Source organism: Aptenodytes patagonicus, chromosome 7 (assembly GCF_965638725.1).
Source record: "Aptenodytes patagonicus chromosome 7, bAptPat1.pri.cur, whole genome shotgun sequence".
Lineage (NCBI taxonomy): Eukaryota > Metazoa > Chordata > Aves > Sphenisciformes > Spheniscidae > Aptenodytes > Aptenodytes patagonicus.
The window spans coordinates 69832787-69954682 of record NC_134955.1 but is presented as its reverse complement, the minus strand read 5'-3'; the positions used below and the strand labels follow the sequence as shown (position 1 = coordinate 69954682).

Genomic DNA, 121896 nt, shown 5'->3' with positions numbered 1-121896 from the left:
GGGCAGGAGGGTTACAGTGCACCGAGGCTAGATGGATTTTTTCAGAGATCCACGCTGAAGCATGGGCTTTTACATTGTCTGAACATCTTTGTTATTGTTTCATTGCATTTATAGGAGTGCTGTTTCTGTCATCTTCTTCCCTTCCCACTCCCCTCCCCTCCTCTCTTCCCTTTTTCTTTGCACTGTTTTTTCCCCTTCATAATTCTTCCTAAATCCATAACCCCAACATACAGGCCTAGCTCCCAATTCCTTCCCCGTTCCACCATGGACTGGGGAAACAAGCAACAGCCCAAGCAATATTATTTGCGAGAATAATATTCTCTCTCCCCCTCGAATTTCGGAAAGGGATGTCTGGGTGGTTTCCACGCCTCCGAGCCACCGGCTGAGGCTGTCTGCTGGTGTGGGCTGATGTTGTCACGTCTGTTTACACTGAGAACACCGCCATTCACCAACACCACAGCCTGACTTTTTTTTTTTTTTTTTTTTTTTTTAAACAAAAGTTTAGATTCTGCAGCTTCTACATATGCCGTACAGATCATAAATACCGCAGCCAGAGGCAGCTCAGAGGCCATATATCGGACACTTCTACTCCGGAGTTTTAAAATCTCCGCAATGACCTTTCAGTGTTTCATTTGGAGACTATTCCCTTTCATCACAACACTTCTCTCTTGAATCAGTTTCAGATACAAATCTAATCTAAGCTCTGGTATTCTTAGGCCTCACCACGTTTATTTTATGCCGCTCTCTTTCCTCTCGATAGGTTCCTTGCGCCTGAATACACATAACATACGTTTTTATACAAACGCACACACACACATATATACATTTAATAACGGTATGCCAAAGACGGCTGGATCCCCTGCAAACCAAGTCTGATGTGAGATCAAAACCTTCCTCTGCCTGAGAAACACTTGGGACCTAAAAAGCAAAGGCAGTTACTTACCTTTGAGAAGAATGTGACTGATGTCATTTGTGTGAAACCACAAATATTTATTTTTAATGAAAAAATACTTAGAGTGTGCCACAGTGTCCATATATTCATTTGAATAGTAGTACAAAGATATGTATTTCTGAGAAAAAATCTTAACACTGTAGAAAATAAATGTGGTTCTTAAATTATGTCAAAAGAAACCAGTAAAAAAGTAATGTTTTATACACTGGAATAAAATGAAACAATTAGAGATAAGAATAAATTAGAATTACAGTATTTCCAATATTTGCTTCATGCTTTTTTCAGCATTAGTTTCTAAATGTGTCACGCATAAGGCGCCCTCGGAAAGCCAGCAGTCCGAATGGTCTCTCAATGGTACTGTGGGTAACAGGATGCGGAGCTGAATAAAGTCCTAGAAAAATGACACCGCCGTTTGTTATTTACCGGTACATAAAACATCAGAACATGGCAGTTTTAGGTTTGTATCTAACATATATTTTTGTTAATGGAAATTAATTTAGGGTTTTTTTTTAAATCAACTCATCTTTTATACTTTAATGAACTAAACAGCAATTATGGTCATTAACAAGGATGTCACCCAAGCACACTGCACAACCGTGCTTACGGGATGCTACACGTTGTATTGGCTTTTTATACAGTCGAAGTTAACAAGAATTTGGAATCCTTTCAGGTCTAATTAAGCACTGCAAAATGTTTAAAACTATAAAGTGCTTTTAATTACAAATCATTTTTGCTCCTTCGAAATAGGAAAAAACCCAAACATGCACTTAAACCTGAAACCTCCATGCCATATATACTGCAGTTCAACAGTAGAACGTCCGTTTTGTGCCATTTGTTTTAAAATTTCCTTTCCCATCCCCAGTCAAAAATTCAAATCGTGTCTAAATTGGCTTTGTCAGTATCTTCTTGGTCGTGTTTGTACATGAAGGTTAGAAGGAAAAGAGCAATATCCAGAGATGACCAATAGGCAGTGTGTGATGTGACTGCGGACCAGTATCTGCTCTCCACGAGACCTTCCCTGAGCTCGAAATCAATCCTGTGCTCCAGTTCCACTAGAAATTGAACAAGAAACAAAGACGTCGTTAGAATTGTATGTCCGCAGAAGAAAAAACACCGGCACGTTTTTCCATCAGCTTTGGGTTCTGATTCTACTTGCCGTATACAAAATGCACATAATATCTCTGTGTTTACAGTTAACAGTACACTCACCTAAGTCAACTGTGATTTTTAATCATCTGTACATACATTTTTATTCACACGCATTTAGCACAAACCTGACCTAAGAGTGATGCTTAGTTCGGGGGGGGGGGGGGGAAGGAACTAAACCTAAAGCTTGGAAAAAGCCAGCATTTTTTTAAGTAATTTTCCTTATAGTAACTATATAAATACATTTATTTATGCTCCTTATGATAACTACACAGAAGTATCCAGCAAATCTTGAGGCCCCATTAGGAGACACTGACTTTCAGAAGGTGGATGCTCAGAACTTTCTGAAATAAATGGACTTCTCGCATCTTTAGTGGCTATACAAGGAGACTACACCCAATATTATAAGCCCTTTCCGAAAACCAGCCGTCCCTACACACTAGCCCTTTCCATTTCCAGATTATTCTGAATATATTTCAGCAGTTATCCTTTCATTTCAATGGCTGCTTTGATTAATTCCACATTCAAAGCAATTTTCACTGCATGTTTAACTGGGCCAATGGCTAACCTATTGTTAAGGCACGTTAGCGGTTAGAAAATCTCTACAAGGAGCAATAGAATCAAAAGGACAAAACTAAAAGCCTGCTTAGCTACAAAAGCCAAAACCCCATATTGAGTAAAAAACGCAGCCATTTATCAAAGCCCGTTTCAAGGAATTTTAACTCTTGGCTCAAAGAGCGCAGAAAGGGAGCATCGCACAAACGCTGCCTCGGCAGTCAGGGCACCGCAGCACTCGGGGAACGACATGCCTTCGTCTTTTCGCAGGAGCATTGCACCGCTTTGCAAACGCAGCAAGGAGAGGGAGTCGGAGCCTTCGAATACCAGGAGACAACCGCAGTCACTTCCACTAAGACGCATATATTCAAAAACCCGTCGCCCTGCAGGAAGGACGCCCCGAACGACTCCGTCTCCCTCTGACGAAGAGGCCGTTACAGGAGCTTGGGAGGCAGCCAAACCCCACCACAAGCCGCGCGGCCGCCCTCTCAGAAGCAAATACTTTGGCGGCGGATTGCATCATTCAGCTTGCAGCCTCGCTGGCCTCCGCTCCGCGTTCTCCTTCTATGGAGCAGGGACGGGCTTTCAGCGGAGAGGGATGCAGGAACGGTGCAGGAGGCCTTTGATGTGCCAACCCTCCCCCCGAAAGGACCTCATCGGCAGCTCCACAACATTGGCTGTCACGCCGCTCCACTTTCCTCAAGTTTAAAACAGTCTCTGTCCTCAAATACTGACTCAGACAGGTTATCCGTTGAAATTAGCAGTGATGAACGGACAGCAATATATCATGTGAACGCTATCGTAAGATACAACATACTTGTGACTCCTTAGATTGAAAAAAACCCCCGCCTTGCAACAGTGCCAATGAGAAGTTTAGAAATAAAATCAAGTATGAATTTCTGTAAAGGAAGTACCCATACTCTTCCAAAAAACCAGCTGCTAAAATTGCACTTTCTGTTCTGGGCGGTTCGGATCAGGACAAGGGCAGCTTCTCTTTCCAGTCATATGTGCCTTTAAATCCAGATTGCTTCAGAACCGCAAATGTATGGGGAAATTTAAATAAATCCATTTTATGATAAATGGTGAGTGGGATTCTCTGCAGCAATTATATTGCTTTTCCTAGCGGGACTCTAGGAACTACTGATATGCAGATCTCATTAGCCAAAACTCATACATGCATATATACGCGTACGTGGTGTAGATGTACGTACAAACACATATACAGATAAACCTCCTTTAAAAGAAAAAAGGATAAAAGGGAGAACACAGAGTCAGTCCTTGGACGGTCTTAAGAGATTCAAAAAGCAGGAATGGATTCAATATTTATCACTTCAGAGCAAACCAACAAAATCAAATAGCGGCATATGTTGTCGCGGTATTTCCAGCCTCCCACAACACACCGATGCAGCCCACCGAAGGTCTTGTTTCCACGGGGTTTGTGAGGTGGACTCGTCGCTAACCTGTGGGTTCGAGAAAGCCTGAGCTGCTGTGCGGGAAAGGCGGCGTCCCAACAGTTGTGGCCTTCTTGTCGTCCCCCTCGGCTCCATCTTTTCCCGTCTCGAGTGTCTGTGGGGTGGTTGTACTGGATCGGCCAAATCTCGAAAAAAGCATCCCGCCGAGGCCCTTCCCAATACTCGCAGCTCCTGCATTCAGCACGGAGAAAAAGAAAACAAACCAAGCACGAGGGCAGCTAAATCAAACCGCAAATTAAAGTCACTGTAGCACCCATCAATTAGAACTGAGCGACAGACGAAGGAAAACACTATTCATGCTTTTCTAGGGTGGGAACAGCTTATCTGACTTAAGTGTACTCTGTTTATCGTGAGACTAATCTAGCGTACAAGCAAAGGCTATAATTTGGAAACTTGTAGTTAGGGGAACAGAAATACATGAGAACGCTTCTGCAGCAAGAAATCTGGTACTTTTAAGGATGTGTTGTAATTCCTCCTTCATAAAAAGTCCAAGATTAAGACAAAAATGCTTATAACAATGTCAGTACCTTCTGCACGTAAGAATCCCATCGGGACATTTAAGGCGCTTCTCCCATTAAGGGTCCTTATGTTGGCATAACCCTTACCGACATTTAGAAATGCTATATCATCCTTTAAAAGGACTATTTTGGTTGCTCAGGAAGAGGGGTGTAAAAGTTAAGAACGGATCTGTGATGTTTCTTCTGACTTTGCTGCCACCTTATGGACATGACACTAAAGTTACTATAGTAACACGGCAAAAAGCAACCCTGCTGTGAAATACCGCCTATTTCCACTTAAGGACTAAACTGTTTTTATATACTTAGTTGATTGGGAAGATTCCTGGCACTAGGTCACATCAGCCTTCTTCCAAATCCCACACAGAGAGCTAAAGAAAAGCCTTGAGTCAACAAAAACTGCAAGTGCGTGCTCAAATATAAGCTCCAGTGAAAGTGAATTTAAGCTCAGTTAAACCAGGGCTTATTTTGAATCAGAAAGCCAGAAGGGGACAGACTTCATAGTAAAACAGCCTGAATTTCCTGTTGTAAAATCATGAGTTAAATGGAACTGTAACAGCTTACATAGAGTGATTTTTCTCCTATTTGCCAATACCAGAAAATGTAGTCACAAAACAAGCTTTATTTTTTTTTTTTTCCATGAAGTAGAGTGGAAACTATTAAATCACCACGATGTTACTTCAAGAAGGCAGACAACAATAAGGCAGCAATAGCATAAACTCCCTGACCCACATCCTCTCCCTGCAAGCCTTGACTCCAACTGTCTTTTCTTCAAAGCAAATGTCAGTCGGGATTAAAACGAGCCATACACCTACACAGAACAAACTGAGACAGCCAGGAACAGCTTGCTCAGGGCCGTACCTCAAACAGCGAAGCTCTACAAGAAGGTCCTATATATTTAAAAAAAAAAAAAAAAGGACATAAAGAACAATTACCTAATATACTCGCTTTGCCTATGTTTGTTATAGACTCCCCGTAGTGGCGTCGAACCATGACTGGTGAAGTAGTTGGGCTCGGTACAGTTGAAACACTTTCGCTATCAGTAACTGAGGTAGGTTCTTTCGTTGGGTTGAGAAAACTTGGCTTCATATGCTCATAAGGTAGAGGGTTTGCAGTGTTGTACCAGTGGATCTGGACAGGCGAAATGTTGCTGTAGTGTTTCAGAATTAAAGGTTCTAACCTATAGGCCTGCAAGAGTAATTCAGAAAAGAAAATCCTGACTGTCGAGACTGAAAAAAATCACATTCCCTTCCCATACGGAGTCCTCTCCAACCTCAAATCCAAAATATCTGCAACGAGTGAAGCCTAGAAAGTGACAGAATGGTGGTGTTACGTTCCAGGTCACTTTTATTTTCACAGCCTGGAAGATATATTAGCTGCCTAGTTGCTCGTGCACTCACATTTGCACGTTTCTCTGCAACACTTCTACTACACGTTGTTACGAACACACAAGTTACCGTTAACAGATGTTCGTTGTTACGAATCGACAGAGCAAACTTTATATACAGTTAAACTGATTCTGCACAACACAACAGAGAGGGAGGAACTGGCTGGGTAAACATTTTGTTTGATGACTCTTCTTTGATCCCTGTGCAAACCATGAATTGGTGTGCTTATTAAAAAAAAAAAATCATTTTCTATCGATACTTTATTTTTCTTTGTTTACTTAGATGTAGAAAAGCATTCGGCACTTCTTTATCTTAAAACTAAGTAAAGTTACTGTTTTTAGAGTGGGGCCACAGACTGCAGCCCGAGCAATCGTCCTAGATGTCCCAGGAAAAAATCTGGTTTTGGAGTAGCTGGAGCTGAACACGATCTTGAGATGAGCAGAACCAGCATGTTTGGATTGAATATACTCAGAGTCAGGTGGAGTTTAAACACAAAAGTATCCCCAAATTACTATTCTACAGTAAGCATGGAATCCCAAACCCAGCTTGCTTCAGAGAAGTTGCCAAGGTGATGCAGATCAAAGGTCCAGCATCTCGCCTTTGATAACAGCGAACACTGGCTGCCTACGGAAGAGTATAAGGACAGGGCAAAGCTATACCAAAACCGCCCTCCCAGGCACTGTCCCACTCTCTAACAATCTGTTACTCTGGACCCCTTGGGAAAAAAAACCAGTGGCTTTGTTTTCCTACAGTGTCTTGTAAACTGCTTGCGGAGCCTGTTTTAACAGCAGTAGTATCTTTGGGCAGATGATGTTTAATGGACGTCAGCAAGTTAAACACAAGCTGGAACTTGGCTGAGAAGGATTATTTCTTATGTCTTTGCAAAAACAAAAAAAAAGCAGAGTAATCTCGACTCTTATGCTTATTAATACAAAAAGAGAAGCAAAGTACATGGTATTTAGGCAACTATTTGTAGAAACTGTTATTCTACAGTTACAAAAACCAAGACATTGTGCAATAATCATCAACAAACAGTCCTGTGCTGGAACATACTTGCGATGATTCACACGCTTTGAAGATCACACATTATCACACAGCTGATGCTTAAAAATAGTCAAGGTAAAAGCTTGCAACTGCAATTAAAACTCACCACTGGATCTGTTGGATGAAAAATATTTAGTAAGCGGTTACAAATTGTTCTGGGCAGAATATGATCTTGACTACCGCTGTTTCCCGGACGGATGCCACGCAATGCCAAAAACACTGCTAATGGAGATCCCATACAGAAGAAATTCTCAACCTAAGGAGAGATTTCATCCACGTTAATAAGGACGGAAACAATGCTTTCTAACATGGCCAGGTTTGATTTCTCAGTTTCAACTGAGGGACTCGTACAGTATTAGTAAGTCAAAACGGGGAAGACCACTATAACATACATACTATAACATGAAAGGTTAAGTTTCCCATTTCCCTTTGCTGTGAGAAGAGAGTTACACGTTGTGGTGCTACATAGTTGGAAAACTGAGAAACAGGTCAGATACTTGAACTGAAAGAGGTCTACCGACACTGGAAAGGCTGGAGCGAGAAGAACTTGGAAGACCCTAAGGAAATGTGATGAGTTTCACAAGATCGAAGTCTGATTTCTCATGAAACTTCCCAAAGCTTACCACAGCTCCTTAATCTTACCCTAACCAAGTACTCCACGATTTGTTTTGCTACACATACCCATTGATGAAGTAGAAACGCAAGCTACACTGAGTATTAAAGACAACCTAGAGGATACTTACAGTAGTCGCACACACATACAGGCTGGTGTTACGTACAACCTCTTAAAAACACCTAGTGTTAAGAGAACAGAATGTTGCTTGCCAAAAGTGCCACCACGTCACACATTAGGAACCGCTACCCAGGACAGGTACAGCACACTGAGCGACTCTGCGGGCTACTCTCACGCCGTCCAAAGCTCTACCGTGACTTTGCTCTAAAAGGACTGCCTCTAACACTGCGAGGCAGTCGAGTAAACCTGAACCGCAACTGCTAACCCATCTGACAAAGGTCACTGAACATGCATCAGTGGTAACGACTTTTGGTCACTACCAACCTGGGCCGGGATTCAACAGTGACCTAGAGGTGAATGGTTTCGTATCCCATTACCAATCCTCAGAGATCGTCTCCTAGAAACACCAAATGTAAAACTCTGTAGTCAAAAGTATTTTCGTAAGTCAAAATTACTTTTTAACCTTTAGAATATTTTCTTATAAGAAAAATTAATTTTACCGTTATCAGACCTTCACTGCAACTTTCCCAATAGGAGTGCCCAGCTTGCAGGGCGCTGCAACTGAGCAACCCCTAGTGCGCTGCTACTTAACCAGCAAGAGAAATTGCTGCATTCTTGCTAAGTGCACGTGGAGGATGCTTGGATTCCCATGTGCCTTCGCTCTATGTCAGCGCGTGGAGCGAGGGTGTAGAAATAATGGTCCGTTTCATCTATCAGATTCCAGCACTGCACGAAACATTCCTCCTCCGCTGACTTGGCACTGGTACCCCACCTCTTCCTTCCAAAAGAACGCGCAAGTCCCAATTCAATGGAGGAAAAAAAAACACCACCTAGGTCTCCAGCAAAGCTACTCAATGTCATACGCTGCAAAGCGCTGCTCTGTCATCTACGCTGTTACTCTAGCCTAGCGCAAAGCTGCTCTCCTTTCTTATAATCAAGCTTTACAGAGACCCTTACGTTTTTGCAGTTTGGACAAAAAGCTTTCTCATCTTCAAATACAATAGAAACAGATAGTCACAGTGCAATCCTTTAAACTGAATAAGTAACCTTTAACCCTGTCCATCTGATATTCCTGTATCGAGCGCCTGGAGCACACAATTACAGTCTTTCTGCTTTAGAAAGAAATTGGAAAGTGACTGCCAGCTTACACTGGCTAGCAGATGCTTAAAAGATGTTTTCATGAATTCACCTTAGGCCACTACAGACTAGGCAAAAATCTCAGAAGGTAAATAGTTTCAGTGGTTACACGGTGCGTGGCTTTTGTTCCATTGTTTCTATTGATAAACACAGGATTGACAGCATCCACAGACAGATGCTTTCTTCTTGGAGGGCCCTGTTTTTCCGCTTTGCGCTTCTTACAAGCGCAAGCATTTCAACATGGTCTTCCAGCTCTGGAAATGCTTTAAAAGACAAAGTACCAATTGGTGGGTACCTTAACGGGTGGCACCAGACCAATACCAAAGCAGTGAACACTAAAAATCTTCCAAAAATAAAGTCCTTTAAATTGCAGCCATTAGACTCTCAGCGCTGTTGCAAAGTGGCTGAAGACTGCCGTGCCATGAAACCTACTGGGAACAGGGGACTAAAACCTTTCTAGAAAACATTTATTAATTTTGGTTTCTCCTAGAAGCAGGAGTGAGGCACTTCACATGTACTCCTGTAAATGTTTAGCAACAGAGAAGAAATGTTTAAGAACATGACCTTTCAGGATAGCACTTTTCTCCTGGGTATGATTCATAAACGGAAGACTTAACAAATTTATTTGTATTTTAAGCAGAAGCTGAGCCAAATAGTCATCCATTCAACTTAAGACTACAGTATTTTCAGAATTAAAAAGAAAAAAAGCTGAATGAGCCAACAGAAGTGAGGCAGCGCAGCTCTTTTGTGCTTAGGGAAGCGTGTGGGACAAATGAATGCGTTTAGCGGTGATGTTGAAACAGAAGACACGGAAGGCGATTACAATTTGTGTTTCTGTGCTGCCTTTCAGGCTGGAGGCTCCCAAACATCTTCCCAGAGTGAGGAAATACAGACCTCTGCAGCAGCCTCCACTTGTTCCTGCACCCAGGAACGTTCTGCAGCCTTAGCAGACAAAGGGAACAGAGACTTATACCCGTATTACATGGGGAATTTAACTGGGCGGTTGTGTGTTGAACTACTGCGGCGTGTTTTTGCGTTCAGTTTAAAGGCTTCCTCCTCTCAGATAAGGCTGCACGTCAGCATCCCATTAAGCTCTCATAATTCTTGTACATGTGGTAAATCACTAGTATCTTATAAATAATTTGTGCTAGTTATCAACATTGACATCACTGATGATGCTACATAGAAATCACAAGGTCAAGTACAAGCTGGAGCTTCTTCCAGAAGGGTTTCTGTAACCCTGGGTGAACGAGAAGTGCTAAGGAATCCTGAAGCACTTTGGGCCAGCACATCGACAAGTCCAGATTTAAATGAGTTTCCATCTCAGTACTAGGGAGCAACTGAGGTGTGTCCTGCCCTCCTCTTCCCTACTGCGATTGAAAATCATCCTACAACACGGCTATTTTCATGCACCACAGAGTCATAAAGGGGTAGGTCTTGCACCATTCCCCGTGTTTTCATGTTCTTCAGCCCCTTTAGCCTTTAGCTCCGATTCCTCTTAGCTGGTGGGGAGAAGGCTGCGATTCTAAGCTTTACATTGACAATGGTGCTTTGCTTTTAACCCACGCAGGTCCTAATGATTTAGCAGTTTATTCAGTTGTGCCATCTGAGGAGTAGTAGAGGAGAGCGCGCCATAAAGATACCTCACCCTCAAGTTCTCATTCTGATGGCTTGTCCAATACGTTATTAGAGTACAAGACACTCCATACCTTCAAGGTTTTTTTTCCTCCCCAAAGGGTCAGTTAAACACGGATCATTTCCTCTAATATTAAATACCGGCCAAGTTAGCTGCTGTATTTATTCTTACACTTGCCTTGCTCAACATCAAGCAAGCTTAATTCTGCTTAACGTAGGACTAGTGACTTTCTCTCATCCTGGGAAGCTTAATTTGTTTCAGTCCATAAAAGAGGCAACACATCGACAGTGGCTAGCCTTTTTCATTACAGCTGTACGTGCCCATTTCGTCGTGTAATACAGCCTAAGGAGATCAGTGACCAAAGACTCCAGTCCCCTGTGTCGCACAGACCAAAGTAATTTGTGGATCAAGCGCTTGTAGTTAATAGCAGCTCATGATCAAACCAGAGCTCTGGCCTGCCACGAAGAGCCAAGGTGCTGGTAGGTAGTTAGAACTCACTGCTACAAAGCAGTTAGTGCTCTTTCAACAAGATAGTCACCCTCAGTAAGCTGGACCGGCTTGCTGATGAGCAACCATCTTTCAATGACATCCTGTGGAAATCCTCCCTTGGCAGCAGCACTTTGCCATCACGTTCGTGGAAAGCCTCTCTCTTCCCCTGGAGCTCCGTCTCAGGCATGGTACTCAAGCAATGGGAGTCACTAGTGTAAAACTTCACAGAAACAAACATCTTCCTTTCGGTAAGGGTAAGAAAAAGGATGTACTGCAATGGAAAATTACCTAGCAGTAATTTGGATTGATACAGTCCTCTTTTCTTCCCCCTTTCTTTTCCCTTCCTTTCCTGCTCCCTCTAAAAAGCATCTGTTCAAAAAATCTTCAGTTTAAACACAACTGAGTGAAGAATAATCTTTCACAGAGCTGGAGGACCATCAGCCTGACTCCAGCTTCCTTGATGGTAGAGATAATAGCACGAAACATGCTTTTAAGCAGTGATGAAAAGGAGAAGGCTATGACAAATCAAATTATGGTTAGTTTCCTCTTTTTTATGGCTCAAGATTGACCTTGGCTTCTAGGAGCGCTTCTGACTCAGAAGGAAAGAAAAATGGCAAGTTAAGAAATAATAATCTATTTTCTTCTCATCTATCATGTCATGTATTTATGGTTTAATATTGCAGGATACAGTTGAGCAACTAGAAAGTGTTGCACATCCCACCAAGAAGCTAGAAAATGCCTTTTCCCAATGATATGAAATAGTAGCAATTTATACAGCTGATTAGCGAGCAATCTATTTCATGAGACTAAAAGTAACTTGTGCTAACTGTCAAACCGGTGTAATTTGGAAGGAAAATCCACTGCTGGAGGACATTCAATCAGATTTGCTCAGAGATGTGACATGTTAGAAGTAGTCTAGTCCCCAAGGAAAATGGATTAGCCAACGAAGTAGAAGTGAAATTGTTTAAGATACACGATTAATATAATTTGCCAAACGGCTTTTACCTTCCCACATAGTTGTATGCGTGTGTGTAATATATTAACAATCTATATCCAGGCTTATATATTCACAGATAAACATATATATTTGTAATAAATAGTAATATATGAATACAGTAACATGTTTACACACACGTACACACACTACAACCAATACGTTAAAATTATTCTACCAACATCATGTCTAGGGACATGGAGAAAAAAAGTACGTAGAATAACTCATATTGCTGGTGTATTTTTACAGCAAGTAGAACGTTCAGTAAAAACCTCTTGAACATACATACCTTAAATTTTAAGACAGGTGGTTTTGATACGGTGGATGCCTTTAACCCATGTAACCTCTCTTCTATCTCTCTCAACCTAGAAAATAGAGATCTTTCTGAGATCCAATAAAAAACGTAGCCTTAACCTCTCTGATCCAAACAGGCATTCCTGTGGGGTCCAACAGTTTTGTCTGCTGGGAAGAGAGAGCGATGGCGTCAGTATTTCTTGGACGCAGTCCCACTGATTAAGAATCAATGTACGTGAAATCCTGTTTCTCTGACCACAGAAGGAATCAATCAAGACATGACGGTTTCCTTGTTCACCACCCCAAGCATCTGCCCACCCTCCTTCCTTAGGAGTAGGTGACTCACCTCCTGTTTCCTTGGTGTTTTAGCAACCAAATCACCTGTTTTGTTTTGTTTTTTTTTTTTTTAAAAACAAAGCCACAGGAAACTCCACGGCCCAAGCATCATGGAGTTCTGTATTGTGGTAGAATATCTGGAGGACAGTGTCCCACCCTTTCAACTATCATTAAAAAAGGTTGTTCACCTGTTCTTCTAGTTAGCCTGAATTAAAAAAAGCAGCTACAATATAAAGCACCTGATATGGACTAGTAAAACTGTCCAGCCCCAGCACTAGAGCAGGAAAACACCATCTCCTCCAGTTCCACAAAAGCATTATGGAAACAAATACGCTAAGCGTCACCACCGCCATCCTGGTTAGAAAGAAACAAGTCTGGAGCTGAAACTTCCCAAAGAGCAGTACTTTCAAAAAAGTTGGGATGCTTTAATGCGCGTGATTCAGTCTTAAAAAAGAAGGCATGCAAAATAGTTGACTGTTGTGAAGCGTTGTCGAAGGGTTCCGATACACAACCTCACATGCTGTATGTATGTTATTCTACAATGTAGAATATTTATACATGCTACGACACACCCTAGTCAGACATAAGCATTTCCATAAATCCACTATGTGTTTGCCATCCTTAAAACACTAGAAATCCAGAAGTTATAGGACATCAGCGGTATATTTTCTATTATTTCAGGCTGAATTGCACTAAGGTGGCTCACGAAGTGGAGAGCCACTCTAGCTATACAGAAGTGCCACTGTCAAACGATACTTGGATTACTGTGGACGCAACCTGAAGCACTTCAGAGGATGCCTAAGGAGCTGGAGTGTGAGTGTGAAAATGGTAATTTTGCCCTGATCATATGCTAGTGATATGCCTGAAGGGTCATCTTACCACTGGACAACTTCATTAGGTTTCTTACTTCCCTTCTCTCGGAAAGACTGCACTTTATCCAGCCCTGCAGGTGACAGAGATGTCCTCTACCGATCCCTAATTACACACATACTGATTTCAAGCACTGCAGGAGATCTGATGTTATATTAATGCTTCCAAAGCACCACCAATACCAAGATAGGTTTCAGGAAGGAACTAAAAAGAACTGTGATCACGATTTATCCTCACCTCCCACTGCAAAGATTGAAGCTCAAGCTACTATTATTAGATTCTCTATCCACGGGTGTCTCGTAGCACCTCAATATCCAGGTTAGAACAGGGAAGTCACCTTAACACTGTGGAGACATCACGATGATCTGCAAGGTCCCCCTAACACTGAGAATCCCTACCAACACTTGCAAGGCGCTGGAACCGAGATCCTGTTTGTCACAGTGGGCAGTGCTGCTTCACACTCCCAACAGCATGAACATTTCTAGACGGCAGCGGGAAGAAGCTAGTAAATGATCCGCAGCAGAGTAGTAGCCCCATAAACCCAATCACATCAATTACAACATCTGTATCCACAGCTGGTGGAGCTCAATTTCCAAGCTGAGCCTAGGAGAAAATGTCTCATTTTCCTCTAGAAACTTCGGAATTTCACTGCTCAGGTTCTGCTCAGTGTTACAGCTCACTGCCCACCTGCAAGCTACTTTGTTGTGTTTCTCCTCAGGTATCCGGAGGGCTAATGGCCTGACCTTCTCCTTTCTTCCTGGCTATGATCTGCTGCCAGTGCATTTGGTCAGTGAGCAGTAGCTAGTTGCCTGCTTCTGGTACAGCCCGTAGGATGTGGATTCAGAGCTCCTATTAGCAGTGCCAGCTCCCTGTGCCCGCTCAGTCCTGGGTTTAGCATTTACCACTGCCATTCATCACCAGCAGAACAACAAAGATAACAGCCATGGTGGGTTCTGGAAACACTCAAGGGGCGTCATCTAGGGATGTGGTTTTCTCCTTTAACAATCAGAAGTGGATGCATTACCGTTGTTTAGTTATGTAAAGTTCTTCAAGTAAACGTTGCTCCTCATAGCTCATCCAACGGTCTTCGAGCTCCTCCTCCTCCTTCTGCAGCAACTGTTCGTAAAGCCTGACCGGGTTCCAGCCAGTCATGATGTCGTAGGTGATGACGCAGCCCAGCGAGTGGGACACAATCGAGACTTTCCCTCCTTTCTCCTCAAACTCTGGATTCCGGGAGCAGAAAAGCGTGTACAGCCGGTTCAGCTCCTGCTGCAGCCCTTTGACCAGCTGTTTCAAGAAGGTAAGGAAAGAAAGTTTAATATCAACATTTTATCACTCCTGTTCACGTTCACGTATGTTCATGTACTACACTGACCAGCTTCTCGAGCATGCATCTAGGTCGAGCACGATGGTCTGTTTACCTAGGCTGGGAAAATGAGCAAAATCTTACGGTCAGCAGCAACAGTTTGGTTGACCGTCACTGACTCCAGCGGTCCATCTCTCCCCTCCAGACCCAGCAGCAACCACCACACAAAGGACACGTGGTGACCCTACAACTGCTACACTACACCCTCCAAAGCCTTAAATTGAAATAAACCCTTAAACAAATGACAGCTGTGCTTAAAAGTACTTTACAGCATCCTCTGTACTTGGTTTTCACTAGCGATCCATCAGCACAACAGCGACTATTAATACTTCCCTTGTTGCTTGTTTCTCCCCCAATTTCTCCACCTTTTCACAACACTGCATGTTTCTCCTGTGTCAGAGGCTCAGCTCCTTTTTTAACCTAAGGAGGCTGGAAGGAGCCTGGGCCACCCGTGATCTAGAATCAACTCACATCTCTCACGCAAGCTTGGCACATAACCCTAGACAGGTCATACTCTCTCTTCTCCATTTACCAAAGTGAGCGACAGCATTCCTACCTTATTGCGGGGGACTGGGAAGATAAATCCACTAAAACGGATGTGCTCAGATACTACAGCGCCAGCCTAAATGGGCTCTGGAAAAACATCCTCAAATTGCTTTTGGATCTTCATAAAGCGTACTTGAACTCATCAAGTCTTTCATTGTTCTGCCCACTGCTTGGCTACGAGGAGATGCGGCTTTTCTGTCCTACTTCCCCTCCCACCATACCGCACCTACTGTAATTTCTTCCAAAGGAATCAGAATGAAATGGTGCTGCTAAAGAATAAAAAGCCTCATCTCAGGCAAAAGGAAGATCTGGGAGGAGAAAAAGCACAAATGAGACAGGCAGAGCCAGAATTTGAACATTCGATATAAACAATGCGGAGAAAAACAGTTTTCTGGTTACAGGTTTCCAGGAGGGTTTTTGGGGGAAAAACAGGAATGCGACATGGTTTTCAAACATCATAGGCTAATCCTATAGTACTACTGCAACAAATATGTATTGGTCCTATGTTAATTGAGTCTCTGAGAGGCTTATCTGCTTCAAATCCTACACTAGGGTACACATGCGTAAAAACGTTCAGATTCACAGAAAGTATTTTTTAGAGAGAAACGTTGAAAGCCATGAGATTTAGGAACTAGACGATAACAAAAAAGGCAGCTTTGCTTGTGAAACTCAGCATGGGAACTGAAGCAATGCTTCCAGGCTACGGCGTAGAGGAGGACAAACAAGAAATTGCAAATCATTCCCTTGTTAGCGACAGGAAATTGAAGCCACAGAACATGTAATTTGAACATGATTTTTCAAGAGCCTGAATCATTACTGAATATAAATATGAATGGCACTAGGACTGTCAGTGTTTGATACACATTTTACTGAGCGAGAATCCACACATCAAACCCTATGCCTAAAGCACGGTGAAATGATTAACAAAGCCTTGCAACAGCTTGGAGAAATAAGTATCGTAATACCTATTTTCAAGTATTTTTGACTGTGACGCTGCCTATTCTTGCGTTTGGCTCTATACAGACGTTGGGCATTACTTTCACACATGAACAGGCAGAGGTTTTAGCAAGAGTTGGAGCTGAAAATAGAAATCAGGACTAGCTCTGGCTGGCTGGCATTTTCTCCATTTAAAAAGGTTTTGATCAAAACCCAGAACAAAATAGCAGAGATCTGCTGAAATCAAAGTGCTTTGGGATTCCTGCCAGGAGCTCAGTGAAACGAGGGAACGCTGACATCCAGCAGTTTGCGTGGCTGGCTGCCGTGGTACCCTCCAAGGGAGCCAACATACATCGTCCTGCCATCGGGGACCTCAGCAGGGAGCCCGGGACCCCCAGCCGTACAGCAGACACTCTGGATGGAGCGCTGGCTTCAGGTTTCACAGTCGGCAGCGTAAAAAATGCCAAGCAAACTAGTGCTGGACTCATCACAGCTTCCAGCATCCCTGTCAGTACAGCAGGGAGATGAGTAATGCCATCTTATTTTAAAAAAATATCCTAAATAAGCTGCATTAATATATCTCAGTGTCCCCAAATTTTTCCTCTGGTGGGAAAAGTAAGATGCACAACAACTCAACTGCTTCCCTTGGTTTCTTGTTGCATAAGAGCTACCGCTCCCAATGTCCTGCCCAACTTGCTCAACAGCCCTGTACCCTATTCTCCTGTACTCTATTCCTGCACAGCCTCTTTCCCTGGAAAAGCAGATATCTTCCAGGAAGAATGATATTATGTCAGTCTCCCCCACAGCCCATAGGCACAGAGCGGGTAATCTTCTGGCATCATGGCATTTCATTACAAAGGTCTTGTTCTCTTGCAATCTGGGGGCGTAAGACAGAATATTCGTGGAAAGTCCCGGTTGGACACAGAGTTCAACCCTGTTTTTAACTGTCCTGCTCCTTACAAACATGCTGTTACTGAGAAGTTAGGCAAAAACATGGACAGCAACTAAGAAACTGTGCATGGAGTTCCAAATAGCTGCATATTTGGAAGTTTGCAGACCAGAGTCCAAGCATTTAATTCAACTACATCATCTGATCGAGATTGTTTCTAAACTCCAAATCACTGGTTATCTAACTTAATTATAGAGTAGGAGGCCTGCTGTAGTAAAGCCTCCAGGTTTGCTGCTCTGACAAAAACAGAAGCCCTCCACCTGCAGTGAGCGCTTATGGATGTTTGCATCTTGCCAACAGTTCTGTATCAGTACTAAGATTAGAAACTGAACTTTTTGGTATATAGTAAGAAAAAAAAAAAAGAAAGAAAGGAAAAGAAAAAGCATATTCACTTTAAGTCCCAGCTAAAAAATTATTTGGTTAAGCAGTATATGAAGTTAAGATAATATTTAATCCCGATTTGCTTTCTTAGTCTTAAAAAGCATACAACATTCTAACTTGTAAAAGAAAAGCTTGGTTTGAAAAGGGCTTTAGTCCAGCAAGTGTAACATGAAGTGCTTTCAAATCTCTTTTGTAGTTACGGCTTGATATATCCTAACACTCCATATAAAAATACCTTCTATAAACACCAATTGGCTTTATATTTGTTAAAATCAGTGACTTTTTTCATCGAAATTAAACATGAAAAATATAACTACCTATCAAACTTTCTCTCCTAAACGGCATCACTGTAATTAAAACCTACTTTTTAAGAGCTGATTTCTTTTTTTTTTTTTTTTTTAAAATCCACAGCTTGTCCTTCTGCTCCCTCCAAAGGGTCTATGGGAGTCTGTTTAATCAAAAAAGAAAAAAAAAAAACCCCAACAAAATAACAACTTGCTCCTCAGCCTCCCAAAACCACAACACCCGAGTGGCTGCTCCGTGTCTACACCTCGTTGTCAGGTGGCAAGCAAAGGGACACCCAGAGCCTGCCGACAGTTTCTCCTGCGCTCGCTGCACCTACATCCAACGACTTCCCGACTAAGGGAGCCCTTTCCCCACCGGTTTCCCTGGTGCTTCTGCCAACCCCAAGCCTCACCGCCTGCCGGTCCATGGGATCGATGATGTGCGTAGGAAGCACCTGCTGTTTCTGCCTGAAAACAGGAAAGCAGGAATCATCCAGGGGAAAAAACAAAAGTTTAGTGGCGGAATACAACATGACCAGACCCCTCTCTCTTTCCATCTCCCCTCTTGCCTCCTCCTTCCCAGTTCCCACCTTATTTTGGGGACCAGTGGGAGTGAACGTTCACAAAGAGCCGTTTCTCCAGCCCCCGCAGCAGTGCTGTTCTTTGGCAGCCCCCCCAGCAGGGCTTTCAGTCGGGCTTTCCCCACAAAAAGCCTAGAGTTTCCTTGAGTTTTTGCCCAACCCATATTACCATCTCCTAAGGCTTCTCCCACAGACTAAACGAGCTCAGATATCTCACAAAAGAATAAATCTGGCAGCAGTCGACTGAGTGGATTTTTATTTTTCCCCCCCTTGTGCAGCTGCTCCCACAAACCCTGCTCGCCGCTCTGACTGCTAATCTGCTGGCTGCTCCGCTCTGCTCGGCTACCCGCAGCTCTTCCAGGAGGACCGGTGAAATGCAGCACGCTTACGTGTCTGTTACTGTTACGGTGGTTTGATCTGTTCAAGGGGGACACTTCCTATTTCTTCAAAAAATAGCCGTATCAAATCCCTTCCTCCCAGCTGAGCTTTCTACCACAGCATGAGTTTAGCATCTGCCTGAGGACACTGCGATATTTGAAAGAAAGGTACAGAAAATCTTCCAGTGTTCCTATTTTCTTCCCCAGAAAAGTCCTTCCTCCCTGTTCCGATTTTTAGGGAAAAATTTCCTGAGCACCTTTTGCAGACCAATTGTCTCAGTACAAAAGTTTAGTGCAGGATTAAAATGCTACGAGCCCTGGAGACGTACCACGGCAAATACTCGTAGATACCCAGAGAAAATGAAATACAAATCAAGCAGGACTTTGCAATGCGTGAAGCCTTTAACGCAATCACATTTCCGAGACTGATTTTATGGCAAGTCATAATCAGGCACATGAAGCACCCCACAATCCTCAGGCTGGGGAGAGAGCCCTTATGTACTATTAAACAGTACTTATGTACTATTAAATTTGCAGACCTGCTCAATACCAGCAGAAGCACAGACACTCGAGAAACAGCCTTTGATACAGTTTGACAGAGCAGCATCCAAGAAACGGACGCGTTTCCTACATGTTCTAGTCTGGTCCCAAAGGGCAAGCGAGAGACTTGATTTCCAGCAGTCAAAGATCTCGGCAAAACGGGACGAATGGAGAAAAAATGCCAGAGGACGACTGAGCAGATGTGGTACGCTGCTGTTCCCCTGTGAAGCCCTTCTGGGAACGCGTTTCATTTTTGCTTCATGAAAAGGAGATTGATTACTACTTGCCTGAAGCTCCCTTTATCAGCTGAAGTTTTGCCAATAAATCTTCCATGCAGGAAACTCAAGCCCGCAGGATCAAGTTGCTCAGAAGTCATCAGCTTGTATTCTGACAAACTGAGGTTAAATGCTCTGTGCCCTTCACAAACCAAATTAAAGGCAGAGTAAGGAATGGTCTTTCTGCACATTCACGGAGAGCCAGCGTGACAGCCGTGCAATTCGAGGGGAAGCCAAAAACCAGACTGTCGTCCAAGGAACGGGTTGCTGGACCTGATCAGGCTAAAAGTCCCTTCTGCTTTCCAGTTACATGCCTGCTTGGCGTACGGCTTCCAAGAAGTCCAAAAAATAACTGCCCATTCCACCCGTTCAGGAATCCTGGTGGCAAGGGCATGTGTTTTATAAAGACAAGGCGGGAGCCTGAGTCAGAGGGGAGACGCCTCTGTCATCTCAGGCAGAAGAAGGAGCTGTGGCAAGGCTGATAATAAGGGCAGAAGGATCATGTCATTAATCACCTCTTGGGTATTGGGTAAGCCTGAACTGCTGGAACACAATGGGAAGCAAGTGACCGTGTAAGCAGTGAAACATCCAGAGCTCTTGTCTGTCTCAGCTGAAGCCCTTTTGTGCAGAACATTAACAGCATCCTGTGCCGAGCTGGAAAAAAACAAGCCTCTCAATTCCTGGCACCAGCATCCAAACCAGCTGTTCATTCCTCCTCTGACGCAAAAGAAGCCTTGCGAGACACCGGCGTAAATAAGCATGCCTGTTTCTTGCAAAGCAGAAGGAAGTCGGCTGTGCGCGTGGTGGACAAACACCTCCTGGACCTACACCAAGGAGATCCAGGCTGGAGGAAGAACTTCACCCCCTGCCCGTTCTAGCAGGCAGATCGCTGGGGTCGAAGGGGCTTTTCAGTGCACGCCAAAAGCACCAGGGTAGAAAATGCCAAAACTGCCAAAACTTGGATATAGCACTCCAATCCCAACCTCTTTGATCTGTCAAAGCCAACAAAACCACTTGCTCTCCTCTTGTGCTCTGGTGATTGTCCTCTTCTGAGACTGCTCTCAGCTCTGACCACCCCCTTGCTGTAACTTTCAGAGGTCCTTTCTCTCTGCCACAGGACCCTCACCCACTGGACAATCTTCTCACATGAACAGCTTGAAGCCCAAGACAAAAAAAATAACAGACAGCTACATGTGAAAAGGGAGTGCAGGAAACCTGACCTCTGCACCCACTCCAGCTTGAATAGCCTGACTGTTTTAGTAGGCTTCGTGGGAAAGGAATTTTAAGGAGATCTGAGGAACAGGGAGTTTTGCAAGCAGCTCCCTCCAAATGTCAAGAGAGCTTCAGGAGAAAGTGCAAACTCATTTGAAATTCAGCAAGCAGGCAATAAGAAGGTATGTGAGCCAACTGGAGGTAGAAGAAGGTCCTTAAAAGCCAGCGAAAGATCTGCAGCTCAAGGACGGATTGTAAAGGACCACGAAAGCAAAGACAAGGAGTGTTTGCTTCACGTGAACCAGGAGAACGTGCCAGCACACAACGCAGAGATGGGGAGACTGCTGACCCTCCAGAATACAAGAGCTGTCCTGCTCCCTGACGGCATCACTGATGGATGCCAGAAGAGTGTCACAACAACAGATGAGAGGCCAGAACGAGACTTCGCTGTGTGAACAGACAGGAATGGCTGCGTGTCTTAGTGATGTTACAGAAGAAGGATCTGCGGATCTGCCCAGACCCGAGTCCCTCTCTCAGTACCCCTCCTTCTGTTGAAAAGCTGAGTCTAATCCATTTCTAACCAAGCCGCTGTGTTCAAGGCTAAGTTCAGGTTCAGGCAGATCCAGTAACCTATCACTTTTTAAAGCTGAGCATACATTCAAGAACAATCAAATGAATTAAGCAAGCCATGAAAGTGCTGCCAAGCAGCTCCTTGACTATTAGGTTCAACAGAATAAGCAAAACCAGTGTTGAAATAGTCTCAGTTAAATATTTCCTGCTTCACACCCCTCTCGTTTTCAAACACACGTAAAACAATTGCCTTTTATTGCTGAAAGAAGTGCATAAGAGAAGGACATTTCCATTGCTAAACCTCGTATCAAAAAGGGATGAAAGCTCTAGTAGAAGTTAATACTTGTCCCAAATTTCAAGAGTATAGTCATTAATTCCCCCTTTTAATATGTGTATAACAGCAAACCATCAAGCCGTTTCAAGGCGGACAGTGAAGTCTGCCCAAGGGAGCAATGCTAGGCTGGCTGCATTACGCTGCATTCCCCCCGGCCTCCTAAAGCCGGTAATGCACCTCCAGCACCAAGCCCACAGCCACCACGTCCCAGACCCCGGCTTCTTCGTTTCCTGACCTCAGCTGGTGAGAAATGTCCGACACCCACCGCGTTTCCCTGCTCTTCAGCTGTGGCGGGAGTAATCCATAAACCGCTCCTACTCATCTTCTGAGACTACTGCAATATTTGCACTAAATCTTTAGAGATCTTGGGATGACAGATGTAAATAATATTTATCCTGTACTAAAGGCATTTTCTGCCAAGACATATATCAATAATTTACAGACTTACAATTAGCCTGCAAGTCAGTACAGTGAAGATCAGTAAAATAAGCACTTAACAATATAATGAAGGTGACAATACTAAATTTACTATGCATCAATTAGTCTTTTTAATCTCTGTTACAGCCATTTATTATTAAAGAAATATGGAGCTGCAATGACACAGATGTGAAACCAAGTCACCCATTGAAGACACTAAACCCCAAGGTTATGTTACCATAGACGGCACTAGCAAGGTCAGAAATAAAAGTTTGAAATGATTGTGCATTTAGAAACAGGCATGTGTGCATCAAAATATCAGTTTATTGCTTTTCCTTATTGTCTGTGTAACGTTTAAAGAGGGATTCTGTTTTACTCATCGTGGACCTCTGTATAGATGAGGACCTGCACAGCACAATTCACTTGCAGCCACACGCAACCACCACAACTGAATCTGTTGGCTGCAGACATCCTCCAGACTGAACTCTGAGCCCAGACCGTCTGAGATGTTCATAGGGCTGCACTGAACTATTAATACCTGTCTGCTATCACCTTACATGCCAGAAGTCAGAGGCACCTTTTGGATATTCTCCTACTATGCCGCAGAAGAAACAATAGTTGAAACCAGAGAGGGGGTTATCCGCCACGCTCCCATAACGCTTAGCAGAGCAATCCAGCTACATCTGAAACAGCTCTCTGCTATCTCATGTGAAAGCTGAGGTGACAAGGCTTCTTCCCCCCTGAAAGAAGACAGTGGCTACTCACTTGCAAATGCCCTAATGAGTTGTTTAAAGAGTGGTCAAAACCTTTAAAGAAGCAGTTGCGTTACTTCTAGACGCGGGGAAAATCCTTGGAAGTAGAAAGAAAATTCACATCGAAGTATTGCTGAGTGTTGTCAGGTGAATAGCAGCTTTACTCTTCTCTAGGCTGAACTCGCTGCACTGCTCCATCTATTTCACAGGGGCACAGCGAAGTTTAATTAGCTCCTTTTGAGATCTTTTAGGATTTCTGGATGGAAAGCGTTAGGAGTGCCCACAGTATACAACAAATGGGGTCGGCGTTAAGAAGTGGCGAGCAGGAATACTAATTCTGAGCAACGTGTGGCCATGTGAATACTTATGACATGGCTCATTTCTGAGCTGGAATGAGCACTCCGGACAGAGTGCCACACTGAACATGGGAAAAACCCCAACTGTTTTTCCAGAAGAATGCTCAACTTGATAAGATTGTGTTTAAACTCTGCAAAGTTAGGTCACAGAAAATAAAGCGGGATAAGAAAGAGCAACCAAAAAACCCACCCCAAATCCCAAACCAAGTCTCCTTTCTGTACATAAAGGCAAAATAAAAGGTGAAAAAATATAGAAAAACTATTTAATGACTATGAGCTTTACACAACTCCTAACCAAATGAGCAGAATCAAACAAGAAGTCACGTCCCTGACAACTCACTGGCAGAACACAAACTCCGTGGCTGAACGAACAACCAGAAAACCTGCATCCCAAACATTTTGGCTGCAACGCTGAAGACGCGTTTCAGAAACCTGTTCTTCAAAGTTTTAACATTTCATTTGTAACACCACTTTCCTTTTTGGACAAATACTTGCAATTTAAATTGTACAACTTTGCTTTGAGAAAGTTATGAGATTTAGCAATGCAGTCTGAATAGGGTAAGGTAACGATCAACTTGTTGCAATCATTTCAAGAAAATCCACTTGACTCAGTAACGAAAACAGCTTAGTCTTGTGTAATCAGGTCTAAGCACAGCCACAGCACACATTTTGTTTGTCAATTCTTGCGCTTGAGGGATGGCGATATACCTACCAAACTACAGTTCTGCTGAGCAATGAATTTAATTTTTCATGCGTTGTTGGCCAGCATACCTGAACTTTACTCGCTAATCCATTTCCCATAAGACGCCCACAGACATGCCAAACCTCTAATGCAGTTTAAAAATCTATTTTAGAGCTGCCGGAGAAGTTTTTATCGCTTGCCGCAGAAGCTCATGCTGGCCTCGGTTCCACAACAGACAGAGAAACCCCGTACACAGCGGAGAACCCAGGAGCCCTGAACAATGAACTTTGCATTACTGAGCAACAAGAGAGGTACAGCTTTCGGTACACCTATTGCTAGCGCCAGAAGCTTAAAAGGCTCATAGCGATCTCACCACCATTGCTGCTATCAGGAAAAGAAGTATTATTAGGTAGTTTAGGGTTTAAAATTATATCGCCAGTCCAAAGCTCTTATACATATCTAATTTTAATGAACGGTAGCATCAAATCCACAGGGCAACTTTGAAAGTCTCTCTCCCCCGCCCCAGCCTAACCATGCACAGAGCATCAAGGCTGCAAAAAGATTACCATTACTCCATACATAATGTAGTCAATACAGAAAACCCCGGAATTCCTATAGAAACTAATCCTAAAACATCCCCCCAGGGGTTTTCCAGTAAGCGTGACACAGAAAGGATGCTATTGGGGTGATGCGCTGTACATGTTTTACAGGCTACTTTATCACTTATTCAAGGCTTTTCCCCTCTGATTAACGGGGTCACTCTACAGCTACACAGACTAAAGCACACACGTGCCTACGCAGATGTGGCAAGGTAAGATGGGAGCTTCCACTATATGAACAGTCCTCTTAACAAACAGGTAACTGAGGGCCGTCAAGGAAAGTGTGCACAAACGCATTAAAACTGGCTTGGCCGTGTTTACACGTGCTGCCATCCCGTCTAACACAAATGAAATGACAAACGTCCACGGATTTTGCAAGAGGTAAGAAGAATCCCAGCTCTATGGACTCCCCTTGCTCCAAATATGCGGATGCATGAAAACACCGTAAAAAACCTTCCCATTTCTAAGCCGCTGATACAGACCCATTTTAGACAGGCATTTCTGCTCTAAACAAATTACACTGATTGTACTTTTTGCTGTTTCTCTACTCCTCTCACTCTTAAAACTCTGTGGTTTGATTACTGTGGATGACCATTACAAACTTGCAAAGTGTTAGTATTCTCTGGGCAGGGTCTCTCAGAAAGAAACTCTGCTTACATTCCTAAGCCCCGTTTGTTTCAGCCTCTATGCCCTGCTCTAGTAAAACTTAGATAAAACCACACTTACTTCATCTCTGTAAAGAGGACTTGTATAATACATGATATCCATCGCGCTGCTGTTCAGCATATCCCTTAAACCTCGTACTTTATCTGGAGTAATGGAGTCCACGGTGTCTGGGGGGGGGAAGAAAAAAGAGAGACTTGAGTTACATGCAGGAGACTGATAAAATCCAAACAAGGCACAGGCAGAGAACACGGCGTGAAACTTCTGGGGACAATTTTGCAGACTGCAGTTACCGGAACAGCAGAAGAACCAAGTAATGTACCTCCATCGAGGGTAAGCTTTGATCTCCATTCAACCGGAAGAAATTCAACATGCGTTGCAAGATTGGAAAAATACTTTTCTTCTATTTTTCTTGCAGTATCTCGCATCCTATAGAAAAGAAAAAAAGAACATGTTCCTGTTAAGACTACTATTGGTACTCATCAAATAAAGCCAACGCACCCAGCAACAACACATTGCTTGCATTGCTACTTTTCAAGCATGCAATGCATGCTTACTAACACAGGCAATTACCTCACCTCAGGCTTTATAACAAAAGTACTTAAATTCTCATACAATGAAAAGTTCTGCGCATTACATGCTCAAAAAAAAGAAGAGTTTAAAAAACTTTAAATGTGTTATACTATGGGCTGAACATAAACCACCTAAATTCAACTGAAAGATATCCGTTAACTCTCATGGGCTTGGGGTAGAATGTGATCTGAAAATTAAGAACTTTACCACTGCCTTGAAATCCTGAATCCACTGAAATCAACCACTTAGACCAGTATGTAAGGAAGACAATTCAGTGCTTTTAAACACAAAGAAAACTATTAAAAATATTGCTTGAAAAGTCAGAATTTTATTTTAATTTCACATATCAAATTGGAAGGCTTGAGAGCTCTCAGAGTAAGAAATAGGTCCATTTATTAGCATTTCAACTTGCAGTAGCAGACGGACAGGCTAACTGTCCTTCTAAAAGGCTTTTCATTTTTAAAGCATATCTGAACATGAACATTGATGCACCTCTCTCAAGGGATGTGAGAAACTTAAAATACCTAAACCCCAAAGCATATCCGACCCTCTCTGTTGTTTGGGGGGAAAAAGGGGAATAATGGTATGTTATATTCTTTTAAAAATGCTTTTTTACTTGTGTTGTGTGAAAGACCCATCAGTAAAAAAAGAAAACCAGCATGAAAGTATACAAGATAGTAAAATATCCATGCATTCTATCAAAAACATTCAGCAACCAAACTGAGAAAGTGTCGTGTTTTCCTTTCTTCCCTTTACATGAATCTTGGCTCCCAATGGTATTAGCATTTTTGAAGACGAGCACGACAAACTGAATCCGACCAAGGGGCAGCAGTGCTGGGTTTCCAGTAGCTGGTTCCCAGTTCCAAGCATCAGAGGGTTTTTTATTTCTGAGGTAAAGCCCAGAGTTTCAACATGGGTTTTTTGTCCTATTTTCAAAGCAAACCCCTTTTAATCATAGAATCATAGAATCACAGAATAGTTTGGGTTGGAAGGGACCTTTTAAAGACCGTCTAGTCCAACCCCCTGGCACTGAGCAGGGACATCTTCAACTAGATCAGGGTGCTCAGAGCCCCGTCCAGCCTGACCTGGAATGTCTCCAGGGATGGGGCATCCACCACCTCTCTGGGCAACCTGGGCCAGGGCTTCACCACCCTCAGCGTAAACAATTTCTCCCTTATATCTAGTCTGAATCTACCCCCCTTTAGTTTCAAGCCATTCCCCCTTGGCCTGTCGCAACAGGCCCTGCTAAAAAGTCTGTCCCCATCTTTTTTATAAGCCCCCTTGAAGTACTGAAAGGCTGCAATCAGGTCTCCCCGGAGCCTTCTCTTCTCCAGGCTGAACAACCCCAACTCTCTCAGCCTTTCCTCACAGGAGAGGTGTTCCACCCCCCTGAGCATTTTCGTGGCCCTCCTCTGGACCCGCTCCAACAGGTCCGTGTCTTTAATGATTGCTACAACCACAGGCGTGACGACATTAATCTCCCATCTGTACTTCTACCAGTCCAAATGCTGTTTAGTAAGTTTACCCCCTAGCTGAGACACTTTCCTTGAATATATTAATGCTCCTCTGTTCTCCTTCAATAGAAATGAGCCAGTTTAGCCTAAATCACTCCCAACACCTGAGACAGTAATCGCTTAAGCTGCTCCATTTGATGAGCAAAAACCACTGCACCGGCATGGCGATCCCCTATAGACAACTCCGCCAAACTCCTGTCTTGAGTTTCAGCCCCCTTTAAAACCGAGCCAGCAGTACACAGCAGGTAGCTGCAAGACGAAGTCAGGAGCTGCCCAAATCTCCTCCACGAGCTTGCCACTAGTGGTGAGGACCCAGGTAAAAAGGAAAAAGTATTGACAGAATTTGTTCTTAATCTCCCAGCGTAGCTGGCGCGCCGTCAGGACGCAGCTCGCTAGCGGGATTTAGGCTGAAGGCAGATGTGTCCGGTGGAACAAACACGGAGATGAATTTCAGCCATCACCTTCAGCTCCCGAGGGCTGCAGAGAGATGTCACGGTGGCTTTGGACAAAATGCCTTCTACGTTTTTCCTTCAGCCTTATCAGCTGCACAGCAAGAGAGAAACACACTTCCCTGAGGAAGGGGTATGAAAGCCAATGCCTTGCAAAAACGTTTTCTACGAAGATAATTAATTCTTCTTCTTTATCCTGTTTTTCCCAGGGAAGGAGAAAGCACATTATGCTCGTAAAAAAGCAGATCATCGATGTACCAAATTTTTGAAGCAGGCAGTCAAAACACTTTTCCGTAAGTGACGACACCTACTTTCTGACGAAGGAAAGCAAAGGAAAGGAAGAAAGAGGAGCATCCTTTACAACGCTTTCTTCCGAAGCGGTTACCGATGGCCTGACCAAACAGCCAAAGAAATGCAACTAACCAGCACCTCTATTTTTAAAGCCTGGTTTGACTGCGCTCCTAATCTCCTAGTCTCTAGTCCAACGAGATGGCAAAGGTTTAAGTAAAGCAGAATGTCCTTCCCATGATGGGGGGGGGGGATCATGGGATCATGGTCAGCAAGAGGATCTGCTTAAATCGGGCTTGATTTAAGGCCCGAACTGACCTAGCCTTGCAAAGCGCAAAACAACCCTCCCCACCCCCCCCCCAGGCAACACACCTCTAAGGACACTGTCACACACCTCTAAGGACATTTGAGAGCCCAACTTCAGCCGCACGGAATTTCTAGATTATCAAGAAGATAAAAATTCAGTAAATACATTAAACATTCCTGGTGGCCCTGAGTAACCAAAACAAAAGAGAAACACAACTGTCTGAACAAAATCGGATGATTACTAGCACAAGGAAAAGCAGGGACCTAAAATCTAAATGAATATTCTTTGGAAATGCTAACAGTTCTTTGGTATTGTCGAGTCGGCTTAACTTTCTCTGCATGAAGGAGGACGGTGGCCAGCTAAGATGAATTCAGGAACAGTAAGTTTAGCGGGAACCCAGCCAAGCAGCAATCTAAAGCTGCTAGGCTTAAAAGCAGTAAAAGCATAGAAATGCCTTATGAATAAAGCACAGAATTCTACGCAGCAACAATTACTTTAAGTGAAGGAACGGGTAAATAACCTGGTCCTAATAGTGCAGGAAAACACATCCGAACCATTTACACATCAGTAGCAGCTGTAAACATTAAGAAGAAAGAGCTATTAGAGCTACTGAAATCCCCATCTTCAAACACGACAGCTACAGGGTTTCTTCCCGTTCGAAAGGGAACAGGGAAAGTCTCACTCAAGCTATTCACAGGCAAACTGACACAGAGGATTTTTTTTAACTAAAAGTCTCCTTTCTAAAGCTAGATATACGAGTCTGGAAAAAACAGCGCAGCCTAGCAATTCTGCCAAAGCTTCTGGGAAAAGCTTCAAGCCTCCCCTCCTAAAAGCTGTGCCAGCTTTGTGTCCTGATCCAAAATTTTGTGAAATGCAAAACCTAATTTTACTCGGATCTGGAGGATTCCCCCCCCACGTCAGCTGAGGCTGTCCAGACACGGTCCAGCCTCCGGCAGAACAGTCCCAAACTTCTGCTAGAACGGATTATGGACAAACATTCAAAAGCACTCGGCTACATCAGAAAACCAAAACCCAACTCTGCGTGCGTCTTCCTTATGCCTGGCAAAATAACCTTCCGGTAGAAATGCACAAAAAGGTCTGTTTCAACAAGATTTGTGTTAACCGCCGCTTCACCGACGTGAGATCAAGTAAGCAGCAGTTGCATTTCTCAGTGTTTCAGGCGTGCTCCTCCGCTACGATGCGCTGCGTTGCACACTAACCTTACGAAGCTGGTTAACGCTACAAACTGCTGACTGGAGTTTTGCAGATTACAAACTATGTAGTTACGAAAACATTTAATTTTTTTTTGCCTTCCACTGAACTTTCTGAGGCAATCCAGTCCAGTGTTACTAGCCAAATACTGTCAGAGCTGCAATTACTCTCTCTCTCTCATTATTTTACAGCGGCAATGTCACACCAGTCTCCTGATCACGAGAATCACAGAGGCATTAAAACACACCAGCAGAACAATTCCCGATGCAACACATCTCATTTACAGCTAATGGCACTAGACAACATCTCCCACCGATTTTGATCAACAATTTTGTATTATAAAGGCTAATAAAAATTGTGGTGTAATTGCCAAGCGATGTGGCTACGCTCACATGCAAAACCCCAGAATACATACCTGCTATACATATGCTTATCTGTTCTGCTATAAAGTCTTTTTTTCTTCTTCTGGCTTTTTAAAAATAAATATTTTGAGCTATTTTATTAGACGGCAAGTCGCTCTACTCACTTGCTAAATTGACACCAACTGAAGTAATAAATCCTCATTTAAACAGGCAGAGAATTCTTCTCCTTTCCAATACAAATGGATGTTGAAATATTGACCCCAGAGCAACAATTACTTAAATCTATACATCAAAACACATGGTAACAACTAAAATTTATTATTTTTCTAAGGAAAAAAAAAAAAAATCACTCGGGTGCAGATGCAACGCATACCTTAGAAAGCATTTTGACATATTGCTATTTTCCATGCAAGAAGTAATGGCCTGAAAATAGATACTTTGAGACTCACCATAAATAAAATGTGCTTGGCTGCCTTTCCCTGATTAAAATAATAAATAATAAAACCATATTTTCACAGGTATACATCCTTGCTTAAGCAAGTATATTCCAGAGATCTATTAACATATTTACGATTATTGCTGTGTTAGGTTACTAATTTCACTCTCGTGGAACATTCACAAATACTACATTAAAAACTGGAGAGCTACAAACAAGTTAGCTTCAGCTAGTTCACAAATTTTATAAAATGACCTTGATAGCTGGTGACAGAGCAAAATGCCTGAAGGCTTGAAGATGTTACTCATTTTATTCCCAAGTCATCTTTGCCGACTCTCTTCAGTCAGATGATCCATAGCCAAGAAAAAGGGAATGGTCTTTAATTTAAAAAGCATTACACCAGCCAACTTCTTACTCTGAACCCTTGATTTAAGAGGTAGGGCAACGGGACGTCCCCACAAAAAAACCCCTAAACTCTCGCTACTGCCTGCAAAACCGTGTGGACCCGTTCCCGGTTTTTGGTCACACAACTGGTAAATTATGCTCTAAAGCATTCCCCGACCGCTTTCACCACGCTGGAGTTCCCTCAAACGGAGGGCAGCGCTCGCTGCCTCCTTGAGGAAATAATACCCCGAGTTACTGAGGAAACTCAGGGCTGGCTTCAGCTAAATTTGGTGAGTTGAAGCGAGAGTAGTGGGCATGAATAATAAAAAGTGAGATCTGCTCAAGCCGGAAGACATGAAAGGGAGGATGTTTTCAAAAGCTTAGCTGCACTGCAGAAAGGCAAACTCAAGTCTTACTCCAGGCAGATTTCAAAGAGCAGCTGCAAGACACAAGTCATCTTCTGCCGCTGTTCTTCAGGGACTCATCTGCTCTCAGACCAGAACACGTTAAGACCGCTGCTCTGGGACATGTGCAGGCTCATTTTACTTCCGAAGAAAGACGGAAATTCTAGGATGCAACCAAAGAGAGCACGATCGTGACTCACACTTCATCCTTTTCAAGTATAATAGGACCCTGCGTGATCAAAGGAACTCAAGCTGCTCGGTTAGTCGATCACGGGATCCCTGAGACAAGCCTGCGGAGATCCAGGTGCTCCAAGCGCGAGCGCCTCCCTCCCCAGCACTGCTTTCCAAACGGTGGCAAGCTTGCCCCTTAGCGAGATGCTGGCTTTGGCACAAAGCAGATTAGGCATTCCCTGTCCCCGTTGTCATCCCCTGCCTCCTCGCCACCCACTCCCATCTTCCAGATGGGGTTCATCTTCCAGATGGGGTTCCAGTTTTTTGGACCAACTGCAGTGATCCCGTTTTCAATGGGGACCAGACAGACAGTCGTGCTGGTGCGGGCAGGGAAGGGGCAGCGCCGGGCAGAAAGGAGGGCTGGGGGGAGGACGGGAACGAGAACGGATCTAGAGATACATCTAAGTCGCAAACAGGCTGTTACAGCTCCCGTCCAATATGCAGTCATGTGTTAGATAAATTAACAAATGTACACAAAACAAGCTCTTATGGAAGTATTTAATGCCCTAACTATCACCTTTTCCCCCTTGGGCTGAGCTTCTCATTTAGCTTGCAAGACAAGCGCGAGTTGAAACCCGTAAGACAATTTTTACCATTTGCATACTTAATTTCAGAAGAACGTGCAATTATTACCAGCACCGAAGAACGGAAAACAAGCACGTAAGATGTATTTAATGCAATGTAAGCATTCAAATGGAAAATAAGCAAAACTACCAAATATCTGAAAAGTGAAAAAATTATAGGAGAAATTTTACAGGAAATCTTGATATAAAATTCCAGCAGTGCCTATTTAATGTGCTGAAAGGCCTCTTCAGCAGAGGCTCTGCACTCTGTAAGGGCTTGCATACCACTGGAAATTTACCAAAATAGCTATTTTGAAGTAATTATTATAATGATAATCCACAATTAAAATGCTTTTTAATGGGACTTGCAATAAAAATGTAATTGGTGATTATGGAACGCCGAGATGACGTTGCTTGTGCAGACAGCAATTTTTGTGCTACAAGCAGCAGCCCAGGCAAATACAATTCTCGAATCAAAACAGGAGATTCAGACAGAGGCAGACAGACACCAGCTTTAGGGTAAGAGCAGCCAAGAAGCGTCACAACATGACAGCTATTATGGAAATACACAGAACAGTTACTCCACTCAATTTTCAAGCACAGGAGCTGATGAAATTTAGAGGGCCGGCCTAAAGGTCTGACCTTTACCTAAGTCGGGTAAAACAACAGGATTTTTTTTTAAAATGAGGTTGGAAATATGGATAGTAACATTCCTAAATTCTGTCTAATATATGTAAGAAACCCCATCCTACCCCCCGCCGTAATCTAGAAGCACAAGTTCAACAAAATCAGAGATTAGGGTTTAGTGAAAAAAAAATTCCAATTAAGAGCATGAAAGTGTATACAGTAAAATTAAAAGGATATCCCAAAATGATTTTTTTTAAAAGTTAACATTGTACCTTATCAGAAACCTAGTAATGCCAGAATTCTGCATCTGATGGCAAATAAAAACCCCTCCAATTATGCCATAATAGCTTAGTTTATATTATACAGGAATACAGAATATAGTATCTTCTTCCTTAAACAATCATCCCTGCGCTACCAAAGCAGCTCACAGCACATTATTCTGTTCACGTTAGGTCAGCTGAATCACCGTTCCAGCCTGGAGGAGGTACTGTCTCTTCCCAGACGAGTTCTGCAGTTAATATCAGCACTGACAGTAGCAGCTTGTTGTACCAGCTGCCGTGCTACATTTAGATAATAAATGTGTTTAACTACACTGTGAAGAAACAAAATAGTGTCACATCTACCACAGACCTGTTCATTCAAGCATCAATAAAATGCACCTTCTCCATTTACCTACTTAGAGGACACCCTGCGACCACAGCATCTAACCACGCTAATGCTTAGGTTGAACTCCATTCCTTAATGAAATTAGCACATATAATTTTAAATTACCCTGGAAGCAGAGTTCTGTTTTCACCTCTGTAACCAACAGGATCTGCCTAATGATGCAGATGCATCATGTGAGCTGCACCAATTTCTTCTCGAGGCGGTAACCTGAGGACAGAGCATATCAAGTGAGCTCTGGTAGGGTCTCTCACCAGCCTGGGTTACAGTCAGAGTATTCTGTGTCTGGGTTGTAAGCTGTATTTTTGCACTTTTCTTTCTTTTTCTTTCTTTTAGGACCACTTGTTCAAGCGAGGCTTCGGTTTTGTGCTATGAACTGAAGCGTTGCTCTCACACAGGTTGAAATAAATACAAACATTTTATCCCAGGGTAGATTGAGCCCCCAAAGAAGCCACAATAACTGTACGTGGCAAAGACAAAATGCACAAGACAGGGTTGTTTTTTTTTTTTAATGGATGGTAGAAAGGGAAGGCACCTGAACAAGTATTCCCTTCTGGAGATCCCAGAGTCCCTCCAAGCACCGTACCAAAAAAAATGCAAGGTGTGATGGAGATTGCCTCATCTCGGTTCTCTCCCCAGAGTCCACGGAGAGGACTGGTGGCTCTCTGCAGAGGAACGTGTCCTGCCAGATGTCCTGGGGCCTAAACCGAAAGCAACTTTCTATTTCTAAAGGAAACGCACACCACCCTACCCCAGGGTTCCCACACCAGCACACGCGTATCACAAGTGACATCCACGTCCTTCAAAGCTGCACGCAGCCCAAGACGATGATGAGCTCTGGGGGCTGACAGTGCCTTCTACATCTGCTGGTGGTACCCAGATACTGATGAGGGAAGAAAGGAGTGGTGACGCTGATGGGCAGACCTATGGCTTAAGTTACAGATTTAGCATGGCTGCAACTACAGGTTTCCTACTAAAGAACGTGCATTTAAGAGGAAAAAAACCACTGAGGTCTTTCCTCCTTAGCTTCTGCTTTAAAGTGTGAAGGGTCAAAAAATATTTCTCCCTATCTGTTTTATCCATTTTCAAAAGGCAACATTTGACTTCCTGTCTCCCTAATGCAAAAGAACGTTAAAAAAAAAAAATACACACACATATCATGGATGAAAGTGCTAACAGAAAGTGCTAGTACGGCTGGTGAGAGCTGCCATTGTGCTGGCCTGGCAGACGTTTCTTCTAAAATCTCTTCCTAGAACATATGGGATCTTCCTCACTGATAAGTTTTCAGCTATAAAAAAAGAAAAAAAAAAAAGAGAGACTTCAATCTAAAATGATGCTTTCATTTGCAGATTTTGTACAGAATATACAATTTATGCCAATAATTAGCATTTTAAAAGTCTATGCAATACTGCCTGATATTTCTTGAGGATATGAGCGAGATTTACTGAAGCACAAAAAGTCTGGTTTCTCTTTTAGATAAAAAGATTTCACATAATGGGCTGCCAATTAAAGCAGGACGTCTTATGGAAGGAACGCCTGGGCACTGTGTCCTGAGCTGAAGTTAATCCACCCATACAACCCCTCTATGTATATTCAATGCAAAACGGGGTAGGGAGAACGAAAAAGCAGAAAACCTTATGATTCCAAGGTGGAAGTTTTATTTCTCGTCGCTGTTAAAACAGCAGCTTATATTTAGGGTATTTGCATTGTAATTGCCTCCTACAAAGATTTATTTTGGCGACCAATTTCAGCTTTTTATCAAGGGCTGTGGATCCTTTTCTCTTTGGTTTTGATTGCTTGGTCTTAAACAACACAAATAAAAGAGCAGTGAAGTGCCAGAACAAGGGGAGCAGGGAGTAGCAGGTTGTTGCTTTGAGATGACAAACGACACAGCAGTGAAACCAAGAGGTTTACTCTACCAAGCCAGAGGACTCTGGAGCGGAACACCGAGCTGAACCAACACAAGAGCCTGCTGACACACCACAGCGACAGCACATAAGCACTGACCGACATTGCCATTCTGGATTTAAAGGGAGGTTCACAAAGCTCTTGCCATGAAATCAGCAATCCCAGCTCTACAGACGCTTTCACAGGAGTCACTGGGTACGTCACTATTTCTGTCAACTTCGATGGAACGTGGAACTATTTGGGACACACAGACTAAACCATCTGCGCAATACAGACCTGCAATTAACGCTTTTTTAGCCTCTTCTTTCAGCTAATGAAGTATTCCTTAACACCACCCTGTCCCCCACAATGCTGTCATGACGGCTTTACAATTTCTTCTAATACTCAAAAATCTTTTCAGGTACAGCATTCTCAACGGCTCAGGAGTTTCTCTTCCCATTCACCAGCACCCTAGCTGGCCTTCTGAGTTAGCTCAGATGTCAAATCAAAAGCCATCTGCAAACCAGTCTTCACAGAAGACATTCAATGAAAAGATCCGGTAAGCTTTCAACCGTGTTTCACTTTTCAACTGGCAGCTATGCGCAGAAGTCCATGACCAGTCCCACAGCAACAGCTTCCAACTGCATGAAGTAACTCTGTCCTGTTAGGAATGCCAACATTCCCGCTAGCTCCCCGTTTCCCCTCCCTTACCAGTATGCACTTCACTCTTCCACTACTCTGACAACCCGCAGGAACAACGGAGATTCCCCTCGACTTTGACCAAATGAAAAATCTCTCCCCGCTCAGCAAAGTCACTGACCGCAGGTGCTAGAAATTCACGGGCCAGTCCCCTAAAAGTCGCAAGCGTTGGTCATGAAAACAGAACGTATCTTTGCTCTTCTCGCTCTTCTGGCTTGCAGCTGCTCTCACTGAGTCCATGTGTCCAAATTAACACAGAAAGTAGTGCACCCACAATATAAAGACTAATGACTCAGGGGAAGAGGAGGAGAAGGAAACAGGAAAAGATACAGCTTAAACCGAAAGGTCCGCTGTCATTTATAACGTCAGCCTTATATTCAGGCTAGAGTTGGTACTGCAAATATTACGAAGCACTCACATAGCTGTATTTTTGATGATCCTTCCTTGGTCCATTTTCTGCCCAATACCATGCACAACAAACACAATGTGACTAGTTTGTGGTGGCTTGTCTTCTAACGTAGCTTCTTCTACATAGCCTCTATGTAGCCTTGTCCCACTACTTGAAGCTGTAGAAAAAACATTATCCTAGATCAGTTACATTCTACGAAGTGCAACGGTCTTATATGTTGACAGCAGGTTGACTTGTCTCAGACCAATACGTTAAAGTATTGTGAAAAGAAGATTATACATAAAGGAAAAGCATGTATTTTTAAATATCTGCAATTTTAAACTCCTGAGAGATTTGAGCAACTAGGTGATATTAATTGTATCAATGTATTACTAGGCCATTTCCACTGTAAAGACAACTCATTTCGGAGATGTTTTGAAAAACGACTTTTTAAAAAACAGTTGTATAATTGTCCATCCACTTTTACGACACAATACCCTTCTTCCGTGTGTCTAAATCATTAAACTCCCTTACATCGCCACCTTACTTTCACAGCATGGAAGGATCGTGGAAATGATCTGGCCAGGAAACTGGTAAGCTTTGTCATTCTTTCTCTGACTCAATTAAGAGAGCTGGTTGAAAAGCTTTACAATTTTTTTATTTTGACGGGGAAATCCTATGTTTTATTTCAAGCTGATCCAACCTCAAATTTCCCCACTCGTTCTCCAGTTCGGTGGCCAAACCAAAAATCAGTTACCCAGGGCAAATATGGCTAGTGGCTCCGCGCCCCGCCGATGGCTTGAGAAACCCACTGGCACAGCGTGTCTCCATCCCCCTCTAGTGACAGACCCATTTAGAGGACCACAGCCTCGCCTGAATCCAGCAACCCCTTCAGACGGCCCCGCAGAGGAAGGCAGCATCGTTCCCCACCACAAAAATTGAAACCACCAACTTGTTTTGCTTTTAAGGGGGAGGAAAACACTACAAAAATGCTAAGGGCAGTTTTTACACTGGACAGCTTTTGTTTTCCAAGTGGGCTTCTATTTGCTATTTCTCCCCCCAGATTGTTTAGGACAGATCTTACTTATTATTTATTACACACTATCCAAATCATGTTCTGGATACAGAATACTTCATTTCTTCTGGAACTGAAGCATTGAATTAATACGAATATTAACTCCTGGCAAACATTAATTAAGTATCTACCCAAGAGCCCTGTGGGGTAAGAGGGCATTTATTACAGAACAGAGGCATGGTGATTAAAGCCAAACCTATTACCTGATTCTGCCTCTTCAGAAACCAAGGAACAAACCAGACGTGTACGTTCTTGTTTTTGTAGCTGCCCAGCAGTGCATAGGAGCACCACGACAGAGAGGACGAACTCTAGTTTTCTAGGCTGGCGATAATCTGCCTTTTGCTTGAGAGAGACCATCCTCTCTTCCAACCATCTCAGCCTCGCTGGCTTTAGAACTGGTAGTTTTGAGCTTAAATGAGCCCGGATTCCTACTGGAAACAATTTCTGTCTAAACATAGCTGCTTCACCCCTCCTCTCGGTTCAATGTGTCTCTTTAACGAACTGATCAAAAGCAAGAGCTGGCGAGAGGGGAAGGTATGATCACGTATTTAAGGAATGCGTCACAGCACGCAAGTACACAGCGGTAAAGTTAAGGTTGCAAAGGGAACTGTAGTTCTTACATCGTAGCTGCTAGACTCTGCCACTGTAATATTTTCATATACTTATTATGAAATGCTAACTGCTGCATCCAAAATAATAATTAAATATGTACTAAGAATAAGTCATAGCCTGTTCACATCTCGTTATAATTGTGTACAACGACCTCAGGACCCTAATATACTCTTCTGTAAAAACTGCAATGGCCGAAGCGGGCTAGTCACATAGTAAAACTTCAAACTTGAAATCTCCTTCTAGCGTTAAAGTAACAAACTTAAAATACTGGTATTTACAATATTCTTTACAAACTCTGAGAAATATTACCTTTGGAAAACCCCAACTTTTGTGTAACAGTTCTTGCAATTTTAGATGTTGTTGCATCACTGTAAAGATACACTTCATCCACACTGTGCCAGTCCACATGGTTGCGACTCAACTTTAGACTATGAATAGCTGCAGCAAAAAGGAACAACATTTAATTTAGATGGGTAAGAGGAAAAAAAAAGCCTCTTCAAACACAGAGAGAGAAGAGTAATTTAAACATAGGTTAATATCTAGAGCTCCATTATACCTAAATCCGTACTACTTCTTACCTTGAAAAGTTTTTTTACATTTAGGATTAATCTGACCAGGACAGGCAGGAGTTTGGAGACCACCTCTGAGGACATTTCACATCATTCTCCTCCCACCCTCATTTTGGGATGGTAGGTTTCCAAAATATTCCCTTAGCTGAAAACAAAAAAACGGGGGGGGGGGGGGGGGGGGGGGGAAGCGGGCGGCAGGGCAACGAATCCTGAAATACTGCAGGTTGGTGTGACGACCAGGTGGCTGCCCCGTGCACTCGCATCACTAGAAAAAGAGCAATTTCACTCCTATCTTCTCTCTCCTGTGCCCGTACAGCGAGATCCCTGGTTTTGACTGTACACTGCGGTAACACGGAGGGTTTCAAGGCTCCATTACTAGAAGGCTCCATTGCATTTCTATCCTTTCAGAAATACCTAGGAGCTGGAAACGCAGTTCAGTGAGAAAGCCTCTGAATGAGTAATTTCTGGCACAGAACAGAATCTAGCTCTTTCAAAAGCCGCTAAGAGCTCTAGTGTTTTTTGTGCAGTTATTGTGTTTTCCAGATTTGGAACTGATTGAGCTCTGGGACCAACCTCATGACACACTGCCTGATTGTCGGGGTTAAGCACAGCAGGCATGTTACAATGCAAGTCAGGATCTCTCATCTAAGGCTTAGAGCTTGCTTGAGCAAGGCGGTACCACAGCTGTATTACTAGTAATTCGGATTTCACCTAAGTTTGGAGATCCGCTGCTTAGGTCTCATCTAACGTGGGATACGCAACATTTGGAGAGCTGACAACAGCAATAGCCCTGTGACAAAAAAAAAGTGTTATTTAACTGTCATTGGTCTTGCTAAAAAGTCCAAAGTCATGGAGAACACCCAGGGGGATTGTTTCGGGTTTGTTTTTTTCCCCATAACAAGCGGAGCTCTAACCTGTCCCCTACTTGAAGCCACTCAAATTAATTTTTTATACCCTTCTAAAAACATTCTGAGAAAGCCTGAGCCATCACAATTTCATATTTTAACTCTGCTGCAGCACAAACCAGCCACGTTAAGCTAGATGTTGTGACCTTTCTCCTGTAGTATTTTCTGTTTCTTTGCCAAGGCAGATAGACCTAACATAGCCTGATGAAAAACTAAATGAAGTCTGTAAGAAACAACGGGATTAGAAAAGGATTACCCCTTCTGTTGTAGTAAACAACTGATTCACAGAAAATAACTGGAACTATATTGCTGTTTTACAGCGACAGAGCAAGGACCGGAAAGGAAGTAAGCCTGACTTTGAAGAGCAGACATGTCAGCTTAGGCTAACGACCGGCCAGAGCAAGAAGCAATCTAGCGAGAACTCAATGAACACGCAAACTGATTTTTCATAAACATCCCTGCAGGCGCAGAGATGTGTCCACGTCCAGAAGTCTCAATTTAGAACTGGAAAAGGAGAGGAAATTCCCAGCAAAACTTCCTCTTTCAGACTTGGAGACAATGCAACGGAGACACTGATGTCCTGAGACCGGCACATAGTCTAGCGGCAAAGGCAAGGGACCTCCTTGCAGATGTCTCTCAATCTCCTCCATCCTCAAATCCATGCATTGCCTAGCAGGTCTTCAAGAGCTGTTCCACCTGCATTCTGTAAAATCCCTCTCAGAGTACGTTCCTGGGAAAGCTGGCAGAGGAGGGCTAGAAGCTCTCTCTTTGGAGAGCGTGGTGCTCAAGGTCCAAAGCGTGCAGAGGAAGAGATGGAGAGGTCCATGGCTGAGTCACTTATTACCACTGGAAGAACAGAGTTTGGGGAGGAACGATCCTCAAACTCTTTCTGGAATCAAGTCCAGCCTCTCTATTGGAAAAAAATATACAGAAAGAGGTAGGTTCTCCCTCTGCTGCATGAATTATTCTCACTTGGGAAGAACAAATGCCTAACTTTTACTCTTACAGTGTTCTTCAAAAACACGTATGTTGAAGGACACATCAAAATCAACTACAAGATGTGCACGCACTGAGGAACTGCAAATGAAATACCCAACGCTATTTCTCTGCATATTTAGTAAGGCCTTCAAAAGGGAACCTGAAAAATTTGGTCTACTGTTAACATAAGCACCACAGGAAACTACCGGTAACCTTCAGTAGGACCGTACTTCCTTGTCTCTTGACAACAGAGTAACTTACGTCTCTGAGATGCGCTGTTAACATGCACGTTGCATTCAAGCTCAGATATATATTTTTTACAGCACTTGGACTATGCACCCTTCCTTTCTACCCAGCACCCAGAATAAAAAAAAAGAAAAAAAAAGAAAAAAAAAAATGTTTGTGCTTGCCTCTCAGTTTTCCTTCAGCCACAAAATATCAGGAGTTTTCAGGGCAGTGGCAGGATCTAGAACATGCATATGGACAACGCTTTTCAGAGAATCTACCGATTTGCCAGTAAGATGATAAATTTTGCAGTTTTAATTGATATATTTACATCTTATTTTGCATCTCTTAGTAAATTTTACCAACACATTCACTGCTTTGCTTTTGAGTGCCTGTCCAGGTGCACGCTCCAGAGCAAAGTCCGAACCAGCAGTAGAGAGACTCAATCACTGAAAAACAGTGGCTGCAGGACATTCCAAAGGCACCATGCGCTCCAGTGCAGTATTTTGCGGAAGTCTGGAAAACACTTCCAGGGTGTCTATCTTACCAACCAGGAGTAGAGACATTCCTTTAAAAGTTAACAAGAGTCACCTGGGTCAAAACAAACTGTGCTGCGTGCTCCACCTTGGCACTCTCTTTTGAAATCCCATGGGATGCACTGTTTAAAAAGTCTGCCTGAGGATCAATGCACCCGTTCCACAGACCAACCCACCCTCTTACTGAGGTGGGGTGAGATTTTGTCTCCCCTTTTTTAATTTATATAAACATTGGGATGTCTGTTCATCCTCAGACCCTGAATGTGATGTCCACCAGTGGAACAAAAATCCCATAATAAGGGAAAATCTATCACTCTGAGCTCCAGGCCCTCTTGGTGTGCAAGAATACCCCTTCAAAACAGGAGTGACACCCCACTTGATGACCATGGTTGTGCGCTCTCTATCCTTACATATGCATCTATCCCAGTGATGACAATGTCTGGGGAGAGAAAAAATGGTACACCCTTGCAGATCTGCATGGCAGAAACCCAACTGAGAGAAGGGTTGCCTAGCTGAGATCAGTCACAGGGATAAATGATCCACAAGCCATGTGTGCATGCATATCTAGGCAGAGACAGTGGTTCTCTGTCATTATGCGCAGGAGATACCCTTTAGGTAAAAAAAACCCCCACCCTGCAACAAGGTACCTCTTCACGAGGGCCAACGCTGCACCGAGGACTGTGAAGAGATTCTCAAAACTCTCAAGAGCCCAACCAAAAGGAGCTTCTGCTGCTGACAGTCCCAGCCAGGTTGTATTGATAGTGAGGCAGGGAACAAAAAAAGCGTCTTTGGAGAGGATTTGATAGCAGTCTGAAAATAAGCATCCCCCCAAAAAATCAAAACATGCGAACCACGCTTTCCAGGTATGGGATAACAAGGGCTGCCATCGCCGTTTTGAAACTGAACACGAGGAAGAGAAAGTTCTGTTTTCCTGAAGATGATGAGATCACGTGATTTACATTCTCTTTTCAGAACAAACGGCGACTGTCCTATAAACCTCTTGCATGCTGCAGAGGTGGTCAAACTGACAACTCGGGAGCTGTTCATACCGAGAGATGTCACAGAGTGTCAGGAAGTCACCAAGGCATGTCGTAGCGTGGCTGAGGAAGCCAAGTCGCAGAATTCAGATTAGGCAGTGGGTATGGCATAGGGGAACGCTCTTCATGTTCATTCCTCTGCCTTCTGGGTCCTTCAGGTGCACGCTTTCTACGTTTGTGGATTCTCTCCAGGGCACCAGGCTAGGATGTTGCTGAGCTTCACTGAGATCTGACTGCAGCTACGGCATCTCTGAACGGCAGGCGCAGAAGATGAAGGCTCTCCCCTAAAACCATGGGACAGGAATCTCCCTGTGGATCAGACTTCTTGCAGCTTTGTTTTCACATGAACTACTTCTCTGACACTGACAACATGCACAGCTTTCTTAGTAGGCATCTCCGTAGGTGCATCTTCCCCAGTTGCAGAAAACCCTGGGTATTCTGCACACTGCTTAGTCTTCTCGTTTGGGATTAACGGCCAAGCCCATAGAAATGAGATCAAGTTTCGGTTTCCTTCGTAGCCAGAAAGTAGAAATGAAACATTTTTCAGGAACACCAACCATGACAGTCACCTAGGGTACGAGTACGTGGAAGGCACAACCCCACTGTAGATGGAAGGCAGCCTGACGCTAGACAGTAGCGAGCAAGCCATGCAAAACCAAGGAGAGAAGCGTAGGGGAAGTGAGAGGGATCAAGAAAGGACTTCTTTCAGCTGAAGAAATCAACGGCTACTATCACACAACCAACCAGTTTCACCAAGATAGATGAACACAGAGGGAAAAAATCCCTCTAAAAAGTTTAAATATGAAAAACGAAGAGGTAAACATAAAATACAGAATACATATTCCTAAAGCCTTGAAGAACCTGATCTCAATTAGACTGCAGAAACTCATCTTGAGTCAAAATAACTGGAGAATAACTGAGAGGCAGAAAGCCTGCACTGATTTTTACACTCATCGCACAAAACCCGTGGAGAAGCTGGGGATGTGCACACTGGATGTGCACTGCTAGTGCAAACATCCTCCCAACTCAAGCGCTTGAGGAGCTGAACACCTCCAGGAGTAAGTGCAGACAGACGGGCACTTGAACTTGGCATTTCACGGGGCCAACAGTTTAAAACTAAATACCTTTTAAGGTAAGCACCTGGTTTTTACTCGATACTTTCATCCACCTGCCAAGACCAAAGCATGGGGTGATTCTCTTCTACCAGAGCTTGACTATGCTCAAGTCAAAATCAATCTAGAGGAAAGCATCTTTGAAGTGCTTAGAGCTGATATTATCTCCATCTCCTCCACAAAGGCACCATCATTCCAGTCAGGGCTAGACCAGAGAAGGGATACATACTGTCTGAAAACCTTTTCTGCCTTCTTTTTTTTCAGGGATTTTAAAATAAATCAGTAAGCATTAGCTTCTGCACAAACCCTGCCACATAACTGAGAGCATAATTTGGCCGCTATTGTTCTTTCTTAAACAACTCTGAAGTTCTGGTATGTAAACCTGAGGTACAGCTGTACGCTTTAAAACCTTTTTTTATTTGTTTAAAAAGCAAATGCAAAGCCATTAAAAAGACTATTGCTCTGAATTAAATTGGGCTGTTTCACACTGCTGTCATTTTTATATTGCACTGCACCACCTCTCAACTCACCAATGCCACTATTTGTTATATAAGCACCGACTTTTAATTTTTTAACTCAAGCGCATTTATTACCACAACTGAACATGATTTGGAGAAAAAAAAATATACAAAATAATTTTGAAATTACAACCACAAAATAAAAGGCAGAAGTCCTTTCTTACTGCTCAAGACAGTAGTTACACTTAATTCACCTTTAACAGACTTGAGTTCCACGTGTGAGAAGAGGCAGGAAAAAGTTTACTGTTAAGCATTTTTATTTCAGGCATTTTCATTTGGACCCAATTATAGAAAAATATAATTAAAGGAAGTCAAAAGGCAAACATTTATGCGTGTCAAAATAAATTCTCATACTTTACAATATCCCCAGGAGCTAAAAGAATATATGGTATGACAAGAATAACTCTAAACCTACCACGTGCATTTACATTTTAAATCGAGGGTGCAGTTTTCAGAAGTCTAGTTCCACAGTCACTGAAGTCAGTAAAAGTTTAATCACTACTGGCTCTAACGGTGGCAGAGAAAAGACCAGTGACAAGTACTTTTGAGCCTTCTGCAATCATTACTGGCTCCTGCAAGATCTATTCCCACTTTCTGAAACAAATTTGCACAATATCAGCTGCTGCAGAGTTCAAAGTTGTTTTCTGCAACACAGCAGCCTTTATCACGTATTCTATACAGCTTCCCCTTTTTATATCGTATGTCCAAAGTCTCATTTCATTCCAGTACTCATACAAAAGCTGCAGTAAAAATAGTTTACAACATGAAATTAAAGATGCGTGCATTACCCAAAACAAAGCGGCAAAAACAATTCCTTCTCTCACATAATTTATCTTACACCTAAAAAAGTTGCTTTTAGTTTAGTGAAAAGCCAAACCACATATAAAGAGTAAGAAACAAGCGTTTACAGTTCTCATCAGTCACGAATAATTATAATAAGGATTACTGCACAATACTGTTAGCATCTACTTTCCTCTAAGATTCACAACACTTCTACTTTTCTTCTAAGATCTATGATATTTTTTCCTTCCCTTTGGAAGGAAATGGCATGAATACAGCTCAAGAAATCGAAGCATGTAAATCTAACACATTTAACTGATATAAGCAAACTAGAATTTAAAGCTTCCTAAGCCCGGAGTACTACAAAAAAGAAATCTACAATTACTGTACCTTGGGAACGCTTTCGCTTAAGACATGCAGCATCTGAATTCTCCTTATATCCTCTCCATTTGAACAAAGAAGGGAGGGAGAAGGGAGGGAGGTAGTAGAGAACTAAAAGTAAAAACACTGAGCTTCAAAGTAAAATTTTTAAAAGGGGTGTCATTTTTTTCATTAGTATTACCATTTTTAGAAAAAAATAAAGTTGGCACATTTTCTGAAAAAGTATATACACTTAAAAACCTGGTTTTGTAGCAAAAGCGTCAGGTCACATTAGCCAAATTCAATTTCTTCACTCTTCATAAACAGTTATGACATCACAAGAAAGCTACAGGCATTAGTAAAAGACAGCTGGAACACAGCGTAACCAGACTCACCGAGTGCCTTTACACGTATAAAGCATAAACGCTCCATTTGTATAGGGTAGAACACAGTAACCCTTCTTAAGTATACACTAAAGGTTTGGGAAAAAAAAAAACCACAAACCAACTCAATTTTAAGCACAGCTCTATTATTTTCCCCAAAGGGTGTAAGAGGACCATTGAAAGTTAGATTAGGCAAAATATCCTACTGTTACCCTGTTCTGTAAGTCCTCAAGAAGCTGCTTTCCACGGTGAAATGCAACAGCGTGCACGCTTGGCCTCTGAGCTTCCCCTTGATGGTAAGGCAAGTCCGTTCTTCTTCTATTTCTTCTACTTCTATTAGACTTTCAACTGTGTTATTTCACTCCCCAGGAGAGTATTGAAATACTGCCCAGCAGTCCAAAAGGTTCTTTTTCAGGGACTTAGATATTGGTGCTGCGTGATTATGGAAGAAATACTTTAAGGTAAGTGAAAGCTGCTGCTAAGGAGCGGGTAAAGGTATGTGAGCAGGAAGAATCATAGAATCATAGAATCATTGAGGTTGGAAAAGACCTCTAAGATCATCGAGTCCAACCGTCGACCCAACACCACCATGCCCACTAAACCATGTCCCTAAGTGCCTCATCTACTCGTCTTTTAAATACCTCCAGGGATGGGGACTCCACCACTGCCCTGGGCAGCCGGTTCCAATGTTTAACCACTCTTTCAGGAAAGAAATTTTTCCTTACATCCAATCTAAACCTCCCCTGGCGCAACTTGAGGCCGTTTCCTCTCGTCCTATCGCTTGTTACTTGGGAGAAGAGACCGACCCCCACCTCGCTACAACCTCCTTTCAGGGAGTTGTAGAGAGCGATGAGGTCTCCCCTCAGCCTCCTCTTCTCCAGGCTAAACAACCCCAGTTCCCTCAGCCACTCCTCAGAAGACTTGTTCTCCAGAACAAGAAGAAGCTGCTCTTGGCACTTATACAAGTCTCCTCTTGTGTTCACTGTTGCCTCAGTTATGACAGATACCTTTTATGCTTCTTTGGGTGTTCCTGAGCAAGGCTGAGAGTGAAGTCCTACAAATCTACGTCTTCTGTGTTACTGCTCTGTGGGCCCTCACTCATACAAATAGTCTTAATTTCAAAATGTTTTAGAATCATAGAATCATTGAGGTTGGAAAAGACCTCTAAGATCATCGAGTCCAACCATCGACCCAACACCACCATGCCCACTAAACCATGTCCCTAAGCACCTCATCTACTCGTCTTTTAAATACCTCCAGGGATGGGTATTAGCCTCAAAAACCTGATATAGTCAAGAGAGCGTGTTTAAATCCAATGAGAAATCAAGAGGCTCCAGCCTGGCTTCTGAATCCACAAAGTTACTGAGCTGCAATTACCTGAAATCAGTTAGTCTGCTGGAGAGTGGGGAGAAATGCAGCTGAATGACATCCTCCCTTGCAAACACCAGGAACAGTTAATACTGTGCGATCCAGTAACTCATGCCAGTACAAGAGAGTGATAGCCCATGCCTGTGTCAAGGGCTTCGACTGCCACAGTTATGCTGGTCCAGGATCACACCTCTTCACACCCTCAGCTAACAGCTCTGTCAGCAGATGCCTTAATACAGATGCAAGTCAAGTGTATTACTGTTGCATGTCAGTTTTCTAGAGGAGAGGAAAATTAGGCTTATAGCTACTGCACTTGGAACTTGATGGAATAACTTAGTCTACAGAATAGTTTACTGGCTGTGGCAACTCAAGGAGAACGTACACAGCAAATTCAAGTAAAGTATAAGAAAAAAAAAGTCTTTTTTATGGTGAGGGTGATAAAACGCTGGTACAGATTGCCCAGAGAGGTTGTGAAGTCTCCGTTGTTGGCGATACTCAAAACCCCACTGGAAACATCCTGAGCAACCTGCTCTTGTTGACTCCGCAGCTTGAGCGGGGAGGTTGGACTAGATCATCTCCAGAGATCATAGAATCATAGAATCATTGAGGTTGGAAAAGACCTCTAAGATCATCGAGTCCAACCATCGACCCAACACCACCATGCCCACTAAACCATGTCCCTCAGTGCCTCATCTACACGTCTTTTAAATGCCTCCAGGGATGGGGACTCAACCACTTCCCTGGGCAGCCTCTTCCAATGTTTAACCAAAATCCTTTTCTGATCTGCAAGATCCCTTCTGATCTGCACGACTCTCTGATTTCTATGAATATGACTTTCCCATCTAAAGGTTAACTTAGCCAGCTGTGACAAAAATTCATGGTTAATATAAATTTTTTAAGAACAGAGAAAATTTTATTTGAAATCTAAGGCAAAACAATCAACTATTCCAAACGCAACTTTTATAGTTTTTGTGGTATCTAATCACACACTGAAAACCCGTAGGAAAAACCAATAAACTTATGCAGCTTCAAAATCAACGCATTTAAAAAATTCCTTCCGATTCTAACTCATTGGGGTTTTTTCTACCTTTTTATATCATCTATCACAGAATCAGACTTGATCACAGAATAATTTCTGTTGAAGGGACTGCTGGGGTCCGTCTGCTCCAATCCCTCACACAGAGCAGGATCAACTTTTAAGTTGGATCCAATTTCAAATTTGGATCAGGTTGCTCAGGCGATTTCCAGCTGAATTTTGAGCATCTCTCTGTGCAAATACAATGAACAATAAGGGGGCTTATAAAAAAAGATGGCGGCAAACTTTTTAGCAGGGCCTGTTGCGATAGGACAAGGGGGAATGGCTTTAAACTAAAGGGGGGCAGATTCAGACTAGATATAAGGAAGACATTTTTTATGTTAAGGGTGGTGAAGCCCTGGCCCAGGTTGCCCAGAGAGGTGGTGGATGCCCCATCCCTGGAGACATTCAAGGTCAGGCTGGACGGGGCTCTGAGCGACCTGATCTAGTTGAAGATGACCCTGCTCATTGCAGGGGGGTTGGACTAGATGGCCTTGAGAGGTCCCTTCCAACCCAAACCATTCTATGATTCTATAACTATGTCTATTCCTATCTTACTATCACATATATTAAGCTTTCAGCTTCACTTCATCCTAATTAAATGAATATACCTAAAAAAGGTGATGAAGCAACAGATGATAGGTACTCAACTGTATTTATGATAGTAACAGCTAACGAAGTATTCTTAAAGCAGAGATAGCAAACCTTAAAGCTGTTAGAGGATTTTATTTATACCGGGGACCAGTTTATGATGTACCCTTTGAACCACTGCTCAGTGGTCTCAAATAGAAGAATCAGAATTAGCCCTCATGCTAGCCTAGAGCAGCGGGACGCTCAGGGGCACGCTGAGCACTTGCTGTTCCTGCTCTGCTGCTTGGCACCATCGCCGCTGCAGAGAAGGCAAGAGATGGCAGTTCTACCACGTACCAGGCAGCTGTGGGTCCCACAGATTGAACCTCCAGCTGGGAAGTCGGACTGTGTGACAAAAGCTGCTCGTCCGTCCTCGACTGCCTCCCTGCTCCTGAAGCGGTGGGCACCTGCCTGCTAACAGCTCCTCCGTCCTCGAGGAACTCACAGCAAGGGATATGTGGGCTTCGGCCCCAGAGCAAGAGCGAAAAATCGACACTGAAGTAGCGACATTGACCCTCCATCAAGCAGCTCTTGGTCTGAACAGCACTGCCTTTATTGTGGTTAAATACTGCTAGCAAAATATCTAGTCTGAGAACCCTTAAGAACCTGCTATGATCTCAGCTCGTGGTCTTATTTTATCTGACAACGGCCTTCATATTACTGAAATCACTTGAGAACGCTGCTCCTTTGATAGGCTACTTCAGATAGGTCCTGAACTCTCTGTCTGCCTAAGTATGCACAAGAAGCAGTTTCTAAATCTTATGTTATTCTGTACGTTTTAAGCTTATTGACTGCTAAAAAGGTGTTGTGATACCCTTCTTGTATTCCTTTCAAAATGGTTTCAGCTGAAATATTGCTTCAAAGAACAAGCGTTATATCCTAGGTCTTTCTCAGAAATATTTATAGAATTATTTTACAGTAGTAGTATATTTAAGTGTAATCACTGGGTATATGCAGTACAAGGAAGGTCAGTATTTCTGCACAAAGGCAGTTATAAACCATTCTCGGCGTGAGCAATTAAACAACCCAGATATTTCCATATTTTTAGGGCTGAAGTTTGTATCATTAGGCATTTTGAACCGAGGAATTTAGATCAAAACACCACCTTTCATCTTGTATTGATATTAATTTACATATGTTAAGTTTGAAGAATGAATCTTCCGTAAGAAGGACAAGCAAAGCCAATATAAAAAAAAGCCTAGTTTACCTGGAGGAAAAAAACCAAGTACTGGACAAATGAATTTGAGGGCCCCAAAAAACCCCAACATTGTCTACCTATCAACAGTGGCAGAACAACAAATCAGTCCTGGAAGCCCACACACACTGTTACAGCAGTGCAGCATCTCACTTAGGGGTTTAATATGTCATCAGGCTCGATTGTTTTTAGCGAAGACTTGAGTGGCAAATGTTAAGCTCTAGCCCTCAATACAACTATAAAATGACAATGTGATGACCCTCATTTTGCTCAAAAAAAAAAAAAAATTACGTAAAATTACTTTACGTAACGACAAGACAGAAGATGCCTTCCTGAGCCTGCCCGTGTGCAGATTTGCATTTGTGCAAATTTGTGATCTGCGTTAACTCAAATCCAGGCTGCAGACATTCAGTTTCACAACAAAGCAGTCGAAATGCAGCCAAACCCCTAAATTCCTCATCCTAAGTGTGGTCTCCTCCTGTAGCCGTATCGGTTACTCCGTCTTAAAAAGACGGAACAGCAACGTCCTTTCCTGTATCTATCAACAATAAAATGAACTATTTAAACTGAAAAATGTATGTGGAATTTGGCCAGGATCAAAGCAGCCTCTGGGGTGATGGGATGTGAAACGGAGTGCAGTCAAGCTATGGAGGAGACGGGTGATGCCCTTGCAGGATTTGCATGCACCGGGACTCCAGCAGCGTTCGTCTGGCCTGGTTTTAGGCACCTCGAGAGGCAGAGCTCTCTGCAGAGGCGATGAAGAGAGAGGCTCATGCCCTCAGCATCCCTCCCTGACATGCACACATTCTGCCTGGTCTGTGGTGGTCCGGGGAGTCGGCTGTCTGGATGCTGCACTTCAGAGATGGCCAGTCAGGGTAGCTGGCCTTTTACAAGCGTTACAGATGTCAACGCGTTCAGAACCAAACACCCCTCCCCAAATCTCAGAAACACGACTGATTTCTACAAGCAGCAGATAGAGCTCTGGTACCTGGGAATCATGTCTATGAACTCCTACAGGACATAAACTTCTTGGAGACAAATCCAGGCCAACCGGGTGTTGCAAAACTAAAGGTCCCATTAACCTGCTTGGACAGTCCTAAGATCCAAAGTGCCTCATTTCTGCATTCTGCCGTAACAAATAATTTACCTGAGAAAGTCATGCCTCACGAGGCCAACAGCTCAGCAGACCACCGAAGAGGATCGGGCACCAAGGGGAGTCAGCGGCTTTAGGCAGCGTAAACGCAGTTCATTTTGCAAGGCATGAAATTAAATACTTTAAAGGGTGCAAATCAAAACGCCGCTACAGGCGGTTTGCTCCGAGGGATCTCCCACGGAAGCAGTGGTCTCCAGGCTGCCCCACGGAAAACAGAACTTGAGGAATCGTTCACCTAAACACAGTCACATGCTGTTCTGTCACCTTCAGCTTTTACAGCTTCCTGCGGTCCCAAACACCACTGGAAGGCAGCACGGGCGTTATGTTACTTATAGGCCACAGGTTGGGGACCCCTATTCCGAAACATTTTGCACTTTTGGAGGAAGGTTTGCTGGGATTAATATCTTAATAATGGGGCATGTATTCATTGACCACCTATCATCACCAAAAGCCCTGGGTAAAGCTTAGTTATTTCCTTGATGCTACAATCCAGGAGCAGAATTAGTAAATCAAATCACTGGAGTGGGAAATTGTTTTTCTAGATGTAAGCGTACTCTCCTAACGCGTATCCCAAAACTAAAGATGCGAGGAAAGAAGAGGGGCGCTGCATGCTGAGCAGCTTCCCTTCACAGGTAATGCACATAGTGCTCACTGCCGGTTTTTGCAAAGACGAACTCCTCTGTACGGACGACTCCGCAGGCAGATGGAAGCAGCACCACTTGCCCTGCCCTTGAAGAGGGCGATTCCACTGCCAGCAATGCACCGGGCAGGCTGCTCAAAAGCTGAGGGTGCTAAGCACCTAGTAAACTTGCTAGCAATTCTGTTTTCTTCACGAAAAGATTTCAGAGGACAATAAAATAAGCAAATAAATACGATTAAATTGCGAATAAATTGTCAACTGTCTTGGATACTAAGTTCCAGGATATCGTATGTTGCCCCGAGTTAGCAGGCTGAATAAGAGAAAATTATCCTGACCAGGAGCAGCAAAGTGGAACCTGCTCCTAAATTTTCAGCCTACTGCCACCCTTTAGAGCATGGCTGGGGTCAAATCAAGAGCTGCCAGGTTTGTCTACTGCATATCAACAAGATGCTTGTTGACAGGCTAGTTTTTCGTTATTTATGATGCAAACTGGCATGTTCATATAAAAAAGTAATTATGTCTAAGTACTGAGAGACTGTTACAGCAGATCGTCTTAATTTTGCTGACGAATTAGATGAGATTGCCAGTTTTTCATCATTTACAACGCTTTATCATAGCACTGCGAGTAGTCACTTTGCCTCTCAATGATATTTACAGATCTATTCTAACTTTCACTAGTCTTAAATAACAGCTACCTGTAAACCTTGATGGGACCAAAATATGTTTCATACAGGATGCAATTACAACAAATTGTAGCATTTAAGAAATTTATAAACTGCATTCAGCACTTCTCCAACTAATTATGTTTACTTCATCAGCGATAATGCAAGTTGTAAAGCTTCTCCCGGTGCCACGTGCAGATGGCAATCATGGATGCCAGCTGATCAGAGATGTATTGAGAGGCATATTATAATGACAAAACCACTTTTCACGCTGTTAGCTATAATTTTCCTGCAACTCTCCTATTACTACCAAAAAAAAGAATCTGTTGAAAGTTATTGGTGACTTTACGTGTATTCCATTTTAAGTGACTGCATACACAGCTATTTTTTTTTTTAACTTTAGTTTTAGAAAAGGCACTGGTATCCAAATTTGGATTTTCTTTTTCTGATCTTTTACGTTTTTGTAAATATCAGGCATTGTATCTTTCTCACCACTCTCCCCAACCTCTCCTACCTTAAATCTGAAAATTTCTGCTCCACAGACCAGACTTTTTCTGGAAAAAAAAAAAAAAAATGAACTCCCTTCCTTACTCGATAAGGAGAATCCAAGTACAACTGAAGCCATCCTTCCTTCCTTCTTTCCTTCCATCAGAAGTTAAGCTACCAGAGGCTGGAAGCACTCAGCAGCCATAAAGATGTGCTTTCCAAGTAAGAGCATACTACCCTGCCACAAACAGCACTGCACTCACAGCGCGGGTGCAGCTGTACTAACAAAGCTGAGCTTTGTGCCGGTACCCTGGAACAATAAATCAGTACAAGCACACAGAAATACAGGTAAAAGTGCCTTTCAAAAGGATGCTTGTACTGGCACAGCGCTGTGGGCTCAGGGGTCACACCATGCTTTGCACCTACCTGACAGAGCTGTTAAAGCAGAAGACTGTACTGCAGGCTGGGCCAGAGGAAAAGATCTTTTGAAGTGGTATCAATAGAAAAAAAAAATATTCACAGAGTCCTCGCCAGCCTTGAGGGGAGTTAGAAACTTAACTGCTCTCTGTACTGTTGAAAAATCTCCCTAAGTCAACAAATGATGTACCGATTTTCCTTCTAGTAATTACAGAAGTACCCTGAATACTGCCTTGCTTCCAAATTGTTAACAAGCTTTTACTTGTGTGGTCATGTAGTTCACACGTAAGAACTCCTCCACGCTTATGGCCAAAACGCAGCCACTCCTAACCTCTGTAACTGTTTTGTACAAAGTTGTAGTTTAAAGAGTTTAAAAATAAAGTTGCATTATAAAGAATAACACAACCAAGACCCTACTGGAACCTATTGTGAGGCCTCTGTACTTGCAGCTCTTGGTTTGTAGATTGTTCATCAAGTGACAACCAACAAACAAAAGCGAAGCGGGGAAGCCAAAACCACCGATCTTTCGCTGTGCTATACTTACCCTGAGCAACCAATTCGACTGCGTACACCGAATAATAAATCAGTGATTTCAGAAGGCTGTTCTTAAAAATGTTAAATGCATTTGTCTGAGATTCCCAGGAACACTAACTGAATGTCCTCAGCCTGGTCATTAAAATAGAAGGACTTCCGTAGCAGAATGAATGCCCAAGATTTACTATAGCTGTAAACTACTCCAATAAAGTCACAGGCTGAACTAGAAAGGAAAATGAAATGTGACCTGTAAAACCGATATTCCCTTTAGGCTGAATCAGGAATGCTGGCCAGAGAACTAATAGCCAGTTTGCATTCAGACACTGACTCTTCTTGTCCCATCAAGAGATTTCAGTTTGAAGTGAAATTTCAAACACAATTAAAAGATATGAAACACGAAACAAAATGGGAACAAGAAGTTTATCCATAAATAAAACTTTACAATGTTCATCAAATATGCTGCAGCAGGAAATCCTACAACATCAAGATGCACTGAAAAATGGGAGAGCAAACTGATGCCTATAATAATGTTCCCCACTATGTAGGATGGAAAACCACCACAGATCACATGCTTAAACTTAAGAAAAAACAGATCCCAACCGTCCAGAGAACATACTATAAAAATAGCGATCTAAACAATCTTACCCTCCTTCCCGTCAACAGGTTTTGATACTTCCATATCAAAGCTCTCTTGCAGCTGCTGGCCTTTGAAGCGGTTGAGGTGCTCCTGTTCTATCAGGTTACTTTCCTCCTCTTCCAGAGGTTGCCATGTACCATCAATGAACCACTGCCCACGCATTACAGGGATCTTTTCTGTTTCTGAAAATCAAACAAGAGATTTTTTTCTTTTTTTTTTTTTAATGCAACAAATCACAAACTGACTGACAGCGCGTAAGAGGGAAAGGGAATTCTCTTTGGTGTTTTGATGAAAAAGTTACACTCCCGCTGCTGGGACCCCTAACAACGTGTCCTGGTTTCGGTAGGGATAGAGTTAATTTCCTTTCTAGTAGCTGGTACAGTGTTTTGGATTTAGGATGAGAACAAAGTTGATAAGGCACCCATGTTTTAGTTGTTGCTAGGTCATGCTTACACTAGGCAAGGACTTTTCAGCTTCCCATGCTCTACCGACTGAGAAGGCTGGAGGTGCACAAGAAGCTGGGAGGGGGCACAGCCAAACTGGCCAAAGGGACATTCCATACCATGGGACGTCATGCTCAGGACATAAACTGGGGAAAGCTGGCCGGGGGGGCCGCTGCTCGGGGACTGGCTGGGCATCGGTCGGCGGGTGGTGAGCAATTGCACTGTGCATCACTTGCTTTGTGTATTATTATTATCATATTATTATTATCATTTTATTTCAATTATTAAACTGTTTTTTATCTCAACCCACGACTTTTTCTCACTTGTGCTCTTCCAATTCTCTCCCCCATCCCACCGGGTGGGGGGGAGTGAGCGAGCGGCTGCGTGGTGCTTAGTTGCCGACTGAGATTAAACCACGACACAAGGTAACCACAAGTGCCTCGAGAAGCACCACCACCCTTTCCCATGGGGCTGAAATGAGTCGTGAAAATAGTGTTAATCCACAAGCAGCTGAGCTAATGAGGCCAAGTTTTCAGAGCGTGTGTGAGGATGTGAGAGATGGACAGAAAGATGCAGATTCTGCAAAATTTATTAAGGGTGAAGTTCGAACAACAGGCCCACTTTAATGGGACATGCTCCTCTCTACCCAGTTGCCTTGTATTTTCAAAAAAATTAGGAACTTTGTGAGACTCATGCTCCTATATAAAATTTGACTGATAACAACCATTGGTTTCAAAGTTATCAAGAGGATGCAGAATGAGGAGATGCGAAACCAGCGATGCTTACCCTTACTGCAGAGAGCCTTGTTTCCTTTGGGAATTGCACTTACAATAACCCAAATTACACATCCATTAGCATAAAGGGTGATTTTAAAAAGGAAAGGGTTTTTTTTTTTATTAAAATCAGCCTTTCACCGAGGGCTGTTTTTGGTCGCTGCCATTCTAGTTCCAGTTTCAGCACTCCAAATGAGGAAGCTGGGTGCCCAGCATTTGCTGTCCACGTGACAAAAGAGAAGTCTATAAAAACGTGTCCTGGTGTCTGTTCTTCACCAAACTGTGCTTGATGCCCACACTAACTACTGGGGCTGTAGGGAGCAAGAATCCTCCCCTTCCACCCATCCCTGCAAGCAAGCTGAGACAGTAATATCCATCGTAGCTCAGCTCAGAATTTCTCCTCCTACATCTGGAAAATCAAGAAGGAGAAATACTGCGTGTGCCTGTGCTCCACAAGCCTGTAAGACCCCAACCTCCAGCCTCATGGGACCGGCACAGATAGAGCTCTGCTGCAGTCGGACCACTGACCTCCAGCGCACGCGAATGTGCACTGCTGTATATTGCATACGTGTAGGAAGACTCGGCCAAATGCAAACATCTCGCGTGTGTGCGTACTAACCGCACAAGTTCAGCTCCCCAAAGCAGCCGAGAACTCAACCACAAAAGGAGAGACTCAAAAAAAAAGGAGATGGGGGAAAAAAATAGGCTTTACTACTCAAAGATCTGCTCCCACCTGGAAGGTGGGGAAAAAAAGCTGGTAAGGACAGCTCAGAAAAGAAACAATAAACGCAAAGAAACGCAAAGTAAAGTAAAATTAGCTAAAAACCAACCAAGCAAAAAACCAATAAAGAGCATAAATATTTCGGAGTTAGTGAGCGAAGGAAGGGAAAGCAGAGATGCCCAGTCGATCACCAGACCAGTACAAACGCAGCTGGGCCAGGTGACCCAGCCGAGGGCAGTGGTTTTTAGCCCGGCTACACCGCTCCGCTAGCACAGCCGTTAGCTCAGGTCACGAAAGCGTCTGCCTCCCAGAGCCCCACGCCGGGACCGGGCACGTCCCACTAAGCTTGACGGCGGTTCAGAAGTCTCTGCGCTGCCCTCCATTACAGGTATGCTGCTAGTGCTCGCTGCGCCCGTGCACGCTAGCGTACACCAGAAGTATTCTTCATACTAACTGCTCGCAGAAAATGTAATAAAGAGCAGAGAATTGCTATTTACTTGCAACCTCAGAACTATTGCGAATTCTTCATTCCTCAGAGCACTGCACCTACAAGCTATGAAAGTAAAAGGGAAATCTCCTTAAAATAATCTCCCCACAGGGCAAGTAACACTCAAAATGTTCAAAATTGGCTTTGGAAAACCTTTCCCGTAACAGATTTATAGGAAAACACTGTTTCTACAGTACTAGAGATGATGACAATCTCTTAACACCCCACCTTTGTAACAGAAGGAGGGCACGCTTGAGGGTGATGGCATCCGTAAGTTGGTCCTGCAGCAATCAGCAAGGAAAAGTGAACAGCAGGAAAGCTCGAGGCGGGGAGAGAAGTGGTCGCTGGAGGCCGATGATGTGGAGCAAGGAGCCCAGGCTACCGCTGAACTTCCCTCGCTTGGTGCTGGCGCACGCGTTCCCCCAGTTACCCAAGCGTTCTCGTGACTGGGAAACCTGCAGGCAACCCTATAAAACAGCCCCTCCGTGCACGCCGTGGCACAACGCAGAGAGGGAATTTCCCAAAACCACGGCTCCGAGTGCTGCCAGCCTCCCCCCGTGCCGACTTCCCACAGATCCCAGTTATCCTTGGCAGGCATCGGGCGTGCTGGCTCATCCCTCCCAAATCCCCATTCAAACCCTTCGATCCCCCTGCACCCCTCAGCTCTGCCTATATGGAACACAGACGACTCCGGTCTCGTTGGCCTGACCAAAATGCAGACAGAAGCAGCACAGGACCTGGTTCTGCCATTCAACTTCTGTTTGCGCAGCTAAAATAGCTATTCCAGGTAGGAGCCAATTGTTACGCGCTGAATTTCTAACGTTTCGGATGCTGATGATCCATCAGATGAATAAAGAGGTTGGGGGGTTCGAAGGGCATGGTTATTTAATGAAAATGAATCCCAACGTATCAGAAGAAGAAAAGGTCTGAGCGGCTTTAAACTGCCGAAGTTAATAGTCGCTACAGATGACATAGAAAATTCAACTGCCTATGAAAATTTAAAGTAATTTTGGAGTCTACAGCCCACCAATGAAGTGTGAACCACGAGTATTTACTTTTCACGGAACGAAAGTTAACCACAGCAGTGTCAGCTCTCACCATGTACAGTAGCTTCTCATCACGCGCTTGCCTTAACCTTTGCTGTACTCCCCGGCATTTTACACCTGTCAGAGACCCGCATTTTTCAGTAGAGCTAATACACACAGATCCAGTTAGGCTGCCCTTGCAAACAAAGCACTGTCTGTAGGAAAAAATGAAATGCACATAATACGTGAGCGTAGATAAAGGATCCCATTGTTGCTGAAGCAATGACACAACTACGTCAGATGTTAATCCTCACTGGGAAAATCTGTAAGCAATTCCTTAATTCTTGACTAAGCATTCTGACGAGGCTCCAGACACTGAATCCATAAAAAGATATATTTTTTTTTTAAATAATAATCATATGAATACTATTTTGTCCTCCGAACCAAATGAATACAAGACACCTCTGTTTCAGTTTTGAAGGGCTTTAAGTTTTTCACATGGGAATTTCCACCTACAGATTTCTAAAATTCTAAACATAAAGCATTAAAATAAACATTTTCAGGCTCTTTTTGCCCGAGATAAACTTTCCCATAGTGGTTCTTTACAAGAGCAGACTGCAGCACTCAACAGCAGCTCTCAAACATAAGATGGGCAGTGCCTTTTCCAGAAAGGCTCAGCCAGGAAAAGTTGACACGTTTGAAATAAGAAAATTTTTATTGTAAAATCTTTACAGGGTAGTTTAGTTTGGGAATAAACTAATATATCTGGCTCTGGAAAGGGCATTTGTATGGAAATATAAATCACTTTCAGATCCAAAGACAGATTATTACGGAGCTTTGTTTTCAGACTAGGGCTTTAAAACCTGCGCGAGGCAATTGTGTTTTCCAAAGTTCAGTGGGATTTTAGGGGGACCCAGGAGTTGCTTCCCCCCCCCCGCCCCCCCCCCTTTAAACCATTGCACACTACGCGTGCAGCCACAGCACCCTGAACGACAAGCTCGTCTTATTTCACAGCTCCGGCTGGATGGCAGGTTTGATCACTATGCAACTGCGAAACCTCAAGAGAAAACCACCTGGCAGAGGAAGCGGGTAAATGACATTTCCTTCCATCAGAGGCACCGTTTGGTCTTAAGAAAACTGAACACCGTCTTTCAGAACCGAAACAATCAAATTTGGGATCACAGCTGACAATGAACCATTTCATCTTCCTTCTCATTAGAGAGGAGGCTTGGTAAAGTGGGAAAGAACAACCGCCCATTAACATCTGTGTTTTCAAAACTGAACAACGACGGCATAATATTGTAAGTGTGTAATGCTGGATTTCAGTCCAGGCCAAATTCTAACTCCGCTCACGACGATGATGACAACCTACCGATGCTAAAAGTCACCAGCTCCAAAAGCAAGCGGCGTTTCAGCTACGAAGAGAGAGAGGTATATTAACGGTAATTACACCGAATACTCTGGACCGAGTGGGGAAACGAAGCGACTGCAACACAAGAGGAGATTTTTTTCCTTATAATCTGTTGACTGTGGGAAAGAGCAAAGGCATGCCTTGATAAACACAATTCCTCTGTTTCATCCTGGACAGGTGCTCTTATTTAAAGATTTCTCGGCGGTTCACCCAGAGAACTTGGTGCCAGCTATTACAGCAATCACCATTAAAAAGTGATGAACAAAAATTGCCATTTCAGCACCCAATTTCACTCACTCCTATCCACCGTCAATAAATTCATTCATGTCTTGGATATTCAGATGATTTTAGAAAGCTTAAACTACATTCCTTCAGTTATTGTTGTTTTATGGGAGAGAACTAAACACACAGATATTTACATCATGTTGTGTAAATACATTAATGTTGTAATTTAATTTTTTTTTTGCCAATACAGAATTCCAAATCTATAATATGAAGTGTTATTTATCTTTGTCCCGACAATCTTGGTCCCTAGGAAAGGATTTGCCTTGATTTCTTTACTGCCTTAAGTCTGACGCCAAATAATCTGCAGTTGGCAGTGCTTCAAACTGAAAGATACCAATATATTTGGCCGGTTATACACTTGCATGGTTTATTTATACGAGAATTTCTAAATAAATCTGAATGGCAGAGATTACCAGCTGATGAAAGGCACTTTATCTTAATTAGTCATACTTATTTTACCACTTTTAAAGGAAAATAGTTTAAGAGATCTAGACTGCAACAAAGGATTAATTTATTTTTACCAAAAAGGTCTTTTTTTCCTTGAAAATTCAAAGAATAAAAGAATACAAGTGCTGATGTGAAGGAACAAGAACACGAGCGATTTGCGTTATGACAATCACCTAAATCCTCTGAAGAACAAAAACTGTTAAAAACATTGTATGCAACATGTAGTGCACACATGCAAGTTATATATGTATACCCCAGCCACTCCTTTTTTTGAAGATCTTTAAACTGCGTGATCGCATCCACTCAAGAAACCTCAGTGAACGTAAATTGCATGAAAAAGCTACATAATCCATCAGTATGAAGAGTAATAACCGAGCAGAACTTGCCTCCATTTTTTCCTCTTGTCCTACGGCACGAACAGTACGAGTTGTCTCCTGCCACCGCGCTGTTTGAAACGGTGCATACCTAAATTTAAATATCGTACAGCTCAAACTGTGGCTCACGTAAGCCTCTTTCACCTTACTTGATTCAGTACCGGGAAACTGTTGCAAAACTAAGACGATACAGAGATAGTTAACCGAAGGTTAACGAACAGAGCTTAAACAAGAAGCCAAAAGGAGGTCTGCTTCGGAAATGCCAACACAAGCTAGCACGCAACCTGAAAGACAGACAGAATAAAATGATAAGAGAGCAAGATTCAGTGAACTTCTGCTTCATTGCTTCAAAGCTGAGGCCCTGTTCAGGTGGCTTGACGGCAAAGTTAAGGCACTTCTGGCACTATTCACTCATCAGTCTCAAGACAGCCGTAACAGTTCACCCACAAACGAGATCTAAAAGGTTGATATAATATTCAAAGGCTCAGAAATTTGAATTAACGCTTGTGTTTTGCTGAACTGACAATCCCAATTCCCCAGCTCTCCAAGCCCGGAGCCAAGACGTTGGACAAGAAACACAAGCTCATAAAGCGCCGTCAGCTCGAGATGCTTTTCAGTGTAGTAATTCCAGATTCCTGCTTCTCAGTGTAGCAATTTCTGTTCCTTAAATTGGACTTCCTTATTACTACAGTCGCAAACAATTTGCGGTGCGTGAGGATAACATCTGCACAAGCTGAAGGTAACTGTGAGGCTACCATATGTGACATCTCAAGCCAAAAGCTATTTAAATAATGAAGAGAAGTGCCCACACATTTACCAAGGGGAAAAAAAGAACCAACCTGGGCAAAAATGGTCATCTTTTTTTTTTTTTTTTCCTCCCCAAAGGCCTGCTAAAAGTGCTGAACGTCGTATGTCTCGGAGCACAGCACTCCTAGCAATTGTAATACACACAAGAACCTGAACGTTGACATGAGCCACTGAAATAAATGTATTCCGGAATAACACCAAGGGTACCGTCGGAGACTTTTTAAAATTTGCTATCCATTCTTATTGTATCAGGCCTAAAATTGTATTTTGGGTATATTAACTACCGCACGGCCCCTAAGACTTTTTGCTGGTGCAAACGCTGAAGTGTAAGGACAGGTATTACTCGACCCCTGCACCAGCGTGCATCCTACCCACCCAGCAGCCACGGCCACTACTGCCGCTGCAGCAAGAAGGATTTGCAGATTCTATGTTTGCCAACGCAAATGCAGAGAGCGCAGTTTGCGGGACAAGCTCTGTTCCTCTCGCGTCGTTCCCACACGGCTGGGTTTGTGGAGTCTCGTGAAGGAAACAAAGAAAAACTCACGAGGACAGGAAGCTTTATTATGAGAATAGATGGTTACAGAAAAACCGATCGTGAGATGGAAGATTCTTACATTTTACTGTCAGTGACATGATCACGCGTGCCCGGTGAACAAACAGATGTTACAACAAAATAGCCCAAACCTAAAATTTCATTATTTCACGTTCGCCAGGAAACATAGCAGACTTTTTTTTTTATAGCTTAGCCTTCTACAGCTTTCTAGCTGTTCCCCAACATACTATTTCAGAACAGAGCAGGTTACTGACATTCGAATAAATGGAGCCACTCATTTAATCACAGCCCCGGTGACCTTCCTTTGTTTAAGCACAAACACATGCAATCTGTTCTGCTCTTTCAAAAGTAACAACGTAACCTCAAGAGGAGTTCAAGGGTGAAATCCCGGCCTCAGAAAACTCAGAGCTACATGAATTTACAGAGCCAGACTTTTATTTTTTATTCACTGTCTGAGATGAAAAGAGATTTCATCCACCAAGCAGTAAAGGATGTTATTTTGCTGGTCCATCAAATAATTCTCAATTGCTTTATGGAAACAATTTCACAATTACAGGTGGAAGTTACTTTTGAGTTTCACAGACACTAAGCACATTAAGAGCAATCTGATTGGCACAGACGGGATTTTCTTTCCAGACTCTGATCTACAGAGCAGCTACACATGCGAGCCTCCGCGTCTGCTTCAGTGTTGGATGCAGCAAGGGAGGAACACGCGCTTTGCTCCACTGCCAATGTGAAATCACCTCTGTTTTACCAAGACCACCCAAAGTATTCAAGCAACAATTTGTAGCTGTTTTTTCCCTGAACCATTTTTAATCGTTTTACGCCACGAACTGAGCAATCCAAAACAATAACGGAAGGCTGATCTTCGGGGCTGGTTCAAATGTCAAACACAGAAGGAACCCCTCAAAAAGAGATGAATGCCCTCAAAGTCATCTCTCATCTCGATTGCTATATATCGCCCCGAAATATAGCGCGTATCATGCTTTTCAGGAAGGATTTTTCTGGTTTAAGTTAGTAGTTTAATTAACACCTCTGCAACTGCTCTCTACACAGACCCGAACTCAATGGTCCAAGTCAGAATCCTAAAGCTCACCTCGCTAGCCGTGTCAATGACGAGCAGGAAACGCTCATCCAAAAACCCGGGACTGTTGAAACATGAAATGGGGCTGCAGTTTTAAGTTGAGAGCTTTATTTTTTATCGAATTCTTATCAATTAAAATAGTTTACCAGCTTTCACTACTAGTACTCTGAAGTGAAGCACTTCCACCACCAGCGTTTGCTGCTGGAGTCGTAAGCTGTAGGAGCTAGTCCCTCATCAGCTCTTTTCTCACCCAGAGAAGCTTGCGTTTTTTGCAATAGCATCAGGCGAAAGCTAAACCGACCCACAAAAGAACGACCGTGCCACATGACAAACATGTGAGTACCTCCTAAAATGTCAGCATGGGCTCAAATCCCACTGAAAGTCACGGGACTTTTGCACAATCACACCCCCAGCTCGAAGTGTGTGCGCTCTCCTGGCAGGCGCTCTTCAATCGGTCTTTTGTTAGCGAGCTCTCACCAGCACCGAGCAGCAATGATCATGTACGTACAGTTTGAGCAAGCAGGTTCCCATACAGGAATATCTTCTAAAAAAAAGAGCAGCAAGATTTTTCCTGTGCATACCTCAGACCTGCCGCTAATGAACAAGATGAAGATATTCAAGGGCACACTAACCTTTACTCTCAACCCCTTCTCTCTTCTCCTCTGCAGGGATTTTTTTTTTTCTCTACACTCTCCTCCTAACTTCACTTCCTTTTTGTGTCTACTCCACCCCACCTCCAGATTTCCCTACACTTTCATCCCCGGATTTCACTTTTTCCCTTCAATTTTTTTTACCCTATGGGTTTTTTCCCCCCCTTGAAAGCCAGCATGATTTTAGTTTCTTTTCATCTTAAATATCACTGCTTAGGACCCCACTTGCACCTCGTACTCCCTTCATCCCAGCGCCCGCTAACCATGCTATTTACAACATTTACAATCTCCGGAGCTTCTCCTCTCCAATTCCACACCAGACACACACCAGTGCAGCTTCAGCTACTTGCAACCCACTCAAACAGATCATACCACACTAGTGACCTTGTCTCTGGCCAACAGTCAAAACCACTTCATCTTCACTTTCTTCAGCCTTACAGATACCACTGACAGAACTGCTCATGCTTCTTATTTTAATTTCTTGCTCTTTTGCAAATTTTTCTTCCACCTAGTCCTTCTGCTTACTAACTTAACACAGTGTCAGCTCTTCCACATTCAAGTTGGACGGGGCTCTGAGCGCCCTGATCTAGTTGAAGATGTCCCTGCTCATTGCAGGGGGGTTGGACTAGATGGCCTTGAGAGGTCCCTTCCAACCCAAACCATTCTGTGATTCCATGATTCTCGTGCTCCTCTCGAGGCAAAAAGGAGCTCTGCCCAAGGTCTCTCTTTGCCTTCAGTATAGTTTTTTTCCCTAGACAGCATCTCCCTCACACACATACATGCAAAAATTCACCTGTCACCTATCTTTCATCTAGCCCTGTCACCTCCAAATTAAATCCCATCCTATTTCTTTGATATCGCCACAGTCCAATCAGTATTTGAGCCTGCGTTAAGTTGGAACAGAACTCCTGATCCTTCTCATCCCACAAACATTTTCTGCTTTGTCAGCTACAGCAGATAACACCCTTCTGCCTGCCACCCACAGCTTGTAACCCAAGTATTCCCTGTTGAGAATACTTCCTTGTTGACCACATCCAGCAGGAAAAGTGCTGGACCACATCGAAGGGCAAGCACAACTCGCTTTCTAAGCTGAGTCCATCCTTAGCTGCTCTGCTGTAGCTGACACCATCCACTGGAGAGCAACTCTACGATTCTGGTATCATTTACAGGAGGAAGACAACAGATCCATTTTGCTTAAATAATGCTTGTATATCACAAAAATAAAAGCTGAGGACACGGAAGAAACTCGCCCTCAAAGACACATCCAAGCAAAGTGCTGACATCTCCCACCTGTTCTAGTAAAAACATCCTAAATGTCACAGGTTCCCCCTACTGAAAGAAGGAAAGGTACCAGAGACCATAAGCATAAACAGAACATACGTACAAACAAATGTAATTTGTGATTTAATACACGGAGCACTGCAAATCTAAAAATTGTTTCATCCATGTGCGTTAGGCCTTCTGGTCAGGAAGCAGCTGGCCAAAACTAAGCTACAAGATACTTTTGGAAGGATGGTATGACAAGAACAGAAGCAAAAAAGTAAAACCCAGGAAAGATTTTGAGTAGCAAAAGTAACGCTTTACCTTGCCATGTAAACTATCAGTATTTTATTTGCAAAAGAATAATATACCTGGACAGAAAAGCAAGAAAATAGTATTCAGGAGTTCAGCCTTCGATCAAAAGGTCCTTTACATAAAGGAAATTGTATCAACCAAGTTCAAAGACTGTCCAACACACCAAAAGCAATGTTCTAAGCATGCTGTAAAGCAACTAAAAATGTGTTCTGCTGCTAAGCATAGACTAAAACAAATGCAAGCCACAAACATACTGATAAACTCTTGATTCTAAACCCTTAATTTTCATCTTGCCTTATGAATCTGTTTTAATACTATTTCTGTTTCAGGTTACAAAACAAACCCCATAAACTAAACACGCAGCCTCAGAAGAAATACCAGACACTGATTAAAGCAGCCAGGCAAGAGGTCTAGCGGGGCCTCAAGATGGGTTTAGGGTTGCCAGTCTGTAAAGTGTCAACACAGAAATTTATGCTGCCAGCTCTAGGGAAGGCACGAGCACCCAACGCTCCTGCACAAAGCGGACAGCAGAGAAGCACCTCACAAGCTCTGAAGTGTTGATTTTTTTTTAGTCTTGACAGGGCAGCCCAAAGCACCACCAGTGGCTGAGGTACAAAAGGCTTTGTATCTTACTGCTAACGTCTACCTCCTACATCAAAACAAGCACATGATAAAAAAAATCCCACTAAATAGCCTCTTGTAATCATCTGGTGCCAAGCATCAGCCACCATACTCCAAGACTTCTCAGTAATCTTGACCAACTCTAAGCTCAGAGGGCAGATAACGCTGCCCTGGCATTCACGTCTCATTTTGCAAAAGCTCAGCGTGCAGAGGCTTTTCACAAGGTGCTCATGACTGCCTCTTCTTCCAGTTTACAAAGCAGCTCACAGAGAGCTTACCAAAGAAAATATAGGGTCTTGGATAGTTCTTTCAGTCCAAGCTTAAAGGCAGCTGAAGTAGTTTTTAAAAGCTGCCCAATTCCAGCCCGAGCGTACAAATTTTAAAATTAAGACCCAGTGGTCCACTCTGTATTCACAGGTGTTTCCAGGCTAAGGTCCGTAAAGTATCTGTTACATCAGTACAGCAGAAGGTACTCTTACATCTTCACTCAGAGACGGTCCTAGTGAACACTTTTTTTGGTTTTTAAATACAGCAAGAGGTATTTTACTTAATAGACTTCTGCAACTATTAGGTACAAAAACATACATGTTAAAAAAAACAACCAAAAAACCCCTTACCAAACCTGTGTGTGGGAGTGGAGTATTTTATCCTTCCCTAAAAGGCAATGCTCCACAGACTCCCCGAATGGCCGTAGAAATACACATTTTTGTTGTTGCTTCTCTCCACATACCACCAGATTTTACAAAAGTCCTACTTCAATTTCAAAAACTACTGTTGCAAGACAGACGTCAGCCGAGGTGATGAGTGTCCCCAGGACACAGTCAGAATTCAAACTGGAGAACATGCTGGGATGAAGACGACTACCTGGAGAGCGAAAGTGGACCGATTTATAAGAAAACACTGCAAGAACTAAATACAGGCAACTTGACAATGTAACCATCAAAAAGCAAGGGAAAAGCAAATACCAGACAAGGCAACAGTTGCATGGGATAAAGCCAAGGAACAGGAGAGAGTCACCCAGGAGCCCACAGGCTGCGGATTTAACAGACTCCCCCAGGACTTTGAAAACTAGACTGAGTAACTCTATAGAAAAATGGTTGTAAAGCAGCCCTCTTCAACTGGGAGGGCAGAAAAGGGCTGGATAATTTAAGAAGATTCAAACAGAAGACCCTTATATAAAATATCACTCGTTATGTCCACAGAAGACAAGCAGCAGCCCAATTCCAAGTTATTCACTCATCTGGAAGCCTACACTAATAATTTTAGACCTCTTGCGCCGTCTTTGCTTGTTCTACAATACTAATTAAATAAATCCCAGAGGTCACAAGGTAAGGATAAAATTCTCAGTAATTAATCTGCTCAAATTGTAACTCAGTCTGAAATCCCTGATGTTACAAACGAACCCTGTGATGAGCTTAAGATTTCTGAAGACGTGGAGTGAAAAAATATTTCAGCACACGCCAAGCTATAATCAACATTACCCTGTCATTAAGATGCCACAATAGCTGAAGAACTGTCAGGGTGTTCAGCGTTGTAGCTGTGAGATAGCAGCCTTCCCTGAAGTATGGCACATAAGTGAAACAGAAGAACAAAACGGGCAAGAACAAAGATAAAAGCTTTTGACCTTTGCTCTGAACCGAAAATGTGAATCAGCAAAACTGGGTAGCAGTTTCTGTACTCTTTAACGTGCACCTCAGCATGTTTTAAGTCTGTTGCACTCATTATACTTCATGCTCGTGGGATCAGAGAGCGAGATTCTCCTCCCTTACTCATGGGCTTCGCTAGTGAGAGATCTGGTTTGACACCACCGGCTCCCTCCCACACTACGGTGAACCGACATAGTAGCTACCCTTTAGATCCAAAATTACACGCACGCTATCAAATGGGAATAATTTGGGAATAACGGCTACACCAAGGCCTTCAAAAGCACAGATGAGACTGAATCCTTGGGACCTGACCTTGCTGTCTTCTCAGGTCTGGACGCAGCAGCTGGAAGGAAAGAATGGGAGAAAGGCAAGAGAGCTCACGTACACAGGGAAGAGAGGCAAGGAAACGTGTAAGTGAAGGAGGAGTTAGACCAGAAGACACTGACAGACCTTTGAAACACCAAAAGTTTATCTTAGTCTTGCGAAGGAGCGGACTCGCTAATAAGAAAAGACTTGAGCACTCTCCTTAATCAGCTTTCTGAGGACTAAAAGACATCCCTGTCGTTAGTCTTCTCAGGACCACGAGTTTATTTCTCCCCTGCTTAGCACCGCTTCTGGTGCTAACCTCTGGGAATCTCTCCTTCCAAGCATCAGAAATTGTCTCTGCACAGCGTATGTTGTCATTTGAAACATCTGCTCCTCGGGCTTAATGAGACTGAATCAGCTTCCAAAATGGACAAGGCACAGGGTCAAGAAATTAAACCTTTAAGCCGCTGATGAGTACAGCCTCTTGCTCCCATTACCAAGAGCAATCCTGCCTCACCTGACAGCTCTGCTCACTCGCTCCCCTCTCTCCCTATGGCACAGTTACAAGAGGGATGGCAGCGGTTTCCTCATCCCTTGGATGACCTGCATCATCTCCTTCCAGTAACCATGTGGCAGATGCATCAAGTACCAGCAGCAGGGGCTTCAGGGAGGAGACAGGGAGAACTGCCTCCACTTTCTGCTCAAGGAGCTGTGCCCAGGCTCCTCTAACTCAAAACACGTGTGGACCGAGACCTCCGCTTGCTCCTCGAGCTCGGTGTCTGTTGGGGCAATGATTTGAAAGACAAATTGTCACACCACAAGTGAATTGTACCACCTGGTATTGTCATTTATGGATCTCCCTCCCGTAAAGGTGCTGATAAAGAAGAGGGAAAAAGCCCTAGTTTTCATATCTGAAACAGTTCTGCGGTTCCTCTGCGACTCCCACCTGAGTCTCAAAAGTATGCAGAGGAGACGAGAGAAACCTGCCTGCCCCTCTCCGGGGCGGGGGGCATGCCACGTCCATGCCAGGACAGTGTCTGTTGCTCAGTTACTCTGCATCTCTCACTCTACTCCATAACATTTCCCTTGTCCTTGAAGGAATGCAGTTGGAAAGCAAATCCTCAGGGCCAGAGGGCGAGCAGTGGCGTGACTTGTCTGCTCCAGGAAAGAAGATGCCCACTTGTCCAGCGAGACCCTGGGAGACGTTCCCTCCAAAGGAAGGGGCAGAAGAGCTGAGGTGCCTGCTCTTCTTTCATGTCTGTTCCCCAAGGTCCCCTCTCCTCCAGCAAAGCACAAATGAATGCAAAGGGAAGGGTGGGCGAGGGAGCGCATCACCACCTCATTTTGAAGTTGAGGGAGTGAAGCAAATTCCCCTCTATTGGAAGGGTAAGAAGTAAGGACTGTGTGTGTATCTGAGATGCCTGTTGCATCCCCTTCAATAGAACGGAGGAGAAGTCCCATTTCATGCCCCTTCCCAGCGGACAGGTGATGGGCAAGGGAAGATGAAGCACAGTATCATCATTTTCCTAGTGGAGAGGACGAGGGTAGCAGAGGGAAAGCCAGGTATCAGCCCTCTCTTCCACCGTTCCTCACTAAAGAAGAGGGATCAGAAGCGTGCGTGTGGCAGGGAGGCAGTGGACAAACAGTTGCTGTTTCTACCCTGCTCCTTCTGAAGGAAGGGTGCGATCATTGAGGGAAGGGGGGAGAGCCAAAGGCGAATCTCTCACCCTTTGTTTAGGAAATGGGAAGCGTAAGCAAGAAGGTTCTCAGACACCTTCCCTCCCACTTTCTTCTGCACATGCTGAGGAATGAGAAGATGCCCAGACCTCCCTTTCCCGTGTCTCTGTATGCCAGGGTGTGAATGCCCAGATCCCCCTTTCCTCCAGGTGCACGTGCACAGGGGGGGCGAGAGGGAAAGATGCCCAGTTCCCTTTGCAGCTGGAAGTGGGTGAAGAGGTGCCCAGTACACCCTTCCCCCATGGCCCTGGATGGTGGGTGAGGGTTACCCAGTGCCTCTCATCCTCTGCGAGGGGTGCGTGTGTGTGTGTGGGGGGGGGTGTCCGGTGCCCCCTCTCTCAAGTGCATGCTGAGGGATGCCCACACCTTATGAGTGTGCCTGGGAGGGTGGGATGCCCAGTGCTGCGTTCCCCACCCCGTGTCCGAGACTTGGAAGGAGAATTGCCAGTCCCTCCTCGCTCGGGTGTGTGTTAGAGACGGGCACCCAGGGTCCTCTCTCCCTGGAGGATGTTTTGTCCTGTACCCCTTATCCCCAAGCGCACACAGGAGGCAAGCGGTGCCCAGTTCCCTTGACCGGGTTGGTGTGATGGGGAGTGCTCAGACCCCCATTTGCCTACGGGGGTGCGCTGGAGGGGCAGGGAGGCCTGCCTGGTGTCCCCCACGGCGGGGGGGAAGCCCAGTGCAGGGTCTCCGTGCGCACTGCCTCCGTCTCCCCCCACGACAAGGGGATGCCCAGCGTCCCTTGTCGGGGAGAGCGGGAGGCGAGAGGCAGCTCAGCCACCCCCAGGTGCCCCCCAAGGTCTGGGTGCGAGGACACCGGGACCCCCCCGGCTCCCCGCGGGAGAGGAAGGGGCGCCCCCGGGAGGGACGGCGGCACTCACGGTTCCAGTAGACGGGGTAGCTCTCCGCGCTGGCCACGTCCACCTCGTAGAGCCCGCTCCGCACGCACACCGGCTCCACCGCCGCCGCCTCGCCCTCCCGCGGCTCGGCCGGGCCGCCGGGTCCGAGGGCGCGGTAGGCCAGCTCGATCCGCAGCGAGTCGTAGCCGATGAAGGGCTTCCAGGTTTTCCGGTCCTCCCGGTAGAACCAGCGCACCTCCTCGGCGCCCAGCTCCCGCACCACCTCATAGCGGGGCCGGCCGCCGCCCGGCCGCCTCCTCTCGGGCAGCGCGGCCGCCGCCAGGGAGAAGCCGCTGCCGCCGCTCTCGCTGCTCGCCAGCCCCGCGCCCTCGCCCTCGCTGCCCTCGCCGCCCGTGCCCGTGGAGTAGCGCAGCGAGGCGCCGGACTCGGCCGAGTCGAAATCGCCGCCGCCGGCCTCGTCGCTCAGGCTGGGCTCCCGCGGCAGGGCGGCCGCCGCCTCCGGCTCCCCCTCGGAGGAGGAGGTGGAGAGCGCGGCGCGGAGCAGCGGCGCGGAGCGCTGTTGGGGACGGCGGGGCGGGCGGGCGAGAGGATGCTGCACGCCGCGGCTCGCCGCCTCCTCCGCCGCCGCCGCCGCCGCTTCCTCCTCGCCGCGGGCCGGCCGCTCGCAGCAGCCGTAGCCGCCGGCTTCGCCCGGCAGGTCCCAGGCGCCCTGCGGCGAGCCGGGCTCGGGGTAATCCATGCCGCAGCGCGCCCAGCCCGGCGGTACCGCCTCACCTCGCCCGCCCCCGCGCCGCCCCGCTCCCGCCCGGCCCGCGGCTGCCGCAGCCGCCGCCGGCTCCGTCCGGGCGGGGGCGGCGCCGCATCGTCACGCGCGCCGCGACGCGGCCGGGGGCGGGGCGGGGCAGGGCGGGGGCGGGGCGGTGGCACGCGGCCTGCGGGCCCGCGGGGGGAGGGAGGGGGCGCGAGGGGCGTCCTCAGACGCGGCCGGCGGGCCCGGGGTGCGGGCGGGTGGGGCCCCCTGGGGCACAGCCTGCGGCCCCGTCGGTGTGTGAGACGCCCTCGGGCACAGCCTGCAGCCCTCAGGCACAGCCTACTGTCCCGTCCTGTGCGAGAGACCCTCAGACACAGCCTACAGCCACAGCCTACAGCCCTGTGTGTGTCTCTGAGACGCTCTCAAACACAGCCTACAACCGTGTGTGTGTGTGTGTGTGTGAGAGTTAGAGAGAGACAGAGAGACGGAGACAGACAGAGACAGAGAGACACCCTCAGGTACAGCCTACAGCCCTGTCTCGTGTGAGACACCCTCAGGCACAGCCTACAGCCCCATCTGCGTGTGAGGCACCCTCAAACACAGCCTACAGCCCCGTCTGCGTGTGTGAGGTGCCCTCGAGCACAGCCCTGGCTCTGTGTGTGCATGTGAGACACCCTCAAACACAACCTGCAGCCCCGTGTGTGTGCGAGACACCCTCAGACACAGCCTACAGCCCCATCTGCGTGTGAGGCACCCTCAAACACAGCCTACAGCCCCGTCTGCATGTGTGAGGTGCCCTCGAGCACAGCCCTGGCTCCGTGTGTGCATGTGAGGCACCCTCAAACACAGCCCTGGCTCTGCGTGTGACAGGCGCCTTGAACTACAGGCTGTGTACGTGAGACCCCTAAAACCCATGGCCACCCTCGTGCACATGAGTGACGCCCGCCAACACAGCCTGCGGCCCTCTGTGTGGGTGAGGAACCCTGCACGCAGACAGGCACACTAAAGCGCAACCTGAGGCCCAGCTTGGGTGAGACACCCTAAAGCACAACCTGCGGCCTCACAGGTGGGCGAGACACCCTGACACACATCCTGGGGCCCAGTGTGTGGGTGATGGGCACCCCCAAAACACAAACTGCGGCTTGGTGTGCTTATGGCAGGCACTCCTAAAACAACCCTCTGTGAGTGTGGCCAACACCCCCAAGACACAAACTGCGGTCCTATGTGGGTGACAGATGCTCTTAAAGCACATCTTGCACCCTCGTGTGTGCGTGTGTGAGACAACACACATCCTGCAGCCCCACGGGGGATTGATGCCTGTGCATGAGACACCTCCAGCACTCATCCTGCTGCCTTGTGGGGGGTACCTGACACCCCCAGCGCTCATCCTCCTGCCTGATGGGAGTGTTGGTGTTGGTCTGTGTGTGCATGTCTGTCGCTCCCTACAGCCTGCCGGGGAGTCACTGAGGTTTGGCCTGTGAGTGTGGATGTCAGGCCCAAGGCACACCTGATAACAGGGCGAGGGGGGTACACGTGTATGCAAGAGAGACAACCCCAGCCAACACCCTGCAGTGTGCCAGGAAGTACTGGGGTTCATGTGGGGGGGGAAAGTGGACCCTTCATCACACCCCCAACACCTAACGGGGGAGTAACCTGTTCATCTCCATGTGCACTGGGGATGTCACACCCTGCGACTACCGGAGTGCAACACTGATCCCTCCTGTGTGTGTGAAACCCTACCCCCTACACCAAGGAAACCCTACAGGCTAAAGGTTGATAATCACGCACAGGGTGACACTGTGCGTGAGATGTCCTCCCCCAGCTAAACACCCTGACAGCCTGGCAGGGAGAGGTGGTCAGGTCTGACCTCTGCTTCTTGGTGTGACACCCTTCTTCCCTTCAGCCAGGCGTTTCTCGGTTGTGTTGGGGTGTGTGTGAGACAGACATACCCCAAACACACACTCTGAAGACTAACGGATGGGCAACAACCTGGGGTCACCCTTGTGTGAGAGACCCCGCTCCTCCAAACACTAGCTATGCTCCCCAAAATTGGAGGGGCTGGCATTCACCTGTGCTTGTTTGTGTGTGAGCAAGAAACACCCGCCTCCATCCCCAATACACACCCCGTAATCAACAGGACGGGGGTGTTGAGATGCGTATCTGCGTGATAAAACACCTGGCAGCCTGTAGCAGGAAAAAGGATGAGGGAGGGTGCCCAGGTTTTACACCTGTGTGAGACGGCTCCCCATCCCAACACACACCCTACAGCCGAGTAAGGGGCAGTGATGGATCATCTCTGCGCTGCCAGTTCCCCCCTCCCCGTCCTTTCTCATGGGTCGAGGGTTGTTTTGTGTGTGGGAAAGAGAGAGACTCCCAGAAACACACCCCGGCTTACTGGGGTGGGGTCACCTGTTTATGAGACACCCCCACTTTTCGCAACATGCCCAGGAGGAAGGAGGGCAGTGAGAGGGTATGTGAGTGATACTCCTATCTCAGTTACACCTTGAAGGGCGAGGGAGCTGATACCTGCGCCTTTGTAACATCTGTGTGTACAACGTCCCTGCTGCCTTACTCATATACACATCGCAGCTGGCAAGTCAGGGTGCCGGTCTGCAACCTCTAGCCATATACACCCTGCAGCCTGACGGGGGGATGTGGCTGTGCGCAGATTGTACCCCCAACCCAACCTTCATACACGCGTGCGCACGCGCGCACACACACTCGCACACTTTTTCCTAAGGTAAGAACAGGGGAAGGGGGGGACGACTGGATGTCACCTCTGAATGCGAATCGCCCAAAACACCCAACTGCCTGTGCTGGCCTGCGGTGCATGGCTGGGTTTTACCTCACCGAAGAGGCAGCTGGTGTGTGTGTGTGTGTACAGTCAGAATGCAGGAGGGAAAGTAGTTGGTTGAGTGTCATGTACACTTGCGTGCCCCCACCCCTAAATGTCCGTGTGTGTCATTCTCCTTGATTCACAGCAAACCCCTTCTCACAGCCCAGTTGGGGGGGGGGGAACAGGGTACAGTGCATGTGTTCCCTGATTCCCCCATCTCCTACACATTCTGCTTGTCTCCATCCTACAGTCTCCTGCGACAAGGGGACTTCTGTGTACTGCACGGCGTTGTATGTCCAAAAATAGGTTTGTGCCCTACCTCCTACGTCTGCTTTCAGCCGGGGAATCCTGTTAATGGAGTGTGTTAAAACACAGAGAGAGGCCAGATTAAGTTCAGGCTGGAATGGTAGGTGAAGCTTTTAAAAATGTTCGCTGCTGGTGTGTTGTTTCCCTGAGTCATTAAAATCATGCTGAAAGGCTGTACACGGATCCTTGAATGCGTCGGCAACACTTTTCAATCCTAAAAGCTCCAAGAACTTTGTTAGCATTCACGAGTCCCCACCGCAGGAGCTTTGTGCGTGCTTGTTCTACCTTTTCAAACGGAGAAAGGCAGGAAAAAGAGAGGAGATAAACAAGGTACAAGCAAGAAGTCAGCAGAGGAGGCTGCGCTAGGGTGTTTGACCACATTGCTCTAGCAACAGGGACATGATCTGTTTGTTTAACTTATCTTTTGTATTTCTAATGAACTCCACAAGGTAATCTCTCCGTGAAGACTGTCCCGGATTTTTCTCCATGGTGGGGAAGAAAAAGGGAATGTTCCTTACCTTGTAGATTGCTCTGAAGACACAGATTGTAGGATTCTCACTTTTTATCCTCATTTCCATCAACGCCAGCAGGATTTCACCATCTTTTCTCATTCAACCGTTTCACCCTTCTTCATGTCATCCTACTCAAATTCTCCCTCCTTTTGCTCCTTGTCTGAGATTAAGGAAAGATTGTCCAAATGAACCAGGGGCACTTTAAGCGTTCTTTACCTTTTTTATAGATTCTTTCAGACAATTTGATTTATTTCTTGATGTGCGTTTCTGGGGGTATGTGTCTGCTCTCTATATGCGGACGCTACATTCTTGTGCACAGTCCCCCTGTAGACAATAGGCAGAAAGACCGAGCACTAGTGGTTCATCATCATCGAGGTGAACCACAACACGGAGAGTTGCAATGTGACTGTTCTTCATTACAGCCGCCTTGGAGACCTACGGAGACACATGGCCTGAAAACTGGTTTATTAAAAGCAAAGTGAAGGGAAGTCCAGAGCCTGGAGTCCCTCCCGAAAGAGTCCCAATGGCTTGCACTTTGATTTTGTGAGGAAGGTCTTTGCTGGGGTGGGCTGGTATGAATGAAGTTGAGAGCCCAGACCTCTCTCATTTGAGCTCAAAAAAGGAGTCTTTTCCCCTTTTTACTGTTAGCAGCTCTGAGCTCACAGGTGTGGAGTAGCTTGAAAGTTTCTGGCATGGCACAGGACTCGAGTTCCATGGATGTCACCATAACCATGTATGTATGTATGTAATCATACATAGCGCTACATGAAGTGAAAAATAAGACCAAATGTATAAACTTCATTTACCGTCACAGGAGGAAAGTTTCCTTGCAGTGGAGTAACTGTGGAAGAATGTAAGTGTCTATTTGGAAGTTTTAAAGCAAAGCTACCTTTCTTTTGAAATGTCATTTATATAGCGCTGTGAATTTCCGAGCAGACTAAGAGCAGTGGATGCTGTGACCCTTCTATCAGGAGACCTTCACAGAAGACTTCCATAGCCATTTATGTATACAAGTTTCCTTTCTGCAGAGTTAATACAGTTGGGAATTTCCTGGAAAAGAGGTAGGGAGGTACCATAAGGAGCTCCCAAAGACCTCCCTTTGTCCAAGAGAAAAAGAGGTACCGTGAAGGTAGGGAGTATGTGTGTAACTGAAAGTATAATGCACTGCAAATCATCTCTGAACGGCCTCCAGTTTTTAACATCACTTAAAGAAAACGTGCACACTAGAACCGGACTCTGAATTTCTGCAGTAACTTCACCAAAAATGAAACCCAGCAGTGCCTCCTGTTTATCCTACTCAATTGCCCAAGGTCGCTGTTAGCTCCAGCAGCCACAGCATTGTGGAGTTAGCTGTGTGTGCTGGAGTTAGCTCACTACATATGCCCCTGAAGTACAGTTTTCCACAGTACACTCCGCTGCTTTCGGGGGTACGGACTAACCAAGAGGCACTTCTGCATCTAAAGATTATGTTTATATGACCCTGCACTGTGCTGGATATTTGTTCCTAAGCGTAGGACTTTGCACTTGCCTGTCCTAAGACTTCCTTTAACTAGGCTCATTTTATCCTCATCCCAGCAGTCTTTTGTTTGCAGGACAAGCTACTCCCATTAGTGCAATTTTATATAGTGTAGTCAGTTTTGAAACTCTCTCTCACAGTTCACAGATGATGCAATCATCTTGTATTTTCTTGCAGAACCTAAATAAATACAATGAATAGCACAAGTGCAAGTGCTTGCAAGAGTCCATTAGAAACAGTCTTTATTCATTAATGAATCCTTTATAACAAAACCATTTTAAGATCTTTCCATTAGCTATTTTTAAGCCATTTATTATGCACTCATATTGATTTTGTATATTTTTTTTCTCAAATCTGGATACTGTGCAGCACTGAGTCAACACAGTTACTGCTATCAACCGTACCCGTGATTTTATTAAAGAACAAGATGAAATTTGTTCTTTGACAGGAACCATTTCCCATGAAAACTGCTGATTGCTGTTTCATTACGTCCCCACTCTCCACCTCCTTATTAATTGGTACAAACCACTTCATTATACCTAGGTCAGGAGCGATGTTGGACTAGCCAGCCTGAAATTACGTGGGCTTACCTCAGTCACACTTTTCAAATATTGACACAACACTATTTTTCTTCTTAGAAATGGTCTCCTGGACCGTTTCTAAACCCTCATGTTCCCACCTTATGTGAGAACAGTTGTCTGAAGAACCAGCTCTTAAAATGCCGACGTGCAAGTTCTGTAGACCCGCTGCTTTTAAAATGTTAGTTGTGCTGTTTGTTGTTCTTTTTTAAGTTGCTTGAATAGGAAGAGTTTCATCATTATTATATAATGTGGAAATGGCATTCAACTTTGTCCCAAATACAGGCAGGAAATATTTATCAAACACTTCTGCTTTTTCAGTTTCACAGCTATCCAAATATATTTGGATACACTGAGAGTATTCGTAATTGGACTCCACTAAAATATTGTTCCTCGAATCAGGCAGGGTTCCAAAAAATCTTTGCTTACAACACGATATTTTCTGCACAGGGAACATTGACTCTCCGGCTCTTTTAGAAGGGATGTTGGTCAGCTGGGTTAAAAATCCCCCTTGCGAGTGTCTTACCCTACTGTCAGGCATGGGAGGCTTGTCTGTTTTTCTTTTCCTTGAACACCAGCAATATTGGTACAGCTCTTATGCCAAGGTCAAAAGTGCCTTTCACTAGATCTGAAATGTTCTTCCAAAGCCACAACTCCATGTTTCTTTACCCCTGCTGCAAGCAGCAGAAGAATATCCCCCTAGCTCTAAAAGACAAGAATTAGAGGGCAAGAAGAGGGTCATTTCTGTGATATCAGATACTGTCTCTCACAATGCAGCATTGTTAAATTGTACAGGCTTTTTCCCCCTTTTTTTTTTTCTTTTCCCATTGTTCCAGGGCAAACAAAGGAAGAAAGCAAAGTAATGATCCCTGGCAGAAATATTTACCCTTTCGGACTTTGATCTGGTGAAGTCCTAGAGTTAAGTGTTCACTTATGTGTCGGTGAGACTCGCAGAAAGCCGTGCACAGGCAGATTGCTGGCAGCGCTTGCAAAGAAAAGGCTGAACTGGAGCCGTGCTGCTGGTGTGGGCTCAGCCACCACATCTCCTCCTGGCTCCTCTTTATCTCTTTCTGGATCTCCAGGGGTACAGATTTTGCCCTTCTTGCAGGAGTGAATGAGAACGGGGTGAGTTGTTCAACAAGACAAAGTGGGGTTGATGGGACTAAGGGAAGAGTTTCTGATGGTGAGTCTGTCTGTTATCACGCAAACTAATATTGTCATAGAGATGTTGGACATAGAATCATAGAATCATAGAATCATTGAGGTTGGAAAAGACCTCTAAGATCATTGAGTCCAACCGTCAACCCAACACCACCATGCCCACTAAACCATGTCCCTAAGCGCCTCATCTACTCGTCTTTTAAATACCTCCAGGGATGGGGACTCCACCACTGCCCTGGGCAGCCTGTTCCAATGTTTCACCACTCTTTCAGTAAAGAAATTTTTCCTTACATCCAATCTAAACCTCCCCTGGCGCAACTTGAGGCCGTTTCCTCTCGTCCTATCGCTTGTTACTTGGGAGAAGAGACCATGAATTATTGCTCGCTCTTTCTCTAAAAAAAATCCTGGCCCTGCACTTGTTCCCCTGGTAAAGAAGGGGGCAAAGATGTGAAAGATATAAAAGCATCAAATGGAGGGGCCGCACTCAGTCTTCTAGCCAAGACCCCTTCAGCCTTCTTCTGAGGAGTGTGAAAAAAAAGTTAGTCGCCAGGTAGGCTCACTTACGAAAATAATGTTCCCTGTGTGTGTGTGCGCGCGCGCGCACGCGTGCACTCATAGAGGTGGATAAAAGGCCTCTCCCACAAATGTGACTGCAATCCAGACACATGTCCTGCACCAGAGATAGTTCTTCAAACCCAGGTACTTCTCCTCACAGAGCATTGACGTAGCCCATCTCCAAGGACGCCAACAGCTGCTCTGTGTACACACTGTCCCGTAAATGATGCCATCTCATTTCTAGCATATTTCCCTTCTTTCCAGAATACTCTTCCAAGAGACTTTTGTCACATGTGCCTTGGCTCTGGGATTGGAACAGTTCCCAGTATTAGAGGGGTCGCTATCATTGATTTTTTTCTTCCTTGCTAGAGATGGTGAGCACATGAATGAAAATAATGTAGAAAAGGTAGTTCTTGTGGTGTTTTTTCCCCTCAGTTGTAACAGGATGCAGAAGGTGCCTGAAGTTCCACTTTCTCCAGGTCTTTCATTTAGCCAAAGCCATCAAAATATAATCTGAGAGTAAACATATTTCTTCCCATGGTTGTTTTGTTGGGTTTTTTTCTTCCTGATGAGATACTATGAATGTGGGCACATGGGAGGCAAATGAGTTTTGTAGATCCAAGAACAATAAAGTTGACACAGATAATTTTTTGGCGGGGGAGAGGGGCAGGGAAAGGGGTGATGTATAACATTCTGGTAAGCGTTGATTGTGGACTTGACCAGATCAAGGTTGAAAACAAGGGCTCTCTATTCATACTGCGCCAACCACTAAGCCAAGAGGTGAAGCACAAAGACCTTCCAGAGGAAACCATCACAGACCTTTGGGAAAATGGAAACCTGGTTCCTTTCTGTAGACACTGGAGTGAAGAGTAGGAGGCCACTGTCTCTCCCACACACCTTGCGGTTGGCTGTCTGAAAGGATGCGATACACACAGCACAAGCTGGAAGCGCCACAAGAAAAAGAAAAAAAAACCCCTTTATCCTGCACAAACCCCCCCTGTCTGGTGAGTGGCTGAAAAGCCAAGAAAAAGAGGTGGTTACAAGTTGTCAAAAACTCCTGCACATGGCGATTATAAGGGAACAAACCAAAAATACTCCCTCATTCACTCGGGAGAGGGTTGGTGTACACAGGGCCGGGGTAAGGAGGGTTTTGTAGCAGTGTGGGGCTGTGCTAGAGTTCACAGCTAAGGATCTTGTTAGCGGGGTCAGATGGGGAATAAGGAAATTTTAAAGCCCTCTGTACCCGAGTCACAAGGACTGGAGGGTTACACACAAATGTTTCATCTCATAATAACACCCGAAAGCATTGCTGGAGTTGCAGGACCTTGGGAACACTTGGCACTAAAAGTGACTTTGAGGTCACTGTCAGTGTGATCGTGTGTGAAATCCTGGCTTCACTGAGACCGACGTGAGTGTTGCCATTGATTTCAGCAGGGTTAAAAATGTACCCGCTCTCTGTGGTTCATTCTTTCCCCTCCCAAGTGTTTATTATTGTCAATTGGTCACAATCCACTGGATGTATTTCTGGCTCAAACTTGAGATAACTGTTATGCATGATGAATTGTAAGAGATATGAAATACGTTACCTAGTCCTCGCAGCACATGCTGTTCTAGGAAAGCATAGTAGCAATGCTCGTCATTGCATCCTTGATGGAAGTACTAAGGGACATACTTAACTTTAAGCATGAGATCAGTAATGGAAACACTCACATAAAGTCAGGTGCTGTCTTAAATATCTTACTGAAATAGGGTCTGATTGAGAGGACCTTTAAGCCTGCACATATCTGCAGAGATGCAAACGTTACCTCTTGCTAAGAGGACACCTGATAGTAGGTGAGTGACCTTGGGTCATCTGATGCCCCGAGGGAATGTCCTTATGACTTGTGTTTTAGTAGGTAGAATGCGATCTTTGCCACCTGTGGCTGTAGCATGTGTGAAAATGTGCAGGAGGGTGGTGGAAAGCTGCTATGGTAGCGCGCGGTCAAAGGCACTGCGCTGTCATCTGGCTGGAGCCGTCTGTCGGTCAGGTGACAGCTAGGACCAGATTCCAGCTCTAAATATGTCACATTTTATTCATTACGTGGAAGCGCTTTCATCAAAAGCCTCCGATTCCTATGGGCCTCAGGACACTCTGGTTTTGCTCTTTGCTGAATATTCGAGCTACTTTGTTCTCCCTCCGTTGCCAGATTTATTCACTTCTCCTCTAACGTACTGTTAAAAGGTCTCCTCTTTTATGTCACGTCTGGCAGGTGGATTGAACTGTAGTTTTGCAAGCCTGAGAGGGACTGATGTCCAACTGTTCCTACAGCCCGGGCCAGCGGTGCAGGCAGGAGATCTCCTTTCTTTTTATGGTGGAAGTACTGTTACAGCAAGTAGTAAAGGGCCTGGAGAGGAAAGTCGGGAGAGGGGCCTGGGAGAGTGAGATCTGTCCAGTTAAACTTATTTAGCCTTCACATTATCCAAGATCATTGCTGTCTTATGGGCTGAAATGAGACAGTCTGTACTCATATGGTACAGAGGGATCGAAAAAAAAAAAGAGAACGAACAAGCATCTGATGCAGAAAATCTTCCTGTGGTAGAAAATCTGACTGTGGTAGGAAATCTGACTGTGGTGGAAATGTTCCAAGGACTCAGATTATTTAAAAGGCCGCATGAAGAAATTTCTTCCCCATTTCTTTGCAGAGGTAGACAACCATCTAACTGTGAAATACACCTTTTGCTTCCCGATGATTTGCGTTCTTTTACATCAACCTACCGTCCCAAAATTTCCCATTTATACAATGCCTAGTGAGGTATAAAAGCATTTCCAGCACCTCCTGCCTGTGCAGCGTGGATGGGGACACTGCGTGGCTGCTCGGGGGACTGGATTCCTCCTGCTTCTGACCTGTGGATCTGTCCCTGGGCTGGCGTAAATACAGTAACTGAAACCTTTCAGAATATTTTCCCTTCTTCAGCAGGTTGAATCATAGCCCTTTCCAGAGTATTCTGGAAAATTCAAAGCCTTCCTAGGAAAAGGCTTCTTGGCTATTTAAGTCCCAGGTCACTGCAGCCCTCTCACCCCAGGTGAACTATGTGAGTTAGAAGCTTACAGTCATGTACACCATGTTTGTAAAGCAAACTGTAATGGGTGGATCTGCAAAACAGCGGCGTCTAATGATCCTTGCCCTGTTCCCCAAGCAGGTACTTGCACTGGAAAACAGGTGCCTGCCCTCTCAAATTGGCTCAGTACCGGTATGACATTTTAGGTGGGTGAGGGAGGAGCAAAAGTTTTGTGTCACTCTCATTGCATCTGATTTCACGCCCTGATCTGAGGGTTTGTTTTTCCTACGGGACTTTATCACTTGGTTATTACATGGGATTTGTACTTCATAAGGGAGATTCTGGTAATGGAGTCGCATATCAAAAGCTGGCATCAGCACTGCAATTGGCTTGCTGAGCAGCACGAGTAATGACAGGTTTAATGACGTGAACATCCGTATTCAGACAGTAATGTCCCGTGCCGCATTCTCTTTACAGTGATTTTAAGTCAGCAGTTCCTGATGGGGGGGAGGGGGGGGGGGGCAGTAAAATCAGAACCACGATCTGTGTTCTCACCCCTCCTGGCCTGAGTGGGTAGCCAGCACTGCAATTCATGACTTGGGAAGGTAAAGCACAATCAGCCAAAGCAGATATCAGAGAATCATAGAATCGTTAAGGTTGGAAAAGACCTCTAAGAGCATCGAGTCCAACCGTCGACCCAACACCCCCATGCCCACTAAACCATGTCCCTAAGTGCCTCATCTACTCGTCTTTTAAATACCTCCAGGGATGGGGACTCCACCACTGCCCTGGGCAGCCTGTTCCAATGTTTAACCACTCTTTCAGTAAAGAAATTTTTCCTCACGTCCAATCTAAACCTCCCCTGGCGCAACTTGAGGCCATTTCATATGCTGCAATTAGACCTCTCCGGGCAGATAAAACTCTGAGCAGAGGGTCTATTTGTCCATCACTTTCTGTTCAGGTCTTTAAGAAAATGGAGAGAAGAACATTTCTGGGGGGAGGGATCTGGATGGCATTGAGTAGGCTTTGTCATTGTGGCTTCCACATCCATGAAGTCCCGGGCCTCTAGCAAGTACCAAGATGCTAGTACTGGCCCTTTCGTTGCCTTGTATCTGAGACAGACCCCAATAAGAGTAGCCCAGCAAAAGTGACTGTCCTTTCAGCTGCCACTTACTGTGCCCTGAACATCGCTCCAAATGAGAGACACAACTTCCCCCCTTGCTACTGTTCTTGTGAGGTTTTTTTCCCTTCTCCATCAATTGCGTATGCTTTTCTTCTTTCCTTTCCTGAGGCCTAGCAGAGCCCGCCGAGAATCCACATTTTGCAACTGTTGTAACTGTTGTAACTGTTTCTGATGCTGGAAAAGCGATATCCAAGGAAAGAGGCCAAAGCTAGCAAAAATGTGTCAGGTTTCAGGGCTGCTGATAACGTGGGGAAAGTGCCTGTTTCCCCAGCAGCCAAATCACAAATGACAGTTGAAATCAAGCAGGGATTTCTATTTTTATTCATCTTTTCCCTCTACTTTACCTGGCATTCATCATATCTTTTTGTAAAAAGAAAGCAAGAGCCTATTGCTTGTACCGCCTGGGGAAAGCTGGGGATCTGGGGCTTTTTTTGCGGAGCCTCTGTCCCTTTGTGGGACCAAGAACAGAAGCAAGGACATCAGCCTCCCTTATGGATTACATGGCAGACTAAACACCTACAACATAGGCTAACTCTGACAATCTGATTTTTGTAGGATTTGGTTAAGTCTCACATGATCACTTCACCTGGACCAAAATACTAGATCGCTTTTTTCCCTTGTGGCTCTGACCATTAAACATCCCTGCTTTGATAAGAGTCTGAGCGCCTTCACCGTGTGCTTTTAGGCCAAGGATTGCAAGAACCTCTGAACAGTGGGCTTATGGCCACAGTTTTGGGTACATCTACAGAAGCAAATACAGGTACCGCAAACATGCTATCCCTCCTCCTTTATCGATCACTTCATGGAAATCGTTGGTGCAAAAAGCCTTGGCCAAGTAGTTTTTCCTTATTTTCGTGGTCCGCCCAAGCTCATTTATTCCCTCTAAATTAACAGCAATGCTATGCTGAGAAAAAACAACCCTCTGCCTTGTGACTTTCTCTTAGGGCCGCGCTGCCTCCCTTTCTCTTCCATCCAGCTTTTTCTCTTTATGTGGCTTGCGGATGCTTCGGCTCATGGACGTGCCAGCGAACAATACCCAGCTCTGTGTCTGTGCTCAGCATGAACAAAACGCTCCCCACACACAGCACAGCTCCCACTGGCGTAGGCTGCTGCTTGCGTTTTTGGTGGTGCCCTCTTCCTCTGACAAGAAGCTCGCCCGCTTCATGGGTTCACTCCGTCAGGTCAGCTTGAATTTGCTTTGCTCAGAGCAGCCAGGAGAAGCTCCTTGTTTTAACCTCTGGGTGCTGGTGCCTGTTATAAATCAGTTGATAGTGTTCGAGTGGAAGGATTCTTTGACTTGATGTGAATTCATTAGTGAGCTTCTCTACGGGTCTGATTCAGTCAAGGCAGCAGAAGACTTTCCAGGACCTTCTATGTGCTTTGGGACCAGCCCCTCTTGGTTTATTTATTTTACTCAACTGTTGGTACCTGAGGCACCTCTAGCAGCTGCCCTCTCCACCCTGAAGATGACATGGGGTCTTTTCTCCCTCCTTCACCCAACCTTGCTGTAGGTTTTCCTCCAGCAGCGCTGCAGAAGTCAGAGCAGGCCCTTTGCAGCCATCCCCCATCCAGCGCCCTGGAGGCACGAAACTGGTGGAGGACGTGTTGCCCCACACCGAGCACCCAGCCCTCTCACCGCCTCCGCTCCTGCGAGATGAGACAAGGGAGCCCGGGAGGATGGAGGGCTCTCCTGGCAGCCGGCAGGCACCGAGCTGGTCCTCAGTGCCAGCGGATGGCGGGACGGGACAATGCAAAGAGCAAATACAACCACCGTGAAAACAAACCTCTTCATGCCACGGATCAGCACAGATCATGAAAAGCATCTCCATGCAGACTGCTCCTTCCTTAACCCCACAGCAACCCATCAGAGACTACCTTAGTGCATGCAGAAAGATGACAGGAGGCTTTAATAGCTCTTAATAAATATGATTATGATGTTTAATGGTCAGAGCCACAAGGGAAAAAAGCGATCTAATATTTTGGTCCAGGTGAAGTGATCATGTGAGACTTAACCAAATCCTACAAAAATCAGATTGTCAGAGTTAGCCTATGTTGTAGGCATTCAGTCTGCCATGTAATCCGTAAGGGAGGCTGATGTCCTTGCTTCTGTTCTTGGTCCCACAAAGGGACAGAGGCTCCGCAAAAAAATTCCCAAAATTTCCCAGCAAATTTTGGGAATTCAAGCTTCCTTCTGGGTTGATTTTAGCCTGGCAGGTGAAATGCTGCTTGGTTAATTGTTCTTTAGGGTCTGAAATGGCTTTTGTATCACAATTTGATTTGCACGTGATGATGCTCGTTTATTTCGGATCACGCTTTCCCATCTTTTAGCAACGACATAGCTGACGATCCGGAAATCAAGTCAAGTTGGAACATACCTAGCTTGTCCAGGAGGCTTTAATAGCTCTTAATAAATATGATTATGAATGATTTAAAGGCCTTAACCAAAACAGAGCACCACTGTGCTGGGTGTGGTGCCAAAGAGAGAGGTGCAACCGTGTTTGCCTCCCAAAATGTGCAAGCTCTAAGGAGAAACTGAAAAATCAGGAAAAAGGAAGTATTTTAACATGATGTTGGCAGAGACTAAAGCGAAGCTTTGCATGATTGAATGGTTTGTGGGAGGGCACATGGGGCTCTTGCAGAGTCTGAACGTGAATCCAGAGCAGAAGGCATCTAGCTGCTCCCCAGGCCTTCTGGCAGTGCGAACTTTGCACAAGTAACAGCTCTTCCCTCTCTCGCATCTGTCTTTAGGGCCCCTCTTAAAGAAGGAGCGGGGAAAAATCTCCATGATGAAAATAGCAGACCAAGGAAGGGCTGAGGGAAAGGGCTCACGTCTCCTGCAGCCCCACTTCTGGCCCATCCTTCTCCCCTCTTGGCAGGAGGAGAACGCTGATGCTGGGGAGAGAGGAGATTAATGCACAGGCCTTTCAACCAGCTCAGGGAAGGCAAAACGGTGTCCATGCTCTGCAAAAGGCAAGTTCGGACATGTGCAAGTACAGCTAAGCTGGCATTTCTGCGTTAGATAAATACTGATTGATAAAAAGCTGCCAAGTGTTTAAATAACTGGCTTAGGAGTCTTTTTTTTTTTCCTGGAGTTTGCTAGTTTTTCTGCAGCAAGACCATCCCAGGCATTTGGAACCCATCCGCAGCGACCGTGCATCCAGCGTTGTCCAAAAGGGCATGATGGAGGGATCAGAGATTTAAACTTTCTGTCCCCTGTGGCTCCTTACAAGCGTCATTAAAAGCAGCCTTTTCAAACTTACGCTGCGATGATGAGACACTGCTTTTTTCCCATCCCATCTCCACATTTTCGTTTCCAGATTTGCCCACCGGCGGAGACAACTGCTCATGGAAACTCATTACTGTTGGTAAAATGCTGATTTTTGCATGTCATGTAGCTTCTGTGAAACACCACCGGGAAATAATACAGCGAGTACCTTTAGAAATCCATATAGAAATTTTAGTAATAGGTCCAATTACAAAAAATCAGTACTTGCTTGAGTCTCACACACAAAATCCATGCTTTTCAGATGTTCGTTTGGTCTCTGCAGGAATCTGACTCTTTAAATGAAAGAAAATAAATATATAAACAATTAGAACCATTCTTTTTGTGAGGTGTTTTCTTCCTAAGATAATTAATGTCCTAAAGACATCCTCTGCAGTGTATAATAATGAGAAGTACATAGTAGTCCTGAGGAATTGGAACCGCACACTAATCTTTGCTCTGCATACAGCATATAGCTTACTTCCAGCGCAAAAATTGTATCATATGCAATTTCTTGAAGGTCAATGACCATAAACTGAAATTTTCTTATTAGGCACTGTTAATCGGATTGAGGCTGATCTAATCAAAGATGTGAGGAGTCGGCTTTGGCTCTGCTTAGCAGCACGAAGCCTGCTAATCCAAGTGCCACAGATGCTGAGACATTCCTTCGTATGGTATGAGCCAAGTTCTGCAAACTGCCAAGTGCTTCCTCCGAAATTCATGGGAACCGGGAGCGTGTGGCACCTGGCAAGACCAAGCTTGCTACAAAACCCCTTTGGAAAGGACAGGGTTTGCATACCAGAACCTGGTGTAGTAAACTGACTGTGGCCCCTGTCTCGCCGCTTGCCAGCATGAGCCGAGAGCAGGATCATGGTGTAGGAAAGCTTGTAAACCAGGGTGGGGAGTCTGCGGCCCAAGCATTTACAGACTGGAATTTCATTCATACAGCCCTGATCACATGGCTCATTCTTCCATGGTTTTACAATGAAATCTTGGCTAATGTGTTAGTAAAGCCTATTTTGCCCTGAGAAAGGAAGAGGTTCCCCACCATTGTTGCTGAAAAAACATCAGATCCATTGCACAACTCTGCTGGGAAACATGCAGAGGCGCTCAGCAACTACTTAGCCAGCCTGTGCCTAGACTTGGCATTGATTCTGTAAGCACCACAAGAGGCCTGAACTTGATTAAACCTTCACACCAAATCCAGACAGAGAATGGAAAAAAGGCAGATTTTCCCTCTTCCACCTGTGCGTGCCAGCTTTTTAAGCTCCACAGTCCAGATGCACAAAGCCAAACACGTGCTGATGAGATGTGCACTCTTAAGAGAAGGTTCTCACAGCTCACCAGCACCTCAGCTCTGCAGAAGGATAGCTCAGATATTGCTGGAGTTGTGGTAGTGGTTAGGGATCACCAGGAGAGGATGAGATCTCATGGCCAAGACCAACGGCAGAACAAAAGAACCAAAGGGCAGAACTGCCCTGCCAAACCTTTTTGCTGATATTTTGTGTTTTGAAGCTTTAGGTATTGTCCTGAAGCCAAGTTCACTGCTGTCATGAGGGTTTTTTTAATCATTCCTGCAGCACAATGCTACTACAAACCCAGCTTACCTGGCAATTGACATCCTTTCTTACTGGTGATTCTTATCTCCGAGTTGAGCAAAGTACATGAAATATGCTTTCATCTGATCTGGAAGCAGGTTGAGCTAAGAAGGAACTGGTTGGCCAGTGTGAGATGCAAAGGAGATTACAGGAACCTTGCATCAGCCCTGCACAAACAGCAAGCTGGCTGACTGAGCCTGCGAGAAGCAATAATCAGGGCTCACCCCAAAATGTTTGGTGCACCTGGTTCGCTGGTGATGTGACTGAACCTCTGGCACGGAGGTGTTTATGAGCTCTGGCACAGATCCCTGGCTATTCTTCCACCAGCGCCCACCCGGGTCCTGGCGTGTGCAGCCGTGCTCATACGGCGCTCAGCCTGGGATTGTCTGCTCTGGGCGCTCGGTTGGGGGGACCCTGCTCCTGCTGCAGAAAACAGATATTTTTGGGTGGTTCCTGGTTCCTCATGGAGTCAGTGTGGATCCACACAGTGGGCCCTATGCTAGTTGAATTTTTCCATTATCTCACCTGAGCTGGACAATGAAATTTGACTTAATACTGAAGACAAGTAACAAAGTCTAGCTCTCTGGGGCATTAGAAGTCAGTTTAAGTGACCTCTTCTCTCCTTACACATTTACTGCCCTATTTCAGCCTGTAGGTCCCATTAATTTTGCTGTTTGCAGATCCCAGTTTTTCAGGGGAAAACTTCTGGATTTTATTGCTGTCATATGATGTGAAGGTTTGATCCAAAATCTACTCCAAACGAGAAAAGTGTATAAAAGGAAAGTGGCCTCTTCTGATAGAAGGACCTTACACAGCACAGCCGTGAACATTTTGTAATAATGGCTGGTCCAAGGGTCCTACTGGGACATGATCCTTGCTCTGCTTTTGAGACACTCAAAATAAAAATGCTCTTCTGAGGATTTTTTGTAGGCCTGGATTGACTGCCAGGCGATGCAGGTCTAGAACTTAAATTTGGTGCCAGCCCTTAGCCCTTGGCATCAGAGATGAGTCTTGTCCCAGGAACTAAGTGGCACTTGGGCAGGTGTTACATGACTGGCCATGCACCACCATTTAGTTGTATGTAACAAAGCAGTGGTTGAAAATGGCAAATGCTTGCTGGACACTGCCTGACAGCTAGAGATGTGGTGAGCCGCGTCAGGTATAGAGTGTACCAGTGGACAAGCTCTTCCTCATTGGCCTTACCTCTCTAAGATGAGACACAAACACCCCATCTTGCATTATTTCTTGAGTTACTCGTGTGCCGCATTTATATCAGTGTAGTCAGCTAAGGCAAGCCCTTCTCTAGACATCCATAAAGTAATATTGCAAGCAGGCTTCCTTTCCTCTGCACTGAGGAAAGTTAATAGAGCTAATGTATACATTTTAAGTTCAAAAATAAATATTTTGACAGTTTAATCTGATGGTATCCAAGCTTCTTGCTGGACTTCAGGTTTTGTCAGTGCTGGGGAAGGACCTACTGCTCAAGTTTGATTTCTCTGTAGAAGCCCCAGCATGTCTGGTAACTCGGGATCAACTCGGCATGTTCCGTACTACGCAATGCTGCCCCAGAGAAGACAGGATTTAGAGCAACCTGCTGCCTCTAGGACTGCTCAGGTACCTGGCATGGGACACCAGCTTTGCCACCGGACTGGTACAGATCTATAGCTGCCAGACCAGAGATAGCCAAGAGATGATGGTGGGAAGCAGGGTACGTGAACTTCTGTAGGAGTGATGGACCATGCACAGGACTTGTGTTCCCTTTGCAGTTGCCTCCAGAAAGTACCAGCGGAAGGAAATGTCTTGTTGGGCCATCAGCTATTTTTTAGATTGTACCAAACACATCTCACGTCAACGCACAGGTATCATGGACTTATTCTGTGCACACAGTGTCTGAGGAACCCAGGGCTTTACAATGGTGACCACACAGATGTCATTAAGCACGAGGAGATTATATTGAACAGGCCTTTTAGTTGGGTGGTTCCTGGCCATGATGACATAGAATTATAGAATCATAGGTTTGTTTAGGTTAGAAAAGACCTTTAAGATCATCAAGTCCAACCGTTAACCTAGTGCTGCCAAGTCCACCACTAAACCATGTCCCTAAGCACCACGTCTAGACGTCTTTTAAATACCTCCAGGGATGGTGACTCAACCGCTTCCCTGGGCAGCCTGTTCCAGTGCCTGACAACCCTTTCGGTGAAGAAATTTCTTCCATGCGGCAGGACAAGGGAGCAGGGTATGACGTGGTGGTTATACACATCAGCTAATAGCTAGACCAGGGCAGCTTTGGGAATGTATCTTACTTTATGCTCAGAGTAACCCCATGAGCATCTGTAAGTCCCACTGACAGTCTGAATCACATTGAATGAGTCTGGGAAATAGAACAGGGACAAAAGCTTGGTCCTGCTGAAAAAAACAGCCAAACTCCCATCAGCTTCGCCGCAGCCAGGACATTACGCTGGGACTCTCTGTACCGCAAGCTGTTCTGTGCAGATGGACCTCTGATTTTGTTCAAAGTTTCGCTGGTTTTCCCGGGGTTGCAGACGGCTCTGAGATCTGCTGCACGGAGCAGGTCTGGAGCAAGTGCTCAGAGAAAGGAGCCAACAAACAGTGTCTCCAACTCGGAGGGGCTGCAGCGTGCTGTAGCTTGGCCCCCTGGCTTTGCGGACCCTACAGCCTTCTGAAGCCTCCCTGCCTGGGGTGGCGGGGCCAGAGGGTACTAACCAGGAGTCAGGGGAAGACAGCAGCAAGGTTCAAACCTGAGTGTATTGCTGAACACTGCTTGAAATTCGCTGGAGCTTTCAAGGATGTCAAGCGATGTTAAACACCCCCCCCTCCCTTAGAGTCCACCTTTTTCGAATGTTACTTGATGGAAAATAAAGTATCCTCCCTAATGCGTGGTGAAAAGGTCAAACCCACTGCAATGTGGGAATGTGGTGCTTCCAACCAGGGCTTTCCTGGGGAAAACATATCCCAGAAATTTTTGACGTTACCAATCCTGGAAAAGTACTGCATGAGTGGTGGTAGATCAGAAGGAAAGAAATAGGAAGGTGTCTCATTCGACCACGAGATGGCAGCTGGAGCCTGGGAAGTTTTTTGCAGACACAGTAGCTCCCATGGAAAACCGAGTCCTTTGCCAACCCAGTTTTAAATCGCACAAGACAAGAGTCTGCATTTGGGAATATGCACCTGCACCGCTTTGGCTTTGAACATTTTGCGTGTGTGCTCAGAGCGGGAGAGCTGCGGAGTATCTGATTACCCCTTCCATTTCCCAGCAACGCTGAACCTTCCTCGATTAGTCAGTATCAAATGGTTTAACCAATGTAATCCCTGTTGATAGGAAAACAGCGGTGCATCTGGTTTAACACTGCTGTTGTGATCTAGTCTGCTCCAACACCTAATTCAACAGCGATCTGTAGCCAGACGCTCTGCCCCCCTCGTGCCACGACCACTTCTGTCTGCAATTTCTCCTGAAGCTGTACTCTTTCACTCGCTGCTTTAAATGGCCAGTTGTGTGTCTTGTTAATCGGTGATTGCGTTTCATTCCAGAAGAGACCACATTTCAGCAGCAGTTTAAGCAAGCCCTAGGATGCCCTTCGTCTCTGCGATTGGATTCGGTTGGGCTCTGGCTCTGCAAAGGGCTGTCATGTGGAGCTGCTGTCACGAGTGCTGCCCTCACCAAGGGCTGGGGGATGATTCACACGCAGAGTTAAACACCCCTCAATGCAGACAGCGCGAGGCCTGAGATTTCTCAGCCTTGTTAAGATCCTCACGGAGGCCAGAGAAATGTGAACTGGAGAGTGGCGTTTTAAGGCAGAAGTTAATTATCCTGGTAGAAGAAAGGAATGAGCATTTACATAGATGGATTTTAAGACCATAGAGGAAGCACATGCGGTGGTCAAGGTAGTAATTTGGGAGTCTTGCTATAAAGCCATTTGGTCGAGCGCCAGCGTAGATGAAAAGTGTCAATGCATTTGGCTGCTTTCCCCAGAAGTGACGGCATGGTACGCTCGATCCCCGCCTTCCGCAGCTGCGCAGCATATGCCAATGCAACACGGGAATCCTGTCCTTTGCATCATGGAAAATGTGCTAGTATTTCCATATTTCTGCCTGTGGGAGATCTCCACGTGATGTGCAGCTATCACTGCCCATCTTCACTCTGTTCCAGCTCTGTATTTCCCTGTTGAGATGTTGTTTTCCCAGTTGGGGCAGTGATAATCATGCTACAGACCTGCTGCAGTGCTGAACAATTGCTCAGCTGAGCCAAGTAACAGCACCTGCTGCTTCAGAACCGCCTTAAAAAACAAAAGAAAAAGGTATTCCATCTACGATTTGTGTTATTGTGGCACTCTGAGATGCTGGTTGACACAACTGGAGCTAGAGGAAGCTGAACGATTCTCCCATACCCCAAGCTAGGACACACCTGCCCCCCTAAAGCCTGGTACCCCCCCAAGACAGCCACGTTGCCCATGATATCTTCTACCAGAAGAAAACGTACCTGCCTCTCCTCCCCGTACCATCTTGCTTTTACATGCCATGAACAGATAGTTCCTAGGAGCTGTCATGCTTCTCGCAGCAGCGGGAGGGATTTCTTGGCAATCGGGAGACGGTAGGAAACAGTCGCAGTGGGAACGCTGAACAGAACAAGGAGGAAATTGTTATCAGCCGTGGAAAAAGGTGAAGAATCATCGCAGCGATTTCTGCGCTTCTTGAATTGTTTGGTTTGTGGAATGGAAACTACCACTGCTCTGGGTGAATTTGTTTAGCGAGCTTTCCTCTTTCTTAAGAACGTAAGCTTATTTTATAGGACAGGGGAACACAGCCAGATATGAGCTGTTAGCTTCTTTTTTCCCTGACCTATCGTGAGTTATTTACAAAGGTTTAGACCGAGTTAAAGCAAAGATGAATTTCTGAGCCTGCTGGTTAATATCTTGCAGCTGCTCTTCTGAGGCCTGATCCAAAGACCAGTAACGTTACCAGGCACCTTCCCTCTGACATCAGGGGCATTAGGATGGGATTTATGCGTTTGGCAGAGGTTTTCTAATAATTTATTTAAACACTGGAGAGAGCAACAGTGATTCAAGTCAGGCTGAGGGTTCAAGATTAGAGCTCTCTTGAGTGCCACGTCTTGTGGGTTTGCATGTTGTTTGTAAATGGGGCACTAACCTTGTGAATGATATGGTCCTCATGAGAAAGGGACAATTCCTGCCCCACTATCCCCTCATCTGTTGTATCCCAATGACGTCCCCTTGCTGTCCTTGGGGCTCTGTGGGCTCTCAGGAGCCAGGTAGCAGAGCTCATATGCTGATGGATTCACACTGCTCCTGTCCCACTGCTTTCTGAGCGTTATCTATAACCAGCAAGCTAACTGTCCATGGATGCAGGCAAACATCAGCTTCTCGAGATGATTCACCTGTGCAATCTGATGCATTGAGTCCACGTGTCTCGATATGAAACTGGTTCTGCAACCAGGAGCTAGGATACCAATTGATGTACCATGCAGAAGAAAGAGGGAGTTAAGGGAACAGGAAAGATCGCGTTAGGGATGGTGAACTGCAAAGCTCGAAAGCCAGGAGGTAGTTAAGGAAGATACGGAAGCAAAAGATTCAACGGACAGGAGATAATGGAGGGTTTGGGTTATGTGAAGATTAAAAGAGTCATTGAGAAAAGTTAGCCAACATCATCTTTTGATCCTTGTAGAGGGCAGCATCTCCCTGCAGCACAGCTGTTTGCAGGCTACAGTGATGATCCTGGGAACGCAGCTCTACTGCTTGCTGGGCAGTGCCTGCTGTGATGTGGGACGCTGGAGAAGGAGTGGGCCTTTGCTCTGCTAAAACATACAGCTCTTCTGAGGCTTTTGGGTCCCGCTCAGCGTCCCCTGAGCCCCCATCCCCTGCTGCTCAGTACAAGGCAGACACGCATGGTGACTCATACGCGTATTTGATCTCAGCGGTGCACGTCGATGTGAACTCGCAGATGCAGAGGAACCTCTGAGCGCAGCAAAACTGGCCCAGCTCTGCTCCCATAGTGCAGATGCAGTGAGCAGATCAGTGGGAAGAAGCATTGGCTGTAAAGTCCCAATTGCACCTGCTGCTGGAGAGGAGCCAGCGTGAGGCTGCTGGAGTTCTTTTTGCCTTCCTGTCCTGGTAGGACCTGAGCTGAGGGTCCCTGAGCAAGCATGAACCTGGTGCAGAAGTGGTTGTATCCTTCACAGAGACAGCGTATGCACATGAACCCTTTTCCCCCATGCAAAACTGCAACAACTGTGTGTGACTTTATGAATTGAGCATGGATTTGACAAACCAGTGGGTGAAAGACTGGAGGACCTCCTGGTTTTAAGACTCTTGAGCATGCAAAGAGCGGCTCCTTCATGCAACGTGCTCTCTTGAAGCCGTTGGGGTAGCTGGGTGCTTTTCAGCCACTAGCATCTGTCTCTTGTTGGGATGTTGCTTCTGCAGCCTGGCTAAGGGAAGCGCTTGCACAACTGCCAGCCCATCCTTTGGCCCAGCATGCAGAAGCTGGGCTGCTATGGGTCCTGCCTAACCAGAGGCGGGCTCGCAGCTGTGCCCCAGTTGTGTGGAGGCCTCAGGATCGTAAACAGAGCTGAAAACTGGGACATCCCTGAGGGGTTGTTTCCATAGCCGTCCCCAGCCATAAGTGCCAGGGCTATGATTTCTAAATCACAGCCTCCAGATTTCTTGCTGGCGAATGTCCGGGTCCTTTTCTTATTGCACTCTTTCAGTTTCTCGGTGCCCGTTCACAAATTCCTGTGCACAGCAGGGGATAAGCGTGTAGACCCAGGGTCTGCAGTGAGCAGGGTTGTGTCACCGAAAGCAGTTTAAAGGGGCTGAAAGCAAGAGGAGCAAATGGAACCATTCCCAGCCTCTCTGGGAAACAGGTATCAGTCGATTTCTTCTCTGAAGATGTGCCCTTTGGTGCCACTCACTCATCTCCTTCCAGCAGCAATAAATAGAAAGATAAAACAGTGTTTTCTCAGCAATGCCCATAGCCGGAGTGAAGTTCCCGGTGTGGAAATGGCACCCGTGTCATGGTCCCTTCGGACATCGAGGAGAGTGCACTCCTGCCATCTCATGGACGTCTTGGAGAACAAGGAGGAATTTCTCAACAGGAAGAGGGGATTATGATGAATTTTTCTTCAAATCTATTTCAACAGTTGAGAATTTAGCTAAGTATTAAATAGATTAATTTATTTTTTTTGCCTTTACGCAGGCTTTTGATTATGCAGTTGTCGTAATGAACTCAATGTGGTTGTTTCCGATTTGGCCCTGTAGCATCTGGCAGGGAGCCTCCGTCTGAATGCGAGTCTTGCTGCATCCAGATTTGATTCCTTTTCCTTGGCACGGCTTTCCCTCCTGCTGATGGAAGCTTTAAAGAAAAAAAAATACCATGACATCTGAAACACTGCCAAAAAACATCAACATGCTTTCTGGCTGCCATCTATTGTGCAATGCAAACCTCTTAAGATTTAATATTTCTAAAACTGCGGTGCACCTGCTTGCAAGAAAAACTACCTTGTCACATGATGACATGTTTTGTTAAACCACTTTTTTTATTTATTAGCTTCAGAATGTGGGTTTCTTCCCTTTCTCCCCTTTTTTCCCTCCTCCACCCCAAGATCTCTCCATGAAATAATTCTTCCTCCTAGAATTGTAATCTGTAATTATAGGATGCATTTCCCACCCTCTGGTTTTGACAGATCCTTGTCTTCTATCTCTGGTGAGAGCTTCGACGACTGGGTGCATCTGGTTGTGTCCCGAAGGCACTGCTGCCCGCTATACCCAAGCACCAGCTAAACCCCAGCTTGGCCCAACTGGGAGATTGCCAGGGCCTGCGAGGTCACATTGGTTCAACCAGCTCTTCACTACCCGTCGCCGGACTGAAGAGGGCTCTGCTGTCTGGCCAAAGCAAGCTCTCCTGGCTGCCACAAAAGAAAGTTTCTTCTGCTGTTTGATTTTTTTTTCAGTTGTTTTTCAAGGTAGATTTCAGCTCCACAGGTGCTTTGCTGGGGTGGGAATCTGAGACGGAGCTGGATGTCGCAGGCGGGCTCAGGTGGGCCAGGAGAGCTCGGAGTGGAGAAGTCTCCTGAGAAACATGTGGGATCCCTTCATTTTGCTCCCACCTAGTAGATCAAAGTATTGCTCGGCGATAACGTCTAGCAAGTCGCCTTCCAGGTGTCACAGAGATAAAGCGCTTTGCTCAGGTTACACTTACCTGTTGCTGGCGCTTGCTGTCAGAAGAGCAAGCACAAACAACGCGTGCTTGCTTCGGGGATCGTTCTTGAAAGACCTTTTCCTAGTTTTCAGAGGGGTGGCAGCACGGTCTCACCTCCATCTCCCTTTGTCCAATTGTTTTTTGAGCCCCTTCGTGCTGCTTCTGCCCTCAGAAGGTGACACAGAGGCGAGAGTTCTCCATAAATAACCAAAAAGCCATGTTGTTTTGCTTCACCCAATATCTGGCAACCTGGCCCATGAGAGAGTTGGGACTGTGGAGTCTACTGAGTTACAGCACCTAGGGGTCCCCATCACCTTTATGGTCACTGTTTTTTTCATTGCATTTGCCTATTGCACAATGGTAACGAGCAGAAACCCCCTGGGGGACAAACATAGCCTCTTTTCCTGCATGTTTGGGCCCTTTCTGGGGTGTTTAAACAGTCGAGACCACGGCGAGAGACTCTCAGGGGAGTGTAGGAGCTCTGGGCATCTGGCCCGTGGCCGCCGAGCTCCTGGCTTACTCTGGCCTGTCAGCTCCTTCCTCCCACAACCCACAAACTGCTTTTGATTTTCCACAACTAGAAAGGCAAAAGTGCTTGTTCAGGTTTCTTCCCCTCTCTGGCTCCCTGACCTTTGGGAGGAGGATTGTGGGGAGCTTTTGGGTTGGATGCCTGTGGCTGCTCCATCTGGAAAAAAAAAAAAAAGGATCCCCGTTGCTCTGAGGTGCTCCAGGGAGAGGATCTCAGCAGCTAAACGTGGTGGCTGCGGGTTCATTTGGATGGGTCAGAAATAGCAGTCTTTCCTCCACTCATTTTACAGGTGAGGAGCTGAGACACGGAAGGCCAAGGAGACCTGCCCAAAGTCCTGCAAGAACCCAGCAGCAAAATTCGGTGCTCCAGTCCCTTCTGTGTAGGTGTTAGCAGCTTCCAGTGCTAGAGATCAGTTTCTAGCAGCAAACTGAGGCACGGAGGAGTTCACACTGCTGCTCTGAGCCTTGTGTCTGTGTTACCGGCCCCTGTGATATTTAATTAGTAGAGGAGGACACGGGCAACTTCTCCCTTGCTCTTGGCTGTGAGCTGTTTTAGGGGTGGGTGGCAGCTTGCGGTGACAGACAGATGCACCAGGCTACCAAACCACCTGGTGCTTTCAGCAGCTGCCGAATAAATGGAGACCCTTGCAAAGTTTGTCAATATTTACCCTTTCTGCATATAGCAGATGAGTGTTAGCTAATTACAGGCTCTACCACCACAGACAGGCAGGCTCTGGTTGCGCGGAGCCAGGCTTGCCAAGTGTCCTCATTGATGTCGCCTTCATCAGCTGTACTTGCTAGTAAATCAGCCACTTCAGCTCACTGTTTGCCTCTGTGGAGGGGCCGGGAATTATCTGGAATCGCTGCAGACGTTCTCATGCAATCCAGAACGGCGTGGCGATACAGAGGTCACCGTAGGAGGATGTAACATACTCTGCAGTGGTCTGAAAAACACACTGGACCTCTGGAGAAATGCAGCCTACCCTTGTTCATGAGGCCATTTCTTTGAGTTGACCGAAGTCTCTTCTACAGGCTGAACCTGACCATTTTTATCCCAAGCCAGTCCTTCCTGTTCTCTCCTCCATAAAAGTGGAAAGGCTCTGCCTAGGTCCATGCTCAAAGCACGGCTGCTTGGTGTATGTAAGGGGTCTGGAGACAACGTATGCCCAGACGTGACTAAAGCAGCCACTTTCCCCATGGCCAACTTCGGTCCTCCCAAAAGACCTCCCAGGTTCTCCCTTCCCCCTGCGTGTGGAGAGCATGTTCTGCTGCTGCTGGTGGTGTTGGGACAGGTTGGTGGATGCTCTCTCTTGCCATTCCACGGGCGTGAGCCTGACTCCTCTCTGTGCGCTCGTTGTCCCTGAATCAGTGCCTTCAAATGACAGTGAGCAAAAGGGAAGATCTCCCCTTCTGCCTTTTCCATCCTGCACTTGAGCAGACACAACATTTCTCTTCGTTTGCCACAGAACAGCACAGGTCTCAGTTCCCATATTGTGAAGCCCTCTGCCATAAATCAGGCTGATAGGTTTATTCTCTACGTAATGGGAAATTATGACAAATGCAGCTGTATAATCTAGTTAGTAACTCACCATAATGACTACTTCTAGGGTGATTTATGGTTTTTGTCATATGTGAGCTTTCAGAACATCAGAGATTACATTTTTCACACTTTTTGTTGGAATCTCAGTTTATTAGACTTTGCTGCAGCATTAATCACTTGCAGTACAACCCCGGACTTCACAAATGTATCAGATCAGCATGAAAAAGGCAGAGAAAACAAGAACTGTTGTGAATTAATGAGCCGGCTAACACATGTCTCACAACCCGTGATGAAACAACCTGTGTTCTTCCTCAAGCCGCAACAGAAAGCCCTGAAGTCTGTGATTTTTTCACGTGACACCAGCAGCAGCAAAGAACCAAAACACCACAGCCGGGCTTGAAACCTAAAAGATCTGCAAGGCTGAGTCTATTCTAATTAATGGTAAAATGATGTGTGAATCTGTCCTAAACATTCAAATAAAGAAGATTGATTCCCAGTTATAATACGGCTTACAAGCAAAACACCAGGATTATATAGGAGAAATGCATGTGTCGTGAAACAACCGATAAATCAGAGAGACAGTTCCAAGGTCTACTGTGAAGGTCTGGGAAACCGTCCGAGTTGCCATCTATGGAGTTTGGTGCAGGATAAACCGGACCGAAAGGCCATCATTACCCAAATTGTTTGGTTTATACTGTTTTTTTGCAAGAGGCCCATTCAGATAACGCTTTATAATGCTCCAGGAAACATGCTGAAAAGGTCACCACGATCCAGCAGAAACAAGCAGAGGGGAAGGCTGGGGTGATGCAACATGTTCCCTGCACTGGGAAGGTGGACAGAGGGAAGGCCCGTTTTGTGGTAAATCAGCGTGGTTCAGGGAGGCGGCTCACACCCCAGCTCAAACCTTGGCTGGCAAAAGCCTTGGCATGTGCTGATGGGCGGCGGCACCCGGCTGACTCTGGTTTTCGGTGGGTGGGTAAGGTGATCTGCAGGTGGTGAGGAGTATCTCTGTTCCCCGAGCACCTGGAGAGCTCCAGACACTGATAACTGATAACGGCACCGGGCAGGGAGGTGACCTGGGGTTGGTGAACTAGTCCTGGTGTCTCCTTTCCACTGCTGCTTTCTCTAAAGACAACAGCCTGTTACCAAGCTCTTCTTGCTGAGGCAATAAATGGCTGGTGAGATTCGGTGCTGCATGTCCCTGTTTTTGCCTGCACTCCTTCTGTGCTCAGCGCCAGGAAGGATTGGGCCAGAATGGAGGGATTTGGGGTCTCAGAGCTGGAGCTGAGATAGACAGCCAGGCAGAGCAGCTAGAGCTGTTGCAAACCCTCTGCCAAAATACAGCCCTGCTCTGTTAATGCAAGAAGTGCTCAGGGCAGCGTATCTTCAGAGGAGAGGTCCTGCCCTGGGTTGAGCTTCTTTGGATACTCAGGGAGCAGCTCAGGCACAAACCTTTGCATCTTCTGTGAGCCAGGACTGCTTTCTTAGCCCCTTTCCCCTTTACTACAGGAGTACCAGAGACACGGAGCTACACAGTCCTCCATCCCTCCATAAGACTGCTAGTCCCATCGTAGGTCATGGTAACCCTCCATGGCTGCTGACCCCATGGATGTTGTGGCGTTGGGTCTTTGCTGGGAGAAGAGAAGGAGTAAAATGAAGCTCCTGAGACTGGTAGGTGTCCTGGAAGCTGGCCAGACCCCACCTAACTGCGGGGTGCTTGTTTGGCCGGCTGAGCTCATGACAACTTATTGGGCTGGGCATGGACAGTCATCTGTGGAAAGGTGGACATGTGAACAACCGTCGATGGGCATGAAATGCAGCCTTGTACGAGCAACAGCTGGGCTGAGCCTCCTTTAAAACAAGCCCCAGGTATGAGCCTTTGCTGTCAGGACCAACAGACTCCATCCTTCATTAAACCAGAGCCTTTTATTTTTTCTTTTGAGGAACACAAAGGACCGTCCTTGTTTATTTTATTAGCATTTTTAATTTGTCGTGTTTGGATAGCACACAACACCCATTGCACAACAAGCACGAAACCAGAGTGTGGCGTCTGCAATTAGATGTAAATGTTGTTGAATCTCCTTTTGGAGATTTGGAGATGTGGGAGCCAGAGGCTCAGGTCCTCCAATGACCGGCAGCAGATGGGAGACCGGCACTGCACAGCCACAGAAGGTGACATACACCATGGCCAGATCTTCCCTGTCAGGTAAAAGCAATTTTGCTTGTATGTATGTCATTTCAATTTTAAAATCCACAAAGGGAGACAAAAATGTGCTCTGGTGTTTCCATCTTCAGCTTGATGCAGGCTGGGAAAGACTTTTTCCATGAGTTTGGTGTACCCGTTCCAGGCTTCGGGCACCGATGTTGGTCCTGAGCAGATATAACTGCCTCGCAGGAGGTCTTGCCAGCTCGGGTGCAGTTCGGTGCTGCCTGGGCAGAAGGGCATGGTTTTGAGCTGCCTGCGGAGGGGCTGGGCAGAGGCAGCCCTGCAGGGCAGGCAGGCAGCCAAGGGCGTGTAGGCAGGGCTGGGAGCATCGCTTGTGTCCCGCTGGGAAAATGTGGTGGCAAGAGGGTGAAGGCAAGTAAGGAAACAAAACCAGTTTTTGGCAGCTCTTCAGCCAGCCAGATTGAAGCGGTCAATGTGACGAGTGTGAAAAAGTGGAGACTTCAATGGATAAACCCCAGCAAGTCCCATTCTCTGCAGATCTAGGATGATGTCAGCAGTGTCTCCATGGAAACCCAGGGATGAGGCGAGCAAGAAGAGCATCCCAGTGACTGCACAGTTGCAGGTGCTCACTCCAGAACCACCTTGAACTCAGGGGACCAGACTGCCTGCCCCTCAACGATGCCTGCCCCTCTGCGCAGTTCTCCGCATGGCCAGAGGAAGGACAAAGTCCTGCACCAGCTCAGCCCTCCTCTATCTGCACCGGCTCTACCAGGCCATCAATACGGTCAAATCCCAGGCTCAGCCTATGTGATGTGGGAGAGATTTTAGCCTTGATCAACACAAGCACATGATGGCCAGTTGGCTGTGGGGTTACTCATCCTCTGAGAGGCTGTAGGCTTTGCATCCAGAAGTGAGCTATGGATGGAGGATGCAGGACATGGACACAGGAGAAAACCCAAAAAAGCACCTTGCAACATCATACCTTTAAGTCTAAGCAGTGTAGCGGGGGCCAAATCCAGCTCAGAGCTTTTCAGCCTGTGCCCATTGGTCCTCAGGAGGAGAGTCGGGGCAAAGATGGGGAGTGGGAGAAGTTCTCAATGTGTTGCTCCGGTTGCTACTAGTGGAGGCAGCCATGCATGCACCTCCCCAGCTCTCCCTTGGTGGCAGAAGCTCACCGGTCTTGCAGTACTCTGGCACAGGCAGGGATGCCTGGGCTGCTTTGGGCAGCTGCCTGACTTGCCTGTGCTTCAAGCTGGCCCGGCTGGATGCTCTCAGCTTCGATGCAGTCCAGAGGAGAGACAACAAGAGGCATTCCTGCCGCGTGAGGGGGAGCGCAGGGAGCAGAGCCGTCACACAGCGCCATACGTCATGTCCCGCTGACAGATACTGGCTGCAGCAAAGAAGCTATAAACCAAAAATAGCCCCTTCCCGCACACATGAAATAAATAGATGGGAAGGCGTATGTGTGCCCAAATCTCCACGTCCTGTGCTGTGCTGTGTGGTGCCTCAGCAGAGAAGCTCAGCGTCGGAAAGGGGGGTGCATCCCCCTGCCCCCCCCGGGAGCGGGGTGGACGTGGCATGGCTGGTGCAAAGGTGCCAGCCTGGCTTGATCCTACATCTCCATACCATGTGTCCCAGCTTGGTGTAGGCCAGCTCTTGGTCTGCAGTACCATGTGCGTGTCCCAGCTTCCACCACCTCTGGGACCTGTCCACATCATCTCAGACAGCTTCTCCTCCTGGGGAGGGTGTTGCTAATAAGTCCCATGCAATGTTTTACCTCTATTTTCTATGCAGCACGGAGCAAAATGTCCCCGTTAGGCTTGCTGGCATCTTGCTGTTGCTCTACTGAAACTCTATTTCTCCCTTGCTTCTTCCCCTCTTCTTTCTTGGGGGAAAACTGTCTTTTATTTCCAGCTAGGGAAAATGGAGACCAGTCCTCATCCCCAGCCCTGAATACTGGGGAGTACAACATAGGTGGTGGCCTGATGCCATTAAAATTGCTTTCTCCCCCTGCTCGTGGGGCTCCACATCTCCGTCCGCTCCCAGGCCAGGGGTGCGGGGTTGCCTCCTGGGGAGCATTGCACAAAGAGTGGAAAATTAGGGGTGAACTGGTGAAAAGGCTGCACTGGCGCTCAAGTCGATGGATCTGCTCCAAGGTCAAGGAACTGCCGCTTTCGCCAGCAGAAAGAGCCCAGATGTTTTTCAATTTACACAGGCAAGCTTGCCGAATGCAGGTTAGCACTATCAAACTGCACGTTTGCAATGGTAAGGACCCCCTCTGTGCAAAGTCCCCGGCATAAAATATGTGAAATGGGAGGCTGGAGTGCTGAAGTGATTTAAGAACCTTTGCTCCGACTCAAGGATTTTGAAGGGGTCTTCGTGTTTGTTGTGTTTCTGGGTTCTAATATCAATGAGAGAATTAAATCATTATATTAAAACATCAAAACACTAACGCTTTGTTTTCATTGGCATGAACCAAAATGATCTAACTCAAAAGCCATGAAATATCAGCCTTTTTTTTTTTTTTTTTTTTTTTTTGCCGATGAATAATAAGATCTCTGGCTGCTTGTGATAGTAAATTTAATAATGTCAGTGATTTGAAAGGTTTGAATCCGAAACGTGAAGAAATGTGTTCTACCCACTCCACCCTCTGCCTTTGTCTCCCCCCCCTCTACTACTGTCAGGAAGTTTTGTGGCAAATAAGCCAAAATGCATAGATTAGAGCCCACCGGTCTCATATACCAGGTGAGTGCCAAACTCCACATACCCGGTGCAAACCTCCATCTCCCAGGTGGTCTGAATTTGCTTATAGCTGGGTCCTGTAAGCAGATTTAATATTTCATAAGCACTGCTCCATCTCATGCCTATATTATTGACACCACATGGAAGTCAGGAAATTGGTTCTTTCTGGGAACAGTTTGCAGAAATATGCAGCCTGTCAGCTCCTTTCTCATGGGGTGCATTAACAGAGGGGCTCGCAATTACAAGTAATGAACCTTCTCCAGATGTCTGCAGTGACTCAGCTCCAACTTTATCTTCGACGTACAAGATGGACTTGACAAGATGGATTATTTGTGGATATAATATAATAACTTTGCAAAACGTGGAATTCCCAATTATTGCAAGGCAGGCGAAGTATTCGGTAGGAGAGGGAACGCCAAGGTTTATCCACTGGATAAACAACAACAACCAAAAAGGAAATAAGCTGTGCCATTTCCCCCTCTTGAAACTACAAATGTTCCCATGCTGTTTTAATTCTTCCTCTTTACGATACCGTTTATGTTACACACATTAAAGTTAAGTCATGTCTTTAATAAGATGGAAACTGGAAGTGAGATTTTGAAGGAAAAGGAGCTCGGCGTCCTAAATTTACTCTGCGCTTAGAGAGCACAGAAAAACAACAGAAAGGATGGGATATACCAAAGAAAGCAATTTTAATTGTCATCTTCCATGGAAAATTGAATCCAGTCATTCCCCACCGCTGTGAGTGCCAACGTACTATGCTATATATGGCTGGGTGCTTATTTTAGCAATTCAGCTGTACAGAAAAAGTGTAACCAAAGTGAAATTTCTTGGGTAAAGTTCTGGCTGCAAATGATGCATAGGGTTTCTTGGGTTATAAATTTTAAAATGGGTATTTCAAGGCCTGCATCAAATAATTGGGACAAATCTGTTTTACTTTGGGTTTGATTAAGAGCGATAATTTCATGCTAATGCCCTCCGAAGGCATACTTGTCAGGCGTGGATAAAGAGATGCTGAATTATCTTTCTTTTAAATCACAAGTCTCCTGGTACCCAAGCTGTAAGACTGGGGTCTCCTTGGGGAAGTATTTGTATATCTTCTTGGGCTGAGCTGCAGGTTTGTTTGATGTGGATCTTCGAGATAAAATTACTGCGCTCCAGATGTTACAGTTTAAATGTTTGTACATAGGGATTTCCTTGGTTGTTGAAGAGAGGAGACTCAAAACAGACTCGATCATTCATGCATCTATTTCTAGCACATGCTTTGCTATGTTTGAGGAGGCGAATGTCAAGAGGAGCTTTTATAAACAGGCCTTTCTTTCTCAGAGCACAGTTTGTTTACCGGGTAACGTGCAGAGCAGGCTTCTTCAGTGCTAACAGCAAACTGTTGATTTAAACTACCATGCCTCTCCCACCAGCTCCAAAAATCTTCCTTTCTGGTCAGGATGAGAAAACAAAGGGGGAAATTTGGCTCCCTACCTGTTGCCTGCCAAGGGTGAGATGTGCTCTGCCTGCATCCCCGCCGGCTGCCGTTGCAGCTTCTGCAGTGGCTTTTTCCAGGCGTGGGAAAGGCTGAGCTCTGGGGATGCTGGACCCTGCCTGGCCCCGGGTCGTGTTGATCTGAGAAACCCTGCTCCCATCCCTGCTGCAATCAGGGTCTTTGCTCCCCTCGGGGTCTCCTTGTGCTCCCCCCGTGCCCTGCCGCTCTGCCAGCCCCGGGCCGTGTGCTGCGTGTCACCGGGATGGTGTGGGGACCTGGATGGGAATGAGCGCGGCTGCGGCTGCGTTTGCTGGCTGCATCCTCTGCATTGCGTCAGTCTTAGCATTGCAAAGCGAAACACAGACAGGACCTCAAACTTAAAAATGCCGAACACCATGCCGTCAGCCAGCTGATAGGAGGGAAAGACAGAGGTTAAGAGTTTCTCTACAAGAAGAGCTCACTCAATATCATACCTGCAGGAGACAAGCACTGTTGGCACTTGTTGGGAAACTAGTACCTGTCTGGGAAGGAGCAGAGACCTTCCCCGTGCGGTTTTGTGCCAGGGAGGAGGCAGTGGGGCTGCTTCGCTACCATGACTCTTCATGGGTGTCCTCAGCAATTTGGGACAAAAAACATGCCTAAAACAGCAGCAAGCGTGTTTGGAGACACAAATGACTTCAAAGGGAACAGAAGCACATCAGCATGGTTGATAATTATCAAAAGGAAAAGCCAGACCTTTGTAAATAAGAAGAAAAAAAAGCCCACTGCAGGATGGGCTCTATCCTGACGCCAGTTTTGGTGGCATTGCATGCAGCAGTGGGGGAGCAGGGCTGGGTCCCCTCTCTTGGATGTCTGTAATAGCCAACGTAAGGGGTTGTGCTGCTTACGCGGGGACCGAGGGAGCCTGGGGCTAGCTCAGCAGTCGTTATTCTCTTCTGGTCATTTGGGGTGGCCTTGATGTCCCAAGTGATGGCCTTGTCAACATGGAGATGCAGAAGAGGAGTTTAGTTCTTCACTTCCATGTATCTACAAAGCCTGCTTTTGACAATAATTCAGAAATTTGGGGAAGAATAGACAACCCTATTAAACAGTAGGGCAGAGAAGACGCAGGGGCAGGGGGATGAGGAACAAGGTGGTGGAAAGGAGACCTGCCCTGAAGTCTGTCCCAATCCTCCGTGCCCCACAGCAAGGTGGGGAAGGGTATGTAAAGCCCCGTTTGAGGTGAAAGCACAAAGCAACCGCACTTCTCCCCATCTTCCCAGGAAAGAGGGGAGGCATCCGGGTGTGAGCACCACACGGAGCTGCAAAACACATCCCTTCAGCAGCAAGCTCCCCTTTCCCTCCTTTTCCACGCACACAGCCGAGCATCTCCGAGCCGGCACCGGCGGCCACAGTCCAGGTGAGCCTGCTGCATGCAGCCACCTGCGCCCGGCGCACGCGGCGATTTCCAGCCAGAGCATCTGGGGCTCAGGCTGCCTCTTTCCAGGCACCTCATCCCTCTCCGTCTATGGTGGTGGTCTCGGATGAGCCTGCGGCTCCGCGGCGCAGCATCTGCCAGCGAGCAGGACCCGCGCTGCCGGCCCCAGGGTGCGAGCGGGCGGCCTCGTCGGATGCTTCCCAAGCGGCTCGAGGCGTTTGTAGTGAGAAAGGAATGTTCTTCCTGTCCCGCCCCATCCCCTTTCAAAGCCCTGCATTTCCCAGCCAGCCATATGACTCCCTTCCCAATGTATTCTTTCCTTCAGCTGTATTTTCCTTTTTTTAGGGTTTTCACTAGCCGATAGTAATATAGGCAGCCTTTATGCTGTGCTCAGGAGAAACATTTCCCTGCAAAACCCTGCGGAGGAGAGCTCACCTCCCACCACCTTGCCCAGGAGAGGGATTCACCTGCAAAGCCCACGCAGGCATCTCCGTGACCTTTTCGGATACAGCCCTCGGTTCGTCCCTGCTCGGGCAGGTTGAGGTGGGCATCTGAGACTTGGGCTTTCATACCCCCATTTCCCACTGGAGTGGCAAGAAATCCGGTGGTTTGATGGTCTTTTAAACGGCACCGCAAACTAGACACAGCAGTCTTCCTCCTGAGGAGGAAGGAAAGTCGAGACTGTTTGGTTTTGTTGTTACTACTGCAAAACTTTGCATCCTCCTTCTTTGCACCCAGAAGACCACACAGGTCCCTCAGTCAAGGGGACAGCACGGAGGGCAAGGAGAGCAGCTGCGTGCTTGTGGCTGTCCTCTGCAAGGTGACCTGGTGCGCGTGGTGACTATGTTCCAATCCCAGCAAGCCGGTGCCTGGAGAGCTGGTCTGGCCATTGCCACGAGCTCCTGGGGTTTGGTCCAAGGTTTTTAGCAGTGCTACGAATGTCAAGTCCCAGCTGGCCAGAGGATGCGCGTGGTAAACTGAAGGCCTGAGGAAAGTAACAGGCCAACAAAGAAGAAATAAGAAGCACAAGTAGGGCCGTAGCCCAGGGACATGAGCTTTCCAAAGCTGGGCAAGGAAAGCCTGTTGATGCTGCAGGATCTTAAACTTACCTGTGGATGACAACAAGAGGCAGTTTTGTTTGGTCTAATTCTGCCTTTTGCTTTCAGCTTGTGATGATTTTTAAAGCAAAAATATGCAAGAAACTGAGCTGCGCTTTTGCTATTCTGCACAGGCTCCCCCAAAAATCCTCTATACAACATCACCCTGAGGTTCTCGGTATTGCAGTTTTGGGCGCGGAAATGTTTGGTGCGTGCAGGTGCTGAAAAAAACAGTGGGAAAGTCACAGCCTATACTCCAAAAACTTGAAAGCTCTGTTTTAACGGTGGTTACGGCGACCTTACATGTGTGTGAGAGAGGAGGTTTGAACCCCTTCACAATATCTGCGTGATATCACAATATCACAATGTGACTGCAGTTCCCCACAGAGCAAGATCTTCCCTGAGAGACTCCCACAGGGTGAAATATTCTCAGACTGCAGCCAAGGGCAAGGGTTGTACTTAAACAGGAGGGTAAGGAGCAGATTGGCTCAGCTGTACTGGGTGCATGAAAAGCAGTTTCACTGCAGACCTCCTTGACTGATTTTTCAGCAGCTGCATGTGGCCATGCAGTTGCTGGATGCATTTTTGTGACCACCCCACCCAGAGCACTCATCTCGAACGATGCTCTCGAGGCTGTTTGCACGAGGGCTGCGAGCTCTTTGCTCACTGGCAGGAAGACAGAGACCAAAATAATCTGGAGGATATTCAGGGTGAGCTTTGAGAGCGAAGCCCTCGTGCCCACACACAAAATTGGTGCCTGCCAGCGAAAACCTTGGGTTTTTTTGGATGGAAGACATGTCTTAGGAATACCTCATTCCCACAGCCTGAGCACTGCCCCCCCGGATCAGACCCACCATGCACCAGAGCAAGACAGGTGAGTACTTTGAAGAGAATGGACTTTGCAGCATTGCATTTGCACCTCCCAAAGCACATACAGAGAACTGGCTGGGGTATATACCCCTCCTGGCTCCATCCATACCAACTGCTCAGTCACACCAGGCATTGCTACCTCTTACCTTGGCCAAGAACGGCTGTTGGCGGCTTGTCGGTCCCAAAGAGGACAGTCCTCAACTCCATAGCTGGGTTTTCTCTGCTGAGTGGATTACTTGGTTCACTCCTGAGGTGAAAACTGGCATATGTGCAAAATGGGCAGCAAAGAGGCAAAATTGGTTTGGGGGTAAAATCAGCCAGGGAATGATGGGGTGGAAAAATCGGGAAAATAGGGGGAAAAGCAGCCTGGCAGTATAAATGTAATTCTTAGGGCTAAGAACCAGCACGGGACAAACAGGTACAATTTTTCTGGGATAAAAGGAGCTGTGCCACTTCAAATAGGGTAAAAACATTGCCCGCAGTTGTGCAGGCTCTCTGGCAATGCAGTGCTGTGCAGCTCTCCCTTTAAGCCATCGGCGTGGGAGACCAACACCAGACTGCAGCATGAAGGATGGTCCCAGGTGGCCGTGTGGCTCGTGTCGCTGTCCTTGGCCGGCCAGCGGTCCTCTTTGTTCCCCGGTGCGTGGCACCAGAAGAGCAGACCTCGGCACGGCCGCACAGCCGGAGCAGCAGGACTCCCACCGTCCCATCCCAGAACACTTTGTCCTTGGATGCTGCTTGCGGTGCGGCTGCGAGGACAAAGACCTACGAGCCAACATAAATCATCGTTTGAAGTCTGCAATGACAACATGGAGAAACATTAATGGGATTGTTTAATAAAATCCACATTGTTTCCATTGGGAAGCTGTATAAACAGCACTATCAGGGGCTGCCTAAGCCAGCCCTTCAAGGCTGTGAGTGCGTGCTGTTCAGCTCATGCTCGTTGCATGCGGCGGGAGGCAGGGAGCTGGATCGAACGATTGATTAATCAAACGGTAGTTTGGCTCCGGGGCGGCTCACATGGGAGCTGGGATGCTGCACTAACACACCCTTCCCTTCAGCGGCAAGCTGGCCACCTCCTCCTCGAGCCCAGCTGTAGGTGAGGGATGCACAGAAGAATGCGTGACGCCTCTTGCTTGCGTTTACCCTCTCATCCAGCCAGCGCCCATGGGTCCCCCCTGTGGCTGGTCCTGGCTGAGAGATCCCCCTCGCTGCTCTTTCTGGGAAAATCAGCTCCGTTAATCAACGCCAGCTTCGTCCCTTCCTGCCCACTGTCCTTTAGGGACCGTGACCCTTCTGTCCCAACATGCCATGCTTGGAGTAAGGCTGGGCGTGGATACGTTCATGCATTTTGGCCTTGAGCCGGCACCCGAATTCGTTGCAGCTTAATTAATCTGACCGTGAGATGTATAACGAACCAGGGGGATCAAGGAGGTCTCAAAGCCTACCCTTGTCAGACATCACCCAGGACAATGGACTCACCTCTCTGCCAAAATTCCGTTCAGGACCATTTTCTCAGCGCAAGATGCACAAGTTGGCACAAGGTCCTTGCTGGAGGTTTTGCTGATGCCGATGTGCTGACTGTTGCCTTGGCCGAGAGTGTTTTCCCGCAGAGGAGCAGAGGAGCACAGGCTGGAGGAAGCATGGGCTGTCTTGTCCATATTTTGCAGAGGAATGAAGCATTTTCCTGCATTGGCTCAGGGCACTTGAGGGGTGCTTTGGTTTTTCTGGTATTTTTAGGAACTGCAAATCTGAACTTGATTGCTCTGAGCAAAGCCTAAAGAAGGGCAGAGCTGCCAACTCACAGGATTTTATTGCAAGCTCTGTGGTATTTCTTAAGTCCCAGTCCTTGGAGTCATGTGACTAAGTGAGACTTTCAGTGTTTGTTTAAAAAGTTTTCTCAAATAAGGTGTGAAACCTGAGGTCACCTTCAAGACTCAGGAAATATAAAGAACAGAAAATGGGCTTTTAAAAAATATTGGGGTTTGAGTGAGTGTCACAGTTTCAGGGAGCTGGACTTGATTTTAAATATGGTAGGTTATGCTGAGAAAGTGTAATTTTAGTAGCAAGGTAACATCTGCTGGGAGAGGGCAACAGAGGGCATGGTGGAGCAAGAGCACGAAAGGCCGTCCCTAAGAAGAGAGGCCCTCCTGGATTTTTCCTGCCCTGAACTGGTCTCCTACCACTCGACATGGGGTCCCTCACACCTGTAGGAGAGGAAGAGCCCTGGAAAGGGCAATATGGGCCACCCCCAAACCCGTGGCACTGGATGAAGCCTGGGTGCCCTCTGCGACACACCTCTCCTCTGCTCCTGGACATGGACCAGCATCCATGAAGGTCTGGCTGCATCTCATCACACTTTAGGTGCCTCCAGACGATCCAGTCCTGTCAGGCTCCCTAAGGAGTTGGTGGGCAGAAATAGGTGCTCCCAGGGCTCCATCCACCCAACATCTTCTGCTGCAAAAGGGGAAAAGGGCACCTTCGATTTGTCCATTCCTCTCCGATGGTTATAAAGGGAGCCTGTGAGGACCACGGCAGATGCAGGTCAGAGATACCTGCACTGGGTCAGAGGTGTGGGAAAGGTGGCTGTCCTGGCCTGACAGAGGTGACAGCATGGTCTCCCTTGCTGGCAGAACACTGCTTACAGGTGTCAGGGTGCCCTGTAAGGCAGGCGACTACAGAGCTATGTCACAAGTGTGGCTAGCAGGAGATAAAAAGATTTCATACCTGCAAGAGGTGCAAGTCTGAGAGGTGGGACAGACCTCAGCCTTGTATCCGTTTAAGAAGAATCTTCAGACATTATTGGGCCAAGTTTCTAGACCCCCATTGCTGCACCTGCTGCCGTAAAACCTGGGGAGTCCACAGCCCCATCAGAGCCAACCCTTCACTTCTTCTGAGGACATCGTCCCTCCCTTTTCCTCCTTTCCCATCTTAAAGCAGTAGCTGAGGGAGCCAGAGACATTGCTGCTGTTGCTGTCACCGCTCCTGGAATTTCCTTGGCAAGGCTGGTTTCTCTCCCCTTTCTGCTCCGTGCTGGCTGCACCCTTTCAGCCCCTATCCTACCTCTGGAGGTCTTGGTGGACTCCATTCTCCAAAATCTCAACTGGCCTTTCAGCAAATCTAGCATTTCTTCCTGTGAGTCCTCAGGTGAAACCTTGTGGCCATTGCACCTTTCAGCGAGACCAAGAAGCTCAATTTATGTAGCTTCAACTTGTTCCTGCCTCCCGTAATTAGTTTATCTTATGTTGATGACCACCATCCATGCTGAATTACAGATCTAGCACGGATAGCTATTGCTATGACGTTCCGTGTGTAAAGCAACCCACCAGTTCCCGCGAGGCCTCTTGACTTTGGTTAGCATTTGGCTTCGGGTTCTGTGCTGGTGCAGCTTACGGTCAGATTCGTGGCTTTTTTGGAGTCAGTCATGGGTACAGACACCCCAGGGTGGATCCCTTCTCTGCTCTCTGGTCTTCTGTAGTTTCCTGGCCATCTCCAAGCCCAAGAAAATTGCTCTGCATTAATCTTCTTTTTATCTGTTATTTTCTATTTGTGTGGCTGCAACTTGCCGGGTTTTCTTCTGAAGCTGTGCATTGCGCTCCCAGATGTCTTTGATCAGCCAAGGCAAAACACTTAGGTGTTTTTATTTTCTTCTGAACTTTGCTTTTCCCCTGAATACAGAGTGCAGCCATGCTTGCTTAAGAGGCTTTCTGGTGACAGTAGCACTTTCCTTCCTATCTTATGGACAATGTTTTGTCTGTTAATTTCCACTGGGGTGAAACCTTGGTCTGGCAGAGCCAGGTGATTTCTGCATTTAGATCCAGCGGGACTGGGATTTCCAGCTCCGTACTTCTTGGACTCCAGCACAAAAAATGGATCACAACATAACGTAGAAGTGTGTTACTGAAAAAATACCCCAAGCCATTCACCAGCTCTCCTGCACTGTCACAGCCGCAGTTTTCCTAGGTCCATTGTTAAGCCCAGACACAGTCCTGGGGGACTGGGCAACGCTGACAGCAAGCTGAAGGCTGCTCCTGCCCCTGCTACACCTCCCCGGTGCACTGGGAAAAACACATGGCAGACTAAGATGATCTTTCTGAGAATTTGCTGGCTAGTTTGTTAACTGTTTGGCAGCCTTCACCCACCCAAAAAGACACCGTAACTTTAAAGAGCATAAAGGAAAACAGAAGAGAGAAAGAAAAATCTTTGCTGAATCTAATTAGTTGAACCTAATCAAGGGCTACAAACATAACCATGCTTGAATTATAACTGCGTCATTATTTCTTGACTGTAGGGCAGAGTTAAAGAAAGAATATCCTGAATGAACACACCCTGGACTGGTTTCGATTTCTTTCCCATTTCAATTTAATTCTGATTTTTCTGACCTTAGCTCCTGGGGCTTGGGATGAGTCCAACATCTCTGTAATGGTGTTACTCCACCTGCAGCCTCCGCATCAGCCTGAATGTCTGTTTGAGACTGCATATTTTTTGAAATTGCAGCAATATCTGAAGACCCCCTCCAGGACCAGACCCCATTGTGCACGAACTTGCACCAACACCTATGAACGAGGCGGCTTCAGCTCAAAAGGCACATGGCTGCATTTGAGGGGGAGATCCCATGCTTTAGCTGAGATTCACCTGCTGCCTTCATTGTGCTCTCTTTGCTTCGTCCTTCTGCTAACACAGTGAGTTGGATACTACTGCACCATTTCCTTTCCAATTTGTCACTAAATCCCATTTTGTGACTATGCTCTGGACAAAAGGGGCAGCAGAAGTGTCAGTAAAGCTGTAATTGAGATCTTAGGATTGGTTTAGGTCTGTGTCTAGGTCTTAGGATTGGGACAAATGCACAGAAAGAAAATACCAAGTGTGATCTGTGAGTATAATTTCTGGATATAAAGAATAACGTTTTCATGATGAGGACAGACAACCATTGGAGCAGGTGACCCAAAGAGGTTATGTAGTCTCAATCCTTGGAGGTTTTCGAGGCTGACTGGATAAAGCTCTGAGCAACCTGGGCTGAGCTCAGAGGTTGGATTAGGGACCTCTTGATGCTCCTTCCAGCCTGAGTTACCCTGTAATCCTATAACACTTGTTTCTACCAGATCGTTTTCTAGACCATGTGGTCACTTACAGCTGATGCACCCTCACACCTTCAGCTCAGTCCCTAGATGTGATGCACTCTGGCATGGAGAGTGCACGGACCCCATCTTGTCATCTGGTCCCAGCCCAGCCGTGTGCTGGGAACTTGCATGGTATCCGGGGCCTAGACATCAGGGTGCCCACCCACTGGTGGCCATCCCATTGCTTCTTTCTCTGTTCTTCTTCTACCCTTCACTGCTGTCTAAGGCAAGGACAGGCCTGCAAGGAAGGACAAGGCAGGGTCTAAGGAGTCTTCACATCCCAGGGCAGAAGGTAGCTCTTAAGATGTGTTGACGTGGTATGGAAACCTTGGGCTGGATGAGCACGACCTCAAAAATCAAGTCAGCATAGCATCCATAGCATTTCTCTGGGATTAGGGTACAGCTGCACCAGGGAGGGAAACAAGTCCCGGGAGATAGCCTACCTTCTTGGGACAAAACCTTTCAGGCTCTGAAGGAAAGTGAGGGTGTGAATGTGAGTTCCTGACAATATGTTTGAAGACCTATAGGCTGTCTTCCTTCCCTCAGCAGGAACACGGCCCTGGGGCACTCAGACCTCAAGGGATTGCTTCTATGTTGCTAAAATTGCCAAAACTCAGCATGAGCAGCAAAAAGAGTTGTAAAGCAAAGCCAAATAACCTTCAATCAGAGAGGACTCTGCTGATAAGGAGAGACCCCGTCTGGGGCTCTGGTGCATTTCAGGAGGGCATAGTGTATCACAGGCTAAAGAGGAGTCAGCAGTGCTCTGCCTTTTGCGAGCAAAACAGACATCAGACTTGCAGCGCTACGCGGAAGACATGCAAAGTTATCCATCTGCTCCGCACAGCCCCAGGAAGACCTCGGCTGGATATTGAATCCAGCTTTTGGCACTACACTTGAGGAAAGATGCGGACTCCTTGGAGAGGGTCCAGAGGAGAAGAACAAAGAGGAACAGACCTCTAGAAAACATGACCTGCAAGGAGACACTGAAAAAATTGGGGTTGTTTAGTCTAGAGAGGAGAAAACTGAGGAAAAACATGGTAACAGCCTTCAAGTATTTTGAATTTCCCTGCTGGACAGGAGATAGGAAGCAGTCCTCTGTGTGCTGGGGCTAGCGTATAAAGTGATTAGGCTAAGGGCAAGGGTGACTGAGGTCAGACTTTAGGAAACATTTTCCAAGGGCGAGAACTGGGATTCCTTGTGTGGGAGGCGGTGGAAACTCCATCACCAGAGGCTTTCAAGAATGAGTTATTTAGCTATGTGTCAGGACAGACTAGGTGGATGGAAGACCTGCAGGGATTAGAAGACCTCTTGGGGTCTCTTTGGCCACCCCTGTCCCGTGTGAATTCACAGGCTAAGCTACTCTAGCTTTGTCCATGTGGACTTTTAAAAGTGCTAGGGGATCATCCTATCTGCTGGAAATCACATCCACTCCTTCTTCCACTTCTCACACACGTGCTACCCCAGCAGCTCTGAAGAAGGAGCGACAAGGCTTCCCAAAGCCCCAGTCCTTGGGCTGCCTGCAGTCTATGGCTCCACGCAGGAACGCCGAGGCATGCAGAGAAGCTGGACATTGCTGCTGCGGAGCCGGGTGTTGGAGGAAAACAGTCGTGTTGGGGGCGGGAGGTACTGTGGGTGGTTTCATTGTAGTTGTTTTTGTAATTTATGGCTGGTGAGCCTGGAGTCTGGGAGGAGTGTTCCTTTTTATGCTCTTTTGTATAAATCCAAATAAATAAATTCAGGGAGAATCTCTAAGGCAACCAGGGCCCGGCCAGCATATAGCTGTTAAGATTAATATCTGCCTCTTGAACTGCGCCAGAAGACCAGAGAGGGAGCTGGCAGGGATCTCAAAGCACTTTGTAGGTTCTGAGTGTGTTGGAAAGTCTGGTGAGTTATATGGCACTCCGGTGGGAACTGAGTAGTTGGGCAAAATCGATCCCAGCGGAGGGTGAAATACGGGACATTCCAGCCCAAAGTGTTTACCTTGAGCAAAAGCTATGAGCGTTTCTAGAAGGAGGGGACATCCCAGCTCTGGAAACCACGCTGCTTTGCTCAGTCCTGAAAAAGCTGCTGGTATGTGGGATGGGGGGCCATCACCCTTCTCTGTCCCCTCGGATGTGCTGGGAAGGGGAGTGCGAGCAAAGCCCACCCCAGAAGATAAGCCAGGCAGCCCCAGGTCCACTACATCCCCGCCATGGTTTTAGCAGATGGAGGAGGACAGCAAGGGAGCGGCGCGTTGGTTTAGTAGCAGAACAGCCAGAAGGCCAACTTCTTTCGGAGGGGAACAGGGTGCCGCCAGTAAAATGTCACCGCCCAGTTGAAGCAGCGACAGAATAATGGATAGGGGTGAGCCCCGAGGAAATTTTGGATCCTGAACGCTCTCAGACGCTGCGTTCAATAATTTTATGACACGGGTGTTCAGGGGAGTTTCTCCCGGAAACATTTGTTTTATAAATGGCTCATTTTCTAATTACATTCTGCAGGGCTGAGCAGCAACAAGAAAAAGGAAGGGAAAAAAAGAAAAAAAAAAAAAAGGGAGGGCCACGAGACTTGCCAAAGCTGACTTGACGCACGCTTGCTGCAGCTTCCACTTTGATGCGAATCAGAAACATCCACCGAACGCAAGTGATAGCCCTTGCGGGAGATCTCCCACACGGGGAACCCTGCACCTGTGGGACCAGGAGCGGTGGGGTGGCCGAGATGACTTTAGCAGGGAGTGCCCAGGGTAGGGGGTCCTCTGCTGCGGGCGGTCGTGGCCGTTCTCCGCAGGCTTCCCACCGAGCCCTGCTTCCCTCCCACACAAGCCAGATCTGCAGTCTCTCTTGCTCTTGATTGAAGACAGCGTTTGCAAATGAATCCCATCGTGGGGCGGTGAAGGAAGAGTTAACCACTTCCTTCCAAAAAAATAGAGAAAAAGGCCACTGTTTCCTGACATTGGGCAAGATGAGCCGAGCAGCGGGGGCTCGCGGGGTGACCCTCGCCTGTCCCCTTCAAAGAGGGGCAGGGAGAGGTTAGAGCATTGCCAGCTGGAGCGAGGGCCCCAACCGTCTCCTGTAGGCATGTGCCCTTATTTACAGGACTTTTTTGGTTCGGTGCTGCGAGGCCAGGTGTCCCGCGAAGCTGGGCAAGAGCAGCTTTAAAGCATCGCCCATAACAGGGGAAAGAGGGGAGTTAAAGGATGCGGCCCGTCTTCACGCTGGAAGGGAATCTGGTGGCCACATGTATCTACGTCCTCCGACTTGATGATGATGATGAAAGATGTCATGCTAGGAAACTCTGGAGATCAGAGACACGCGGACCACATACCGGCATTTCAACACGAGAACACAGCTTCCAGCGTCTGCCGAACCTTGGAATTTGCACCTTGTAACACTAGAAATGGACATCTGTAGACGAAAGAAAAACCCTTGTGTACACACGGATTTTATGAAGCAAGGGGGGGGGGCCTCTTTCATCCCTCCAACACTGTGAGGGCAGCCCTGCTGCCAACTCTTCCCTTTTGGATGCGAAATGCAAGTTTAGCAGCACTCGTGTGTGTGTGTGTGTGTGTGTGTGCGTGCCTACGTGCATGGGTGCACGCGTGCGTTATTCTGGGATTAGAAATCTTTTCCAGGCTCAACAACAAAGGGTGGCACATGGCAGCTATTGTCCCCGCTCAGCCAGGGTGAAGTCGGGGGAGGTCACAGATGTCCTGACCATATTTAGCTCTCAGAACAGGATTAATTTAGTTTAGCTTAATTTTTTTTTTTTTCTTCTTTCCTTTTTTTTTTTCTCTCTAAGGAAGAAATTGCTGGCTGGCTGGCAGGAATGCAAGTCACAAGTTTCAGGACCAGTAAATGGTACTCATCCTGGAGAAAGTCTCAGAAAAAGGCTATTTTTCAGGGGAAGGGCAAGATCCTGGTGCCCTCCGAAGCCAGGGTCCTGGCAGTCCGGCTCACCAGTCACCTTTGATAATCAGGGAGCTGTTTCATACAAAATCAGGAATTTTGGCTGGACCCTTTCTGAGCAAGCATGGCTATCTCCTCCCGACCCTCTCCCCTGCAGCCGTTAATGTGGGGGGACAAGGTTCCCCCGAGCAATTCCTTCTACCAGCTGTTTGCAAGTCTGTCCCCTTAATGAAAATAAGAGGGAGAAAAAAAAGCCCCAACCCAGTGACCCTCCTTCTTCTTGCCAGATGATCTGTTCCTCAGAAACACCTGTCTGGTAAATTAGAGTGGGAATTGTAAACGCCAAGCACAGCATATTTTCCTTCGCCACTAATATATTGAAGTTGCATATGGTGCCCTAGGGGAAAGGCGATTGTTTCAAGTCAGATTTTCAAATCATGAGCAAATCCTAGGGAGAGAGATTCGCTGATTTACAGTGGATCTTGAGAACGTATCACCATCCCATGCCTCAGGTAAGGAAAACACAGAGCAGGAGCTGGGGGTATTTACCAGGACCGGGACCACCTTTCCAGCCAGGTCGGTGCAGAGGAGGATGGTATCATAGGCATGGAGGCTGGAAGCAGAACCCGGGTGATTTCCAACTAAAACACAGACATGAATTTTAACCATTATAAATTAAAAACCAGGAGGTGTCCCCTCTGCATTCAGATGTTCAGGCTAAGGCTGGGGAAACGCTTTAGCCACACGCAAATTGCCAGCCCCGGTGCAAAGGAAAGAGAAGGAGCAGAGAGAAATTGAGGGGCACACGGGGTGGTTTTATGTCCCCTTTTATGTCCCCTTCTACGTCCCCTTTTTCATGTCCCCATAAGCGATGGGTCTGATTAACCCCACCACCCCAGAGATGGAAATTCCCACGCAGGAGCCGTGCACGGACCCTTAGCATACATACGCGTAAAGGCGAAGTGACCGAGGCTTTCAGATAATTTCTGAATAAATGTTAATGCAAATAAAAAGCATTTAGGTAAGTGTTTTGTCGTTTGGTCCCTTCATAGCTGGAACAAGTGATTGTTTCAGATTTATGTGCTACATGTTGTTTTTCTTGGCAGTTTGCGGAGTGCCGTGGTCTCCAAAGGCTTGCAATTTTAGGGATACTTTCTGATATTTAAAGAGAGCATTTTGGCTGAAGTCCACAAACTGCCTATAGTCACAGATACTAAAACTTCTTTCCAGTGACTGCCACTAATCATGCAACACTTTTGCGCTTAACATCTTGCCCTCGAGTTGACCCAGGGACTAACGGATCCCCATTCCTGTGGGCTGAGGTTGCGGCTTCCCCAAAAAAACGTGTGCGGATAAGTCCATTGAGGCCAGAGCAGCCTGGAAAGCTGCTGCCTCTAACAGGTACTGGATGCAGGAGTTCAATTAAAAAAAAAAAAGTATATCTAGATATAGGTGTTCAGTGGAAAAAAGAGGAAAAAAAGGAAAAAATGAATATATACATATATATATATATATATATGCTGGCTGTTCCCAGCACAGTGCAAATGTTGACACACAGCAGAGGCACAAGCTAGTAGAGAGCCGGTGATGAGAAAATGAGTTTTTTTCGGAGCGTAGGACATCGGTGGCGTTCAGCTAGTAGTGGAAGGGAATAAATGAAAGGCAACGTGGAAATAATAATAATAGTGAAGGTAGAGAGGAACCGAGGGAAGGACAGGTGGTTTTCTATGTTATTACCAAAAATGGTCCAACAGATTATTTTTTAAATTTTTGTTTATTAAAAAAAGGACTAACACTTTGTATGTCGAGTTCAGACATTTATGTCCCAGTTAAAGCCGCCAAAGAGAAGGAGAAAACGCGGATGCTGCTCCCACCTGTCCCCTGCCCTGGGGAAGCGGGGCCGTGCCACGCTGCTTCATACGCTCATTACCAATCCTGCTAATTTTATTTCTGATTATTTATGTTTTTCATGAGCGGCCATTAAATGTTCATTTGTTAAAGGCTTAACGCATTCCATTACACCACAAAATTTATATTTGTAACAAAACGATGTCTCAGAGTGATTCAGAATTAAATTAATGTGACATGGACTATTTATCAATATGGCAGCTTGGCTGCTCAGGAACAAGGGATGATTTAGTGGCGCGTATGTGTGCAAACCTATAGGCTCTGCCCTGGTATTTCTCTCGTACTGCAGAGGAACTGATAAAATAATCCTCCAAAGTACCTCAACATATGGTTTAGATCATCAAAGAGAAAAATACTTGTAAAAGCACAAAGAAGGAAACCAATAAACATGTACATCTTACCAGTTAACTCCCTTTGTAGGAAATGTAAACCATGAAGGATGGTGGGTTTTGAGTCAAATTCTGTCATTTGTGTATTTTTTTAATTACAGTAACATGCTGGCTTAAATTACAGCGTGTCCATTCAAACAATGGCAGTGCAGGAAGGAGGCAGAAGCTGGTGCAGACCAGCAGCGCTGCACTGATTTACACCAGCGAAAGACTGAGCCCGTTTCGGTTGCTGCCCCTGTGAACCTGCATGGGTTTGTCACTATTCCAGGCCTTGTTCCAGGGTTGTTTTTGCTATAAGAAGAAATTTATGATATAGTGCTAAGTATTGCACCCTTTTTTTTTTTTGTTTAAATAAGCATGGCTTCCTTGTATGTAAGATTTAACGTTTCTTTTTAGAGAGGAGCAAGGCTAAATTCAACATATGTTTTGGCAGATTCACATCAACACATCACAAATTTCACCAATTTCATATTTTTTTAAGGAAGTCTCCATTGCAAATCTTCATGTATTTGGGATTTGCTCTACCATATACCAGAGTTTATGCAGTGATACGGTACTCAGACTAAGCACATCGAGATTATTTTTTAAAAATACATACACTTCTGCTACATGGCATTTAGACAGCAACCTATTTTCAAGCACGCAATTAAGTAAAAATAAAACTCTCCTTGCATTTGCTTGCAATACCAGCATTAAACTAAAGCAGTCAGTGTCTGAAGTGAAGCACATCCAGACAGCTGAGGCACTACTATCAGAGCACCTGAATTCTTAATTTCCTGAACTTCCCAAAATAAATTGGATGATTGCTGAACACTTACTGAATTTAAAGTGTCAGATAGTGCTCACAATAGCAGATGAGTTCAGGGACGGATGAATCTTTCCTTTGGTGGAGTTGTCTTTATTTTCCCATATCTTTTTAGCCACGAGGAAATTAATCTCACTTTTTGAATTTCCAATAATGTATTGGAAGATCTGCTCTGACATTGTGTTTCAAATACTTTCACGATCTCCCCTTTTGAAACAGTATCTAGCATTCTTCATGGGTAAATCAGCCATTTCCCAACAAATTTCTCTGGATTCTTTTATATTTTGTTGTGTCAAACTTTGCGGTTATAGCAGTGCAGGAATTATTTATTGCTTCCTTGAACATCCTCCATTTCCTAGAAGACATTGTCTGTCACCTGCAGTAACTTCAGGGAAATTTATGAAGCGCATCGATAGCTCCATTTGTGATGATGTCACTCTCTTTAAAGGGAATGACTCCTCCACTTATTGTCAATATTTCAAATTGAAAGTACCAAACTTAACCTTAAATGGATTCCACTTGGATTTCTTTCTCATCGATCACGTAGATAAGCTCCATCATTTTGTTATCCCACAGTCTCAGTCTTCTGAAAGAATGAAATCGGCTTTCCTCCAGGTCTGTTTCACACAGCTCACCCTGAGCTCAGCCAAGAAACCCCTCCTGCGTACCCCTCCGTTGCACCCCAAAGCCCAGCACGGGTCCAGGATGCGAGACCAGTCCTCACATGGACCCCACAACACTTGCTTGTCTGCTCATTTTGCAACAGGTTTCATTGCATCTGGTAGCTAAACACACTATTTTCAGATCATCCGTGTCTTCGGTCTTTAACGTGAAACCTGCTGGTCTCTGAAGGAGATGGGAAATTCTTGGGCAATGAAAGAAAATACAAATGAAAAAGATTTTTAGCAGGAATTTACATATTTGCCATCAAATCTACTGAAAAACACACTGCTGTCCTAGGGCAGCTTTTATTTACCCAGTATAACACTTACCAAAAGACCCCAAATTGAGGCATATAAAGGTCTCGGAGTTTAGAAGCAGAGTTTCTCCATTTACTGATTTCACACCAAAATGAGGAAAATACATTAGCAGCTGGAAATCCTCCTGACCCGGGAGTTTCACCTACAATTAGAGAAAACCGACAACTGTGTTAACCATCTGCTATTTCTTTTCTGAAGACGATCAAACACTTGAGAAAAATGCTCCTTTGTAAAGTGTTGTCGGGGGAACAAGTGCATGACGTGGGTCCATATTTATCTAGGAAAGCAAATAAACCACTTGTCTCGCAAAGGGAATTAAATGGAAACTCCTGAGGACACAGATCATGTGTGAAATCAGCCGCAAGACCTGTTTCGGGATATTCATGGCCTCAGTGTGTTTCTGTTGTGTTTTTCTTCACCGCACACCTAATGTGACTAACGTGCTTCAAATGCTCTGCAGTTGCTTGCTCTCCAGCCAGGCCACCACGTCAGTACGTGCACCTTGAAGTCTTTAAATCCTCAGTCCCTTTTCATGTTCTTACTTTTGCTTTGTGCAATAAACTTGTGACAACTTCTTTTTGTAGCCTATCTTTCTGAACAAAACTCATGCTCTCCGGCACCATTCAGCGACTGCCACACTTAACATGCACCTGATCAGCTGAAGACCATGGTGCTGCGAGAAAACCGATGAACGTTTGCTGGAAGAAAAAGGGTAGCATGTATTTTTGCACCCAAACACCAGATTTTTCATAAGTTCTTTCTTTTTCTTTTTTTTAATTAAATTTTTAATTAAAGATTTACTTATTCTTTGGAGGCTTGCTCTCCTTCCCCCCAGGACCATGCCCAGTGCTTTGCCTCTCCTCCCAGCTGCCCTCACCTGCCTGACGCTCCAGACAACCCCAGCTCCAAATGACACAGTTGTGCAGCCTTCGCATTTTCGATCTGTTGTGGAGGAAGCCCATGTGATGGTGTCTGAGTTCATTCTGGCTCATGCTTTCCATGAAATGAGGGCTTTGGGCTGGGATTTCTATTGTTTCGGCTCCTTTCTTCTGCCAAGGAGCTAAGCACCTTCCCTGGGGTCAAGGATGGAGGGTGGTTGCTCTGCCCTTAGCTTTGGAAAGGGACTGATCTCCTGAAACATGAGCCTTCAGCAAGGAGGTCTTGCCATGCAGGCTGGTGATTTGCAGCTACACTGTAGGTAGCAAGGGCAAGGGATCATCTCTCCAGCCCTCCGAAAATGCTTGAGCGGTGGGTATCTGTCTATCTACCAGCTGCTCAAACTCTGTCTTTCTTCATGGGACATCCCATCTCCTCAAAGAAGGACCCTACAGGCTGGGCATGTCCCACCTTGGCTGTATGGGCAAACATGAGAGCAGCTGG

At 45.9% G+C, this 121896-nt stretch overlaps 1 protein-coding gene across 3 annotated transcripts; it reads right to left on the bottom strand.

Moving 5' to 3' along the window:
* Positions 1-969: 969 nt before the first annotated feature.
* Positions 970-70799, bottom strand: DDHD1 (DDHD domain containing 1). 3 transcript variants are annotated; one of them, XM_076345736.1, is made up of 13 exons: positions 70082-70799; positions 54264-54437; positions 45106-45207; positions 38365-38493; positions 36399-36546; positions 25704-25810; positions 25445-25551; positions 14586-14848; positions 12351-12426; positions 7179-7328; positions 5576-5828; positions 4114-4296; positions 970-2004 (listed from the first exon to the last, which is right to left on the bottom strand). In XM_076345736.1, exons 1-13 carry the CDS (start codon positions 70797-70799, stop codon positions 1823-1825), a joined length of 2592 nt encoding a protein of 863 aa, XP_076201851.1. In that variant the 3' UTR covers positions 970-1822. The 3 variants fall into 3 exon arrangements, with proteins under 3 accessions (XP_076201851.1, XP_076201853.1, XP_076201852.1); XM_076345738.1 differs by lacking the exon at positions 7179-7328; XM_076345737.1 differs by lacking the exon at positions 45106-45207.
* Between the last annotated feature and the right edge of the window lie 51097 nt (positions 70800-121896).

What these genes read in the sequence shown, in the direction of transcription:
- DDHD1 (XM_076345736.1), bottom strand. Translation starts at nt 70,799, where the DNA reads ATGGATTACCCCGAGCCCGGCTCGCCGCAGGGCGCCTGGGACCTGCCG. An exon ending in CTTTACATAACTAAACAACG is followed by an intron (nt 12,427 to 14,585) that starts GTAATGCATCCA and finishes TCTATTTTCTAG; the next exon opens with GTTGAGAGAGATAGAAGAGA. An exon ending in AGGCAAAGCGAGTATATTAG is followed by an intron (nt 4,297 to 5,575) that starts GTAATTGTTCTT and finishes TGCTGAATGCAG; the next exon opens with GAGCTGCGAGTATTGGGAAG.